This window comes from Clytia hemisphaerica, unplaced genomic scaffold, assembly GCF_902728285.1.
Source record: "Clytia hemisphaerica strain Z4C2 unplaced genomic scaffold, Clytia hemisphaerica genome assembly, whole genome shotgun sequence".
In the NCBI taxonomy this organism is placed as follows: domain Eukaryota; kingdom Metazoa; phylum Cnidaria; class Hydrozoa; order Leptothecata; family Clytiidae; genus Clytia; species Clytia hemisphaerica.
In genome coordinates this window covers 1055588-1190633 of record NW_027104020.1, presented here as the reverse complement: position 1 = coordinate 1190633, position 135046 = coordinate 1055588, and the positions used below count along the sequence as shown (strand labels likewise).

The 135046-nt window shown below is 35.4% G+C and overlaps 8 protein-coding genes across 13 annotated transcripts in view; 5 read left to right on the top strand and 3 right to left on the bottom strand.

The window, feature by feature from the left end:
- The window catches only part of LOC136811489 (neurofilament heavy polypeptide-like), a 7520-nt gene extending 159 nt beyond the window's left edge, over window positions 1-7361 (top strand). The window contains exons 1-5 of one of the 3 annotated variants that reach the window (XM_067068108.1): window positions 1-73; window positions 2035-3630; window positions 3925-4032; window positions 5146-5239; window positions 6541-7361. The exon at window positions 1-73 is cut by the window's left edge and continues 137 nt beyond it. In XM_067068108.1, coding sequence (XP_066924209.1) covers window positions 1-73; window positions 2035-3630; window positions 3925-4032; window positions 5146-5219 — 1851 coding nt within the window. In that variant the 3' untranslated portion in view covers window positions 5220-5239; window positions 6541-7361. Of the gene's footprint in view, window positions 74-2034; window positions 3631-3924; window positions 4211-5145; window positions 5240-6540 lie in introns of all 3 variants that reach the window. The other 2 variants (XM_067068107.1, XM_067068109.1) reach the window with 2 other exon arrangements.
- Window positions 7362-10830: 3469 nt separating this feature from the next.
- On the bottom strand, window positions 10831-23567 carry LOC136811491 (sodium/potassium/calcium exchanger 4-like). 2 transcript variants are annotated; one of them, XM_067068110.1, is made up of 21 exons: window positions 23385-23567; window positions 22611-22709; window positions 22349-22425; window positions 22066-22140; window positions 21388-21472; window positions 20729-20832; window positions 20530-20604; window positions 20213-20238; window positions 19057-19110; window positions 18260-18372; window positions 17118-17162; window positions 16287-16353; window positions 15972-16074; window positions 15536-15621; window positions 14833-14903; window positions 14431-14521; window positions 12974-13052; window positions 12546-12660; window positions 12083-12195; window positions 11582-11647; window positions 10987-11225 (listed from the first exon to the last, which is right to left on the bottom strand). In XM_067068110.1, exons 1-21 carry the CDS (start codon window positions 23515-23517, stop codon window positions 11073-11075), a joined length of 1830 nt encoding a protein of 609 aa, XP_066924211.1. In that variant the 5' UTR covers window positions 23518-23567; the 3' UTR covers window positions 10987-11072. The 2 variants fall into 2 exon arrangements, with proteins under 2 accessions (XP_066924212.1, XP_066924211.1); XM_067068111.1 differs by lacking the exon at window positions 17118-17162 and having other exon boundaries at window positions 10831-11225.
- A 26670-nt stretch (window positions 23568-50237) lies between these two features.
- Window positions 50238-55990, top strand: LOC136811508 (uncharacterized). Its single transcript, XM_067068130.1, has 5 exons — window positions 50238-50456; window positions 51522-51708; window positions 52643-52985; window positions 53251-53319; window positions 55209-55990. Exons 1-5 carry the CDS (start codon window positions 50266-50268, stop codon window positions 55559-55561), a joined length of 1143 nt encoding a protein of 380 aa, XP_066924231.1. The 5' UTR covers window positions 50238-50265; the 3' UTR covers window positions 55562-55990.
- Window positions 55991-58745: 2755 nt separating this feature from the next.
- Window positions 58746-66126, top strand: LOC136811507 (uncharacterized). The gene is made up of 6 exons (XM_067068129.1): window positions 58746-58979; window positions 60238-60806; window positions 65010-65061; window positions 65286-65393; window positions 65546-65713; window positions 66006-66126. The coding sequence occupies exons 1-6, from the start codon at window positions 58785-58787 to the stop codon at window positions 66096-66098; spliced, it is 1185 nt and encodes a 394-aa protein (XP_066924230.1). The 5' UTR covers window positions 58746-58784; the 3' UTR covers window positions 66099-66126.
- A 20802-nt stretch (window positions 66127-86928) lies between these two features.
- On the top strand, window positions 86929-97899 carry LOC136811485 (ATP-dependent RNA helicase DDX51-like). 2 transcript variants are annotated; one of them, XM_067068102.1, is made up of 7 exons: window positions 86929-87058; window positions 92979-93970; window positions 94212-94400; window positions 94697-94914; window positions 95895-96051; window positions 96788-97038; window positions 97624-97899. In XM_067068102.1, exons 1-7 carry the CDS (start codon window positions 87014-87016, stop codon window positions 97812-97814), a joined length of 2043 nt encoding a protein of 680 aa, XP_066924203.1. In that variant the 5' UTR covers window positions 86929-87013; the 3' UTR covers window positions 97815-97899. The 2 variants fall into 2 exon arrangements, with proteins under 2 accessions (XP_066924203.1, XP_066924204.1); XM_067068103.1 differs by lacking the exon at window positions 86929-87058 and adding an exon at window positions 88402-88422.
- A 5316-nt stretch (window positions 97900-103215) lies between these two features.
- Window positions 103216-106084, top strand: LOC136811517 (AMMECR1-like protein). Its single transcript, XM_067068140.1, has 5 exons — window positions 103216-103503; window positions 104185-104295; window positions 104583-104697; window positions 105165-105255; window positions 105610-106084. The coding sequence occupies exons 1-5, from the start codon at window positions 103262-103264 to the stop codon at window positions 105768-105770; spliced, it is 720 nt and encodes a 239-aa protein (XP_066924241.1). The 5' UTR covers window positions 103216-103261; the 3' UTR covers window positions 105771-106084.
- A 2907-nt stretch (window positions 106085-108991) lies between these two features.
- Window positions 108992-113444, bottom strand: LOC136811505 (uncharacterized). Its single transcript, XM_067068127.1, has 6 exons — window positions 112949-113444; window positions 112242-112481; window positions 111756-112080; window positions 110892-111289; window positions 109970-110137; window positions 108992-109307 (listed from the first exon to the last, which is right to left on the bottom strand). Exons 1-6 carry the CDS (start codon window positions 113019-113021, stop codon window positions 109180-109182), a joined length of 1332 nt encoding a protein of 443 aa, XP_066924228.1. The 5' UTR covers window positions 113022-113444; the 3' UTR covers window positions 108992-109179.
- A 411-nt stretch (window positions 113445-113855) lies between these two features.
- Window positions 113856-134316, bottom strand: LOC136811469 (uncharacterized). 2 transcript variants are annotated; one of them, XM_067068085.1, is made up of 9 exons: window positions 134233-134308; window positions 131965-132176; window positions 131537-131652; window positions 129954-130014; window positions 129059-129126; window positions 128752-128860; window positions 127834-127952; window positions 126734-126867; window positions 113856-114380 (listed from the first exon to the last, which is right to left on the bottom strand). In XM_067068085.1, the coding sequence occupies exons 3-9, from the start codon at window positions 131591-131593 to the stop codon at window positions 114281-114283; spliced, it is 648 nt and encodes a 215-aa protein (XP_066924186.1). In that variant the 5' UTR covers window positions 131594-131652; window positions 131965-132176; window positions 134233-134308; the 3' UTR covers window positions 113856-114280. The 2 variants fall into 2 exon arrangements, with proteins under 2 accessions (XP_066924186.1, XP_066924185.1); XM_067068084.1 differs by lacking the exon at window positions 131965-132176 and having other exon boundaries at window positions 134233-134316.
- Between the last annotated feature and the right edge of the window lie 730 nt (window positions 134317-135046).

Here is a 135046-nt window from a genome sequence, read left to right as displayed (position 1 = left end):
GTTGCTGCCTTCGACTCATCCAAGTTAAAACATGTCGAAACAGAGGAGAAAAATACACTTCCATCAAGTGATTGTAAGTATAAAACTTGTCTCCTGCTCTTTTTGCTGTACAGCTAGGCTCCTCATTTTAAACAAGAGGTGTATTTTTGGTCCGTCTTGATGTCAATTTATCTACTTCCTCTTGTTTTTTTCTTTTGTAAACCTGCTGAAATTCAGGAGATTAATATTAGATATCATGGAATAGAGATAAAATCTTTCAGTTGGATTATCCTTCTTGAAATAGCTACAACATGCTAGGTGTAATATACAGGACAGTTGTATATATTTGTATATGCTACCCACTTTTTTTCAACTAAAATGGCTGTATGAGTATTTTTACTTTCTCATGGCATGACTCTGCATGAGCAGCCGTCAGCAGATTTTTTTAAATATCTGTTATTTTTTTTCAGGAGAGTAAATTTTTTATGGATAAATCTAGGAGAGACTTTTCTTCAAAACACCCATGTAAAATCCAGGGGTCGCCTTAAAGACATCTGTTCTTAAAATCCATGAGCACATTTTAAGGAAAAACACATACACGTCTTCTTTTTTTTTAAGAAACTAGTTTTACCAAGCATCCTCAATGTTTCTTAAGAAATCGGCCTTTTGAGCCGATGTTTCTTACATGTTTCTAAACTTTTTGACATAATTAGCCTTGATTGGAAGGTTCTTATAAAAAACCGAATTAAAAAATGTTATTTTCTCATTCTCAGCCTCTCAGCATGTTTCTTAAAAGTGTATTTCTTAAAAAAAAAAAGACGTGTACAATTTTCCAGCGGACAATCTGTTTAAAAATCAGCAAAAATTCCACGAGCTAAATTGTGAAAAACACAACCAGATGCCAGATTTTTTTTCCAGGGAGCTTCATAATTTTCTTAAAAGGTCTCATTTTCTAGGAGCATTTTAATTTTCTTAGAGAATAGCTGTTATATTTTTCCAGGAGCGTAATATTTCTGGTGCTAATAAATTAGGGTCAGAATAAGTGCAGGGGGTGGGTTGGTTGGAAAATTCTTCAGATTTTAATAAATAACTTTACTAGGGAAGTTGGAAATTATTGCACCTCTAAATACCTCCAAAATAAGGTAATTATAGACTACAGATAAAGCCTGTAAAGGCTTGATATTTATTTAGAGCAAAATAAGACATCTATCATGATCATCATGATATCGCGTTTAGCAAAAGGTCAATGATGGTAGCCAATTTGTTTTACATGTGCACTACTTTGTTCTTTGTGTGCACAGACTTGTTAGAAACAAGAAGAAAAATCAATTGGAAAATCCTCCAATCCCCTAACAGTACTACTAGTACTATACATTTGTGTCATTCCCTAGATCATCAGCTATACCTCGAAACTACCTTTTTCCAGCGGTTTTAGCAAAAATAATATTTAAAAATTGTTGGCAACTTCTTAGAGTATGTCAAGAGTTAGCGAAAGTGGTAAATGTTAATATCCTCACAAAATAATCTAGACAACATAATCCTTTTAAGGGGCCCCCCAGCGGTTTGCGTGAATGCGTGAATGGGCATTTTCAGTTGCGTGAATGCGTGAAAATTGGGAAAAAAATGTGAATTTTTCCTTTTTTCCACCGATCAATGTGCAGTTTTCCCGATTTTCCAATGTTTCCCCGAATTTTTCCGAAAATTTTCCAATTTCCTGAAAAAACAGGTTATTGCCTGAAAGTTGAGGAAAATTTGCGTGAATGCGTGAATTTCGAAAAAAAATTGCGTGATTGTGTGAATTGAGGGTCTGCTGTGGGGGGGGGGCTCTCTTTTAATCCCCACCCAAAATGCTTGAACAGGAGACTTACATAGCTTTAGTAGCTTAACCCGTCCTACAATGGACATCCTACAAGGGTTATCAAACCCTCTGGTGTCAAATTTTAAATATCCTGAAACCCTCCCTTGAAACTCCTATCCTATAGGGGTTGAAGCTATGTTATATAACCAATAATAAAAGTTTGAAGTATTTTCAATGTGTATTTCATTCTCTTTTAGTGATTCAAGAAGAAGCAGTTGAATCCAGGTCAGAAGTCAAAGTCTTTGACAAATCTAACCTGAAATCAGTTGAAACCGTTGAGAAAAACACTCTCCCAACTGCTGCAACCTTAAAAGAAGAAACTCGACCAGAGGTCTTGCCTGATGTTTCTGGAGTTGCAGAATTTGATGCTTCTAAATTGAAACATGTTGAAACAGAAGAAAAAACCGTTTTACCCACTTCAGATGTTATTCAAGAAGAAGCAGTTGAATCACGTGCAGAGGTCAAAGTCTTTGACAAATCTAACCTGAAATCAGTTGAAACTGTTGAGAAGAATACTCTCCCAACTGCTGCAACCTTGAAAGAAGAAACTCGACCAGAAAGTTTGCCAGATGTTTCAGGTGTTGCTGAATTTGATGCCTCCAAATTAAAGCATGTAGAAACAGAGGAAAAATCTGTTCTCCCCACTGCTGATGTTATTAAGGAGGAATCTGTTGAATCAAGATCTGAGGTTAAAGCGTTCGATAAATCAAAACTCAAATCGGTTGAAACAGAGGAAAAGAACACTTTACCAACTGCTGCAACTCTAAAGGAGGAAACTCGACCAGAGGTGTTACCAGACGTGTCGGGCGTTGCTGGATTTGATCCATCCAAATTAAAACATGTAGAAACAGAGGAAAAAACTGTTTTACCCACCGCAGAAGTGATTAAAGAAGAATCGGTTGAATCTCGGTCAGAAGTTAAGTCTTTTGATAAATCTAAACTTAAATCTGTAGAAACAGAGGAAAAGAACACTTTGCCAACTGCTGCCACCCTCAAAGAAGAAACGCGACCAGAAAGCTTGCCTGATGTTTCAGCCGTTGCTGGATTTGATGCCTCTAAATTAAAGCATGTAGAAACAGAGGAAAAAACTGTTCTCCCCACCGCTGATGTCATTAAAGAGGAAGCGGTTGAATCAAGATCTGAGGTTAAAGCGTTTGATAAATCAAAACTTAAATCTGTTGAAACAGAGGAAAAAAACACTTTGCCAACTGCTGCAACATTAAAGGAGGAAACTCGTCCAGAGGTGTTACCAGACGTGTCAGCTGTTGCAGGATTTGATGCCTCCAAATTAAAGCATGTAGAAACAGAGGAAAAAACTGTTTTACCCACCGCAGATGTAATAAAGGAAGAGTCGGTCGAATCTCGATCAGAAGTCAAATCTTTTGATAAATCTAAACTTAAATCTGTTGATACAGAGGAAAAGAACACTTTACCAACTGCTGCAACCTTAAAAGAAGAAACTCGTCCAGAGGTGCTGCCAGATGTTTCTGGAGTTGCAGGATTTGATGCTGCTAAATTAAAACATGTAGAAACAGAAGAAAAAACCGTTTTACCCACCGCAGAAGTCATTAAAGAAGAAGCAGTCGAATCACGATCTGAGGTTAAAGCTTTCGATAAATCAAAACTTAAATCCGTTGATACAGAAGAAAAGAATACTTTACCAACTGCGGCCACTCTCAAAGAGGAAACTCGCCCAGAGGTCCTTCCAGATGTTTCAGCTGTTAAAGATTTCGACAAGGGTCAATTGAAAGAATCAAAGACAGAAGAAAAGGCAGTATTACCAACCAAAGAAGGTGAGTTCACAATTAAACTGTTTATTTTTAAAATTTAACATCTTCAGGGCTAGAAATAACTGTCGGACCCAAATAGCTTCATGTCCGACCCAAAAATCGTAATTTTCAAGCTAAAGCAACTCTGATCGGACATTTTGTCCGACCCACTTGAAATTGTTATTTCGAGCCATGCAGTCTGTTTCTCAATGCTGGACTGCAGAGTAATTTTTAAGGTTTATAAAAATCAGTTTGGTGCTAGAATGCTAAAACAATAGTAATACAGAATGTAAAACATCTTCATATTTTGCTTTTTAGTCATCGATGAAGAAAAACGTGAATCGAGGGCGGAAGTCAAAGCTTTTGATAAATCTAACCTGAAAAAAGTAGAAACTGTCGAGAAGAATTCACCACCAACTGCTGAGGGTAAAACTAGTGAAACTGTACAATCTGAAAATAAGAAACCTGAAGTATCTTCTGAGGCAAGCAGCCCTTCAGAACCAACACCCACTACTACCAATGAGAGTGAAAATAAAAAGAAAGGTTGTACTATCCTATAACAAACACACACCAACACGTCATTCATAACGTCAAATCTTAAGACGTAAGTCCTTCCTACTGCTATACTGTTTCTCACTGCACACACTGACTCCTTTTGCACCACACACACATTACAACACAAAACACACCCCCTGTTTATGAATACCACAATGTTTTTCATGCTTGAACTACATTGAGTTTCATGCTCTTTTTTTTGAATGCTTAGAATGTCATTTTCATCGGAATTTTCTTTGAATTGACTTGCACTTTAAACACATTTATGATTTGAAGCTTGTCTCTACACTTACTAATACCTTTTTCTCATATTTTGACAGTCTAAGCATGCCAGAGCGAGGGGAATATTTTTAAATATTTCTTATTTCAATTTTGTTATGTTTTCACAACACTGACTGATAAAGACCCAAAATGTGTAATTGATTGATGCATGAGATCATTTCTTGATTACCACATTCAAACACGGGCCTAGAACATTTCTTCCTTCACTTTGCATTCAGATTCGAGTTTCAATTATTGTATAATCAACATACATATTTAAAAATTAACATACCAAACAACATAATAAAAAGAGGAAATCTGAATCCATTCATGATCAATTTAAAACGAAACAATCATTTAGATGTAGATACGTTCAATAGATTAAGCATAAACACTAGAAATATTTTAACCTAAATTCAAAACTAGAGCACGAAATCATTTGATATGAAATTTCTGTATGACGAATTTCCAAGCCATGATGTTTGTAAGTTATGATTTACTTTTCATTTCTCCTCACCATTCAATGCAAGCAACAAAATTGAGAATCATTCAAAAAGCAGTAGGAAAGGCTAACCACTACTCAAACCTTTCAAAACAAAATCGAATAGCACCGTAACTTTTGACAACCCACTTTTTATTTATTATATCAAAATAGATAGATTTACCCTGGAGTACATTCCAGAGTGGCCTGCCTCATGCCAATTTTGCCTCTCTCTCATTCAGGCGGTGTTACCCAGTATGTCTTGGCCGTTGGCTTTGCTTTTGTTGCTTGGGTCTATTTCCAATATTTTCGATAAAATACACAAATCAGAATGAGGTATTATATACAAGTAACTTTTCTGTGAAAGCGAACTGCCTTCTCACACGTTTCCTTGCATTTCACATCTCGTATTTCATTTTGCAACTAATTAGCAACTCTGTACTCTCGGTCACTCAACATTCGACCTTTGCAAATTACTAAATTCATTGAAATTTTTCATTTTTCCACCAGCTCCCACCTGCTTCTAATTCTTCTGGAATATTTTTTGTAAAAAAATCTTCACCAAGGTCGTTATGCAGTGGAGCCTCTTTAACTCGAACCTCTATTAACTCGAACAAGTTTTATGGTCCCTTCAATTAACAAAGCCTTTGTTCACCGTGCGTATTCGAGTTATGCGACTCACTGTACTTTTAACACTCCTTTCTTCGACTTTGAGTTTTTGAAAAAGTCTCCAAGTAAGTATTTTTTTTGTGGTGGACCCCCGTTGTTAAGGTAGCCGAGAGTACTCATATACACTACTGATAAAATAGAGTAACGTTTTACCTTCATTCAAAGCTAAGCATTAACATATTTCACACTTTCGCAGAAAAGCTTTGTATATAACTTCTCTAAAGTAGATTTCAACCACCACTGAACTTTCAAATAATCGATCACGAAACATTCAATAAAAACTTTAGATCGGAAAATAATCACTCTAAGTAAAATCTAAACCAAGCTAAACAAACTCTCCCTCCTTTACTGTAACTCGTAATACTAACCAAATCTGAAAACTATTGTGTTTCCTAATTTCACACTAGCTCTTCTGGAGAGAGTAATATTTTAGGATTTTGTTTTAAAAGTGTTCTGAACTTCTAGAACACTGTATTCTATATATACTAGCTTTGTTACAAGAGTATGGCAGAAAAATTTGAGCTTTCCTACAAAGAACTAGAAAGTACTTTTTATTACATTATTTCACAACTTGGGCTTGTTCATACGGTTACTCAAATTATGTAAGAGACCGTAGGTTTTTTCCATCTACAGTGTGTCCCAAAAAGCGGACAAAGTTTTATATAAAGTAGAATCCTCATAATTTATGCCAAATTTTATGACTTGTTTACTTAATATTTCCATCTCAAAAACCTATTATTCAATCATCTTGGGAATTAAATACCCATTGATTGATCAGAATTGCAATCTTATTTCAAATATTCTAAGCCCAGTTTAGATAATGAGTTTGAGGGTTTTACTTCATATATAAGAATGCCCTCTTTTTTGGGACACACTGTATACCGTCAAGTATTGATAAATTCTGGTAAGTCTCTAAAAGCCGTGTATTTTGGGCTTTTCTCATAGTTTGAATCTTTTTCATTCTACAGAAATCGCCAAGGAGAAAGGAGGCCAGTAGAAAGCACGAAAACAGTTCCATCCACACCCAATACTTTCAACAACATAACCCAACAGACCGAACGACAGAAACGACGCTCGATTTTAACTTCAGAACTCCACTAGCTCGATGAATGGTACTAGAGACTCAAGTATGATTCAATAGAATGTAAAAAAGTAAAATATACCTTTAAAAACCAAATAACTTATGAATTTTTATAAAAACCAAATACGTAAATGAATTTTTTGTTTGTACCGTTGAGAGCATTTTTGGAATGTGTGTTTGTGTGTTTTGTTATAGATATTAAAAATGAATTCTTAACTTATATGATATTTTATTTCCTAATTATTTTTGTTGTTTTTTGCTTTTATTTTGGATGAGACTACGGGTCAAACTGCTGAAAAATCTGATACATGGTGTCAATTTCTTACACGATGTTAGGAACCTCGGTGTAAGACCTTTTATCTGAGCTATTTGATCGGTGGTTTTCATTCAGTATTTTTACCAAAAAAATGAATATATGAAAAAATATCAGAACTAGATCTTATTTTTCTATTTACGGCTGGTAAATTATGACTTGACTTTTACCTGTTTTTCAATTTTGTAACTTTTTGGATAGATCTTTATAGTAAATTATATCTTTGTTCTGTTTCACGTTTTTGTAAGCTTTTTCGCAAATTATTCTATGTAATTTTTCCTCCGCTTATGTGTGTCCGGCTTGCCTTTCACTAAGAAGGCTACAAATGTAACTTTTGATAGTTTTGTAAGTAAAAAATATAACAACGGATAGAACGTCTTATAATTCTTTACTAACTACTTCTCGTTACTCTTGGGGACCCTACTTTATCGGTAAAAACCAACTTGGCCAATTTCTTGAAAAACAACTTACTCTCAGGTGCATATTAAACGCATGTCGATTTTTAGATTTTTATCCAACCCCTGGACGAAATTTCAGCTGTTTAAAAGGAGATTAATTACCAAGGGAACTAATTTTTGCGGGAACTAATTTTTGCGCACCATCAAAAAAAATTTTTTTGCGGAATTAATTTTTGCGGTCGTTAAATTAACTTAATATTTACGGGAATTAAATATTGCGGTCAGCTAGCATGAAATAAAAATTTTCATGAACCAAAATTCTGTTGAAACGTTTTGTACAAAAATGACAGACATCAATTAGTGTGCTTAGAAAGAAATTCATCCAACTGGCTCTAAAATTCTTGTTAATTTTCAATGAAAAATAAATTTTCCTTTTAAATTTCACCAAAAAGGCTTCAACAAAAATAAATCTTAAGATAGTAGCATATCGCATTACTTTATATCTTCTGTTAAAAACTTCTTGTAGTTGCGCTTATTAGATGAAACTTAAGAAAATTTATCGTTAAATTTATTTTTGCGGATGACCAATTTCGAAAAATTTAGCGGGAATTAATTTTTGCGGTCCGTAGGTCGACTAAATTTTGCGGTTTTGGGCCAAATCCGCAAAAACCGCAAAAATTAGTTCCCTTAACTCCGTTTATTAAAATTTAACAATATTTCATCTAAGATTAAAGATTCAAAAAAGAAGTTGAGGAAATTTGTACCAGAAATAAGGTTGCAGGGGTCTAACATAATACTAAAAGTATAGCCGGCCTGGGTGGTTTTCATACAGACGTACATACCATACAGACATATACTTTAATGGGAAAAACTTTCGCGGGGATTAGATTTCGCGGATGGACCTATCCGCGAAATTCAAAAATTGGGGGGGGGGGACGGTCATGCCCCCACTTTTTTGCAAAGTAAAAATTTTGATTACAAGACTCTATATTCATTGCCCACCCGCCCCCCCCTACATTCAATTTCATAGCGTGGGCTCTGAATCCGTCACCCGAAATGTCGTTCAAATCTTGGGGCTTTGCTTTTTCTTGCCTGAAGATTCGCTTGTTTCGGGTCTGGTTTAAAAGCTGAATTGATCGCGGCACACTCAATATTTGAAGTCATAAAATTTCTTGTTTTTTAATAAGCAGCATGAAATAGAAGGTCTTATAATATGAGCATAAGATTAAGAATGCTTTGTCCTGTTGAAACTTTTATGAAAAAGGATTAGTTGAAACCCAAGAATATTAAAAAGTGTGTCAGTTTTTATTACAATGTGCGTTAGGCAAAGTGCGTCAAGGTGTATAACAAGTTGCATTAGGCATTACAAAGTGCGTTAGGTATAACAAAGTGTGTTAGTACACCAGTTAGGTGACAAATAGAACGAAAGAAGGTATATGCTCCAGAAATGTTCGTAAAGTTGAAAAGGAGAGAATTTAGAAAAATGGATCGCCGAAAATTCGAATGCCAGAGGGTTTCAAGCAGTGCAAATAAAAGGAAATTCTTGGGTTTCGACCGCTGAGATATCCTTTTCATTCGTAAATCGTAAAGATATGGGTTTCGACCACTAAAATAGGTTTCGGCCGCTTTGTTGAATTTCGAGCGCTAAGTTGGGTTGCGACCGCTGACGGAAAAAAATATGCGAAGCCACCTTGGTGGATTTTGCGGGGCGGATAAAAAAATTCAGGGAAACTGGTAAAATTCAAGTAATATTTTTCACAATATTTTCTAACTCTAAGGGAAACTCGCTCGGACAAATTGACTTTTCAGATTTGATAAAGTATTTCCCGATTCATTTTCTCGAATCTATGCTCGAATCAACAATTGAGCGTGGATTCATTTTCGGGAATCAGCCTAAAATCATCTCCTTAAAAACACCATGTTTACAATTTACAGTGCATTCAAACCCGAACTTTAGGACTGATGATGCTTAATTTTTGATGGTCGTGAGAATGATTTGAATCTTTTAATGGGACCCCTTTTAGGTTTTATTTCCTGGAAAATTAACAATTTTCAAGATTTTAAAGAATGATGTGTTCACATTTGAGGTTTTTAAGGTCCCGCGTAAACACCAAACAGGGTGACAATGTTTTTCGAAAAATAGATCTTACGTTTGGATTAAGTTTTTCTTTGCCAAAGGGGAAACTGGATGGGACATAGACTAGCAAACCAGTCTGTTAACCAATCATGTCAGAGGGCGGGAACTCAAAGGCGGCAAGCGTTTGCTAGAATAGAAACTTCGTAGGAGAACAAGCCGAAGTTGATGAGAGGCTGCTGATTAACTTTACCTAACTCCTACGCTCACTTTTTCCGCGTGAGACCTTTCCAGCCCGACTGGCGTGCCAGTCTAGATGGGACCTAAAACCCTACATTTTCAAATTCCTTAAATGGCATCTGAAAAAGGATTGTTTGGTCATTCTGAAAACTGTCCTAAAGGTATCTTTCAATTTATACAGTTTGTATTATAACAATATCTCTATATATCTAATCTATCAAATGTAAATCAAAAAATGGTTCGAAAAATTCTATTTGGAAAAACCAAAAAATGTGATGAAAAAACTCGCTTAGTATGAAAATTCGTGATACAAATAAAAAATGTTTTGTCATCTAAAAAACCCCCTTCTCTTTGACCCACTGGAAAAATCGTCTCCGATGGAAAATTATAGTCCTATTTTCGTCCCCACTGAAATGATCAAATAAACCAATCCTCAATGTTTTTCCAATCCGCGCTGAATTTTCTGACTTGAAAACAAAAGAATTTAAGTCCCCATAAAAATATGAGAACTTCAATCCCCATCAAGTTTCGGCCCGCTTCCTTCACCCCACTGAAAAAAATCCTACCAGGTCTGTGAGAAGGGGGTGTTCTAAACCTTCGGGTATAGGTTTTCAGGTAAAGTAGATATGAAACTGATTAACCTTGTCGGCTCAAACTCAAGAAGGTCCCTTTTATTCAGTCGGTATCGATCAGGGTTAAGAAAACCAACAAAATTTTATAACTATAAAATAAATGTAAACAAAAAGCGTAATAAATTTTAAATTCTCTACAAAATCAACAGAAAAAAAATGCTAGTAAAAAAATAATATCCAAGTAAGGCTACATATTTTATTGTACAAGAACAATCGAGTTGTTAAAAATAGAAAATAATTCTGCTACTAATATACCTTATGCAAATCTTAGTACTTAAATGCCAGAAATTCTCGCGTACAGAAATTTTGGAATATGGCCTGTCAAATTCCCTTGACATAAGTTGTAAAATCTAAAAAGTTTAAAAAACTTCTTAATAAGTTGGTTGGTGAATGGAACACGAAACAAGCTACCAGTATACTTGAAGGGAAGATATTTTAGCGGAAAGAAAATTTGGCGGATTTGGACAAAATCCAAGATGAAGAAACACAATAAAAACTCAAATACCGCAATGCACTTTCCTTTACAGAAGGAGTTCTCTTTTTAAAACCTTTAATAAAAAAAGGTAAAAATAGGTAAAAAAGTGACAGCTAAATAAAGGAATTTGTCAAAACAAAATCAAAATATAAATAAAGAGTTACTACTCTATTTCCCATTTTACCCCAAAATAATGGAAAATATCCCCGATTTATAATCCCAATTTAGATAAGCGAGGCTAATCGCCTCAGTGTTTATAATTTTTCTAGACTGGACTTTGTGATTGATTATCCATGGAATGCACAGACGGGATAGTTAACGAAGCCAAACACATTGAATTCGATTAAGGATGAGAAAGTGATAAACACAAGATAAACAAGGAAGAAAATAATACCAAGCTTCTTGTCTAACTTCCATTTGTTCAGGTGAATTACTAATACCTAAAGAAAAAATAGGAAAGTGCTACAAATACTAATAGGGTATTTAAAGAATATTTTGAGCAAGGGAGAATGGTATTATATTGTTTCAATCAATAAATCATTTACCCCTTGTGATTTCTATTTATCACCCCTTGATAATAATTATTGAACCTCGACATCAAATTGACCCTACAAAAACTACTATACACTGCAAGTCCCCTGGCGTTAAATATTTAATTTATTGTCAAAATTTTAGAATTATTGGATATCCTCTTAGATAGCTTATAGGTTTGAAAGCTATGATAGTACAGTAGCGGATTTATCGAGCAGTATGCAATGAATAAGAGAATAAATGTGTTGGCAAACACTAAACTTACTGTGAATAAAACGGAAGCGAATAAAAGTGCGACTGAAAATACCATTCCACGGCTATTCAGATGAACCTATAAAAACAAAGTGAGGGTATTACGTTCTAGTGGCATGGTGTTAATCACAACATCATAAATGATCCATGTTTACAAATGTACAGCACAATGTCAATGGAAACAAGTAATCACTCCATCTCCCATAATAAGAGTGGCTACTGCTTTTTTCAGCAGTTTTTTCGTCAGATCTCACGAGGCAGAACTAAACCCGTTAGGTCCTTTCAACCGGAAAATCGGCTGAAAAATCATCGCCGGTGACAAAACTACCTTAAAATTTCATCCCCATTTGTTTTTATCAACAAGCTAGCTATGAGCTACATGCAAATATCATTGTTTATCAAACATGAACATGTGTCTTAGGGAAGAGCTTTGATGAAGTCTCAGCCTTAGATTGCGAACAAATTGGCGTTATCTTAAGAAAAGAGACAATAACACGATAAAATTTCGACATACTGTTGAACCCGGGTTAACCATGGCAGTCCTAATAAACCATGGAACAGCTAAACCAATCAGAATATCGAATACATTTGAACCAATTGAGTTGGATACTGCCATATCGCCAAGTCCTGTGAAAATAAACGGAAATCATTAGTGATGGAAAGCCATGCGATGAAGAAGTCGATGCTACTAGTTTTACTCCCTTTAGGACTTGCAAAAAATGCTAGTTTTAGGTCATCGTTTCAATTTTTTTCAAATTTAGTTCAGCTATTCAGCTGGAATCTAAGAATGTTTGCCTGTTTGTCAGAGCACTTTGGTAGTTGGACACACTTATGACACATATAAATACCTGTGGACGTTTCATTTATTCATAAGTTTGAAAGCGGGGAACACCGTTTCTTTTGCCAAGCGATCTTTTTTCGGTTGGAATAATAAAAACTATTATAACGAAAATCCAATCAAAATTAACAAGGCATACCTTCTTTGGCAACTAACAGACTTGAAATTGCGTCTGGTATGCTCGTTCCCGCGGCTAGAAAGACTAACCCCATGATGACGTCAGGGATACCGAAAGTAAACCCGATTAAGGATACCTGTGAGAAAGAAAATCGAAAATTAATAATTAAAAAGCATCTTTTCTTATCAAGTCACCAATGTCACCAAATGACACAAGTGCGTCATCACACACCGAAATTCGAATCCAAGAAAACAAGAAAAGCATTTATTGAGCGTCTTGATCTTACGAAATACAGTAAAGGGCTTCGATGGGGGATAGGGATAAAAACCAACATCCATAAAAAGTCCCCAGAAAAAGAGAAGATGGTTGATTCTCAAGATGGAAGGGTATTGACCCCTCTACAGAAGACTAAGCAAAAAGTATGCAGCACTGGTCAACATTGCACTTACCATCCACACCATGACATATGAGAAAATACAAATCCAAAATATAGAGAGGATGAAGGTCAAAATGTACCATGCTTCCCACCTGAAAAAGAATGAGATACGCAAATTACTTTTAAATAGATTGAACAGTTTCACCAAGTTCGTGGAAGTATTGACCAGGGACTGTAAAAGCCTTTCATTTTAATTTCTCAGTGGAGATCGTTGATAAATTTTTAATTAGAGTTGTAAAAGGCAACTATATTATCAACAAGCAACATGCTGAATGGACCTACCTGATGATGAAACTTAGATAGCAATAAGGAGAAAAACAATCATTAAGAAAATATAGCGCTTAGCGAAAATGCATTAAATTTCATCGTTGATTGTTGATGGGGGGGGGGAGGGGTTTAGGGAAAAAAGAAATAGAAAGTTCCGGTTGCAAAATTGCAAAAGTTTTATTGACAATTGAATCATGCTTGATGGTGGCATTGTTATCAATAATTTTTTCAAGTGAAAAAACAAAGAAATATATGGAAAAAGCCCAATTCAAATCTGCAAAAACGGCGATTTCCGGCATACTTCCGGCATTTTCGGCCGGAAAAACATGATTCTCAAAAATCCGAATCGGCCACACTTAGGGCATTGCTGATACACGTATCTTTGTGCAAAAATCGAGGAAAACGATTAATGAAATCTCGACAAAATGGCAACAAACCGGTTTTGACGGCATATTATCGGCATTTTTGGCCGAAATTTTTTATCTTCAAAAATCAGGCTCCGTCACATTTTAGGTATTGTTATTTTGCTTCAGTGTGCAAAATTTCATGAAAAAATATAAAGTACAGCTCGAGAAATTCAAGAAAAACCGTTTTTCCGGCGATATTCGGCTGTTCCGGCGATTTTTAGAAAGCCCCGGCGTCAAAAATCAGTTTTATTGACAATTGAACCATACTTGATGGTTGGCATTGATATCAATAATGATTTTGCGTGAAAAATCAAAGAAATATCAGGAAAAAGTCCAATGAAAATCTGCAAAAACGGCGATTTCCGGCATTTTCGGCCGGAAAAATTTTTTTCTCAAAAATCGGACTCGGCAATGATTTGGGCATTGTTAATACGCATCTTTGAGCAAAAAATCAGAAAAAACTAATGATAAAATCTCGAGAAAATGCCAAAAAACCAGTTTTTCCGGCATATTTCCGGTATTTTCGGCCGGAAAAATTTTTTTCTCAAAAATCGGACTCGGCCATGTTTTGGGCATTCTTAATACGCATCTTTGAGCAAAAAATCAGAAAAAACTAATGATAAAATCTCGAGAAAATGCCAAAAAACCAGTTTTTCCGGCAGTCCAAAAATGGGTAAATACTTTGGACATAGAGGCGTAGTAAGACATTCGCAAGTACATTTTCAAATTTTCGCCTTTTTTTCATATCATAGAAAGCATGCATAAAAAAACATTCAATTTTTCTACGATGACTTACTTTGGTTTACGACAGTCAGGTATGGTAAAATACAGAATGATAACCAACGGTAACGATAAAATCCAAAAGATGATGCGAACGATGGAACCCTCTGCAATAAAAAAAAATTACCAAAATATACAGCTATTGTTTTTTTACGACAATATCTATTCACTGAATTATGTCACAGTTTTAGGCGCTTTAACATCTAAGTACTGTCTTCGATCTTCTAATAGCAAAATAGAAAATTCTTGAATCCGAGAAGAAGCAAATCCGTGAACTAATAATGTTATTCTATGACAAGATCGTAGAAGTAGAATAAGATGCTTTAGTGCTTGTTTGCAAAAGGACTGGTATCTACAGAGATTTCATCATTCGCTAGATAATCGAGAGATACGAAAAGCGAGCACCCCGTTCACTTACGTGGATAGAGGAAAGGCGTTCCTTCGATCGATTCTTCGCGTTCATCATCTCCGCCACGTCCTTCGATGTCTCTGAGAAACAAAAAACATCACCCATCAGTGGATGATGATGTGGAGGAGACGGTGGCGAAATACCTTAACGGGGAAAACTTGGTTGGGGAAAAGTGACGACATTTTGGACAAGTGATGAATATTTTTTCCCCGACGAAAATTTTCACCGGCCTTAATGCGTTTACCAACTACCAGCAAGTGACGAAAATTTTTCCCGACGAAAATTTTCCCCGACGAAGTTTTCCCCGATAAAGATATGCACAAAAAGAAAAACGTAGCCTAAACTTTTATTCGGTAAAGATAGGTTCGTTACGATTTTAAGGCGAGTCTCATGTTGCCTCTGAGGGGCGAGTTACTTCGATTAAAGTGAAGTTACTAATTAACTCAATGCAATGGTATCCTTTGTTTTTTTCAATGAGCCTGAATGAGCACTTCTACGTCCTGTTTTTTAATGATTTTGTACTAGATAGTTTGTACTAGAGAGACAAAAAATTTAACCGAAACAGACCGACAGGCCGCAAATTAAAGTAGGTTTATCAAATTTCGCACGAACAGATCTTTCCAAAAGATGTGAATACTTGCAAAAAAGAAGCGATGTTCAATTTTAAAAAGCCAACGGACACAAAAACATCACTTAATGATTAACGACTTACCCATTATTCACTGTTTGGTAATTATCGTTAGCTTCGTTCTTCCGCAATATCTTTTCTTTTTCTTCCGGTGTTGCACTTTTATGCTCCTGGAGGTGAGAAGAGAAGTCCAATTAAAACAAAACACAATGTCACGCAAGGTCGTAAGTTATTGACGTTGCTACTTTATACTTCTGTAGAGTTCACACAAGCAAGTTTATGTATTTGCACGTCTGAGGACGGTGGAGTGACTGAAGAGATTTAGTATAACTCGCAGTTTTGACCCGCAAAATCTTGTTTACCGTCCTCCTCAGTTGATCAGGATCTAGTCAAATCAAAAGCTAGCCGCCCCCTTTGTAGAAAATCATACGCACACAAACTCGTTACAGGGCTGCTTGTCAACAATACACAGTTATCTGTGATGTTTGCGGGGCGGGGGCGGGGAGAATGTTAAGCTTACCCCTCTTAGAATGACGACAAGACAAGCCGCCCTGAATCTTGTTGTCGGTGAGAATTTATCCGTCATCATGATCATCATACCCAATTCTTTCCACGTTAAGCGTCTGAAGAAATTGACGAAAATCTCAAATCGAATAGCTAACAAGGTGCTATGGTCAGCTACTATTAGAACTACAAAGAGCTAGAAACGTCTTAAAAATATGTTTCTTTGATTCAGTTGAAAAGTTTATTCTTTCGCCGTGTTTTCAAAGTCATTCCGTAAACACTTTCTTGTTCACTATAACTATAGGCTTTAAATGAGCTTGAAAATATTCACCTTCTACTGCCGGCTGGAAGCAAATCATTCATCCGTTGTCCCCTTTCATCATCTGGACTGAATTCCACTGAAAAACATTTACAAAATTAGAAAAATTGACATTTTTGTTCTGTACTATTTGTAAACAGGGAAAACAGACTATAAAGCCCGTTGATACTCTGTTAGAAAACAACAATTTCTCAGTGACCAGGTGAATAGCATCTAGTAAGTTAAAACATTACCTATTTTCATAAGTTGCATTGTTGCCAATTCAAATAAAAATAAGGCTTTTCTAGAAGGCTTTTCTAGAAGGATTTTCACCAAATATACTGTAGGATGATAAAATCAATGGTATTTTTTGTCACTTGGCACGTTTTCTTTAGCCGATTCTTTCAGTAAGTAGAGTCTCGACATGTTTGGGACATGGGGTTGTTTGAAAGTGGAGCGTAAAGTAAAGCTTTAAGCGTATTTACAAAGTTTTTATATTTCTCATTTAAATTTTTATCAACTTTCTTCTTTCTGTTACATTTGTATTTATTTATCTTTTCGTCTTCGTTAAATAATCGTATAAAAACGTCTGCATTAATTGGGAAAATTATTTTATAAGCTGTTTATGCATCCTTTTGTTTTAAGTATTTTTATTTTAATCAGAAGTTTTAAATGAACGAACGAACGAACGAAGAGTTTATGAATGACGTTTTCTGTAGTTTTATGTGACTGGTTGTAGAAGGCAACATTGTTTAAGGTTAGGTATATCATTTGAGTTATGTGTATGTATGTGTATGTATAATGTATGTGTTGTGTATGTAAATATGATGTATTTGTTTAACGTTTAATATGCGACAATGATACCTTTAGGAAGTAGAAGTTCTTCTTTGGCTGATGAACCTTTCAAAGCTAAAATTAGTGATAACATTATTGAAAAGCATTCCATATTTCATCCTTATTAAAGAACCTTGTAAGAGATGACACTTTCAATGGCTGCTTTAAAGCTAAGAATACACCGATGTTTCTTTATTCGCGCAGTTGCGATGTATTTATTTTGCATCGCACGCGTGCGAGGAATTGCAAAATGTAACAAACGTGTTTTTTTCTGCAATCCTTCTGCAACGCAATAAAAATATTGCAGAAGAAAATTGCAAGTGCCTGCGAAAAAGCGCCTGAAATTTTTCAATTCAATTTCTTTAGTTATATGATGCAATAGAGCGTTAGATATTCTAACATCATTACGCAATCGAACGTTTGACATTCAATTTTCGAACTTATTTTATGATCCGAATGTTGAATTCAAATCTAAGTCGAATGTTTTCTTTCTTCTCAATTTACTTCCCTTTTTACACTTAGCAGGCTAGACTGCAACAATTTACGAACTGGTTGTAATGAAACAATTGAAGAGCAGTCGCCTGGAAAGAACGGATCCGAAAGAACATCAGTGTAGCCTTCGCTTAAATCACATACACGTTTGTTTTTTATAAGAATAACTTCAATAAGAATATCAGGGTGAGATTTCAAGTGAGAGTTAGAGCAACAAGCCTATTGTTTAGAAGAATAGAAAAATGCTCATCCTCAGCCAAAGTACACTATTCTTATAAAAAAAGCGTGTACAACCTGTAGCAAGGAACAGAGGTGTCCCTTGAAATTGCTACTTATAACAAGGAAGCAGGAAATTCATAGTTTGGAAATTAAGGTATGTGCGAACCATAATGATATCCTTGTTCATACCTCAAAAGTCATAGGTTAGTCTCTCAAAGGGTCCCAGAATCACTTAAATTGAGAATTTCCCTCTCAAAGGGTCACGGAAATTCTGAACAAAATTTTATGAAAAAATTAATCAAACTTTGGGAAAATCTCCCAAAAGCTTGGCTAAAATCTCTCATAGGGTCTCAAAAATGTCATAAATTTTTCTCTCAAAGGGTCGATATTCGATTTTTCGCTTGGACTTCGCAAACCTAGTACCCCCGGGAGTTATTCATTCCAAAGTTAATCAATAATACCTTCTTCATTGTCTACTAGACAAGAGCTTTTATCTCCGTTATTTGTAAATGATACGTCTGGTTGCGCTCGCTTCTTTCGTGAATTGATTTTATCGACAATTCGTGGATTGCATCTAAAGAGGATCGAACAGTTTCACATAGGCTTCTGCTCATCCTCTAGCGAAAAAAAACTTCGACAGGGGGGGGATGCCAGAATCAGTTTTATGGTTTTATCGGTGAAGCCCTATAGGTCTAGTTTAAATAACCTAAGGGGTTCTTTGTAAACAACTAGTTAGTGAGAAATTTGGTGAAATTTTCTTTCTGATTTTCAAAAACTTCAAATTCAATGGATTTTTTGAGGTTGAAGTTTAAAAATTTCTGGTGTCAATATTCCATTTCTTATACATAGCATGTTTTTGCATCTTTCTCGAAATTTAAAACGTCATAACGACGTATAATAAAATGCTACGAAAAATCATTTAATGGTGGAAGGAGGGTGAACAATAATGTAATTACTGCGGACAAGGCTTGTACTGTACATGAGAAATTGGCAAAAATCAGCCCGTTGTTTTTCCAGTGTCTATAATAATTCCATGTTCAGACTAAGTTTCACACAGATCTGACTTAAAAGGTTGATTGCTTGAAAGGTAACTTAACACAACCAAGTCACAAATATACCTTCTTATGAAAAAATAAATACCTTGATTGATAAAAAATGTTATAAAATAAAGGAAGAGAAAGAGTGGCTTTAAGTCGCACTCTTTTGCTTTTGTTAAAGATCCAACTGATGAATATGAATTCGTTTTGCATTGACTTACTTCATTAGAATAATGTAGCCAATATACATGCACACCATTATCAAGCTCTCCCACCTGGCAAAGAATACAATTCAAAAATGAATTAGACACACGGTGAACAGAAAGTCGCAACTTTGGCAATATAAACTTGATAAAAAAACTGGTGGAGCGTTTCACGACCTACCGGGTGCGCCACAAAAAAGTTTCTCTCTTTGAAACTGATTTTCTCGAAATCTAAGAATTTCAAAAGAACCATTCCTGTTCCATTAGAAAGAAGAAAGATATACTTAAATTTTGATGGGTCATTTATTAAATTCGATTCATTAGATCGAAAGTTATGCTCAATTGAATAAAGAATTTACTTTTAGAAAGAGCCCGCAAACGTTAAAAATCGACCTATCAAATTATTTTAAAATTGGCAATTGCAATAGGCTTTACATGATTAAGAGCATTTTTTTAGTAATTAAACACATAAATTTTGAAACTGATGGGTTCGAAAGAGTTTAGAATCTTCATCAAAATCATTTTAATTTACTTTCACTGAAATTTTAATCAGATTTTTGGTTCTAGACTGGATAAAGTCTATGTAAGGCTGGATGTACCTCGAAACCCATAATTTGATGTATTCTTATGAGTTTTACCAGATTTTTTGGCTTTTTTCGACGAATTTTCTTCCTTTTATTGAAATTCAACCTTCCTTTATATAACAAAAGGTCATTTAGACAGCTAATTATCATTTTTAATGACTGAAACGAAAATACTGATGCATCATGTAATCATACTTCTGTTTAATTTGATAGGTCGATTTTTAACGTTTTCGGGCTCTTTCTGAAAGTTACTTTTTTATTCAATTGAACATAACTTTCGATCTAATGAACCGAATGTAATAAATGACCCATCAAAATTTAAGTATATCTTTCTTCTTTTCAATGGAAAAGAAATGGTTCTTTTAAAATTTTTAGATTTCGGGAAAATCAGTTTTAAAGAGAGAAACTTTTTTGTGGCGCACCCGGTAGAAGGAACATAGATTAAAGAAATTTTTGGGTCAAAGACGATAATCTCTAACTCGCTTACTTCGAGACGAGGCAAAATACTGAACCTCGAACAATGAGAACTTATCACCATGTAAATGCGGTAACGGCGAAACAACGTTTGAGTCAAGGTATAAAATTCTTACCAAGTTACTGAGCCATCATGCATCACCTGAACAAGACAATGGATAAGATGATATTTAATCAGCTGATTTTTGGGAATAGCTGAAGTAGTGTGTTTTGTTCGTTTGTTCAATAGAAATTCAATTTGGTAGGTAATAAAGGGGGTTTTCAAAAAAGGAAAAATAGGCCAAAATGGTTATTAGGTCAAATAGAGCCATAAAAAGAATTTATAATTTATCTGCTTTTTATTGGATACACTTCAGGAAAGGTAATGATTTATGATTAGTTATACAGCGGGCACATAATTCAAAAAAGTGAAAAGCCTTTTCAAATAGCTTACCAGGATCAAGAGAGCGATGGATAAAATGTAAACTGAAGAATCTCGAATTAACGGCCACCAAGTTAAGTGAACTACCTGAAAGAAGAGTTTCACTGTTAAATTAAAGCTTAATGAAGCCTGCAATATTGCATTTGAAATTTGATAAATATTGTATCGTCATTCATTCATTGTTTACAAGTGAAAAACTATCACCACGTACCTGTCCAGCAAAAGTAGCACATAGAGCAATAATAACAAGTATATTGAAAACAGCTGAACCAACGATGGTTCCCACTCCAACGTCTCCTTTGGTGATGAAAACACCTGGAAACAAGAGACAGAAATTAGTGGCATGTTAACGTATCGCAAGGGTTTTGCTTTGTTTTTGGTAGGTTGCCGAGAGAAAAATTAACTCTGGCGATTTTTATATTCTAGGCCGGCAAATTCTTAGCAAACGCGGTGTATTGATTAGCGTAAATATGTATTTGAGACGGCGAACCGAACTTTTCGAACGGCCAATTGTATTTTTTTTCGTGCCTTGGACCGGCGAAGGCTTATGAAAAAACTCGTGAAGCTCTGTATCCTTCACAACGTCCTTTTTAGATAATGAAAAGCCTGTGAAATGGAGCAAGGTTATCTATATTCATAATATACAACATTGGAGAGTCTTCCAACAATTTTTAAGAATTTCAACCCAATACGGCACTTTTTCTATTGTTTAAGTGACGTATTGGGTGGAACTTTTTGAAAATTCTAAAAAGACTCTCCAGTGTTGCATATCATGAATAATAAAAAGTCAACACTTTTCTTAAAATGTAGAACTAAAAAAAAGAAAGAAAGTTATCATTAATTGCCCAAAGATAAAAGGGGACATGATACCGATGATTGAGGTGAAGAATTCAGGAGCAGAACTTCCAGCTGCCATGAAAGTTGCACCAGCCACGTCTTCTGATAAATCCAAACGCTGTAAAGAAAGAGAGGTCCGTTTGCTTTAAGAGTCAAAGAGTGTAGTTGAATAAGATGTCAAACCAACGACAACAAAACTTTGATGAAAACCAACAAAATAAACATAAAACTTGCACTTGATAGATAACGTCAGGTCGTTTTAAAAAGTCTCCATCTTATTAATGCATATATATCTTGAATAAAGGCCTGTTTCCATCGATCGCGCGAGCGTGCACGCTAGGCCAAAATCCTTAAAATAGATTTGGCCGCACACTCCGCGCGATCAATGTTTGATTTCCATCAAAAACATTCACAATCTGTATGTTAACATTTTTTTGTTTACTCAGCAGTTTTTCTCTTTCTTGATTGGTTGAAAAATTATCAATTGAGATGTGCGCTCCTGTACGCTCAAAAAAGTTGAAAATTTTCAGCGTAGAAAAGAGCACAAAAGCGTACAAGAGCGTACACTTTTTGTGTACAAGAAAATTTAATTCGTGACGTCAATAGGCTATTTTAGGAAATTTTGCCCTAGCGCGCAGGCTCGCGCGATCGATGGAAACAGGCCTTAAAGCATTAGTGATAACCAAATTATGTACCAACTTTTCCACAAACCTGGCAAATTTTGTCGAGTGCTGATATGAAGTAATCATCACACACAAAGGCTAATGCCGCAAACATATATATGGCCTGCAAAGAAAAATAAGAACACGTTAGATATGTTATCTTTGTTCGACGTGTGTTCAATCTGGTTCAATTAAAGAAGGGTTAACGAAGTCAAAAGGTCATCTAAAAAGAGAATTATCATGATTATGTCTCAAGGGTGAGAGAAGAAGAAACTTTGGAAACAAACAGTAGACATTCTTGGCTGTTTAGAATAAGTAAGTGACAGTCATACCATGAGTATGTGGAGGATAACAGCTCCATATCTTCTTTGCTGTTGTGTGAATAAATCACTTGGAAACTCTTTCACACCTTGAAACAATCACAATGAAGAAAATCAACAAATGAGGGACAGTACCAAGTTTAGTACGAAGAAAACTTTTGAAAAATAGAATGAAAATAGAATTGAAATTCAATTAAACCCTTATTAAGACTTGATTAATTAGATTTAGATGTAAACAAAGAAAAGTGTTCAAAAACGATGGAATTTTACATACTTGGTTCTGTACATTTTTCAGTTTCATTGGCAGATGAGGATCCATTCGCAACTTGAAGCAACTTTCTCCCCACATAATGTTCCTCATAGACTTGTGAACCTTAAAAAGAAATAAACAATAAACCTAAGTTGAAAATAAAGTATAATTCTTGCACCCTAATCATTCAAGAGGTTTAGATATCAGGAGGTAAGATCGATTATATATTTATCCAGATCAGGTTATGATGGTCCAATTGGAATCCATTGTCTTTCTGTTGACGTTGTCTGGTAAAAAATGTAAATAACAAGAGAGAAAAATAAACTCCACAATAAAAACATTTTCCAAGGCAGTTTTTTACTTTACTTTTTTGATAAAAGCCATCGAATTTTAAGTGGGTATTTTTCAGGAATGAAGGCTTTTTCCTCAAGTTAAAAAAAAGAAATTCTAAAAATATCAAGGATAACTTCAATATCAACCACAGCACAGGAACTTTCAAACTTACAAAAACTACAGCAAAGAAACAAAAGAATGTCCTTTTACGAAGTAACACTGAACGCAAGAATTTCGAATGTTTATACTTTTTAAACAAAACATAGATAAATAAATCTTTTCATAAATTACATCACAAATCACTTACCTCATATTCAAACTATTACCATGGTGATTACGTCCCTTGAGACATAAACATGATTTTCTTACGAATAGTAGTTTTAATAAAATCCGCTGGGAGTTAATCACCATGGCAATAATTTCAAAACGAGGCAAGTGATGTTCGTAACGTAATTTATAGCCTACCTGTTTGACCGAATGAATTTAAGAATTGATGTGAAGTGAATACAACTGCAACCAAGATATACAATGTGGCTAAAACACCAACTTTGATTCGTCTCTTTTCAATATGTTTCTTGTACATCAAGTGGCGTGACATTTTATCTGTATGAATTATAATTTTGTTGTGCTTTTCCTTTTTAATATAAACTCTCTGGAAATTAAGAATAAATATCAAAGTTTAGTCAAGTTTTTATTTGCCTGAAGATTGTCACAAAAGTGGCATGAAACTGCCAGTAGTAGAATAAAAAAGTGTCTTTTCTTCCTGACTGAAAGTTTAGTCAAAGCATTGAATGCATTGAATGACTGGTGCAACTGATGTATCTATAAGACATGAAACTCAATGTGAAACCTCATTTTATTGTTACAACACAGGATCACCCACGATAAACTTGCTATGAAAAAATAACGAAATAATTGCCTAACTTCCTAAATCTATCTTTTCAACAAATCCCTACAAAATCAACTGTTGACATATTTTATCACTGAAAAGAGAAAAACAAATGCATGATCATATTTCTAAAATGAATGTTTAAAAAGAATGTAATGAAACAAAATACCACAAAAGCGAAAATTTTCACTGTCTGTTCATTCACAAGGTCTACATGTTAAAAATCAACAATACTGCACAAAGTCAGAGTGGTAAGAAAAAACTAACCAAAGTAAATAAGAGGAAGTCGCAAAAATGATCATAGGACCAGATAGGAAAAAGTTTTTTGAGTGCTCTGACACCAACCTTTTGACATTGAAATGACAGTATTAATAATTCTATAGTTTTGTGTGTTTTGATTTTAAACGTTTATCATTATCATTAATGATAACGAGCTGAACATCAAAACACACAAAACAGACATTTCTATTGATATAATAATAAGCCACTCAATAATCCCAATTAACGTTTTGCAATGAGATTTATTTAAGAGAAAAAAAAATCTTATTTTGTGATCCGCTTGTTAAGCAGTTTAGGATTAAGGGTTAAATTACATACTGTGCATTTTCACTTCAGTTTTTTAGAAAGAAATTTTCCTATATCATTATTTCACCATCATTACTAAAAATCTGACCAATAAAATTTGATGACCAAGAGAAAAAGATTTTAAAACATCGAGTATTTAAACCAATAGAAAGTGGCTTAACCTCTAAATACTAGCAATAATTCAGACTAAAACGCTCACTCTTTTTCTCCCTGAAAATATGGCTGGAAAATTCTCAAGAGAGCAAAAGGCCAGAAAGAAAAGAAGTTGTGATAAAAAGAAAATTAAAATCAAAGATTGTAAAGATAAGACGACTTAGTGTCGAAAATTTCAGATAGTGCAATTATTCATAGATGAAAGATAGATCATAGAATGAAATAATAAAATTACACGACTGAAGTTGATTATTTTTGCTCATTTTTGGCTGTCTTAGGCCTACTTTTATCCAAAAAAGATCCGAAAATCTGAATACAGATTGCATGAATGAGGGCTGTGAAAATGTCAAAAAAATTAAGATGTATCAAGAAATAATACACATACTTTTGAGATGGACTCAAAGATTCATCAAATTTCTTTGTCAAGATAAATCTGCAAAATATTCATGCACTGGATATATAGATAGAAATGCAAAAAAAAGAAAAAAGACCAGACAGAAAATATCTGAAGTGACTCCAAAAAAAATAAAAAATACAAAAATAAGTGGTATCGAAAATAACTATAAAGTAAAAGTTTGCCTAAATTTTAAAAGCTCAGAGTATATATTTTGCTATATTTTGGCCATTTTTGGGTGTTATAGCCCTACTCCACAGGGCTTGTAACTTTTTATCTTAGTAAGATACGTAAAATTTGTGCAGAGAGAGATTCAAAATCCTCCATGTTCTGCCATGTTCAAATGTGTCGTTGCAAGCAAGAAGTAAGATTCATATAACTTCTCAATATTTAAATTTTTTTTTATCTTTTAGATTATTTACTTTAGGTTTTACTTTATAAATGGGTCCTGAGAAGGGGTGCATGTCACTAGTCCGACACTTTCTATTCCGACAGTAAAATAGTCCGAATCTATAAAACATATTTACAATTTAAAAAAAAAATAAGTGGTATCGAAAATAACTATAAAGTAAAAGTTTGCCTAAATTTTACAAGCTCAAAGTATATATTTTGCTATATTTTGGCCATTTTTGGGTGTTATAGCCCTACTCCACAGGGCTTGTAACTTTATATCTTAGTAAGATACGTAAAATTTGTGCAGAGAGAGATTCAAAATCCTCCATGTTCTGCCATGTTCAAATGTGTCATTGCAAGCAAGAAGTAAGATTCATATAACTTCTCAATATTCAAATTTTTTTTTATCTTTTAGATTATTTACTTTAGGATTTTACTTTATAAATGGGTCCTGAGAAGGGGTGCATGTCACTAGTCCAACACTTTCTAGTCCGACAGTAAAATAGTCCGAATCTATAAAACATATTTACAATTTAGAAGTCTTTTTTCCGACGTCACTTTTGTCCGAAAACGAAAGATTTTAGAGTGTCGAATGTTGAATAAGGGTTTTTCACTGAAGATAATATTAATATGTTCATTTTGGCGGCATTTTGACATAATTAGAAACAAAGGACCAATCAAATTTGCGTAAAGATAATTTATAACAAAAAGAATGCACCGCCTTTAAGGGTCTCTTTTTGCTTGTTCATAATTATGCTATAAGGGTTGTAAAACACAAACTTTAATTCCAGAAGGGTCGTAGAAACAGCTAAATCCAATTTCTTGACTTTTGAAAGCCTAATCCTAATAAGCTTCCCAAAATTTAAGAAAAGTCCGGTTTAGGGGCCCAACCTCAAAGTCGGAACTTTGGGTTTTTTTTATAAGCACGTGGTTGCTGATAAAAGATGTGCCTCCTCTTCGGCAATTCATATTTCGTTTTATATGTTTTTTTTGACTTGTCAAATCCAACGTCGGACATTTTTACTGTCGGACTAGAAAGTGTCGGACTACTGACGACCTCCCCCTGAGAAGATGGTCTAAAAAGTAAAGTATCCACATACTTTAACGACATTAGAAACAATACTACCTACATAGCTTCAGCCCCCCTTACTTTTGGGGGGGGGAGCTAAGAAATATTTTGGCCTTTAAAGAACCTGTGGGCTAAAATTACCAAAATATTTCGGGGGACCTAGATTGTTGAAGGGGGCCTAGATGATCTGACTGAGACTCTGGGGGCTGTTCAGCTAATTTCAAAAGATCTCTTACTATTAAATCAAATATAAATAGCAAAAGATTTGTAAATATAAATACAAGTAAAATTTAGTTTTCATTTATCAGTTAACTGTACTCTCATATATTTTTTATTGACTTCTCTCTACGGGGGCGGGAGAACAATGTTTTTGGGGGGTACCTGAAGTGTTAGGGGACCTAGCACAAGGTAATTTTTTGGGGGGACTTACTTTTTTGGGGGGAGCTAGAATCCTGGCTGAAGCTATGTACCTAATTGAACAAAATCAACTTTGGCGGGCATTTAATACATACATTTGAGAAGTCTTTTTTGCCGAAATTTTACAAATATTATAATTTACAAATCTCGGAAAAGAACTCCCATAGGAATTCCGATACATAACCTGATTGGTTGATTTTGGAACGGCTTCAAGAAAGTCATATTGGCAGATAATAAATAGAAAATAACAAATATGGCAGCAAACAAGATGGTTGATTTAAAGATCTCACAAATCTCACAAAATGTCAACCAAACTTCAGCTGTTTTCATCAATAACCTAAACCCTTTATATCGTCTTACCAGAGATCAATTTGTCAACGAGTTCAGCAACTTTGATTTGAAATCCCTAAACCACCTGAGTGCCAAGCTTTTCTCCATGTTTATAACGTCCACTTTAACGAGGACTTACTCAAAGAAATGGGGTTCATAATAACTTACAAAGACCCGTGTAAACATCTAAAGAAGCCTACAAACTTGAACTATGTTACAAAAGATGTCTATTATAAGGGTCTCAGCATACACGATTACAAAATATACACAGAACTCTCTGACATTCTCAAACCAGAAAAACTCCCAACAGACCATAACAATAATAAGATCCAAAATATGTGAATATCCTCGACACAAACAGTAGTCAAAATTCTTGAGAAAATGAATGAACTTTTCAATAAGCTGGAATTTATTGAAAAGGACAACAAGGATCTCAAAATTCAAGTCGGCTCACTCCACAAAAAGGTTGACCAGCAACAAAAAATGACTATTGCAAAGCTTAACAAACAACTCCAGCTACAAAGCCAATCGTTATTAGTTAGTCAGAGTTATCAAGATTGCACCTAACCGAAAATAAACAGGTATAACCAATCCTTTAAAAAAGACATCAACTCACGTGATAAGGCAAAGGCCCTATCTCCTGGTATGAAGGCATGATCGTAAAACCGTTCAGATTCCGCACCACACAGCCCTCTTTCGAACCACCAAGACTTTATCCAAAACCAAAACGCTTACGATTTTTTCAACGAAAGCTGTGAAAACCAACATTGCCCACAAGCTAGAAACCAACATCGCAAGTCCTCCAACTCCTACCGCTCACCCTTCAATAATCATGGCTACTAAAAATCACACAAATATCAGATCCTTGCACTGAACTGTAATGGATACAAATCAAATAGCTCATATTATATCAAGCCCATAATAAAAAAACATTTCTCTCAGAACTCTGGATTACTGAATTGGAAAGATACTTACTACACAACTATAAATAAGACCAAGGAGTCATGTCTACTTTGTACCAGCAAAAAAAGCTCCTCTGGTCACCCCTTTAGAGGTACAGCCATGCTCATCAAAATAAACCGAATTAACAACAGACCAGAACACATCCTCGATGAAGACTACACAACAGTTATCAGAATCACTACCGTGAAGTCGGGTAACTTGCATCAATGAAGGGAAACTTGCATAGCTATCAAATGCCCGACCATTTAAAACAGCAAAATTTCAAAATAAATGAACTACGCAGCTCTACTCTACCATTTTAGAATGTCATATTTGTCGCGCGAGTATTTCTTGGCGAACAGAATTGCAGGTGAATAAAAGAGCGTGGTGGATAATAAAAATTCATGTGACATCATAAGTTTCACTTTTTGGACGTGTAACCTCAAATTTAATAATGATGTTAAACATAATCATGCATGACATCGCTTATGACTAGGAGATATTTATACATTTTACCACCCGTAAATCTTTTGCAAATCAGGTTTGTTTTGATTTAGCTTTGTGTTTTAATGACCAGCCAGGTCATTCATTTGGAGGCTATGCAAGTTACGCAAGTTACCTGACTTCACAGTACATCCCAAAACACTTCCCTAATACTAATCAATGTCTACCTTCAATCAGTTACCTAAGCCTAATCTTAAAGGAACCAATAATGCAAAGCTATCAGCTTTATCTAGAGTAATATTTCACTTTGAAAACACTTCTGACATCTTAAATCTTTGGAGACTTCCAAAGTTGTCCACAAACTTTCAAATCAAACAGACTCAGTAGCCCGAAGGCTCTCAGTGAAAGTCTGGACAACTTCCTCCTTGATCACACACGTCATTGTTTACATACAGTCAACTTACTCTCAACAACAAATCTTATATCAATCACAATATGTATTTCACCCAATCTCACACAAGCTGTCTCTGATATCGAAGTCATGGTCCCTCATCATCTCAAACATTAACGAGTTTATGTATTCGAGATAAATCGAGGAGGACGGTGTAAAGCAAAGTTGACATGCCTCCAAATCACCGTCCACTTTGCTCGACGACGGTAAAAACACCAAAATACCGTCGTCTGTTTAGGTGAGCAAAAGCGATATAGAGCCGTACATCAACTATCGACTTTGTTTTGTATCGATTTCACTTACCGTCGCCCTCGATATCCTCAGATACATAAACTCTGTATTTACTGGTAATGACAACATTAAAAATACATTCCTCCACTACAAATCTTGCTGACACTGATGAACAGACTGATAGCAAAAACTTTATTCCTACTTACTTATGGACTAACAAAATCTCTACTGAGAGATATCAAAAACCAGCAAATGATGCTATCTTAGGATACAAGGACCAAGGTGTTTGTTAATATTGAAAATGATATCTTATTTCTCCATCAAATGCTAAAATTGAATTGAATTGAATTGAATTGAATATATTTTCGCTGCAACGCAGCAGGATAACCCCTTACAAAAAAAAAATAGATTACTCTAATACAATGGGGAACCTAGAAGAAACTGAAAAATTGTTACAGAACTAAAGAAAAAAAATGAATAAACGATTATCATAATATCAATAGTAACAACAAAATAATGAATATAAGAAATATTTTTACTTTTATTTTATGACAACTGACAAGATTGCCCTGGAGGTATTTTTGAATAAATAAGATATTCATTACTTTCACCTGATCAATCATTTTGAGTAATTTAAGCTCAGCAAACAGGGGAGTGGCAGAAGTTCTTGGCTCACTAAAGGTCATGAGTCTTAGTGCAGTGTTTTGAAGAGTAAGAATGCAGTATTGTCACACAGTCCTCAGAGTTGACTAGCATAGCGAACATGAGAGGCAAAAATTGCATGGTAAATGTTTAGAAGGATGTGAATTGGAACATAGTGACGAAGTTTGGATATTGCCCCATTTGGCCTTCTCAATTTAGCAGCAACGAAAGAAGTATGAAAAGAGAGAGGCACAAAGACCGCCTTTGAATTGCACAAGGACAATTCTCTCCATAAAATAAAATTAAAACCTTGGTGGGACAATTTCCAAGAAGAAAAAGACTCTTCAAACAATGTTCAACACGTGAAAAAAAACAGGATACGAAGGATAAGAGAAATACTGAATTCAACTGATACAAATTTGCCTGTAAGGACATTTGTTTATTAATCAAAACCTGCAAAAACCAAACAACTGCAGAACACTATGTGAACCTTGACAAAATTAAACATTCCAACCCAAAATCCTAAAACATTTGTCTGGCAAAGGGACAATCTCAAAAGCCATACACGATCAACAACAAAAAATCCACACAAAAAAAATTAATCAAGAACTCTAAAACCACTTCAATATAAAAGTTGAAGATTACCGATACGCTGTAGATGAAACTATCCTTCAGCTAATCAGCTACCCAGCTAATTAATGACTTTATAAATGCTGACACCACTCCATCTCAAACATCACAAAGACCCCCAATTCGGCTTCACATCTGATGATGGCTCCAACACCCACATGGAACTACTGCTGAGATAAACAATATCAAATTACAACAATGAGAACACTGCAGTCTAAATCTGTAGCCTCAAACACAGAAAAAGCCTTTGACTGTTGCGATTGGCTGGCATTATTTCAACATCTCCTTGACAGAACACTTTACCAGATTATCTGTTTTTTGATTGATTTATACTTAAAAGGAGAAACAATCGTCAAATACAGAAATCACTTCATAGTATGAATCCCCCCTTTTTTAAGGGGGGGGGGGGATCCGAGTTTTCAAGGAAGGCTTTATAGGGGGTATGGGCAATTTTCCAGTTAAAATGGGGGGTTTGAGCTTATAGGGGGGGATAAAATAAAAATGGGGGGGATAGTAACTTTTTGGTTAAAAAAATTTTTTTTTTATGTTATATGTTGATTTAAGTCAATAAAATTTAATATCACATAATTTCGACTTATCTGATTTATTCTCACTGCACTCTGTTTTGAATCAGATTTTGTTTTTCCTTGTTTTATGCTGTTATATGCTGGGGGCTCGGACCCCTGTAAATGGTGCGGGATCAAAAAAATTTAAAAATAGGGGGGATACCTTTATAGGGGGGGGATGAAATATTAATGGGGGGTTCAGACCCCTCTGCACACTATGCACTTTTCAAAAACATTCCATCTTTCCCAAGGAGTTAGACAAGGCTCAATCCTATCGCCCTATTTGTATAACCTGTACCCTGAAGAAATTATTGAAAAAATTCAGAATCTTGAAATATGGACACAGCTCACACCATCTCTGAATACATGCGAACAATATTATTCATAAACAACTTCAAAACATGATAAAATAACTGCTTCAACTATGATCAAGGGAAAGGCTTTAAATTTAATAATAAAGACGAACAAAAAACTCATTCTTAATATCTGGAAAGCATCCATACCCAACTCGCAAACTAACCTGAAACGTCTCGAATTTAAATGGTTAGTCAAATGTCATCATCTTTCACTCGTAATATCATGTTTCTGGGCAGTCAGTTCATCCCTCACCTCTTCTGGTATCCAAAAACTACACCCAAGTTCGATTGCAACACTGTTCAAGTCCATTGTGATCCCCAAGGTACTGTTTGGTGTGGAAATCTCAAACCTAAACAGTCGGGTGTTTAAGATAAAAACTGCAATTATTGCTCTTTTCGGAAATTATTGCCGAAAACGGCAATTTTTTTAACGATGAAATGCTGAATCAGCAAAATGTGTTGTCCTTTTAAGGGCAAAGATGTCAGAGGTGTTTGAAAATAGTAAAATTGCATCGAGAAAAAGGTTTTTCGGATTTTTAAAAGTGATTTTTTCAATTTTTCGTTGCTCAATAACATGAAAAGTTCTAAAATAATAAGTTAAAAGATCCTGCATCGATGCCGAAACACAGCCAGAAAGAGATAACAAAACCCCCGTTGTAAATTTGTTTACATATGACTCGATTTTGCTATCTGCATTTCCAACAAAAACCAGTTGAAAACAAAACTAAACGAGGCACAGTGGGCCTACTTATCGCGAGGGTGTCAAATACCACGTGTTCAATAATAAAATCAACTTTTATTTGCAAAAACGGCAATAATTGCCGAAAACGGCAATTTTCATTTATTTACTTTTTTATTTTTCTGCTGATTCAGCATTTCATCGTTAAAAAAATTGCCGTTTTCGGCAATAATTTCCGAAAAGAGCAATAATCGCAGTTTTTATCTTAAACACCCGACTCAGTCGGGTGTTTAAGATAAAAACTGCAATTATTGCTCTTTTCGGAAATTATTGCCGAAAACGGCAATTTTTTTAACGATGAAATGCTGAATCAGCAGAAAAATAAAAAAGTAAATAAATGAAAATTGCCGTTTTCGGCAATTATTGCCGTTTTTGCAAATAAAAGTTGATTTTATTATTGAACACGTGGTATTTGACACCCTCGCGATAAGTAGGCCCACTGTGCCTCGTTTAGTTTTGTTTTCAACTGGTTTTTGTTGGAAATGCAGATAGCAAAATCGAGTCATATGTAAACAAATTTACAACGGGGGTTTTGTTATCTCTTTCTGGCTGTGTTTCGGCATCGATGCAGGATCTTTTAACTTATTATTTTAGAACTTTTCATGTTATTGAGCAACGAAAAATTGAAAAAATCACTTTTAAAAATCCGAAAAACCTTTTTCTCGATGCAATTTTACTATTTTCAAACACCTCTGACATCTTTGCCCTTAAAAGGACAACACATTTTGCTGATTCAGCATTTCATCGTTAAAAAAATTGCCGTTTTCGGCAATAATTTCCGAAAAGAGCAATAATCGCAGTTTTTATCTTAAACACCCGACTGCTAAATGTCACCCAAAGTCAATTTCTCGATCGTCAATTACGCTCGGCACTCAAATCCCGGATGGGCTTTTTGAAACACAGCACTAATGAACTCCTGAAAGTACTTTAATCTGACCACATAACAAACCTCCTAAAACAACATAAAATCAGTCTAATAAATCAACTACTGAAGTCAATGACATCTGCTTACCTTTTCTCCAGCAAAACCTTTTCTCCAGCAAAACCGTTCACCTGGTTCACACTCATTAATACAAGATCTATTAGACACCTGTCTATCGGAGGATATCAATGTACACGCTTTTTTTTTTATAAGAATACACTTTATAAGAATGTCCATGATGAAAATGGCCAAAAAATTAAGAATATGGTAAGAATATCACCATCATGGAATTTAGCAACCGAACCTAAGAATGCCATTTTAAATACATTTTAACCTGTAGATTGCCAATTTCGATCTTAACCTAAGAATACCGTAAGAATATTTTTGGATGATTTTCGCCAAAAAGTTAAGAATATTCATGATGAAATGAAAAAACACCATTCTTATAAAAAAAAAAGCGTGTAATTGACCATCTGCTAAGCTCCAAGAAACTGAAGTTGACCATGGTTACGGACAGTACCTTGGACCTTGAAACAAAAAACAAAATCAAAAACAATCTTGAGATTTGGTCTGTTGAAAATCGTCAAGAGCTGAAAACAATGGTTACAAGATTTATGTTACTGCTGTATGTAGGCAGCATATAGACGTGACGTCAGGTATCCCTTGAGACGTCCTTCCATAAGTAATTATTTTCTTAATTCAGAATGTACGACAATTATTTCTGATAGTAATTAATTTTTGCGTGCATTCTTTGTACAGTCCCTTCTACATTTGCGTTCTCGTTTTTGATTCCCCCTTTTTTCATACTGACTCCTGATTCGTTGATTTTTCAGTGACGTTTTTCTGCTCATTTCAGTTTTTTGAAACTTACAAATTTTTGTTGATGTGAGATGTTTTTTTATGTATCGTGAACATCGTGAACCTCCAAAGTCATTTGGTTTGAGTCAATGAACGGTGTATTAAAAAATACAGAATTTCTCTTTCGCACCAAGTAGGCTTTTAAATTGAAATATGAAAGTTGTTATGTAGTGGAGCACACACGAGTTATCGTGACATGCATGACATGTTATGACAGAAAGTATGATTGATAAACTTATTGGTGGAGTTATCAAAACAAATTTGTTGTCAATGAGATTTAACAGTATGTAAAAAAACAGGCCAGAATATCAACAGTCCCATGTTTCGACCAATCGTCCCAAGTTAGAGCAGTTGACGGTATTCATGAGTGAGGGTCGCCACGTATTGTGGTAGTGAATTTCGACAGTGATTTTTAGTGACTACTTTATTTCCATATAATTTTTGTGTATATTCCTAACATGCCAGAACCTGTATTTCGTTCATTTTTTCCTGGCATACATTCAGTTTCTGGTGGCACGTTGCCTTTAAAAAATTTTTGACATGTCCTTTTTGAGGTATTTGTCACTTCGGGTAGGTTTTGTGCTACCCAGGTTTGTTATCTTTTCGAGAGTCTCTATATTTATCTCAGCCTTTTTGGAGACCATTTTAAGGCAGCTAACCTGAGATCAGATTGTGGTTGTTTTCTGCCCATCATGCTGAAGCTCTGAAGGGATGGGTGAAAACATACAATCTGACGAATATGCAATCTCGAAATCATAAGGACCGCGTTCGTCTAAAAGGACTGGGGATAACAACAAAGTTGCGTGATTGAGTCTATGAATAGGGCGCCGTATTAGTTTTTGACTTTCTGGCGCACAACAAGATTCTTGTTGTAAAATTTTCCGCGGGAGGACTATTTTCCTCAGATGTATAATTTTCAAGTGCCTTCAGAGGTTTACCGTGCACGTAAGAAAATTATGAACAGCTGTTATCAGGTTAAAGGCAGCATGCCTTTCATATTTTCGACATAGATAATTTGCAGCATTTTGTAGAATTTCTTGTCTTTTTTTATTTTTTTTTGGCTACTCAGGGCTATTTGTGATTTTATTAACCTGATTTCTATGTCAAGAATCGTGTTCTGAAAAAATCCTATCGTTATTCGTCAGCGCCCCTTCGAATTAAGGTCGCTACAATTTATATAATTTTTCTATCTCCTTCCTAGCATTTTTTTAAAACTCCAATTCTTTTTCTAGTCTCCGGTCTATACAGACCCTTAGTCTCTTTTTGAGGCGATTCCCTCTTTCGCCTTACGTCATCAACCACCCTTCCTCCAGTATGGATTTCGTGTAACTAACGCCGAAGATCTTCGGCGTACAACTGAAACGTTTTTGGCGCATTGGCGTAAGGGTACTTACAAAGATTGTTTGATTTTCAGTTGGCGTAAAGTAATAATTCCAGCTCGGCGTGAATGACTCCATAATCCATCGATTTTTAGCTTTCATTTGGCTAAATTTGCTTTCGCTCGCGTCAATTTATTAATTATGTTGACGCATGCGCCTCTTTTCCCATCTTGCACCCTTATTGAAAAATTGAATGTTGGTACAAAAGAAATTTTGCTTGGCGTGAGGCTTGCTGTATATACGGAAAAATATCTTCGGCGCAAGATTTCGTGGAATCCATACTGGCCCTTCCTTCTTCACGTTCAGCTTCCCTCTTCATCATTCAGTGTGGGTGGTACTTCTATATTAGAAAAAGCTATACCTGTTTTCTTTTTCTCTTTACAGAATCAACAAGCCATTAACATCAACAAATTCCACACATTCCCTCATCAGAAACTATTAAATTATCATAGTCAGTCAGGAGTTCTATCCTAATTAAGCATATTTTTTTCGATCGCACGGACTTCTTAATTAGGATTATCCCTTTGTTTTTCAATCCTAATAAACCAGCTGCGCTGGAAGCTCCGGCTTAAAAGATTAAAAGATGTGAAAGATGAGCTTGTTGAGTTAGTTGTGTTAGAACGTTGCCAACAAACTGCTAATCAGAACAGATCAGAAAGCAAAGTAATAATTCTATTGCAGAGCGAGTATGAGAAATAATCTTAACGAATAAATAAACCAGCTGGAAGTTTAGCTCTTCTAAGTGATTACACGTGCACTTTCTTGCCTAAAGAACCAACCCCACCCCCCGCCCACTCATCCTCGACTAAAAAGTTCAAAATTGGAGCTAAAGGAGATAAACATTTAGAAGTCAATATTTCCAAGTTCTTGATTTGATTGTCCAGATAAAATTTCGGGGAGAAAAATAGCCTAAATTAGAGGCCACGGGCTTTTAGCTAAGCATTATTTTTTCTGTTGGGATAATACTTGGGGGAGAGTAGGATAAACCAAATAAAATGGTACAATATAGTGTATGTAATAAATAGTGGTATATTTGGAAAAAACCTGTTTCGGGTTTGAAAAAATCTTCAAAAGGAACGGTCGCCCCAGCCAATGAAATTACGACAAAGTCCAAAAAATATCATTTTCAGTTATAACACTGTGAAAATTTTGTTCAAATTTACACAGGAATTGTGTTTTAGTATCCTTTACTGAATTCTCATAGTGATATGTTTGTAAAAAATCTGTGTCGGGTTTGAAAAATCAAAGGAATGGTCGCCAGCCGCGATGAAATTACGACAAAGTCCAAAAACGATCATTTTCAGCCATAACACTGTGGAAATTACTCCAATCTTGTTCAAATTTACACAGGAATTATGTTTTAGTATCCTTTATTGAATTCTCATAGTGATATGTTTGTAAAATATCTGTGTCGGGTTTGAAAAATCAAAAGGAACGGTCGCCAGCCGTGATGAAATTACGACAAAGTCCAAAAACGATCATTTTAAGCCATAATACTGTGAGCATTTCTCCAATCTTGTTCAAATTTACACAGGAATTGTGTTTTAGTATCCTTTATTGAATTCTCATAGTGATATGTTTGTAAAATATCTGTATAGACCTTTTTTCAAAGAGGCCACCCTGTTGAATAATTATGTAGTCCAGCAGAAAAACAATGATAAAACCATGCATAATTATTACAATATGCATGATACAGTAACTATGCATGGCTCTATCATTGTTTCTATGCATGGACTACATAATTATTCAACAGGACTTCCTCTTTGAAAAAAGGTCTATTGGGTTTGAAAAATCAAAAGGAACGGTCGCCAGCCGTGATGAAATTACGACAAAGTCCAAAAACGATCATTTTAAGCCATAATACTGTGAACATTTCTCCAATCTTGTTCAAATTTACACAGGAATTGTGTTTTAGTATCCTTTATTGAATTCTCATAGTGATATGTTTGTAAAATATCTATGTCGGGTTTGAAAAATTAAAAGGAACGGCCGCCCAGTCAAAAAATGATGAATACAAAACAGGATCATTTTCAGCCATACACATAACACCACAAAAACTGCTCAGAACGTTTTCAAATTTGCACTGTAATGTTGTAATTTTAGTATTCTCTTTCAAATTCCAATGGATGTGTGTTTGAAAGTTTCATTCCATTGTCAAGTTACAGAGTTTTATGGTTTTGCGCGTCCCCATAAAACTAGAGAAGTTAGCCATATGCAAGATTTAAGCACTCGAGCAGCTGACGATTCAAGGCCAAAATTTCTCCAAAGTCTTTCCACATTGTTAGACCAGTATGCATCAAACTTCTCATAAATCATGTCCAAAACATCATGAATAATGATGAAAATGATCACTATCTTTCACTGAGATTTGCAGCTAAGCCCACTTTCGGCAGCCATCTTTTTCTAAATACTTTCGCAATATTATCGAAATCCAGATAATCCGTTTTTATTAAATCGGAATAGATCATCGGATTAGATAAGCAAAAAAAATGTCTTGACCGTCGTCGTCGTCGTCGGACGAGAGAGAATTTAAGGCTCCTAGGCCGGAGCAAATTAAGAATATGATTTTTAAAATTCAGATTCTTCACCAACAAACAAAATCCGCAAATTCTAACTATGAGCAATAGACAGAGCAGGTCAAAGATGATATAGTGAGCCAAAAATCAAAACAAAATTTGGGCGGAGGGCTTCAAAATGACGCCATAAGTAAAAATCTGCCTAATTAGGCACGTTAGTTCTGATTAGGAACTTTAAAGCCCGTGCTACATTATAAATGTTTATCTACTACGGTCAGTGTAGCTCTAAAGCTCTAAAACAGCATCTAATAACATGAAAACCAGAATATGATTCCTCAATGGGAATCAAAACTATAAACCAGACCCGATCAATCGAACTTGTCGAACCAATCGAACAATCGAACTAATCGAACTACATCGAACGATTAAAGTTTGATTAAAAAAATTAATCGAACTCTAAGATTTTTTGAAAGATTGTGAGTGTTCGATTAAGTTCGATCAATGGGTTTCGGTTCGATCAGTTCGATAAACCAATTTTGTTTGACAAGTTTGTGCTGCTCCGCCACCGTATATTAGCTTCTTTTCAAAGCCAAATTGGGAATGTAAATCGGGAAATTACCGTGAGAGGTCCTAAAGCCGACAACCCAGCCTAATTCCGACCCCCCAAATAACTGTTATGAAAAAAAATTCTATGTTTACAAACATTCCCTCTCCAAGTTGAACGATAAACTATTGCTAGAACTCTCGAAACAAAACATCTAACAAGATAGCTGTAATGTCAAGATGTCAATTAATGTAATTAAAAAGTGCGAGTTGTAAAAATAATTACCTTTTATTCTGGATCAGTTGCTCATGTTTAAAACGATAACAGTTTTGTAATAAAAGTGACTTGTGCGGGAAAAATACGAAACAACTTGGACTGGTTTCCATCAAGAAACAAACAGACTAAATTGTAAAAATGGCGCGAAGTTGAAAAAAGGGCGGATGCGGTAGCACTAATTTGAATAACCAACATCGAATCAATGAGGCGGCAACTATCAACGCCCTCTTTACCACCTATAAGTCCGGATGTTTATTTACGGAAGGCCTGCAATCGGACAGCTCTTCATTTAAGTGTACTCTTTGACGACATATATTATCTTTACTAGAATAGGAGCAAGATGTCATGTAATACATAATAATTGTAATATACGTTGTCTATTTGTATTCTTATCATGTAATATATAATATAATGTAATATACGTCGTCTATATGTATCCTTACACAAAGTCATGGGCCCCGCAATCAAGCCAAGTGCCAGTGTAAAGTAATAAAAACCAGGCTTGATTACGTAACGTTTCAAAATGAGCACGCTCGTACACAGACCTCTTTTATATTTTCGTGTGCTTTGGAAAATCAAAACATCTCGTTACTTTTTATGATGCTGTCACTACTGTTGTCATTTATGACGTTGTACATATTGCAATAAAAAAATATGTTTTGTTATAAGAAGCAATTATTGTTATTTGGTTCAATTGGTTCAGTGTATCAAACCTCTCAGTTTAGTTGACACTTTGGTATCTTCGTTGCGTCACAGCGAAAGGTTTGTTTTTATTTTAGTTTGTATCTTTGAAAGACCCCATCGGCTTTAAGCTGGGCTGTCGGCTTTAGGACCTCTCACGGTACTTCCGACAACGGATTCCATACTTTTCCTGTATCCTTTTAGCGCCAGAGGCGGTTTGTTGAGGCGTAGTATTCCGCGTATAAATCGCAACATAGGGGCTACGGACTTTATTCCGGATAGACAAATATCCGGGTACAATAAACGTCAAGCTGTTAAGTCCGGGAACTGTCGAAATGGCAATCGCGTGCCAGAGGACAAAGTTTTTTCAAGCGAGGGAAGATATGAGGATTTAATATCATCGAACTAATCGAACTTTTTACTGACCGAACTAATCGAACTGCTATTGCTTCAAAAAATTGTGAGTGTTCGATTAGGTTCGACTAATTTTTTTAATCGAACTTTAATCGTTCGATGGAGTTCGATTAGTTCGATTGTTCGATTGGTTCAACAAGTTTGATTGATCGGGTCTGGTATGGTCTTTTGAAGTGCTTGTTCTAAGAGATGAGTGAATATAATTGTTTCTAGTTTTCAAGAGAAGCAAATTTAATCTTTCTTCTACAAGATTACACTTTAATATAATGCCAATTATGCATGTAAGTTTTTAATTCATACTTTCTTTTTGCATATGTTTTGCATACTTTCTAAGGGAATTTCACCACGGCAATTCGGCCACCATAATTTTTGCATACAATTCAATATGGCGGATGGAAAGGCGAAAAGGTCTATTATTACAATATGCATGATACAGTAATTATGCATGGCTTTATCATTGTTTTTATGGCTGGACTACATAATTATTCAACAGGACGTCCTCTTTGAAAAAAAGGTCTATTAATGCATTATGACTTTCTTGAAGCCGTTTGGAAAATCCTGTGTAAAATACCGTGAGATCGGGTAACTTTCATCAAATTTGTTGTCAATGAGATTTAACAGTAAGTGAAAATACAGGCCAGATATCAACAGTCCCATGTTTTGACCAATCAATCGTCCCATCATGATAAAGGACTAAAGGTTGATAAAGTTTTAGAGCAGTTGACGGTGCAAAACTGGTGGTGAACTGGCTTCCTTATGAACATCCACTTCTAGAATGTTGGTTCCCCGTTGGTTCAAAATACTAGCTCACCTTTTTTATCTTTTTGTTTCATTGAACCCCAGGCCAGAGCAAGAGGCATATGGAGGAACTTCTTCCAGACTTTCCTTTCGGGCAGTCGGGTGTCGGCGGTGTCGCTTCGTCGCTGGCATACTTTAAAAGTCGGACCCGGACCTTGGACCCCGACCCCAGACCCTATTTCAGACCCAAGATCGGACCTCAAATCGGACCCTAATTCGGACCCCAAATCGGACAGATTTTTTTTTGACGTATTGTTTTTAGAAGTCCCCCCTCTGAGAGGGGGAACTCGCATCAGCCAACACCAGGGTATTCTCTGGCGTCAATCAGTAACGTAAATAAAGCCTGGGATACACGGGGACGAGGTTGCCCCGCCCCATCTAAAAAAGTCGGACCCATGCCATATGGATATGGCGCGCTAAAGCGGAAATAAATACTATTTATAAATACATCTACGGTGTGACCTCTTCCATGACTGACAGATACAGATGAAGGTATGCTGAATTGAAAACATTTTCAAACTTCAATTGCAATGTATATATAAAAAACAACACTAGCATAAGGTATGCATTTAAAAGTAATTAAAATTAAGTTGAAATTGGTTTTATATTCTTTTCTTTTTCTATGAATATACAATACTAATTACTACTTTTAACATGAAATAAGAAAATTTCTAAACAAAGCTCAGTATGATGTATGATTGTGTTATTTATTGTGTAAAGAAAAGGGTAAAAAACCAAGAAACTTTTGACTGGTGTTGTGCCCGTTTTAGTTTTTCCAAACAAAAAGCAGCAAGCAAGTCCAAGCAAAGCGATACCAACAAGTTCCGACTTTTTTTGGATGATGGGGGTCCAACTTTTTTAGATGGGGGTCCGACTTTTTTAGATCAGGGTCCGACTTTTTTAGATCAGGGTCCTACTTTTTTAGATCGGGGTCCGACTTTTGTAGATCGGGGTCCGATTTGGGGTCCGAATTAGGGTCCGATTTGAGGTCCGATCTTGGGTCCGAAATAGAGTCCGGGGTCGGGGTCCAAGGTCCGGGTCCGACTTTTAAAGTATGCCTTCGTCGCTTCCTTTCATTTTTACCTTTTTTGCCTTACAGTAGATGAATCTTTTAAGTCATCCATATCGGACAGTTTTTCATCGCGCGAAGCTCTAAGTAATTGGTCTTCTAAACTTTATCTTAGAAATCCAAATTTAGGGTAGAGTTTGAACGGGGGTCAAAAGGTTTTGTATGATGTATGTTTGCATTTTAAAAGAACTTTGATAAAATATAACTTTTAAATTTCAGATTGTAAAATACATTCTTATTTTTTTTAACTTAACTTAACTTTTAACTTTAACTTAATTTGGCTTGCTTTTTTTAAGTATTATAAATTTGGTAATAACCCCCTGGCAACATTGATAAAGAAATTGACCTGAAATGATGAAATGAGCGCGAGAAAACAAAAGATGGAGCTCCTGCTGAAAGCCTGGACAGCCTGAAAAATACATATTAAGTTGAAGTTGGTTTGATATTCTACGTTTGACGTTTGATATTCGTTTGATATTCGTTTGATATTCTCAAATTTGCGTTTTGAAGTTTTTGTGACTACTTTTGGAACTGGAAACTATTGGAAGCCAATAGAGTTTATTCTCAAGGGTGTGTGTGCAAAATTTCAGCGCTCTCTGTCGCAGCGTGCTCCCTCTAAAAATTGGTAACCGTCAAACCTCATTTCGGCCGAAGTGACAAGTTGGGCTCCTGTGGGGGAGAGCGGTCATCTTTGGAATTGAAAACTATTGGAAGCCAATAGAGTTTATTCTCAAGGGTGTGTGTGCAAAATTTCAGCGCTCTCCGTCGCAGCGTGCTCCCTCTAAAAATTGGTAACCGTCAAACCTCATTTCGGCCGAAATGACAAGTTGGGCTCCTGTGGGGGAGAGCGGTCATCTTTGGAATTGGAAACTATTGGAAGCCAATAGAGTTTATTCTCAAGGGTGTGTGTGCAAAATTTCAGCGCTCTCCGTCGCAGCGTGCTCCCTCTAAAAATTGGTAACCGTCAAACCTCATTTCGGCCGAAATGACAATTTGGGCTCCTGTGGGGGAGAGCGGTCATCTTTGGAATTGGAAACTATTGGAAGCCAATAGAGTTTATTCTCAAGGGTGTGTGTGCAAAATTTCAGCGCTCTCCGTCGCAGCGTGCTCCCTCTAAAAATTGGTAACCGTCAAACCTCATTTCGGCCGAAATGACAAGTTGGGCTCCTGTGGGGGAGAGCGGTCATCTTTGGAATTGGAAACTATTGGAAGCCAATAGAGTTTATTCTCAAGGGTGTGTGTGCAAAATTTCAGCGCTCTCCGTCGCAGCGTGCTCCCTCTAAAAATTGGTAACCGTCAAACCTCATTTCGGCCGAAATGACAAGTTGGGCTCCTGTGGGGGAGAGCGGTTATCTTTGGAACTGGAAACTATTGGAAGCCAATAGAATTTATTCTCAAGGGTGTGTGTGCAAAATTTCAGCGCTCTCCGTCGCAGCGTGCTCCCTCTAAAAATTGGTAACCGTCAAACCTCATTTCGGCCGAAATGACAAGTTGGGCTCCTGTGGGGGAGAGCGGTCATCTTTGGAATTGGAAACTATTGGAAGCCAATAGAGTTTATTCTCAAGGGTGTGTGTGCAAAATTTCAGCGCTCTCCGTCGCAGCGTGCTCCCTCTAAAAATTGGTAACCGTCAAACCTCATTTCGGCCGAAATGACAAGTTGGGCTCCTGTGGGGGAGAGCGGTCATCTTTGGAATTGGAAACTATTGGAAGCCAATAGAGTTTATTCTCAAGGGTGTTTGTGCAAAATTTCAGCGCTCTCCGTCGCAGCGTGCTCCCTCTAAAAATTGGTAACCGTCAAACCTCATTTCGGCCGAAATGACAAGTTTGGCTCCTGTGGGGGAGAGCGGTTATCTTTGGAATTGGAAACTATTGGAAGCCAATAGAGTTTATTCTCAAGGGTGTGTGTGCAAAATTTCAGCGCTCTCCGTCGCAGCGTGCTCCCTCTAAAAATTGGTAACCGTCAAACCTCATTTCGGCCGAAATGACAAGTTGGGCTCCTGTGGGGGAGAGCGGTCATCTTTGGAATTGGAAACTATTGGAAGCCAATAGAGTTTATTCTCAAGGGTGTGTGTGCAAAATTTTTGAGTGGGTCACTATTTTTTGGTGATTTTTTAGCTAACTCGATTTTTTTACCAAATTAAAACTTTCGAGTTAGCTTAGACGTTTTTCTTGTCAAATTAAAATTTTCAAGTTATCTTATACAAAAATGTGTTGTGTATACATGTACGAAAACTAAACAAAAGCACACAGTTTTTATGTAGTAACACCTTGTGGTTTATTTTACATAGCTGCACTTATTTACTATAACATTATACAGAATCAACACACACCCGTCTAATTTTTATAGACACACTTCAGGATCACACTTTTGAATTTTAGCATGCTATATTTCAAGATTCCAGTGTCATGGAAATAAACAATATAACTTTAGTTTTTTCCTCCCTTTTCTATTGCTTTGAAAAAAAGTACAGCGTCTTTATTTCGTCCAATTTTTTAAATTGGCCTTTAATGTACTTAAATCAAAGAAATTACAAGTGGGATGGACAAAATAATTGACAACGATTAAATTGTTTAGTAATCGGTCGCCTAATGAATATAACTTTTGTAGAAAAATTTTCAGATTTTGTCGCCATTTGATTTGTTCTTTAACACTCAAAGGAAACCCAAAAGATTAAAGCGTTGCTATAAGAAGCTTTAAAGCTTCTAAAAAGATTCTACACGTTTTTTTATATAAGAACAAACTATATAAGAACATAAGGCTTCGAGGCCCAAAAATTTAAGAACATTCTAAGAACATACTAAGGCCTTGGAGACTTAAAAACATGCAATTTCTTAAGAAATTACATCAAAATGCTCAAAAAATGCTGAAAATAAGAACATTTTGAGAACATTTTTAGGCTTCAAATCCAAAAAACTAAGAACATCTGAAGGCTTCGAAATTTTTTGACGTTCTTATAAAAAAAAACGTGTATAAAGCTTCCTCTTATAAAAAGACAGCTACAGCTATGCAAAATAAACAAAATAAACCAAAACGTGTTATGTAAAACACATCCAACATTTTGGATGTGACCAGTTCGAATTTCAAGGGAAGGTATTTTTTCGAATTACAGAGAGAATTTCGACCCACGCAAAAATTTTGACCCACGCAAAAAATATGACCCACGCAAAAAATAGGACCCACGCAAAAAATAATGACCCACGCAAAAATTTTGACCCACGCAATAAATTTGACCCACGCAAAAAATATGACCCACGCAAAAAAATTGACCCACGCAAAATTTTTGACCCACGGAAAAAATATTTTGACCCACGCACCCACGCAAAAAAATGACCCACGCAAAAATATCGACCCACGCACCCACGCACCCACGCAACCCACGCAATTTAGCAGACTCTATTTTTCCTAATGTTACTACTAATTTACATAATAATGACTTCCAATAGTTTCCAGTTCCAAAGATAACCGCTCTCCCCCACAGGAGCCCAACTGTCATTTCGGCCGAAATGAGGTTTGACGGTTACCAATTTTTAGAGGGAGCACGCTGCGACGGAGAGCGCTGAAATTTTGCACACACACCCTTGAGAATAAACTCTATTGGCTTCCAATAGTTTCCAATTCCAAAGATGACCGCTCTCCCCCACAGGAGCCCAACTTGTCATTTCGGCCGAAATGAGGTTTGACGGTTACCAATTTTTAGAGGGAGCACGCTGCGACGGAGAGCGCTGAAATTTTGCACACACACCCTTGAGAATAAACTCTATTGGCTTCCAATAGTTTCCAATTCCAAAGATGACCGCTCTCCCCCACAGGAGCCCAACTTGTCATTTCGGCCGAAATGAGGTTTGACGGTTACCAATTTTTAGAGAGAGCACGCTGCGACGGAGAGCGCTGAAATTTTGCACACACACCCTTGAGAATAAACTCTATTGGCTTCCAATAGTTTCCATTCCAAAGATGACCGCTCTCCCCCACAGGAGCCCAACTTGTCATTTCGGCCGAAATGAGGTTTGACGGTTACCAATTTTTAGAGGGAGCACGCTGCGACGGAGAGCGCTGAAATTTTGCACACACACCCTTGAGAATAAACTCTATTGGCTTCCAATAGTTTCCAATTCCAAAGATGACCGCTCTCCCCCACAGGAGCCCAACTTGTCATTTCGGCCGAAATGAGGTTTGACGGTTACCAATTTTTAGAGGGAGCACGCTGCGACGGAGAGCGCTGAAATTTTGCACACACACCCTTGAGAATAAACTCTATTGGCTTCCAATAGTTTCCAATTCCAAAGATAACCGCTCTCACCCACAGGAGCCCAACTTGTCATTTCAGCCGAAATGAGGTTTGACGGTTACCAATTTTTAGAGGGAGCACGCTGCGACGGAGAGCGCTGAAATTCTGCACACACACCCTTGAGAATAAACTCTATTGGCTTCCAATAGTTTCCAATTCCAAAGATGACCGCTCTCCCCCACAGGAGCCCAACTTGTCATTTCGGCCGAAATGAGGTTTGACGGTTACCAATTTTTAGAGGGAGCACGCTGCGACGGAGAGCGCTGAAATTTTGCACACACACCCTTGAGAATAAACTCTATTGGCTTCCAATAGTTTTCAATTCCAAAGATGACCGCTCTCCCCCACAGGAGCCCAACTTGTCATTTCGGCCGAAATGAGGTTTGACGGTTACCAATTTTTAGAGGGAGCACGCTGCGACGGAGAGCGCTGAAATTTTGCACACACACCCTTGAGAATAAACTCTATTGGCTTCCAATAGTTTCCAATTCCAAAGATAACCGCTCTCACCCACAGGAGCCCAACTTGTCATTTCGGCCGAAATGAGGTTTGACGGTTACCAATTTTTAGAGGGAGCACGCTGCGACGGAGAGCGCTGAAATTTTGCACACACACCCTTGAGAATAAACTCTATTGGCTTCCAATAGTTTCCAATTCCAAAGATGACTGCTCTCCCCCACAGGAGCCCAACTTGTCATTTCGGCCGAAATGAGGTTTGACGGTTACCAATTTTTAGAGGGAGCACGCTGCGACGGAGAGCGCTGAAATTTTGCACACACACCCTTGAGAACAAACTCTATTGGCTTCCAATAGTTTCCAGTTCCAAAGATAACCGCTCTCCCCCACAGGAGCCCAACTTGTCATTTCGGCCGAAATGAGGTTTGACGGTTACCAATTTTTAGAGAGAGCACGCTGCGACGGAGAGCGCTGAAATTTTGCACACACACCCTTGAGAATAAACTCTATTGGCTTCCAATAGTTTCCAGTTCCAAAAGTAGTCACAAAAACTTCAAAACGCAAATTTGAGAATATCAAACGAATATCAAACGAATATCAAACGTCAAACGTAGAATATCAAACCAACTTCAACTTAATAAAATACATAGCTTGATGCCTGAACTCTACAGATAAAAAAATGGAAGAATAAATAATGAAGAACATGAAAATTGGATGGAATCAATCAAATAAGTAAAGTCACTGTTCACCACCGCAAGTGTTTAACCCTTTCGATACCCAAAAGGTTTTTGGTTGTGCTATAGACCTTTTTTCAAAGAGGACGTCCTGTTGAATAATTATGCAGTCCAGCCATAAAAACAATGATAGAGCCATGCATAATTACTGTATCATGCATATTGTAATAATTATGCGTGGTTTTATCATTGTTTTTCTGCTGGACTACATAATTATTCAACAGGGTGGCCTCTTTGAAAAAAGGTCTATTTTTTCTGGTATTTCTATTTGATTTTTCTTCTTTTATGGATGACGGACATGACTTTCTGATGAACTGCTTCATGTGTTTGTGATTGTCATATTTTTAATAGTTTCTGTTTCTATTTCTCCCGGGGGGGTACTAGGTTTGCAAGGTGACGGGTATGTCCGAGCCGAAAATCGAAAATCGACCTTTTGAGAGACACAATTTTGGTGATTTTGGGACCCTTTGGTTTGCTTTGAGAGACTTTTTCCTAAATTTTGGTCCATTTTTTCCAAATCTTGGTTTGATTTTCACCAATTTTTGGTCAATATCTTTGGAAATCGTGACCCTTTGACAGTTAGGAACATTTGGCGAGTTCCTGTACGCGGCCGCAATCAAAAAAATCATAACCACGCTCATAAAAAAATTGTGTTTGTGTCTTTTTTTACCGCTTTTTGCCTAGATGATATAGCAAACATAGTAAGTATAAGCAGACTGTGCCTTTAAGGTATGTGTACACCTTTTTTCCGATTTTTTGTCAAAAAAAAATTTTTCAGTCAAAGTGGAAGAAAAGTTACTGGATTTCATTTTGGTAAAATCGCGATCTTAAAATATTTTTTAGATCCAGAGTTATAACCATTTAAATTTCAAAACAAAGTTCGTCTTATGATGGATTATTTACTCAAATAATTGTCTATTTCGGAAACAACAAAGACAAAAGCGAGAATTCAGCTGATGTTTATTCTCACCTCTATTGAATAGTAATATTTTTGACACATTTCACTGATTACTCAAATTAACAGCAATCATCTCGTTAAAAATTTCAAATTGATGTAGAAAAAAACGAAATTTTACGACACCATACTAGTTTTAACGAGGTTAAAGTCACCCATAGCATTTAGCTATGAACTTAATTTTTTTTTTATATTTTCGGCAAAGAATTGAACTAAAAAAATGTCTTAGGATTTTTTTTCTAATCGAGTTAAAGCTTCAAAATTTCAGGTTAAGTGGAAAAAACTCGAGAAATGAATGATTTTTTTCCAAATTTTAACAATTTTTAAGTTTTCTCGAGTTAAAGTCGATCCAAAAAAAAATCCTAAGACATTTTTTTGGTTCAATCTATTGGGAACATAGTATCAAAATTATTTTTTCAAATTTCAAAAGCTATGGGTGACTTTAACTTCTTTGAAGTAGGTAAGGTTAAAATTCTTAAGATTTTAATTATATCCTGCCCAGTTTTTTAAATTCAGCTGAAACTTTTACCATTAGAAAGGGAATATTATTGGCTTTCAGAAAATATATACTTTTGATGTATAAAAATTTGTTGTTCTAAAGATATGATCAATTAAAAGGAATGTGTCAAGGAAGGTGAACACATACCTTAATTGGCTGTAAAAAAAATATGCGTCGGTAGAAATTTCTTCAACTTTCAACAATGATAGAACACACCTATTTAAAAAAAATTAACCAGCGCATTTTTCATCTTTCTACTTCTTCATTTTCCATGAAGCTCTCAAAGTTAAATAGAATTTAAGCACATAAGATATTCTTATAATTGTGAAATGTCATTTGCGCTTTCGCTACGGTGGAGTGCATGACGTAACTCGCGCGGAAACAAACTCGCCTTCTGTTGGCTGGTCATATTGGGCGTTTTGGCGTTACCACCCTCGAAGCAGTGGGCGCCTTCGTCATTCCGCAACTGTCCACCATTTTAAATGAGTTAACAATAGATCCAAAAGGGCGCCCTCATCAAGAAAGATCATTTGCTTTGGTCTCCGGCTTTGGGAAGCAGTAATGTTTTCGATTGTTTTCGATGGAAAATGGTAAGAAACTTAAGTTTACAAGTGTCATTCAGTTTTTGCTGGCTGATAGAATGGCAGGATCCTGGATGGTTTCCCTAACTGTTTGAGAGAGAAATTTTTGATTTTCGTGATTTTTGGAGGTGCCGTTCGAGCGCTGTCATGAAAATAGGGTTAGTATTGACTATATAGGGACAGTGATCATAGGGACACATTGTTTGTATTGTATTCTTCTTTGATTGACAGGTCTTTTGATCCAATTATAAAAAGGGAGAATGAAATTTTTTTATTACTGATATTCAATTAAACCTGACGTCCGCGCTCGATAGGATCGATCATCGGAACGGATCGATATGTGATCGATGGATTATTTAACAGTTTCAGCTGGACTTGTGATTCTAGGGCATTTTTAGTTGGATTCGTGATTCTAGGGCAGTTTTCGCTGGGTTCGTGATTCTAGGGCAGTTTCAGCTGGATTCGTGATTCTAGGGCATTTTTAGTTGGACTCGTGATTCTAGGGCAGTTTCCGCGGGGTTCGTGATTCTAGGGCAGTTTCAGCTGGATTCGTGATTCTAGGGTAGTTTCCGCGGGGTTCGTGATTCTAGGGCATTTTTAGCAGGACTCGTGATTCTAGGGCAGTTTCAGCTGGATTTGTGATTCTAGGACATTTTTAGGTTGATTCGTGATTATAGGGCAGTTTTAGCAGGATTCATGATTTTAGGGCAATTTTAGCTGGATCATCAAATCCCAAGCTTAGAGTTTTTTGTAATTGTTCACATGAAAAAGAGTGAACAAATCCAGTAATACTTTGCTACCTACTTTAAATAGATGAAGCAGTTTAACTTTTCTCTCAGCTCAGCCCTGTCTTGAAAATATGAACTTTGATTATGTCCTGCACTTTAATGCGCTTGATGTAAAGTCATATCTTAGGTTTATGTTCTGAACAAGATGCTTAAATGTCAGGAGTGTACTAATACCTTTAAAACCTTTAAAATTCTAAGAAAACTTGATAAGACTTGATTTGCCAAAAATGAATGAAAATTAAAATGTGGATCATTTTTCATGTCACAACCTTTAAATCAATAGAATTAGGTGCATACATTTTATAATTGTCTTTTTATTTCAATAGAAAATATATGAAATGAAATAATAATACAGAATGGTGACTGTGATCTCTACTTCAAATAAAGCTTGCTCAAACCAAAAGAATGGTGATGCATTGACAAATAATGATCACGAGAGGAAAGAAGTCCTTTTAAATCATGGCGATGGAATATTAGATGCTGGACTTCTCACCAAATCTAAAAATGCTGTTTGTTATATCTATTGTAGTAAAGAAGAAACCGAAAAGTATGATAATAAGCTCATCAGTTATTCCTTTTCTTAAATTGCTTTTTTTTGCTTATAAAGTTAGCAGCTACGTTTGTATATTATTTTTATACTGGGTGACCCAGAAAAAAGTATAATGGTTTGAGTTAACTGTGCTCAAGTTAAAAGCTTTTGAAGTCAAAATTCACTTTAGAAAGACGTTTTCTCAAAAACGGGGTATCAAATTATGCATTTTTTAACATTTTCCACTGAAATCTTTTCAAAAAATCGCTCATAATTACTGTTTTCCTATTTTCCACCATAATCTTTTGAGGATGAATTTTAAAAGTTAGCTGAGATCATTAATTGTTACGTAAAAGTCATTAATATATTAAAAACTATGAGGTTCCCTGAATAGAATTGCGTTAACTTGATTCCCCATTTTTGACGTGTTTTTGGACTTTTTCAAAAGCGGATTTTTATTTCTAAAGCTTATAACTTGAGAACAACTGAACCAAATTTAAAAAGCTGTATACTTTTCCTCTTAACAATAACGAAAGGATTCATTAAAAGTTCACATTATTTCGGAAACAGTTAACTTAGCTAACCCTTTATACATTTTTTTGGGTCACCCGGTATTTTTCCAGCTTGAATTTAGTTTACATTGGCAATTATGCTTAAAACGAAGTTTAAGCATAATTGAAAATGTAAACTAAATTCAAGCTGGAAAAATCATAGTTCGGACCCCCCTTTCTTAAGGGGAGGGATGACACCTTCCGAAAAAATGAAGAAAGGGATCGCAGAAATTTTCATGAAAAAGTCAAAAAGAAGAAAGAAGTTTATTATTTCGCTTTCTCTCTCTAAAGATATTTCACATATATTTGTTAGCTATTTTTGTATAAAATCCTTGGGGGATAGGCATGTTTAAAGGTTGGGATCGTTTAAGAAGGGGGGTCAGACCCCTTTCTGCACTATGGAAATATTTTAATTCTTTTATGGAACTTATTTTTTCTTAATGATCTGAACATGTTCCTGAATTTGAATGCCTAGAAGAAAATTGACAAATCCACTTTTAATAACTGAATTGTTTTGATAAATGTTCACTAGGAGAGGTTCAGGATTTTTTGCGCTGATCACATTGAGTGGTATTGAACACAAAGTCATCATTACAAACAATCACGTGCTATGCAATAAAGAAGAAGCCGCATGCGCAGTAGCTCGTTTCCATTACGAAGGGAAATTACCTGGTGCTGATATCCGTTTGAAGCCAGAACTGATGTTCCATACCAATGATGTAAGTGAAGAGACTCTATAAATCTATAGAAACCCAAATGTCCCCTTAACTCAAACAAGTTTTCTCGTCCCTGTAGTTATCAATGCCTTATAAACCTTACTCTATAACATCTATAACTCGAAATTTCCTCAACCTTAACAAATTTGTGTTCCCTAAGCGGGTTCTAGTAATGGAAGAAACTCCACTGTATTGACACATGGCCCACGTTGTCACATCACGCAAGTCTTCGTTTTATTAGAGGGCTGGCAGATTAACTTATTGGTTCATCGCCCGGGGGGGGCAGCCAAGCAAAATGACTGACGGGTATGTGCGGGCACTAAGGGTGTATTTTTCAAGGCATCCGAAATGCACTGTAAGGGTGGGTTTTTTTGCCGCCTGCGCTGTAAGGTAGAAATTTCAGAAATTTTTTGAAAAATCTAGATATTTTGACCAAAAATGCTAGAATTTTGACCACTTTTTGCACGAAAAGGATAGAAAATTTTGGGGAAAATGCACTCTAAGGGTATGATTTTCACTGATTTTTGCTGCACTGTAAGGGTGCAATTTTAAAAGCCAATTTTTGGCCCGCACATACCGTCAGTCCGCAAACCCAGTGCCCCCCCCCCGGGGTTCATCGTCAGTTTATGTGTAGATTCATCTTTTTTGGCCATAATAATTGCGGTTGTCTGACGAAATGCTCTCTTTCTGTCATTGACTTTACCTGTTATGTCAGGTTATGTTCTGGTTTAGAAATAGCATTTATTTTGTTTTAATTTATGATTATAGTCAGTTATAGTTAATATTTTACGATTTTTTATTGCTCTACGACTTGTGAAGTTTGAAAAACTTTTTTGTGTCATTATGTTTATACTGCTTAGGTTTTCGAATGACTTCACACTTTTAAAATTTCCATTGCTTCTATGGTAAGCAGTCTCATGGTGAATTTTTTTTTCAGGTCTTAGATTACACCATCATTGGATGTGATGCCGATACAATCGAAAACCGTTTCTGTATCGATCCCATCGAATTCGCTGAGGAAGATCCCATGAGCGTCGGAGATGATATTTTCATCTTTCAACATCCTAAAGGTGATACCAAGAAATTCAGCTACCAGAAAATCTCCAGGATCGAACGCCCGTATGTTTATTATAATGCTGACACCGATATCGGTTCGTCTGGCTCTGTAGTTCTTCGTAAGTTCAAACTGATAGCGGTACATTCAAAAGGTAGTGATTTGTTGCAGTACAACAAAGGCACGCTCTGTAGCGAGATTTTACATCATTTACGCACGGGTACATGTAAGTAACTTGTTTTTATGTCCAAAATTTGCGTTGTGCTTTCTCCTTCTTTTGTTGAATTTCACCTACTTGTTTCCTTGGTCTATCTTTAAAATGTCAACCCCCCTCCCTTTCGTCCTTTAGAAAGGTAAGGTTTTAAGCACCCAAACGTATGTTCAATAGTGAAACAAACTAGAAAAATCTTATGATTTCAAACCCCAGTAGCACTTTCAAATAACACACTCAGTTCTTGCGGGACTTAATATGTCACTCCCTTTTATATTAGATACACAACCAGCCAGCTTTTCATCAGAATCTGCTTGTCAAAAAAAGAAACGAAAATCTGACGTCTTAGGTATGTATGAGAAATGACTTAGTTCGCGTTTCATGGCATTGAATGCTCTCTATTAAATGTTTCGAATGTTTAATCAATCACCCTCCAAATATTATGCTAATCTTTCTAAATCGTGAAAATTCATTATGCCCTTTATTATGCTTTCGCAATAAGTCGTTTTTAGCATTTACTATTCGTGATATGCACCACTGCAATGTCTTCTGACATTACATTACGGACCCAATAGTTGATTGGTTCTAATTGCAATGGTGCATATCATGAATAGCTCTTGTTTTAGGTGTACGGTGATTTTGCCTTCCGAGAAGGTCGTAGACGCTGCACCAGCATGCATCTCCTCTGATATGATTCGATATAGGGAATGCGTATCGTCTACAATATTTCTGTCCCAACTTACCCCCGTCTTTTCTTTTCTTTGACTAAGTGTCATAGCAATACAACGACTTCTTTTTGTCTTTGTTCAATAAATGAAAAGTTATAATTATAATGGATGTGACGAAATTATGCAAATTTATGCAACTTTTGGGGTAACTGTCGGACGAGAAATTCATACACGATACGCGACGCCTCTATCAAAATCAATTCCGGAGATGCGCGCAGCCTAAGAAGGGCGATCAATTAATCTTATCGGAGGTTTTGATTTTTCCAAAAAAGCGATGCATTGTGGGATTGTTTCGGGAGTATTACAATAGAATTGCCTCGAGGAATTCCTAAGAGATTTCTATTGTAATCTCATGGTTGATTGAAATTCGATCGACGTTTCTGTTCACGTTAATTTGTAATTTCCCCCGAACTTGTAATTTCCCTCCTAGCTTTTGTAATTTCCCTCCTAGATTTTGTAATTTCCCGCAAAAGTGAAATTTTCATCGTCTGGAAATTCATCACCTTTTTCATCTTTCTTACTAACTTCAAAGGCTTAAGTAAATGGAATACTATCCAATTAAATCTCGATTCGCGTTTCTATGACTTTTTTGAGACCTCTTTTTAAGTTTTCAGATTGATTTCCAGTGTTAAATTGACGTCTTTCAGAATTGTTAGAATTTCAATCCAAACCATGAGATTAACCAGGAATTCCATGCTTGTTTTCGTGAATTTCTGGATACATCACCCTCGGTCAAATTTCGAAATGTTTTAAATTTCCCTCGTTGCACTCGGGAAATTTCAAAAAATTTCAAAATTGACCTCGGGAAGTTAATCCCGAATTTCCCTTATAACCATGAGATTACTAGTACTAATACTTCCGAAACAATCCCACAATACATAGCTTTTTTAGAAAAACCAAAAACTCCGATAAATCTACACGTTTTTTTTTTTTTTAAGAAACACACTTTTAAGAAACATGAGGCTCAGAATGCCTAAAAACTAAGAAACATCTAAGAAACATGCTGAGGCTGAGAATGAGAAAATAACATTTTGTAATTCAGTTTTTCTTTAAGAAACTTCTAATCCAGCCTTCCCTAAGGCTGAGAATGCTAAAAAGTTTAGAAACATGTAAGAAACATTTAAGGCTCAAAAGGCCGATTTCTTAAGAAACATTGAGGCTGCTTGGTAAAACTAGTTTCTTAAAAAAAAAGAAGACGTGTATTAGAATGGGCTCTTCTAGAAAAAATCCGTTTATGGGGGGTGGAGGATATATTATTTTTTTCATGGATTACCCCTGGACATTTTGATTTTTAACCCCCTGGACACGGGTTATACCCCTGGACAAACATCAAATCAACCCCGTGGACACAAAAAATTACCCCTGGACATTGCAATTTTTTGGTATTTTTTTTAATACCCCTGGACAATTCATCCTCCACCCCCTATGAACGGACTTTTTCTGGAAGAGCCCAATAAAAGCATTTTTTTAAGAAAGCTTCCGAGACAAATATATTGAATTTGTTTTTCAGGAGAATTAGAAACAGCTAACAAACGAACACGTGACACAGAGAACACCTTACAACAAAACACTTTCAATGATCATCACATAAACACCGTCAAACCAACTGAAGACCAACTAGCTGACCTTTCCAAGGAAATTGTGGCTTACTGGAAACATTTAGCAAGAAAATTGAAACTACCGAACTGTGAGGTGCAACGTATACAAAAAGACCATGTCAATTATGATGACATTACTGAAAAAGCCAATGCAATGCTGTTAACTTGGTTGGAACTTGATACAAATGCTTACATCAGCACTTTGAGAGATGCGTTAATCAGTTTGGGTAAAAAAGACACAGCTGTCAGACATTTCCCAATGTAGAATTGCTGCTCTCTTGAAATAGATCGAGATTAAAAACTATTTTAAAGGGGAGTAGAACAAATATTTTAGAATTTGCCTTTTATGACAAAAATTGGACCCTGGGGATCTTAGCCAAGAATGGCATGGCAACGGAACCTGTTATTTTATATTTTTAACACAAATTTTATTCACACTTACACTCTACGCACCTTAGAAGAATATTGCTTTATTCTAACTTTTTATTTCGCTGTTGTTTTTTGTTGTTTTGTACATAATATCGTATTTATAATAGCTATGTATTATACCATTTTTGAAAGTCTTTATTATTATATTATAAACCTTATACTTACAGGTAGTTCAACTTTTTACCTTTTGTACATAATATTAAACTTTAAACAATATTATAAGAAAACACGGTATAGAAAAGACTATATTGTTATAAGCCTTATAAATAATTTTGGTGTTTTTTCTTGATTTACCTCACAAATTTTAAGCCAACAGCTTTTAAGCCAAATTTATCGTATAAATTCTTTTTTGTAAAACATGTTTCCCTTGTAAGGGAAGCCAAAATACTTATTTATTAAATTTGGGTTCTGCCAAGCAACCACGCTACTGCTCAGAAAAACTCTTGATGTTTAACGAATCTTTGACAATGCTTAATAATTTGTGTAATAATTTAACTTAAATTACTTTTATATTTAGTTTAGGTATTTTAAATAAAACATTGTCTGTTGATTTTACATGATAATGATGGTTTTACAATGTCAAAAAAGGAATGACTTTTTTGCTTCTTGGTCAATGGAAATGAGAGATGCTTTATCTATCCCAGCCACCGAAAGGTATTTATTTTGGTATGTTATTTGATCCCTCCAGCTGAGGATGACGGTAAATCAGCACTTTTACCGTCCTCGATTTTGCGGGGCGGAATTGCGGGTTTTTCCAAATCGCTTCAGTCACGCTACCGTCCTCAAAAGTGCAAATACATAAACTCGTTTAAGTTTGCTGCTTCGCTCGAAGTCAAGAACTCACTGGGATTCAAGATAATATCGGCTTCGTCTTTTGATTTGTCTATTATTAAGAGCGAAAAACTTTGAGAATGTTCACGAACAAAATTAAACTTGGTAAAGATGCTTATTTTTTAGTCCAAAAAATAGGAAAGACCTGACACAAGGAATAATTTGAAAACTGATACTTCTTTACCTCTTGATAAAAATTTTTGTTTATTTTGCAAAAATGTACTTGATGATGTCACCCTCGTGTCTTTCGAAATCAAAGTATTTCATGGACCGTGTTCATACGCAAAACACAACAGAGAAGCCTACACGCTTTTTTTAAGAAGCATATACAGCACCTGACCCCGAGAATATAGGTTTCTCATTTTTTAGCATTGTAGCCCTAACGATAGTTCAACTTCATAAAAAGTTGTTTCAGAGCCTACTGTTACAAATTACTTATTATTTATAGACATTAAATTTAAAATACTGAATAGAAGCTGATTGGATACTACCCGAATTGAGAAATTTTTTAAATAAATCCTCTCTAAATCGAAATCTATTTGAACTAAATTATGATGATAGGGTATTTTCTTATTCCTAATGAACAAAGATAATGGGGAAAATAGTCCATTTCAATATTTATTGCTTTAAGTTAGATATTTTGACGAAAATGTTTGACCTACCAGTGCCGTAGCAACTGGGGGGGGGGATAATTTTTTCAAAATGGTTATATTGCAAAATGCAAAGTTTTTCTTGTTTTTTCTTAAAAGTATTTTGTTTTGAGTGCATTTTCAAGCAATCTAGAGCTTAAATTTTCAAAATCCCAAAATCCCAAAATATTGTTTTGGCACAAAATATTTCTAAAATTTGCTGTTATAATTAATCCCATTGAAATAATATCAACATTTTACTATTACTACAATCAGTGCCAAAATACTTGGCACAAAAGGAAGATTCCCCACCAAATTTTATAACTACAAACTAATTTGGAAGCGCTCTAAATTAGGTTTGAAGAGTAGAGTTTTAACTCTGAGTTTTAACGCTAGACTTAAGTCTTAGGATCTGAGGATCCAAAAATTTAAAAATTGTCCAATAGGGCTTGAAATATAGCCTATAAATCAATAAATCCCTCCCAGGTCGAAATATTTGATGAAACTAAGTTGAAAGCCCGACATTGACATTCTCGCTCGAACTTCAATTTTCGAAAAATGGTAAAATAGCCAAAATTGCCAATATGTTAAGGCACTGATTGTAGATGCCATAAAACCAAACCTAAATTATGGGGGTTATAACGAAAATGGGAGTCAACTTCAAGGACCAAAAGAATTAGGGAAAAGGGAAAGGATTTTGGAAGTTCAAAATTTCATTCAAAACATTCAATGTTTTTTAAAATGCAAATCTTTCAGGTCTGATTCAAATTTCACCTACATTCTCGGGACCAGGTGCTGTACTTTACAAGAATATTCATAAAGAAATTGGCCAAACAATTAAGAATCTGCTAAGAACGTGCACGTTGTTATATATTTTTTGTCAAATGATGCAATTAACGTCAATAATTAATCTTAATACTCTTGAACGCAAAGGTTGATGGGATTAGAGCTCGTACAAACTCATCGAGTATTTCTTATGTCAAAAATAAAACCAGGACTCTCGAAAAAGAGCTTTCATGATGAGTATATATCCGCACCATGGTAACTTTAAGACACTATCTACGTATAAATACAGCCATCGTATATGGCAGTACAAACTGATGACAAACTTTCAAAAGGCATTAAGTAGTGCTTTATGCTTTAATGCAAAACGTTTTGCAGAATCTGAACACAAACGGTGACGGTTATACCACCGTAACAAGATGTTCAAATATAAGATGATTTTCATGATTAAAGGAATTATACGGTGTTATATACACCCGACTCGTCTGAAACTGACGTCAGCAAAATTTTAATAAAAGAGTCCTTTCAAATTTGTAAATAAAAAGAAGAAAAAAATCTTGCTTCACATTTTTCTTTATTCATTACAAAAGATTCTATTTATTTCAATCTGCTGAATCAACATACATTATAACTATGTAAAAGGTCAATATTTGAAGGTGTAAAATAAAATGTCTGTTTGTCCAACTTTCATTTTCGCGTTCACTTTTGTAGACGTTGCAATATGAAGAGTCTTTTTTGCAAAACAAGCTATCCATCAGCATCAGTATTCATTTATTCTCTATTTTTCTATTTTTTTCCAGGTAGTTTTCCAAATAAATGGCCAAGGCATCACAAGGCAAGGATTTCGATCATTTATACAAACTTGTTCTAGTAGGAGATTGTGGTACTGGAAAAACTGATCTCGTATCAAGATTCGCACATAATGAGTCTAATGTTAATGAACAGTCAAGGATCGGTGTAGATTTTAAGACAAGAAGCATTAAAGCTGCTGGAAAAACTATAAAAACACAGGTAACTCTTTTTTTTTCTACTTCTGCTTTACTTTGATAAGTTATTCACAGTTCTGCCATTTTGGAGAATTCTCCGTTAACACACGTCGACAAAAACTTAAGCAATTCAAAGAACTGTGTCTCTTGATTCAGCCACTTAATACCGTTTGACCAAAGCCCGGGGGGGGCAGCCAAGCAAAATGACTGAGGGGTATGTGCGGGCACTAAGGGTGTGTTTTTCAAGGCATCCGAAATGCACTGTAAGGGTACGAATTTCTAAATTCTAACAAAAATGAAATTTTCCAGTCAAGTTTTTTTATGGGATTTAATCCCATTTACCTAATTCTTTTCAAATATTGGATCAAGTACGTATTGGATCCCTTTTTAGATGCAAAATTACATAAATTTATACTGTATAGAAGAATCACACCTAAATTCACAAACGAAATCTTTGCTTGATCTATTTCAATCAATATAGGGAAAAAAGCTAGACTGCACTGTAAGGGTATTTAGGGGGGGGGGGTTTCAGGGGGTACCCGACTCCGCAATTCCGCCAATTTTTTCTCCAATTTACGTCAAACCGTCTTAAATTGAACCAAAATTCCGTCACCGAAAATTAATTTGAAATTCAATATTTTTGTCGAAAATTCCACAAATTTTGAATATCTTTTACCAATTCCGAAATTCCGCAAATTCTTTTGCTTAATTCCGTTCTTCCGCACTATAATTGTCTAATTTTCCGTCTCCGTCAGAGAACCCAATTTCCGTAATTCCGTCTAAATTTTCGCCAAATTCCGCCACTCCGTCCGAAAAAAGGGCCGATTCCGCTCCTCCGCCAACTATGAACCCCCCCCCTATTCAACTTTTGGCGAAAAATGCACTGTAAGGGTGTATTTTTCGGGAAAAACCACTACACCGTAAGGGTGTGATTTTGAATGCCAATTTTTAGCCCGCACATACCGTCAGTCCAAAATCCGCCTGCCCCCCCCCCCAAGAGGGTATCTTTAGTTTTTAAGACAATAAGGTTTTTTTTCAAATTGTTCACTCTTACTAATTCTGGTTGTATACTCTACAACCTTGGAAAACACTTAGTGACCCCTGGCCTGGCCTTTTTGAAAGTCTTCAAAAAACGCTCCATAGTTGTTGATTGCAAAATTCAATTTCATGGCATGTACATGTCAAGCGATACATCAGCTCTTTCGCTTTAAGCAAAGCACCCTACATGCATATTGACACTACTATAAATTTGAATAAAACCCTTTTTTGTCTTTACTTTTCAGATTTGGGATACAACAGGTGAAGAGAGATTTCGAACTATCACAAAAGCATATTATCGTGGTGCCGTCGGTGTTTTTATTGTTTACAATGTCTCTGTGCAAAAGACTTTTGAGAATGTCCAACGTTGGTTATATGACGTCCGAGAATACTCTCGTCCTGAGGTTGTTCTAATGCTAGTGGGCAACCAAACTGTGGTTGAAGATTCAGCTGCTAAAGAAGGTTCTGTCAACACAAAAGAAGCTCAGGAATTTGCTAAACAAAATCATTTGATGTTTATGGAAACTTCAACATTAGATGGCTCGAATGTCGAATTAGCTTTCATCTCCATGGTTCAGAAGATTTACGAAAAACAAAACAAACTGGAGAAAGATGATGAAGTGGAGCTCTTTCAGGCGCCAGAGAACCTCGAAGATCAAAGAGGATATGAATTTGATACTGTGGGTGATAGCAGACGTCGCGGGCATGAATGCGCCTTTTGTAATATGATTATCAAGCAATTTACTGAACTACCATGTGGGCATGGGTTTTGTGGAAGCTGTTTGGAGACTTGGGAACTAAAGGAAGATGAAGGGTAATCATTTATTTCGGTGAAATTAATAAGATTATTCTGTCCCATTCTTAGATTTTTAAAGCCCTTTGAGTATAACCAAAGCATTCAGACTTGTCTGTCAAAAGGGTAGAACAGGGAGACTACGGGACCTTGAAAACCTTGAAGAATCGTTAAAAACATTTAAAAGTACTTTTTAACTACAAAGTAAACAAAGAATGGCGAAAAAGATGAGCATATTTATTTTTATTATTAAGCATCTACTTTATAAGAATCAAATCAATAACTCTTGATTGAAGGCAATATGTCTTTCGGTAATTAGTTCTTACAAAGTAAACAAAGGATGTCGAAAAAAATGAGCATATTTATTTCTAATATAAGCATTTCTACTTTAAAAGAATCAAATCAATAACTCTTGATTGAAGGCAATATATCTTTCGGTAATTAGTTATTAGAAAATAAACAAAGGATGGATAAAAAGATAAGCATATTTATTTTTATTATAAGCATCTACTTTATAAGAATCAAATCAATAACTCTTGATTGAAGGCAATATATCTTTCGGAAATTAGTTATTAGAAAGTAAACAAAGGATGGCAAAAAAGATGAGCATATTTATTTTTATTATAAGCATTTTCTTTATAAGAATCAAAACAATAACTCTTGATTGAAGGCAATATGCCTTTCAGTAATTAGTTCTTACAAAGTAAACAAAGGATGGCAAAAAAGATGAGCATATTTATTTTTATTATAAGCATCTACTTTATAAGAATCAAATCAATAACTCTTGATTGAAGGCAATATATCTTTCGGTAATTAGTTATAAGATAGTAAACAAAGGATGGCGAAAAAGATGAGCATATTTATTTTTATTATAAGCATCTACTTTATAAGAATCAAATCAATAACTCTTGATTAAAGGCAATATATCTTTCGGTAATTAGTTATTAGAAAGTAAACAAAGTATGGCGAAAAAGATGAGCATATTTATTTTTATTATAAGCATCTACTTTATAAGAATCAAATCAATAACTCTTGATTGAAGGCAATATTCCTTTCGGTAATTAGTTCTTACAAAGTAAACAAAGGATGGCGAAAAAGATGAGCATATTTATTTTTATTATAAGCATCGACTTTATAAGAATCAAATCAATAACTCTTGATGGAAGGCAATATATCTTTCGGTAATTAGTTATTAGAAAGTAAACAAAGGATGGTGAAAAAGATGAGCATATTTATTTTTATTATAAGCATCTACTTTATAAGAATCAAATCAATAACTCTTGATTAAAGGCAATATATCTTTCGGTAATTAGTTATTAGAAAGTAAACAAAGGATGTCGAAAAAGATGAGCATATTTATTTCTATTATAAGCATTTCTACTTTAAAAGAATCAAATCAATAACTCTTGATTGAAGGCAATATATCTTTCGGTAATTAGTTATTAGAAAGTAAACAAAGGATGGCAAAAAAGATGAGCATATTTATTTTTATTATAAGCATTTTCTTTATAAGAATCAAAACAATAACTCTTGATTGAAGGCAATATGCCTTTCGGTAATTAGTTCTTACAAAGTAAACAAAGGATGGCGAAAAAGATGAGCATATTTATTTTTATTATAAGCATCTACTTTATAAGAATCAAATCAATAACTCTTGATTAAAGGCAATATATCTTTCGGTAATTAGTTATTAGAAAGTAAACAAAGTATGGCGAAAAAGATGAGCATATTTATTTTTATTATAAGCATCTACTTTATAAGAATCAAATCAATAACTCTTGATTGAAGGCAATATTCCTTTCGGTAATTAGTTATTAGAAAATAAACAAAGGATGGATAAAAAGATAAGCATATTTATTTTTATTATAAGCATCGACTTTATAAGAATCAAATCAATAACTCTTGATGGAAGGCAATATATCTTTCGGTAATTAGTTATTAGAAAGTAAACAAAGGATGGTGAAAAAGATGAGCATATTTATTTTTATTATAAGCATCTACTTTATAAGAATCAAATCAATAACTCTTGATTAAAGGCAATATATCTTTCGGAAATTAGTTATTAGAAAGTAAACAAAGGATGGCAAAAAAGATGAGCATGTTTATCTTTATTATAAGCATTTTCTTTATAAGAATCAAATCAATAACTCTTGATTGAAGGCAATATGCCTTTCGGTAATTAGTTCTTACAAAGTTAACAAAGTATGGCGAAAAAGATGAGCATATTTATTTTTATTGTAAGCATCTACTTTATAAGAATCAACTCAATAACTCTTGATTGAAGGCAACATGCCTTTCGGTAATTAGTTCTTACAGAGTAAACAAAGTATGGCGAAAAAGATGAGCATATTTATTTTTATTATAAGTATCTACTTTATAAGAATCAAATCAATAAATCTTGATTGAAGGCAATATATCTTTCAGTAATTAAGTCTTACAAAGTAAACAAAGTATGGCGAAAAAGATGAGCATATTTATTTTTATTATAAGTGTCTACTTTATAATAATCAAATAAATTTCAGAATTTTTGGCGTTTTCACTGTGATAACATGTGAGCGATAACTTCTCTTTTTGAGATGTGAGCGACCGTCTATCCCATGTCATCTCAAAAGCAATGTTGAAACCAAGCTTTCTTATCGATAAAACGAATCTAAAACCTACACCTGCGTAATTTTGCTTACTTAGGGATATTTCGATAGGAAGCTCTGCGGGGCATTCTTAGCGACAGCTACTTGCTAGTATATGTCAATAATGACCTTCATTTTTAAGGAAATATTTAGTCGCAATTTTGCGATTCTTGTTAGTTATTAGAAAGTAAACAAAGGATGGATAAAAAGATGAGTATATTTATTTTTATTATAAGCATATACTTTATAAGAATCAAATCAATAACTCTTGATTAAAGGCAATATATCTTTCGGAAATTAGTTATTAGAAAGTAAACAAAGCATGGCAAAAAAGATGAGCATATTTATTTTTATTATAAGCATTTTCTTTATAAGAATGAAATCAATTTCAAAATTTTTGGCGTTTTCACTGTGATAACATGTGAGCGATAACTTCTCTTTTTGAGATGTGAGCGACCGTCTATCCCATGTCATCTCAAAAGTAAAGTTGAAACCAAGCTTTCTTCCTCCAACTTAAATTTTATCGATAAAATGAATTTAAAATCTACACATGCGTAATTTTGCTTACTTAGGGATATTTCGTATAGGAAGCTCTGCGGGGCATTCTTAGCGACAGCTACTTGCTAGTATATGTCAAAAATGACCTTCATTTTTAAGGAAATATTTAGTTGCATTTTTGCGAATCTTGTTTTTATTAATCCTAGGTATTTTTCATATACTCTTTTCTGAATGGGACAGTGGCTAGATTTTTAGTTTTTCTCTAGAATTAAGGATTATAAGTCCTTGGGTTGGTACTTGGGCGAAAAAGGAGAATGGGTACCTTTTTCACCTCCATGAGTCCCAGGTAGATTCCCAAAAACACCAAAACAGAAAAATCCTTCCCTCGTTGAGTACCATTTCGGTTGGGGGAATTCCCGGGGTGGGGGTACTAGGGTTGCGAAATGACGGGAGGGGGCTATCACCCGACTTTCGACCTTTGGACCCTTACCAGGACTAGAACGGATAAAACAAAGGAAAATTTGTGAATCTTACGACCCATATTGGGACAAATTTGACAAACTTTGACCAAATTTCGATCTTTCCGGGGGTAAAAAGTTGAAATTTTCCTATTTCCCCGATGTTTGATTTTCTGATTTTTCTGACCATTTCATCAGGACTTTGTGGAAATCCAAAAAAGGTACGCTTAAGGTCAGCATATACCGTACCCTCCATTTGCCTGAGTACCCTATATGACAGGGGGGATTTTGGAGAAAAGTTGAGAAATTTTGAGAAAATCTTGGAATTTCAGTTCCATTCATAGTCTCTTTTTTTCAAATTTTGGCAAAATTAATGGTCAGCAAGTGTAGTAAGTTGTTTTTAAAATCTATTAAATGTCTACTAGTAAACTTATATGAGAATCGTACCATCCTGACTATCACAAAACCTTGAAAAGTACCGTTATTTTTGCCAAAATTCTTGAAAAACCACCTAAAAAAGTTGATAAACATGCGTAGATACCCTGTTTGTCAATCAACTAAACTGTAAGTGAATAAATGACTTGTTGAACAGACAAAATTTATCACGCTTGTCATCCAGGTTAAATTGTCTTTTTTTATAGGAACAAGCCGATCTCGTGCATCTTGTGTAAGAAAGAATATGACGTCACAAAGGTTTGTTGGATTGAGATTTTTTATCATTTTTCTTCCTGAAATGGCCTGAAAATATTTAAATCATTTATTCGACACCCTCAAAGTAAATTGCAAGTTATCAGTTATTTTAACTTATTGTGTACATAATTGGATATTTTTTTTAAGTATTCGTGCGTCCGCTAGAGTTCTGGACACAACAAATGTGTTATTAGATAATAATATAGGGGCAATCCTTCCTTCTTCAGAAACATACATCGAATTTTATTGATCGGCAAATAACGGCAGATCTGGAAGTTTATTGCAAGAAAAAAGACGAAGGATGCAAATGGTCTGGTTTTATCGTTGATTTCGAGGTACCACGTTTCGGATTTTAGTGTTTTATTTGATACTGGCCGAGTTTTAAAACCTGTCAAATTATAAAAGTGATGAAGGCAAAGGAACAAATGCGTAAACAATACTCAATAGGGTCGATAAGGAGTCGCTCTTCTCTCTTTTTCATATCTAGGGACATTACAAGAATGAATGCCAGTTTGCGATTATCCAGTGTGAATTTGATGGATGCGAATTATACTTCAAACGAAAGGACAAGAAAATCCACGACAAAAATTGTGTTAAACGAATTGTACAATGTCCTCATTGCAAACAAGAATTTCAATTCTTTAAATTGAATAATGTAAATATCTCATATTACAGTCTAGCATATAAAATCTTCGGTTCTAGCCAACTTTAACCCTGGTAGTTTTTGAATTCTTGTGGAAGGTCGTGTGATTTTTTCTTTTTACTCGACATTTTATGTAAAATGCACTGTAAGAGTAACATTTCATTGCTCAAGGGCTGCACTAAAAGTGTCCGATTTTGAAAATTTTTTGGCGGCACGTGACGTCGTTTAGAAATCAAATGCCTCCCCACACCGGGACTGCCTCAAATAGATTCTCATCAAATGTTCGATTTCTTCGATTTTTCAGCCACATTTCGGAGAATGCGATCAGTTTCCAGTAGATTGCTTAAATGAAGGATGCGAGGTCAACCTTCCAAGAATCGAGGTATTCCTCGTTTGATATTGCTCTTATTTCTTTACTGGTTAAATTTTCATAATTTACATGGTTACCGGTACTCTTACGTACGTACCCACATTAATAAAACAAAAAATCACAAATATTATTATTTCAAGAAAAACTTAGGGGAATTTTTTCACGGAATTTAATTTTCGCGGTTGAGTGAACTTTTTATTTATAATATGGCGAGACCAATTTAATTTGTTGTTCTACGGGCAGATCGTTAAAAAATTAGGGGTCGGTCGGTCGGTAAATAAAAATAAATTTTTCATTTATCAAGGTTGGTAAAGTACCGAAAATGTTTTGCAAAAAATATCCGGATTCAAAAATTCACTTTTTTTATCTTCGATGATCATAATAAAATCTTAGTGTATGAAATGCTTGATTTTCTAAATTTTCTCAATTTCTTGAATTAATTTTCAGCTTTATTCAAATTTAATTCTTACAAATAACTAGTGTGTAAAATATATTGTAGTGGAAATTCAATATTATTATTTTTTTGATTTTAGCAAAAATAGGGTCGGTCGGGCCCGTAGAACAACAAATTAAATTGGTCTAGCCTTAATGGCCTATTTTGCTTCTAATGCTGCATAATTCAAAGCCCTTATTCAAAGGTACTACAAAGGTTAATTAATTAATTAAGATGCCCTAAAAAAAGCTTTTGTTAGATATCTAGTCTCTATCAAAGTTTCAATTTTCAAAGTCTCTCTAAGGATCGCAAAACCCAGCATCAGAGATAGGTTTTGGAGCGACCTGGGACATCAAAAATTATTGTAAAATTACCGCTTTAAATGAGGTGATTTTTAGGTCAAGAATTACTTAAAATTATCAAAAATTATCGTAAAATTACCGCTTTAAATGAGGTGTTTTTGAGGTCAAGAATTACCTAAACTTATCGTAAAATTATCGCTTTAAATGAGGTGTTTTTGAGGTCAAGAATTACTTAAAATTATCAAAAATTATCGTAAAATTACCGCTTTAAATGAGGTGGTTTTTAGGTCAAGAATTACTTAAAATTATCAAAAATTATCGTAAAATTACCGCTTCAAATGAGGTGTTTTTGAGGTCAAGAATTACTTAAAATTATCAAAAATTATCGTAAAATTATCGCTTCAAATGAGGTGATTTTTAGGTTAAGAATTACTTAAAATTATCAAAAATTATCGTAAAATTATCGCTTCAAATGAGGTGTTTTTGAGGTCAAGAATTACTTAAAATTATCAAAAATTATCGTAAAATTATCGCTTTAAATGAGGTGTTTTTTAGGTCAAGAATTACTTAAAATTATCAAAAATTATCGTAAAATTATCGCTTTAAATGAGGTGTTTTTGAGGTCAAGAATTACTTAAAATTATCAAAAATTATAAGTACATAAAATTTGAGATTTTAAAATTGAAAATTTTAAAATTTTTGAAAAAAATAAAAATAAAAGCGGTCAAAATTAGAAATCGCCCGCGCGACAAAAAAATCGCCCGCGCGACAAAAAAATCGCCCGCGCGACAAAAAAATCGCCCGCGCGGCAAAAAATCGTCCGCGTGAATGATGACCTCAAAAAAGAGAAGTTTTTTTGAAAGCAAGCGTTGCTATAGCAACAATTTAAGAGTTCTGTCTACTCAATCAAAAAAATCGAATAAAAAAATTTGTAATAAAGATGATGGGGTGTAGCTGTCAATATAATTGTAAATGGTATTTTGATATACTTTATAAAGTTGAAGCTTTTCAATCAGAAATTAGTGATTTGTATATAATTAGACCAATTCCAAAAGACAAGATCAGGAGATTGAAAATTAAACGTGATAAATTATTGCTTCAGATTGAAAACAGCCTCAATTCTGAAGACTGGGAAGGTGAAGAAGACGAGTATTGGCTTAGAAAAGCACTTTTTAAAGATAGCAATGTTCCAATTGATAGAAGTTATCATGATCGTTTGCCTGGTGAAGAGTGTACAGAAGCGACAGACTGGGAATATGACGAGGTTTCTAGTGATGAAGATTAAAAAAAGTGCAAGTTGGACTCAAAAAAACATATAATAAATGTACAAGTTTGGTCAAATTGAAATTTTAAGTAAAGAATTTAACAACAAATACAAAGTGACAGAAAATGTTGATTTAGAAAAGATCCGATTAACTGAGGGAGTTGTTGCGAATAAGCATGATACTCGATATACGATTGGCTATGAGACGGAACAAGGCAAAATTGTGTCGCTATATATTAAGACTCCGAAAGATTGTGTTTCATCAGGAGTTTCGAGGTTTAGTGAAAATTCACCGTGGAAAATGGGGTTTAATGTAATCGAAGAAGACGAAGCTTGGGTTCGACAATATGAAGCTATATTAAAAAAGATTGAAGACCTCTTAGGTAAAAAATTAGAAGGAGAACCGTTAAACAATGACAAGTACATCAATCCAAAGCTTATCACTTGGGATGGTGAGATTAGAACGAGATTTAAAGGTAACTTTTTTGGTAAACCAGAGAGTATTGGATCATGTTTTGCGACTGGAATTTTGAAATTTGGTAGCGTGTATCGAAAGGGATCGAATTATCATTTGCAGGTTTTTTTGAAAGAGTGTAAATTTAGGAAGAGAGACAGCACGTTTGAGAGTCAATTGAGTGATGACGAAGAAGACAGTGGTTATGATACCGTATTGTGAGTTATGAATTAAAGTTGTTAAACTGTGTCATGAAAATAAATGACACAGTTAAAGGAGTTGCGACAACAAGCGAAGGCGCAGGGTATGAAAGGGTATTCGGTGATGAAAAAGGATGATCTTTATTTTAGCGCTGCAAGGTAAGCCAGTACCGAAAAAGCTGCGCAAGAACCAGATAAGTGTTGGAACACAGACAGATTTTGAAGTGTGTGATAAGTGTAGCTTGCAAAGGTTTGTCACGCATTTGAAATTTGAAGCTGATCGCCTGCGGCTTGGATATGAGCATGTAGAAATGGGTAAAAAAATTGTATATGAAGATGATTTGGAGATTGATGAGAAAACTGGCGAAGTTTGTGGCTATGAAGTTGATTATGTGAGATATTAGCATGTAATTTGTAAGGAATCACACCCCTTTACAAATCACTATATTTTGGCGGCAGATCAAAGCTTATATGGCATTGGCAGTTGGGGTATCTGAAGTAGCAGCGATTTTGCGTAAAAAATCTTGCTTTCCTTCTTTTCGACCTTGAGCTAAGATAGCTTCGCGCTGCTCTACAGTGATGGCATTAGCTACCTTTTTGGATTTGGTTCGTATTTGTTCTTTCATGACGCGATAGTGTTCGATCTCTTTTAAGATGAACTGGTACTCTTCGTGGGAAATGTGTGCATTTTCAATTGCCTTTGAAACTAGGTTTGAAATTGAATCCAGTTTAGATTCTGCCAAGGTCTTTGATTTTGTCGTGTTTTTTAGTCTTAGATTCAAAAACCTTTTGAGTTTTGTGTATGACTCCAGAACCTAAACCGAGCAAAAGTCCAGCTGAAGCAAGAACGATGCTTATAGGAGCTCCGACTCCTGTTGTTAAGGTAGCGACAGAAGCAACTTCTAAAATTGTAATAGCAGTGATTAGAGAAGTATCACTGATCGTCGAAGCAATCGCTCGTCGTTTGAACTGTTTTGCAAGCTTACCTCTTTTTTTTGTCTCATCTCGTAAGAATTTTTCAGCCTCTTCGATTTTTTTGAGGCGATAATTTTGACTTTGTTGTGGCTCGTTTTCAGTGGGTGCACTTGCGATATTAGGGTAAATTTTCTCTGTATAAACGCTTGTCATTGTTTATTTTAAGCCTGCAGAAAAACCTTTTTGTAATTAAATTGTTGCCGTGTTCATCTTGAACGTGGAAATTGAGGCGATTTGTGAAGTTGTTGCTAAACGTTAAAGTAGCCGGTTGTGCGAGTGTAGCTGTAATAGAACCATCCATATCAACTGTGACGGGCATTGCAACAATGGCGTTGGTTTTTTGGTTGTTTACGATGGTTTTTTTTATTGCATTCATCACATGTGAAGACAATGGTGGAGGCGTTGGAAAAACAAAACGATATTGAGGATTTATCAACAGGTTTACCAGTCATGATACCATATGTGTCTGCCTGAACACCGTCTAGTTTAAAGAGGTTGACGACCTCGTCTGAAAGCTTGATGTTGTGTGGCCTTAGAAAGGCTATCATTCCTGTTGATAATTTTGGTTTTTTAGTTTTAGGTGGAGGTAAAACTTGCCAAGTGACTCTTCCGTTGTTGTGATAGAGATTTACGACTTGTTCATTATTTACGTTAAGAAAGTTGCTGATGTCTTGAGCGAGAATGTCAAAAGTGTATTTTTTATTTATCTTGACTTTAAGAGCATAATCATCAATACCTATTCGATAGGTTAGAATAGTATGGAATTTTATGTGAGTCCAGCCAGGCCATATCTTGAGTTCTTGGAGTTTTATTTTTCCGTGAGGAAAATTTTCAATGTATACAGGATCATCTAATTTTGTGAGTATAACTTGAGACATTTATTTGACTAGATTTTTGAACTTTTTGATACACATTTTTTAAATATCTTGTTTGATCATCGTATCAAACAAGATTAAAATAAATGAGTTACGAACTAAATGAAAGAGCTTTTTACGCTCCAAAGGGAGACCATAAAGAAGTAATCACAGGGAAAGATTTATCCAAATTGGACATTATTGTGGAAGATAACAACAAAAAATCATATGGATTTCATATTAAATTGGAAGATTCACTATTTTATCTGGGTACATATAGATACTACGGCCATGGCGATTTTTATGACGCGGGAGGGTTCCAAAGTGCAAAGAGCGCTTATAATATGCAGCACGATCCCTTAAAGCTTTGGGATACACAATTGAACTTTGCATTTCATTGCGCTACGTCTTCTCTCGGAGTTTCTGTAGAACATCTTAATGCAAAGGAGCCACTCGTCAGAGCTTTGTATCGATTTCACGTTTACTACCACATCAGAAGAGTTTTAAAGCGTATTTTAGCACCATTGCCTAATGAAAAAAATTTTGATAAATATAATAATAACTGTTCGAAAGAGCAGGCTTTTATAATCGCTGACGAATATGGAACATCGAGAAATTTTTACATCTATAGAGGTAAATACTACTACTGGAAGGATTCTCACGCGTCACCTTTTAAGTGGATTATGCCTGATTCACACGGCTTTACAAAGGCAGGTATTGAAAAAATCAGTGAAAGTATTAGAGCTTATACCTATCTTATTTTGACATCTCAGTACGGAGCAAGGCATGGAATTTTAGGTAACGGTGCTGAAGCCCTTGTTGCTCAACGACTGTTCCACGATAACTTAGAAGACGTGATTAATAAGGTAGTTTCACTGCAAGACGATGTTTCGAGATATCAAGATTCGTTGAAATACGCTCGATCGAATTTGGATTATAGCGTAGGCAAAGGGCTCTATATGTTACCATCAAATATGTTGTTGAAGCCTTTGAATCAAGTCATGGAAGGGTATAACGACAAGATTGTAATCAACAGCTCAGGTCATGGTTTAGGAAAGGTTGTAAAACCAACTCCGGTGATCTTGAAAAAATCACCGCAGATTTCAACTAAAAAGACAGCGGATAGACATCTTCAATTGATTCCTAAGATGACAACTATGCGAAAAAGAGTTCATACTCTTGACGATCACGTAGACGAGAAAACAGCTATCATTGGCATAGGTGTGGCAGCGATTTTAGCGATTTGGCGATACTTCTAGTTTTTTTTCTTTTGTGAAGAATAAAAATATTGATGTATTTCATAGCCTATTAAAGCACCAACGGACGTTAAGAATATCCAAGTGTAATTTGCAGCAGCTAACGCCACTTTTTTGAACAAATTTAATATGGCAGCGAGAAGCGATCCAATGGCTCCAGGCAAAGCTTTAGCGACTTGTTCTGCTAAACGCCCTAGAAGTCTTGCGAGAGCCTTTAACTTGTTTTTAACCCACTCTTTACCCTTATTTGGTTTAGGAGAACCACTTGGAACACCACTACCTCCACCTCCTGTTAAAGACAAGACTAAGGTGGAAATAATGGTGCCAAGGGCTGTGATGGCTGCCGTAATGGTTAAACCGTGTTCTCTGAATATGTTTTTGACTTTCTCTTTGAGACTTATATCATCTTCGCAAAAGTCGTAAAGCGTATCACGAATGCGAGCGATCTGGCTAGAAAGTTGTTTTTGAGTTTGACTCGAAATTTCAAGTCTGACTTTTCGCTCTTGTTGAAGCTCTTTTAAACGTGCTTTTAGTTCTAGTTTTTCTTGAGGATCTTGAGCATTTTTGAGTTCATCTTTTGTGCCTTTAATTTGTTCATCAATTTCTGTCAATTTTGAAGCGTTGTTAACAAGTTCACCTTTGAATCTTGTTAATGCTTTGTCAAGGCCTAGCATTTCTCGCATTTCAAGATCGGTATTGGTAGCTATATCACGAGAGAGAGTTTTCACGGTCTCAATGATTTGTTCACTAGTCATGGTTTGCATTTCAATCATAGTAGGAGTGTCGTCGAGAATTTTAGATACTGCGAGTATAGTTTGTTCCGATGGATTTATGATCGTATTAATTGTTTTTTGAGATCTGAATTCACCATTGTTTTTAGTGAGAGAATATTCCTTACTGTTTTTGATGAAATAGAGCTGATTCCGCCCTTTTTCGTTTTTGATTGTAAATTTATCATCTAGATAAAGTTCAGCGCTGTTGTCAAATTCCCATTTCATGTGTTTGTACAAGTCGCTTATCTTAGATCTTTTTATTTGACGTCGTTGATTTTCAATTGACGGGTGATTTTCAGTTGGTTCGTCGTCGTAAGTATAGGGCGTTGAAGAACGGGTAGGATCAGTAAAAGTAGTTGTCTCTTCGTCATTATATGCTTCGTTTTCATATGCATAATCTTCATCATCGTTATTTTTTGTTTCCATTGGAATATCTTTTTCGATTGTTGGTTCAAACATGTTTCTTTTTATCTTATAATAAAGATGCTTGCAAGATACGGAAATAAAATGATTGACGAAGATATCAACAGAGAAAGATATAACAACGAAGATTTTAGGCAGCCTGCTAATTTTGATCATAATGTAAATCCTGTATATGGAGAGGATATCGATCCAAACAGAAGCTCGCGAATCATTCGAGCACAACATTTTAAGCGTCAACACGTGGTAAACACGATTACTCCAAATTCTGTCAAACCTGGGTCTACTCTAATCGTTGAAATGCCAAAACTTGGAAAGAATGACATGATCGTACCAGGAAGCACTTTTCTTAGTTTTAACATGGAGATTAGTGGCACGAAAGACGTCAAAAGAAGTATAGTTCCAAATTTAGGTCGAAAAATTATTAAAAAAATAGGGATCAAATTTGAAGGCAAACCTGAGAGAGAAATTGACGAATACGATGAAATCATGACATATATGGACTTGTGGTTATCAAAAAAGGAAAAAGCACGACGGGTTTTTCAGGGAATCCAAACTGAGGATGGATTGAAACATAGAGTTAAATCCAACGGTGCGAGTGGAGATGCAGGGGAGCAGGCTATTGGTAAAACGTTGGGGAAAAGGTTTAGAATTCCATTTGATTTCTTCGAGTTGCTCAACGATGTCACTCCGTTTTCACAATATCATTTGAGAGAAAAGCTTCAATTTGAGTTCACATTTAACGATGCCAAGTCAGTCATTTTAGGGAGCACGGATGCACTTGCATTATCAAATGAGCGTGATTATGATTATATAGCCAATGACATCAAGCTGGAATATGATATCATCACTGATGAATATTTGAGTCAGTCAGTCATGGCAAAGTATAGTCGAATGATTGTGCCTGTCAGACACATTATGAGATATACAACAAAAACAATCAAGAAAACTGACACCATTGTCAATTTACCGGTAAATATCGATGTGGATAGATTGTCATATATCTTAATTTTGGCTATTGATCCCGATGATAGGAAAGAGTTTAGGCGAAACGACACCTTTAAAAATCTGGACGTGACCAAAGTCAAAGTGCAATATTCAGGTCATCCAAATCAGTTGTATTCAGGAGATTTGTTAACTGAAAACTCATACGATCAAATATTAAAGCTTTTTGATAGCAACGGGGTAACAATGGGCGAATTTTTAACAACCAAATATTCACTTTGCCTAGATTTTAGGCCAAGTACAGACTTTAAGCTACACGGAAATGGATTGAAGTTAAACGATGAATTAAAGATTGAAATCAATCGCGTTGGCGCTGGCACTGGAAATCTTAATTTGCATGTTTTCCTATTGAAAGACGGCCACTTGAATATTCACGAAAACGGTTTTAGAAATATCTTGGTTTAAATTTGGCCTGCTTGTATGCTTATATTTTGAATAAGCATGGATAAGTAACCTTTAAAAATTTTGAAAAAATTATTTTTTCAAAAATAAATGAGTTATGTAAAACAGCCACATACAGCTATATTTAGCGGTCCCACAAGCTGTGGAAAAACGCAAAAAGTTCTCGATCTGATCGAAAAAGAATATCAGCATCACTTTGAAAACATCGTCATCCTCTGTCCGACAATTCGGTGGAACAAAACCTATCTTGAAAGGTCGTGGATATGGAAGGATAATTACGTTTTTGTGTTTGAACCAAAAACAAATCTTTTTGAGTTGATTGAAAAATTATCCAAGTTATTTGCAAACGAGGAAACACTGTTTATCGTAGATGATATGATAGCTGACGAAACGTTGGATAAAAAGCGTCAACCGTTGCTTGAACTGGCTATCTCAGGAAGACATAAAATGCATAGCCTCTGGCTTCTTACTCAAAGTTACACAGCAATCCCTAAAAATTTACGACGTCAAAAAAAGCAGCTTTTTGTCTGGTATCCTAGCGAAAAATCAGACATGAAAATGATGGATGAAGAAACAAATTTGATGAGCTCTGAAGATTTGAATAAAGTCAAAGAGCAGCTCAAACGTGAAAAACATGCCTGTCTATATGTCAAGCTGGAACATCCGAGAATGTTCAAAGTTCTCTCTTAAAATAAATGGATAAGGAAAACCAAGAAATACAAGTTGTAACTAAGAAAAAAAGTGAAGGTCGAGTTAAAGCTGGCAAACAACTTGCAGAATGGAATCGTAAGAACAAGGGAAACTTGCTTAAGAACAAGACTCAAGATAATCCAAGTGAAAAATCAAGTGATGAAAAAGCTCCAAGTTACCTATCAAGTAAACATTACTATTATAGCGGAGCAGGAATCGTTTTAGTCGCAGGAATAGCAATATTATATTTCTGGAACAATAAAACCATCCCTGAAAAAACTCCGCCTCCTACCCCACCGACAAAACCCAAAATTTCTGACGACGACGATTTTTTTAAGATGAATTAGTTCGTTAAATATCTTATAATAAACATGTCTTCTAAGATTGATAAAAAAGAAATCATGCAAAATTTAGGTGTCGGGGTAGTTATCGCTGGTTTAAAGATTGGATTTGATTATATCAGCGGTAAAAAAGTGACTTTTCGGAGTTTTGGAGAAATACTTGGTATTGCAGCAGCTGGAGATTTGATAAACGATCAAGTTAAGGATAAAAGCTGGTATCCCTTTAAGCCATGAAATACCGCTTAAATAAGAAACACAAAAACTTTTTATTTTGAAAAAAATTGAAAATATTTTTTTCAAAATATGTCATATTTTTGCGAAATCAAATGAGTTGAGATCAAACAACGAGCAAGCTGTTATTTTTAAGATGGAAATTCATCTTAAAAACTTTTTTTATAAGCCAGAAATTTGGGATGTGAAGGACAAGTTATCACCAAGCAGCAAAATATTTTTTCAAAATTTCAAAATGAATTTTTTGAGGATACTTATTCCCGCTTATTTGAAATATAAGCACTTAAGCAAAAATTTACAAATGGTCAAAATGAACTAAGATAAATGGCAAGCATTGCAATAATGGCAGGAGGAGCGCTAGTTAACGCGCTAGCCTTCTCTGGAACTAATTTTTTATTTAGTCAATTTGGAAATCATGGAGAAGAAATGAAGCGTCACAATCTCGCTATGGAACAGTTTACTCGAGATCGTGAAGAATATTCACAGAGACGTCAAAAAAGGTTTGACTATATCAACAAAACGTTACGTCAACAGAAACATGCCGAGCAAACATTTTCTGACCTTGATAAAGCTGGAAAATTGTACTATGAAGTAACTGGAAATAGACTTTCACCTTTGAAAGAGCCCAAATTTAGCGACTATTATAATCCGTCTACAAAACAAAAAAATGGTGAGCTCGCCTTTGTCGCAATCGGAATGGGAACTATCGCTCTCAGTGTTTTAGCTTACAAAGTCATTGGAAAGAGACAAAAATCATGAAAAGTGAAAATAAATGTTTAAATGAGTTTATAAACTCACTTAAAGCTATTTAATCAAGCGTCTTGCAACTCTATCAATCTTTGATGTGTATAATTTTCACCTAATTTGAAATGTCTAACTCTAGCAGGATTTGCAACGATACAACCACGCTCTCTCAACCAGTTGTAGTAGACGATCGCATTTGGAGTTTCGGCTAACACAATTATCTGACCGTTAGGATAATCCGTCAGTTTGTTTTGAATTTTTTGAGCAACATAGCCTTGCTGTCCACATATAGCTATGTACGGATAAGAGTCGCCGTTATTCTTTTGGATGACTACGATACCATTGTTGCGTGTTTCATTATCGAGATAAGGCACAGATCGTTGAGCAACAAGGGCTTGGAGCTCAAGATTATCTTGCTCCAGAGCTACAACGTTTTGTTCTGCATTAGTTAAGTCGTCGTTGAGAAGGGCGAGTTGGCCGTCTTTTTCTTCAATCTTTTGATGTAAAAGCTGATTTCGAATTTTCGGGAACAACTCGTTGCAACAATAGCTCCTAAATTCTTTTGCCTTAGGCTGTTGGCTTTTAAAGAGTAGCTCATACATTCCTTCTTCGTTGATGTAATATTCGTCTGGTTGGCTGTTTTTTGGCCATCCAAAAGGACGCGCTGCCGCTACGCACCCTTCGAGTTCGTACCTATGGCGCTTATTTTCAGTACTGACGTGCCTCTTTAACGCGTCTCTAGTTCGACCTTTTTTGTAGTCTAGAACATCTGACACTTCGTACGCACGAGTCCAAACTTTGTCATCAATAGTGACAGTAAAAAGTGAGGTTTCATAAAATTTGAATGAGGTAATAGACATCTTTATTCACATTTTCTAAGTCTAACTTGCAAAGCTTTAGGTCAAATAAATCATACAACTTATTTTACCATTTAAACACTCGTTTCAACAACAGCTAATGCTTTTTTAAGGGTCACTACTTTGAGCATCTACCCTGAAATAAATGAATCTGAATGTTAATAAACCAGAGCTCATAAAAATGTGTTTGGAATTCGTTGGATATCCAAATCACAAAGCTAAAGCGGCTGAAATCGCGCAAATCAGAAAAATGAAACCGAACGATCTCAGAAAAAAACTAATTGAACTAGAAAAAGAGGCTAAATTTATCGAGGAAAACAAATGTGACGCGTGTTTAAAAGAACAATTTATTCAGCAAAAAATTGACGAGCAAACCTATAACGAAAGACTCTTAGCTAGTGTAACACGAAAATTGGTATGTTATTATTGTCAGCACTCAGACCTTACAGTAGATGGAGATCAAACTTTTTGTGTAAAATGTGGAGTATTACAAAATCCATCTGTTTCGTACGACAAATATCCGCATTAAAAATATAGTAAATCTTTTTGTATGATCTTAATAAATCATACAAAAATCTGAGCAGCTTTAGGCTTTTTGGTGTTCTTCTATGACTTTTTTAACGCCTTTGTATGTCAGCCACTTGGTAAGTTCCACGGCTCTAGGCTTTTTAGATCTTACAACAACTTCTAAAGCATTGTCTAAGTTTACGAACGCGTCGTGTGGATTTTTACCACCTCCGCGGATGCCAGATCGGGAGTCTGGCGCTAAGTCCCCCGAAGACAAAAATTCAGATCGAGGAATTGTCGCTTTGTTTTTAAAATGCCTAAACTCATTTAGTCACCACTCTTTCACTCGTTCAGGAGGTAATTCAGTATCTTCAGGTATTAACATCAATTCCTCTCGTACAAAAGCTCTTTCAGGCCCGTCTGCAAGATAATACAAAACTCGCTGACCAGAATTTTCTATAACTCGATCTAACCTAAACGTTTTTCTTGACCAGTTATTATCAGTTGCACGCCTTTTGGTATCGCTATTTTCCTCTCCAGGCTCAAGCAAATGTCGATATAAACCATCAACAGAAGCAACATCTTCCGGTTCATACGGCTTTATTTTCAACTCTACATTCTCTAACTTAATAGCTTTGCTAGGTGTCATTTTAGTGCGATCAAGCTTCCTATTGTTCAATTTTGTCACACATTTTTGTAAATATTTCACCCAAATTTTCGAATCTTTCTCACTTTGCAACTCTTGTGCGTCTTGAGGTTTAAACAGCATCATAGCTAATAGCTTATTAAAATTTTCTACAAAAGCGGTAAAACTGTGATGATATTTTGTAACCACACTTTTCACAGGAACGTTGTTGCCTTTCATCAGCTTTAAAACTTCACCCTTAAACTCGGTTCCTGAGTCGACATGGAGTTCTTCTGGATATTTCAACGGTCCCTTTCTATAAATGTCTTTAAACATTTCCGCGACTTCCTTCGCCTTTTTCGTGCGTAAAGGTCTACTCGCTGCATATCCTGAAGCGATGTCAATGACATTTAAAGCGTATTTATACGTATTTTGATATACCTTGTCATGAGGTAAATATAACAAGTCAGCCTGGTGAATTTTGTTTGGTTTCGTTACGTAAAAATGGGCATACTTTATCTTTTTAGGCCTGGGTAAATGTATTTGCCAAAGAGCTTGCATTGCCAGCCAAAGTCTCACAATTTTTAAGGAAAGTCCAGACTCTTTTTTTAACATTTTTTCAGCTTTTCTACCTATCCATAAATTTTCTGTCTGATAGTAGATCTCGCTTAGTTTCTCATCAGTATTCATTTATTATAGGAGATTTTTTGTGTATATTTTTTATACACAAAAAAAAAAATACCAGTTCTCAAAACAGTTTTCGATAGCCCATACTTTTTCGCGGTAATATTTCATATATGCAGCCTCTGCAAATCATATCCACGCATTCATTCTGTCAATACAGTCTTTTATATCCCATATTTTTTCGCGGTAATATTTATATAATATTTCATATATGCAGCCTCTGCAAATCACATCCACACCTTCAAGTTCTGTAATACCTTGAAATTCCCACTCATCATGTGGATTAATCGCAAATCCAAAAAATCTATCTCCGCAATGATCACACGTATAAATTTCATTATCAGTCATCGTCATGTTTATTCTCAATTTTATCCTCAACTAACATCACTTTTTCAGTTTTTGCAAAACCTTCAACATGATTCGCTGTATGTGCTGCGATCAAAACAGGAGTTAAATATCGACCAAACGTTCCAACAAGCAAAGCCCCTACATCCGCCATACTTTCTTTTATAATGGGATCCTCGTCAATATCTTTGCGAAGCTGATCTACATTGTTTATTAGTAAAAATTTAGAAACACTCTTCGAATACAAATTTATAGCGTGAGCAGAGACGGCTTTTCCTGTTTTCTCCGCCTTGTGTTGTTGAATATTTTGATGATACTTATTGTGTAAGTTTTCTATTATCGAGTCTGAAGCTTTTCGAATTCTTGGTATAGTCCACGGTGTCTTTCCAGGAAGTTTATTAGCTTTACCTTGATGTATAAGTTGAATTAAAAAATCTCGCTTATTATTAGAAACTGGGACCTCTTCAGAATTATCATTTTCAACACATAAAATTTCATCAATATCACTCATGATCTTTATTATATTGCGAAATCGATAAAAAATTACAAATATTGTTAAGTATAAGGGAAAAATTAAACATAACTCTAATATCATTTTTTATTTAAATAGACAAAACTCGAGTCGTCACCCGAGAACCCCAGTGGTTTTTGTAGAGACCAGCTTATCATGCTATTTTATACCCAGACTTCAACTGTCAATCTCTGTCGGTGAGATCAGCTTATCATGCTATTTTATACCCAGTTTGGTCTGTCAGTCTCCCAAGCGTTGTCGATGGCGCCATCTTCAACTTTCCGACACTTTGACCGCTCATTTTTGAGTTTTGATGTGTACTCTTCACATTCTTGAATCAGCAGTTGTTTTGAGTTTTGATGTGAACTCTTACACAATCTCCGTCTGTTTTTGAGTTTTTGATGTGAACTCTTACACAATTACCAAGCGTTGTCGATGGTACCATCTTCAACTTTCTAACACTTTTTCCGCTCATTTTTTGAGTTTTGAACTGACTCGACAGCTTTTTGTAATCTTGAACTTACTACGCATTAACGAAGCCACTTTTTGTGACAACTTTCAGAGGCCGTTTGGTTCGCTGATTACTACCTGGGGCGCAGTCATTTCGTGGGTGTAGGCCAGTCTACTCAGCGCCCCAGGGGTGGATTTTTATCGAGATGAAGAGAGCCATACACCACTCTAGAATCTGATTTTTACCACCAAATTACTCTATATTCGCTCAATTATTACATCAAAACAGTTTTGCTTTGTTTTTCGCTTGTGGTTTGTAAAAATGTCACATGGGTTTTTCTATCTTCTCAGGGAATTTTTCTCTTTCCTCGAATGAAAGTTGCCTCTCTAACCACTTGATCACTAGCCTCATTTAAAAACCAATATTTTCACCCTATTTGTGTCTTATCATAAAAAATTACTTCCGGAAGTTGACAATCTATTTAATGACTTGTAACTAATTAGTGAATTTTTCTACTATTCACTAATTAATTAACTATAAAGCAGTTTAAAATAAGTTAATGAGTTGCTCCTTCTGAAATAGCTTCTTTTTTTTCATACTGACATACCTCTTGTAAGCGTAGTTATCCCTTCTCTATTTAGTGCAATTTTAACACAAAGGCCTTGTGTGAATCCCATCTTCAAAAACATATCTCTTATCATAATAGGCAGTCAAGATCTGTAACTTCTCGTTTCTGATCTTCATCAAAACACCATTCATATGCACGATTAGGATGCCAAGTTTTAACTTCTAACTCATCTCTACATATTATACCGACTGAAGTTCCATAAGCCCACGTTTGATTCCCATCTTGTATTCTTTTATCATCGTCTGCGCTTAACGCTACTTTTCGCACAGACTGTGTGTAAACTCGATGCTTTTCACTAACAAAACGCTGCTGTGTTCTATACTGAATTTTTCCTGTTTCATACACATTTTTATAGTCTTCAAATGAAATTCTTTTTTTCACTACACACTTTTTCGTACCTTTACACTTTTTGTCAACTCCTCCATCAAGCTTCTGATACGCATACATTTTTGGTCTAAGAGCTACAAATTCTGTCATGATTTTACCACCAAGTTCATCTTTCATTTTACCTAACACTTTCTTATTTTTTCCTACCTCAAGTGGCCGATATTTAGCGTTATTCTGATCATCAACTTTAAAATAATTGCTTGTGTCAAATCTATTTTCTACATCTCCAGCAATATCTCTATAAATATCTTCTGTCTTAACATGATAAACAAACGAATCTGTATCCATGTACATTAACTTTGCTGCTCCTTCATATTTTGGCTTAATATAATCATAATGAAATTCATACATTACAATCTTACTCAAATCTAGAATCGCCGAACCAAGATATACCGGCTTATTCATAACAACCTTATTCCGCCTCATGTTCATGGCCACAAACTTGTCGGTAAAGCGCACAGTACTCTTATAATTTACCTTAGAAGCATACATTTTGCGCTTTCTTTCGCTATTAACTAACTTGATATTCTTATGTTCACGAACATTCTCCATTGTTTTACCAAACATGCTATTATTCATAAGCTTAAAAAAATCTTTCTCAAAATCATTTTTAGCTTGTCCGCGCATCTTTGTATTAAAGCTAATATATGGTTCCAGCCAGGCTTCTTGTTGAAATGAAATTGCTCTATATACCTTTTTTAATACTAATCCATGTTCCATAGCCTGTTTTAAAAAATCTATATGAACTACATATCGTTCCTTATCAAACAAATTGCATGCCAATTTTTCAACTTTTCCAAATTTCATCTTCTCAGGTAAAAATGGAAGCTCATTATGTTGCTTGCTTAACTTCTTGGGATATTCAACATCCACTTCTAATACATATCCAATATCATCGTCATCACTTTTATGATTCAAAACATCTATGCTATCAGGATCTTCCACCCATTCAAAACCACCTGTTGGCAACTTTTTAGACATTGCCCAACCGTATAAATTATTCGCATCGACATACATCATATATGATGACTCTTCTCTTTCATTATACTGTTTTCTCATATATTTATTATTTGCTTGAGCATAATGCATCATCACTTGACATAGTCCTCCTCGAATACCTTTCTCAAACATCAACAGCATGTCTTTGTCAGTCAATAATTCAAGTTGAACTCCAGTAAGTTTCAAAGCTGCTATCCAAGCCAAACCTGGCGCAGAATAAAAATGAGCTGGATCTAACCCATATTTTTCTTGACATGTATCTCGAAAATTTTCAAAAACATCTGCTAATAACAAAACATCGCTCCATAAATAACAATCATGAAAATCCCCCAAATCTCTACATTCTAACGCATCATATACCTTCACAGCATGTTGATAATCTCTATCTGATATATCACTCAAATTCAAATGGCTATAAAACGCTTGTTTTTCAGGTAAACCTACCTCTTTAAATCTCTCAAAACTATCCATGTATTCATAAGGATATACACCTTTACGTAAAAACAATCTAAAATGATCGTCGTTAACACATCGACTATGTAAATTGCTAAAACTTTTTTCTATGGCTTCCCGATTTAATTGTCTTGTCTTAATGCTTTTACATTCTTCACACTCAAATCTTGCTATATAATTGGTATCTATTTCCACAAGCTCTACATCTTTTTCTTCACAACACTTGATACCATCCGTATTTGTACCAACAAGATTATCCACCAAACTACTTAAAGAAGCCTTCATAAATCGACAACTATCAATAAATCTCAACATACATTTCTTTGTTTTCTTCCTCGTTTTCCCATTCTTATCTTCATACATTACAATATTTCCATCCTTATCTCTAACATCAACATAAATTGGAACCGAAAAACTGATATACTTCTCTGTATTCTCTGCAAGAACTTCCATTTCATCAACATCAAACTGTTGAGCTAATTCTCGAATAATAATATGTGCATCATAGTTGCTCAAATTGTGAAACACTACTGGCACGTGTTTCGGTATTCGATAAGCTAAATTACAACTACTATGACTTGGACCAAGATATTTCCCAGTATAGTGACAATGATTACGCACCTTACGATCTCTAATATTTTGTGATACTTGAAAACCCTTTCTACAAAGATGACACATTCTTGCATCTCTATATTGTTCCTTTTCTTCATCTGTTAAAGGCTCCATTTTACGCTGTTTATATCTCAACACTCTCTCAACTTGCCGTTTTAAAGTTTTACAAAACGTCATGATTACATCTTCTCCCCTATACTGTTCAAACGCCCTTTCATATTCACCATGCGCAAATTTAACTAACATAGCTGCACCACAACCTACATGCTCTGCAACATTGCGAGTTGATGGTTTATTTTCCCTATCTTGTACACCTTGAATTGGTTGAAGTATACATTCAGTATCAGCATAAATCACAAATGGTACTCTAATCGATTTAGAACCTTCTTGATATCTTAAAATGTTTTTACCTTCCTCAGGCATCTTTACATAACAAAAATCATGATCCTTACATGCTTGAATATGTATTTCCAAAGTATCTTTACTTCGAAAACTACCTAAACAATTGCGACAGTAAAAGTCTCCATTGTGATCTGAAGTTACACTTCTAAAAAGAGCTGATAATGATTTAATCGCTACATAATGCTTCTTGTTACCTTGCTGAATAAGTAACAAATCTACACACTTAGATCTTTCAGTATTATATTTTGAAATATATGCCTGTCTTATTTTCAGCTCGCCTTCGATGACAAGTACATTTAAAGCAATGTTAGAATTCTGATTTTCAAATTTCTTCCATTGATTATTTGGTATTGGAAAATCGATACCATTCCAATTATATCGATCAGTATATGGCTTTATCTTTGAAACTCTTTCAGGATGAACTCTGATTTCCTCGTGATGTAAAGCAACAGTCACAGCCCACTTGAAACACTCATCATCACCTTCATTTTTTGGATTGATACAACACTTCTTATTTTTTACCCAATCAGGCAGCTCAATATATGAGCCTCCCCGATTCAAATCCACCCTGTGACAATGGTACGTCATCTCGACTACATGCACAAACACAAAGTCGCTCGCCTCCATTGTGTTAATTATCCTTTCATATTGTTGCATCAAAGACGTTCGCATTTCATCTAAGACTTCTTCTAAATCAGAACCTTCCATAATAACATTTGGTGGATTTGACCATATCATTTTCGTTGTCTCTTCGCTTCCATCTCGTCTTCTAAACAAAACTGCTATTTCCAAATGAACTTTATAACTTTCCCCTCGTCTGACCATCTCCTCTAACACTTTTAATACATGATGTCTTGTACGTTGTATATATTCCTCTACACTAACAACACCTTGATGTTCTTCAACACCTTTACTTCTAAATCTAACATATCCACCATCAAATGCGCCTTCTATTTCTTCAGGTCTAAATCGCTTTGACAACGCTAATTCAACGACTTCACTATTAGCAACATCTTCCACAATGCGTTGCATTGAACCGATTCTATTTGATACTCTATTTGTCGCAATATTCTGCGCTATACGAGACTTTTTTCCACCAATAACTTTCAATCCTTCCTTTTTAGCCAGTTTAACCAATTCTGATTTTCTAAGTTTACTCAGATCTTTAATTTGAGGTTGAACTACTCTACGATGATACAAAATTGTATCGATTAATTTACTTCTATTTAGACCTCCATAACCTGTAATATTTTCTGCTTTTGCTATAGCTTTAAGGCTACTTTTTCTCTCTCTATACAACGTGCCTACAGTATCGCGATAATGTTGAATACGATCTATTAAAGTGCTCTTATTAAAACCACTATAAGGCACGTTTTCCGCTTTTGCTATTACAATCAATTCCTTAAGCGTTTGTTTCATCATCAGGTTTTTTAAATTGTCCATTTATTATATGTTTTTTTGAGTCCAACTTGCACTTTTTTTAATCTTCATCATTAGATTCCCACCAATCTGGCGCTTCTGTATTCTCTTCACCCTTTTTACGTATTCCAGTACGCCGATCAATTGGAAGAAGACCTCGATGATTAAACAAGTATTTTCTTGTCTAATATTTTATCTCTTCGAGCATATGCGTAATTTGCGATAATAATTCATCACGCTGTATTTTTAATCTCTTTATTTTAGCTCTCTGAATAAGACTCTTTTTATATAATTTATTAATCTCACCTTGATATTTACAAATCTTATCAACATACTTACAATAAGCAAAAATTTCACATCCACATTCTGTACAAGCCATTTTATTATATATATTTTTTTTGACCACTTTTATTTTTCATTCTCAAAAATTTCCCCGTTTTCAACCTAAAATCTTGACCTCAAAAACACCTCATTTAAAGCGATAATTTTACGATAATTTTTGATAATTTTAAGTAATTCTTGACCTCAAAAACACCTCATTTAAAGCGATAATTTTACGATAAGTTTAGGTAATTCTTGACCTAAAAACCACCTCATTTAAAGCGGTAATTTTACGATAATTTTTGATAATTTTAAGTAATTCTTGACCTCAAAAACACCTCATTTAAAGCGGTAATTTTACGATAATTTTTGATAATTTTAAGTAATTCTTGACCTAAAAATCACCTCATTTAAAGCGGTAATTTTACGATAATTTTTGATAATTTTAAGTAATTCTTAACCTAAAAATCACCTCATTTAAAGCGATAATTTTACGATAAGTTTAGATAATTCTTGACCTAAAAACCACCTCATTTGAAGCGGTAATTTTACGATAATTTTTGATAATTTTAAGTAATTCTTGACCTCAAAAACACCTCATTTGAAGCGGTAATTTTACGATAATTTTTGATAATTTTAAGTAATTCTTGACCTAAAAACCACCTCATTTAAAGCGGTAATTTTACGATAATTTTTGATAATTTTAAGTAATTCTTGACCTAAAAATCACCTCATTTAAAGCGGTAGTTTTACGATAATTTTTGATGTCCCAGGTCGCTCCAAAACCTATCTCTACTCGAGTTTTTGTAACTCGGGTTTTCCGGGCCTCGTATGTTTTTAAACGAAGATGGTATGTTTTTAAAAAACAAAGTATTCTTTTAAAAGATAGTATGTTTTTAAACGAAGATAGTATCGTTTTAAAAAGATAGTATGTTTTTAAACGAAGATAGTATTGTTTTAAAAAGATAGTATGTTTTTAAACGAAGATAGTATTGTTTTAAAAAGATAGTATGTTTTTAAACGTAGATAGTATTGTTTAAAAAAAGATAGTATGTTTTTAAACGAAGATAGTATGTTTTAAAAAGATAGTATTGTTTTAAACAAGATAGTATTTATTGGCGCTTCCGCGCGCCATAATGTGGCACTGCTGGACCCAACGAGACAACCGCGGCGACCGCCTCTTCGGGTCCACTTACGTCTTAAATCATATCGGGGAAACTCAAAACCCGATTTTTGAAATACTGGAAAATGAAAACACTTTTCGTTTTTGGTTACTTTCACTTTCGTTTTGACACACCGCCATTATGGTTTATTCCATGTGCATGTGCTTAACTAAGTGTAAACAACCACTGACTCCAGGAAATAAAAAATAAAAAGCTGAACTGAAAGTAAATATCATGGATCTCTTTAGGATCGAAAGATTTGGGGCTGAGTGTTTGGATGTAAGTTTATTTTATTTTATTTGTTTTTCAGGGCTATTGATATTGTCTTGGCACTTGGGGAGGCCATTCCAGAATTTGTCTGTATAACGGTGCTGACTCCTTTGTACGGGTGAAAGCAGATTTTTTGTTATTTAATCTGTACAGGTGAAAATCATTTATATCGGTTAGGGTCAGGATCAGTTAGGGTCAGGATCAGTTAGGGTCAGGATCAGTTAGGGTCAGGATCAGTACGACGACGGTAAGTTGGTCTAATATCGACATCCCTCGTCTAATACACCGTTTAACAGTCTTGCCATCTCCACCGTAGAGGCGGTAGGTAAAAATGCTCACTTTAGTACTGTGGAAGGTTAGAGAAATGTAAACATTGTCATTTTTTTCCTTTTCTTTAAAGAGAATGTTTTAGATGTTTGAACATGATCACTGCTGTTATGGTGTCCATTCCAGCCAAGCCATATTTTATCATTCTACAGAAATCCCCGCTTGAAAAATCAAAACATTGATACGTGGTCGAGTTTACTAAACTTTGCCGAATTAAAACACGCGAAAATATCATATGACATATGACCACGGCTTCCGTTTAGTTCGATCATGATTCTGATCGCGTGATATAGCTTGATGTTTTGACTTTTTTAAACCAATGAAATCATTTGTTTATACCGCACTAAAGGCCTTTCTAGATTACCGCTCAAAAAAAAACGGGGGTCAACATGAACTTTAAAGCCTGCTGCGGGAAAGGGAAATGGTTTTGAAGAACCAAACATATACAGAAAGGTTTTAATATTATCCAAATATCAGTATAGACCTAACTCTTCATACAAAAATTACGGGAAACGCATATTTGGACTTTGTACCCTATGCTGCACTCAAGCACTTGAGCCAAAATCCCGCAAAGGCGGGACAAAAATCAGTTTTTCGAGGTTTGCAAAAAAACGCCACATAGAAGATCTTTCAAATTCAGTATGTGAATAGGGCAGTAAAAAATACAACTTTTCTATGTTTCCTTTTTTTTGCAAAAGTTCTAGGAATGAAAATAAAGGGATAATGATAATTGAATACTATCCATTGATGATCCGCGGCACTATCGTAAAGCTAGAATCACTTCGCGTACACTTCGCTTGAGAAAATGATTGACAGATTGAAGTTTTTCATCCCAACGGCGCGCGCCGCGCGGGAGCTCTCGCGCTATGCGAGAGTTCTCGGCTCAATCCTCGGACCGCGTTAAAAATGGTAAACTGAGCTGAGATAGATCATTTCGATGGAAGTTGTTGGAATGTTTACAAGGCTCTTGACAGAAAATCGTTTGTTTTATTGTCAATGATGACAGTGTGGTTATTAATTTTGTGAGATCTGACAAATTGATGTTTGTAAGTGCACTTTATAGTTTTGATTCCCATTGAAGAATCATATTCTGGTTTTCATGTTATTAGATGCTGTTTTAGAGCTTTAGGTCTACACTGAATATCAGGAAAACAAGTGACATTTACATGGTTGATCTTTATAAAGTTTGATCTGACGGTTTGTTGTAAAGAATGTTGACCCCCGTGTTGGTTTTATATATAACCTATATTTTTGGATTTGTGAGAAGACAAATGTTATTGTAAAAAAAAGTCATTTGGAAGTGTAATCATACCCTTTCCAGGGAACTGGACCAAGATTTTTTAAGTCAGAATTCATTGCCAGTAATGCCGCAGTGTGGTTTGAAACCTTGTTGTAGGTCTGGTGGAAAATGGATTTATTTCTGAATGTAAACATTACTGCAGCTAGAATATTTTCTTTATTTTGACAAACAAAAGGTTCAAGGTTTGTTTACTTTTTATTTTACTGCATTTCTCTGTCTTATTCTGCTGTAGTAAGCAAATGAAAACTCCAGATTTTTTGTTTTTGTCAGTGCTCGCTCGGCAGCCATTTTGAATTTTTCTTTTTCGACGTCTGTACTCGGCAATTTCGTGACCTCTACAGAATCGACAATTTTGCCTGAGGGGAACAGCAGTGTGATATTAATGACAATTTTATGTATCTCTCCTGAAAATTTCACAAAAATTCATCTAGAGGAAAAGAAGTTATGATTAAACTGGATTAAAAGGAATTCTTTACCTACCATTTCTCTGCTGGGTTTTCTTATGAGAACTGGATGTTTACTTACCATTTTTTACCGGGGAGAGTGAAGTTTCCCGTGGTTGCCAAAATCAAAACAATAGAAAATTGTTCATATGCGTGCGCAGTCGACACTGTTAAACGGTGTATTCCGACTACCGACACCCTTCTTTAGAGAAAGGAATAATATGAAAGCTTGAATCACTGATTGAAAAAGTGTTATTCCTCTCTGACCACTAAGCAAAGAAAAATAGTTTCAACCTTTCTATAAATTTCAGCTGATAAAAAGGGTGCCGGAATTAGAAGAGCAGAGGGGTGTCAACATTAGACCAGAGACCAAGTTACGGTAAGTGTCAGCAGGGTTGGATTTTGGAGAGTCAAAATAGGGTTGGGAGTAGCATTTTGGTAGGTAAATATAGGACTGTAGGCCCTGGTAAGGATACCCCTAGGGTTGGGGCTAACCTTGGTATGTCAATATATATAGGTCTGTAAAATACACACTATAATAATTAGATTGTGAATTCGAATTTGTGCCGTGGCTTCGTGGTCTAGCGGTAGTGTATGGAGCTTCTGAACCGAAAGTACTTTTCATGTGCGAGTTTGAATCCCACCCGGAACTCAACTTTGGAAAATTTCAAAATTTCAAAGTTGAACTCTGAAATTGACTAAGTCCAACTTACAAACATCCTAAAGGTTCAGAAACTCCAGAAAACTTCAGATCAAAGACAGAGAAATACAAGATCTACTCTCACCCGTTCAAAGAAGCCACGACCGTCTGTAACAGGGGGCGGACGACACAGGATTTTTGAGGGCAAAAGTTTTCACCAAAATTCAGAATTTCCAAGGCGAGAGAAGAAAATGTATGAATTTCCAAGCCAATTGAATCAGATTGCAGTGCTGCAAATAACGGCCTGTGACCGGTAATTACTCGTCATTTTTAAGCTATAATATATGTGTTTTTTTTCCCGTGAAATTTTGATCGTTTCATTATTAGTGCTTACTGATTGAGTAATCACCGGCCAACTTGAAATTCCTTATTTGCAGCACTGGATTGAATTAAAAACAGTAAAAAAGAGTGAAATTTCCGACACAATTTGCGAAAGTACACAGATTTTCATCGGAATTTCCGACCACCACTGGAAAAAAAATTATTTCCAAGGCTAGAAAAAAATTTAAAAAATGTATTTTTTGGTATTGACCAACTTTTTTCACTAATCTTCCCTGGAAATCTGGGGTAGAACCCCTTGGAAGTTTAGTGAAAAGGGGTTGGAAAAACAACTCTTGATGTCATCTTATTGAGGAGAGAACCCTGAAAACCTTTAATTGACCCCTTTGAAAATCTGAAAATCTGAAAAATGAACAATAACTCCTTGGAAAATCTGAGATTTAACTCCCTGGAAAGGTTTGTCAATACCCCTATGGTTTAAAAATGGTATATATAGCCCATTTTTGTCCAGGTTGGCATGCAAACGATATCATATCCACCAGGATGCATCGTCTCCTCTATTTTGTACCGTAGATTGGTCTATTATCCACACCCCTCCCTTAATTTCGACACCGGATCTGCAAAATATTCAAAGCAAACCTTTAATGAAATTCTTAGTATTACTCTTTATCAAACAAGTTCTTCCATCTCATTAGAAATTCAGTAAACATTGTAAAATTCTTTCAATAAAAGTAATTTTACACAACAACGCATGCAAACTGTCTTGTGTCAATCATTAAAATTTTACTACTTTATTACTACACTTCAAATCATGTGATCATAATAATTTGTGCGCTTAGGACCTGACCTGACCTGGTTTCTCCCCGTCCTTATTATTTATCGTGAGCACATGCTCTAGGCACTAAGAAGTCATAGGTACATACAACTCCCTATTTTTCATTTCAATCGCCGAGACATGACAGGGCAGAGTTGTTGGCGTTATGGTGGTCTTATTAAATTCAAAAGGAACCCAGGTTCTTTTTATCAATTTTGGTTCACAGTAAAAGGGCCGTTTAGTTTGCGCATTAAAAGCCCTTTTAGAATGTCAAAGATGGTATTGTTGATGCTCTCTAACTTTATTTTTAAGGGGAATTCGTTTGCTTAGACAGGCACATGACTTTGTCTCCACTCAAACATAAAAATAACATTTAACTGTATCATCAATAAAACCATCTTCATCTTTTCAAAGTTTGTTCTATGGCCCATAGCCCCATGTAATGATTTATTTTGCTTACTCGTCTGACATCTCCATAAGATCTTGGTTCTCATCTTCTTTTCTTCAAAACATTATTCCAATTACACCTTCTAAGCTCAGCTCCTAGATATGATCAAGCAATTCCTCTCTACTCATTCTCAAGCAGCCCAATCTGCTCCAAGAGCACTTTCTCAGCTCTTCCTCAAGCAGCATCAACTTAAATTTCCTTTTCACAACTGTTCACTTTGGATCCCCCTCCCTTGTTTACCCTGTTTGTGGTTTTATTTATCCCGTTTGTGGTTTTATTTACCCTGTTTGTTGCTTTATTTACCCTGTTTGCTGTTTATATTCATTTTTTCAACAAAGCTACTACTGGTAATTAGATTGATATAGATTACTTGTCTGCTTTCAGAGTTTCGGTACCATGGGATAGATCTTCCCATGCTACCGAAACCCTGGACAGTATTACTGTACTAAAAAATTCCTTGCATGCCAAAAGTTGTTTTGATTCCTATATCTTTGTGGAAAGCATGCTAATTAGTTTTCCAGTGATGAATACATCGTTTAAGTTTTCTTTTCAAAAATGACACTTATCATTTCTCATATATCAACAATCTGTAATATGATGGGAAAATACAATTTACTGATTGATTAATTGATTGATTGATAACTTTGGTATGTATTTGTTTATGAATGATTTTTTGTTTCGAAGACCAGCCTACAGCTATGTCAAGATTTAAGGACGCATGTTGATAATACAATAAACTAATCTACGGTACTTTCCCATCTTCTATCCTGATTTTCTGACTTCTGACCGCACCTGATCTCAGACTTCGGTCTTCAGCTTATCACTTCCTTTTGTGTCTTGTGTATTCCTTTTGTTTAAAAAAAAAAATTATTTTTTCTTTCTTTCAAAATGTATATTGGGTTTTTGTCATGGTTAGTCGCTAGTTTGTATTTTCTTCAGTTCAAATAACTTCACTATATTTCTCAAGTGTTTCTAACTGTTGTGTAAGTATTTTTCTGGAACTATTTCTAACAAAAATTCAAAACTTTTTTGTAGCACTTTAAGTTTCATGCGTATGATCATCAACTACATACAAATGTTCTAACTTTCTAAAATTCAAATTTTTACAAGTCGTAGGGTCGTAAAAAGTCATAAAATTATGATAAAAAATTGAAACAAAAACAAAATGCTATTCTCAAAGGTCCGTTAGTTATTTGACATTGTAATTTTTTAACATGAACTTATTAATGTGTCAACATTTTGGCAACAATTTCTGAGCGAAATCATAACTAGCCTATAGGCATAAGTGAGAATTTTTGAGCTGCTTGAACTGCTGAAAAGCTGATTGAACTGAAGATTTTCTATAACCAGTATAACCTGCTATTCAGCAGAATGTCAGATAACTTGTGCAATATGCTGTCCACTTTAGATATTTGAAAGATAACAAATATGGAAAGGGAACCCTGCTTTCCAATACTTTCTACTATATTTCCTGTCTTTAAGATGGAAGTGACAAAGAAAAAAATGCAAAAGTAGAAGAATTTCTACAATTACAGAATTAATAAATAGACCTATTTCAAAAACTTCTTTTTTTATTTTAACATTATTAATTTTGTCTCCGTTGTTCTTTTTTTTCTAGGAGGAAGATGTGAAAGCAAAGGAGATGCATCTTCATAAGTTGATTGAGCAGCGAAGAAAAAAACGAAAGTCAAATATCTCTGAAGAAGATGAAACAAAAACACTCAAAAAGAAAAAGAAAAAGAAACTTGCTGACGATACTGAAGAATGCAAACAAGAGATTGTTGTGAAAGAAAAAAAGTTGAAAAAGAAGAAGAAAAAACAAAGTGATGACGAAGAGGATGAATCAGAGGTCGAAAAACAAAAGCTGGAAAAGAAAAAGAAAAGCAAAACCAAAGTTGACAAGAGTATTGAAAATGCACTTGAGAATAGTGAAGATGAATCTAGTATTTTGAGAGAAGATTCGACTGATAAGAGATCAAAAAAGAAAGAGAACAGCCTTGAAGGAGTTGAAATAGAAGAAATTAATGAACAAATTGAAGAGGAAAATGAAGAAAAACATAACAATGATGACTTACAACAAGAACCAGAAAAAGAACACTCATTTCCCATACTTGGGAAACAAGTACACAGATCTAAAGGACCGGTTAAAAGGAATTTACCACGTTGGCTTGCAGAACCTAAAATCATAAGTTCACGAACTGATACACATAATGAACACAAAATTGAAGAACTTGACTTTCTGTCATGTAACACTATTAAAAATCTTGAGAGAATGGGCGTAAAACATCTTTTCCCCGTGCAATCACATGTGGTACCTACTGTCATGGACATGTTTAAAAATAAGAAACCATGTTTCCCATGCAGAGATATTTGCGTTCAAAGTCCAACGGGAAGTGGGAAAACGCTTAGTTATGTTATGCCAGTTATTGAAGCAATGTCTAAAAACATTATTCGAGATTTACAATGTTTGGTTGTTCTCCCTACAAAAGATTTGGCAGCCCAAGTGAAGGTGACTTTTGATCAATGTGTTGTTGGGACTAATTTGAAAGTTGGCCTTGTTGCTGGTGTGAAATCATTTGCTAAAGAACAAGAAAGTATCATTACTGCAAGGTGAGATTTCATTTCTGAGTTGAAGAATTTTTTCAAACTTGATTTTACTTCTTTAATGAGAAATTGACCTACCAAATTAAGATAAATTATCCTGAGTGAGGATGCGTGTAAAAATCTTCATCGATTTATGTTTAGAAACACTGTTGGCATAGAATATCCTCAGAATATTTCAGAAATTGAAGGATAATAAAAGAAGTGTATTCATGCTTGTGAAATCTTCTTAAATTGCTTTAAATTCTAGACCAACAGGTTTTCACACTTTGATCGACATCCTGGTATGTTCTCCAGGTCGGCTTGTGGATCATTTGAAGTTGACACCTGGTTTCAGCTTGGCTCACCTAAAGTATATGGTCATTGATGAGGCTGATCGACTGCTTTCTGATAGTTATGCAAACTGGCTGGCTCTTTCAATGAAATCTGTACAAGCTGAGTGAGGATTCCTTCCTTTTTCTCCCCTTAGTAGGATCAAAATGAATTATGTGGATCCAGTTCAAGTGTCATGAAAATTAGCCTCTTTCAGCTTTAATTGAGCAGCTTCGCCCGACCTTACACCTGAACAATTAAAAATAAAAACAAGCAAATGACTTATTGTTCAAATTTCACATTCGAATGGATATTGTTTCAAAACTCTGTTTACTCCTCACGTTCTATCTTTTGCTTTTGCTCTTCAAAAGACCTAGGAAGCTTTTTATGTTATTTTCACTTTCATTATTTATTTATTTTCAGTTCCAGCCACAAGATATTTCCATTGACACCAGCCAAATTCAGTAAACCATTTCAACACGTTCAAAAATTCTTGTTTTCTGCTACATTGACGGAAAATCCTGAAAAGATTGCAACATTGGAATTATTTAACCCTATACTGTTCCTTTCGCAATCTTCTCGAAAGAAAAAGGATGATGACCAGGATGTAGAAGGGGAAGAACAACCACCCGAGGACCAAGGTACTGCATGAGTGGAATTTTTAGTCTGATTCCTAGTTCATTATACTAGGCCTCTATATTCTATTCTATCCCTTTGATAATTCAACCGTCAAGTTCCTTTACTCGATTAATCCCCACAAATTTGCCCAATTCAATCTGGTTGTCTTTTAGTTTATACGTCAGTTATTATGAAGTAATCCCAAGCATGTGTTTAATCAAGGAAATTGGTTTGATTGAATACTATTCTTGAATTTTCCGTATAATATTGTTTGGTTTACTGAGTTTATTGTCAGACCTTCACGGGAGACAGCAAGTACTTTTGTATGATACTTCTAATTCATGTACATTAATTGTTCTGGAAAGAATTTTGAGATTGGTTGACGACGTGTAGTTAACACTATTCACTTGTAGTTAGTGAGTTGTAAAATTTAATGCTCACCCTTCAGTACACTACCACTGAGCTTAATATAGCCTGGAGGTAGTTTCTCAATCTCGGCCATACAAAATCTGTTGATCGGAGTTTTTTTGAAAGTGGTACCCCCCGGGGGGGGGCACTGGGTTTGCGGACTGACGGTATGTGCGGGCCAAAAATTGGCTTTTAAAATTGCACCCTTACAGTGCAGCAAAAATCAGTGAAAATCATACCCTTAGAGTGCATTTTCCCCAAAATTTTCTATCCTTTTCGTGCAAAAAATGATCAAAATTCTAGCATTTTTGGTCAAAATATCTAGATTTTTCAAAAATTTTCTGAAATTTCTACCCTTACAGTGCATCTCTAGTATCGGTGTAAATGCATTTAGCAATGGTACAATTAATGGCACCACTTTCAAAAAAAAAACTCTGATCAACGATTTTGTTTGCCAGAGATCGAGAAATATAAGGGGATATAAAAAGTTCAAATGTTGCATGAAATGTTGGACTGGTTTTCCCTGGCCCTAACCATTCACTGTGAACACAGCCCCTTACAATAGGTTAACTTTATTTATTTTCGTATTTTTCAGAAGTGAATTTGAAGACGTATGTGGTACCTGATCAACTGAAGGAACGAATGATGGTCGTTGAAGCTCACCAGAAACCGTTAGCGTTACTTTACCTCATGAAGAACGAAGATCATCAATGTGCACTGTGCTTCACTAACTCCATTGAATCTACTCATAGGTAGGAGCAAATATTTTTAAATAGGAACTATTGAATTATCGCATTTTGGAAGTCTACCATGGAAAGTAATTCTCTGCAAATTGCAATTTGTACTAACAATTTGGGAAAAAAAACAACATTATTGAATACTCTCGGGTACCTAATAAACTGGGGGTTTGGGTTGAGTGGAAAAATCCTCAAAACTTAATAAGCAGGAAAATGTGCTGGGTGAGAAATTTAAGGAGACTAATACAGCAGAATTAGAAAAAAAGAGGGAACTTTCAAAAGCATCTTCCCAAAAATTAATTATAGAGGGGACGCTTATTAAGTATCCGAGAGTAATGGTTCAACAATAACATCTGGCTGAACTAGAATTGTTAAATTGTTAAAGGTTATCGTGGTCGGGAAGCTCAGTCGGTAGAGCATTCTCCTTGAAATCCAACCCTTTTAAGTTAGAACCGCCAGTGAATGAGAACATCCATTATTGGGGTAATCTGATCCAAGCTTTAAGTAACTGGGAGTCGAGAGAATGTGTGGCGCTCCACCTCAGCTTTCGATCTCACTGGTCTAGTGCAAATCACTCGTATGCCTAATTAATTTACTTATCGCAGCTAGGATAGATATCTCTCCTCTATGAGGAATGAAATTACACCAGTCGCAACGGGCGTGGAGGATATTCGCAAATACCTCAATAATTATACTTAAAATGTCTCTTATTCTTACGAACTTCGTAATGTATGGTCCTTTTGTTTTGCAGGTTGTTTTTATTGCTTCAACGTTTCAAGGATATCAAAGTTGCGGAATTTTCATCGAAGCTGAATGAAACTCAACGCAAAGGCATCTTACGAGATTTTCGTCAACAAAAAGTGAATTTGTTGATCGCTACCGATTCCATGTCACGTGGTATGGACATTCGAAATGTCGACCTAGTTGTCAACTACGACGCACCAAACAATGCCAAAACATATGTACACCGAGTTGGCCGGACAGCCAGAGGAGGAGAAGAAGGTTGGTTGGCATAAAATACTAAATTTCTTTCTGTTTTGAAGGTTTTTTCTTTGTTTTCCTCTGTTACTTCCAGGGATTAAAAGAATTAACAATAGTTGTCAAGCCCAAGAACTTCCGAGGCCTTCCCGAGTCTTCAAATTATCGTTATCTACTGACGAAATGCTTGAGTATCATTGGATAGGATACCTTCGCATTTTCGTTTTTCAAGTTAAATTGAAACTTGCTAAAATCTTCCTTTGTTGATTCTAGAGAGCTAAGGCCAAAAGCTTTTCAACGGTGAAAATGTTTTCCCTGAAGCCCATCAGGTTTGGAGAAATTAAGGGACTTGATGTTTCAAAAGTTCGTAAAATTAGAGTACAGTGGAATCTCTTTTAACTCGAACTTTTACAACTCAAATGTCTCCTTAACTCGAGCAAGTTTCATGGTCTCTTCAGTTTTCTCGTCACACTTCAGTGAACAATGCCTTATAAACCTTACTCGATAACTCGAAAACTCCTTTAACTCGAACAAATTTATGTTCCGCATGCGTGTTCGAGTTAAAGAAACTCCACTGTATTATCGATTTTAAATATTTATTCCCACTAGGTGAGGCAGTAACGATATTACAAGGAAAGGAGGTGTTTCATTTCAAGAAAATGCATCAATCGTTAGACACTGCGCGTCCCATAAAGAAAATTCGAATCAACGAACAGGCTTTCGAGGAATTTGAAGACGATTACGAACTAGCGTTACGAGATTTGAAAACCAAAGTACAAAGCGAGAAAAAGAAAATCTAATATGAAATGATGATTTTGTTGACGTTATGTGCCGGCTGAGTGGTCTAATTTGTCTTCGTTTCTTTGTTGTTTCGTGAAGATTTGCTTTTATTTTTATATATTTTTGACAAATAAGAGCTTAAAGGGGAACTAAACATTTTTTGAGGTCATGCTTTTTTTGTATCTAAGTACTAGACGATATAGTATAACTTCAAAAAATATGACTTCCATTCTCAATCTCTTTCGTTGCTTTATAAAAAGATTTTCTGTAAACAAAAAACAGTTTTTTCAGACGTCATTCCTTGTAAGTATTAGATGGGGCCCCGTCTACTCACGATTTTTTCTGAACTCGATAGTAGACGGGTAGTTTTGGACAAATATTTCTACAATTTCTTGTAGAAACGCTTCTGATTGGCCGATTATGTCTATTGTTCTCCTGAAAAATTTATGCAACAAAATTCTGATGGGCCAGTTTTCAAACGGTTTTTTTCTGGTGGCAAATTCAAAATCTCCAATTCTACCATACTAATTTTTATCTCATGTGAGCTTTGTGAAATGGAGTAAAAATTAGTAGGGGTCCAGACTATGTAAGTATGTGATGTGATTTAGGTATTTTTTTGAAATATTAAAAAAAATTTCTCCTTTAAGAAATAATATAGTTTTGTATCATCTTAATATCTAGTATAGCTATATGATATGAAAGATAATTTTGTCATGTTTGACCAACGAAATTATTATTGTGCAAGCTGATGTGAAACTCTCAAACTGAAGTTTTTTCAAGAACTTTTTTTCTCCTTTATTTCAGCGCCTCAAACTGCTGAGCAAGAAATGTATTACAACAAATTTCAAACTCATTTAGATTATAAAGTTATTAGTGTCTTTGTGTTAAAAATAAAGAACGGAGGGATTTCTCCACAATGGGCATATGATTTATGGCATTTTGACTCAAAAACGGCTTTAACTACACTCTCTATAGTTTTAAAAGAAAAGTGAAGCTCAAAAATGTCAAAAGATAAAAACAATTTAATAACACCTTTCGGCCTGGAATATGGGTAAATTAATGGCAAATTAGTCGAATAACGGTAAAAATAAGATATATCAAGCTTAGAAATGACATATTTTGCTCATACGAAGGGCTTTATCTATCAAATAAAAACGGCGTCGAATTCTCAAACAACTTTTAGCACGGCTCGTACACAGTTGACCAAATTAATTGCAAAATAGTGTTCTGGGGGCACGAGATTATTTCAAACATGTAAGTAGATTTTGTCTATAGTTGTTGCGTCACTGCAACGACTTTTAAAAACATTTTGAACATTTTATCTCTGCCGAGTTTGCCTTGCGTTTTTTGCTTGAGTTGGGTCAGGGGGTATCTCGCTCAGTTATCAGGTCCCTGAGTTATCCCATTTCCTGTTTCTGCTTTTATTATGTGATCATAATTTGAAAGATTCTGATACAGACTCCCGGGGGGTACTTTTAGGCAAATGTTTTTGCGGCAAATGGGGCGATGGGACGTGAATGTACGTTATTTTACAAGCGTCTAGCTGAAATGATAGCAGACAAAAGACATGAAACTTTCTCAAAAGTTACTAACAGCATTAGAACTATCATATGCTTCTCGCTCGTTAGATCTACAGTGAGATGCATCCGTGGATCGAGAGGTAGAGTACCGATATAGAACCTATCCAAAGGGTCGAGAGTAAGCCTTTTCCCCAGGGTCAAGGGAGAGTCGAAGTCGATTGTTAATGTTTTAGAGATTGCCCCCTATCAATCTGGCCTGGGCGTCGCGCCGCTACTGGGCGTAATGCATGGCATGAATTCTATTTCGCGCCAAAGGTATCCCGATTTTTTACTTAGATAAATCCGATATTCCGAATCAAAACAAAGAGACGATAGACGAGAGAAGAAAAATTTCTGGAAAGGTGAAATATTTTTTTTACATTTTCATCCTCTGACTATCTATTGTATCTTTAACTCCATCAGATCTGGACTTTCTCATGATCATCATTTATCTCAAAGGTAAATGGCTAATCCAGTTAGATTTAGAGTTTTTGATCTCTAAGAAAGTATATATAATAGTCACCAAACCGGTTAACACGATGTCAATGATATATCACGACCCTGCCGATGCACCGGACAGTCCGGTGCCACACTGGAAACCTTTTGTTCAGTGTTAGCCCAGGGTTAATTTTTCAAACTTGTGTTTCAAAAATAATACTCCGGCCGGAGAGGCACTGGCCGGAGTCAGCTCTGGTGTTGAGATTGTCCGGTGTTAAAAGGTATTCCCATCCTACACCGGACTTTGAGTGTCCGGTGTTTGTAAAGTCTGTTCCAGCCGAGGTAGGAAACCTATTTTACCGGTACGGGCAAATTTCAGAAAAATACTTTGAAAACAGTTAAAACACTTGAGAAAGTCTCAAAAAATCAGGATAGAACGATAGGAAAGTAGAAATGAGGGGAAATTAGTGACAATGCATTCTGGAGTATGATATCGCGTTTGCCAATCATTTTATTTTCCCCCATTTTACTACTTTCCTATCTTCGATAGACCGATTCTGTGTGGTGTGTGATGTCATTCCCACAATCAGCCATTTTTATCTAAGAAATAACAGAAAAAATATGTAAAGAATGGTTTAGTAACACCTTGCTTAGCTTAGCTCCAAAAGGCTTGAAGTGTTCCATGCGCATAGTTTTCTCCAGACGGTGTCAATCGAACAACTTCGAACAAAAATCGCAATCGAACCAATCGAACGTAATCGAACGCGATCGAATAATTGCGATTCGATTGTCGAACGTAATCGAATCTCAATCGAACGGCCGATTCCTGGGTAATATTCGATTGCGTTCGAGTAAGGTTAGATTGGTTCGATTGATTGTTGACTATGTTCGATTGGTTCGATTGATTGTCAATTACATTGGATTAATCTTCGATATCGTTCAATTACGATTATGTACAATGAGTTTGATTGCGATTAAATTAAATTGGATCACTCTGTTAGAGCTTCTTAGCGTGGGCGGCCGAGCGCTTAAGTACCATACTAAAGCGAATAAAATCTAATACAATTGAATCAATCGAACGTAATCGAATACAATCGAACGTAATCGAAGCAATCGAACAGCAAATCCTGGGTAATATTCGATTGCGATTCGATTGCATTCGACAATCGAACTGCAATTATTCGATTGCGTTCAATTGCGTTCGATTGATTCGGCGTTCGATTCGTTCGATTGACACCGTCTGGTTTTCTGTTAGTTTTTTTATTTCGTGGGTGAAAATTAGTCAGTTAGGAACAGGCAGCTTGCTTGAGATTTGGTTGAAGATAGTGCTTAACTGAATTTTGCCAAATTAGTCTATTCTGATTTTTCTCAAGTATTTTTGAGTATTTTTTTGAAACTGTCTGTACCTGTGAACCAGACCCGACCAGACCCGACCAGACCCGACCAATCCAATCAAACTAATTGAACTCCATTGAACAATTAGAGTTTGAGTAAAAAAATTAATCAAACTCTAAGATTTTTAATAAAATTGTGAGTGATTCAATCAAGTTCAATCAATGGGTTTCGATTCTATCAGTTTGATATTAACCCAATCAGGCTAGCTCTAAAGCTCTAAAACAACATCTAATAACATGAAAACCAAAACATTTTATGATTCTTCAATGGGAAGCAATACTTACAAACATCAATTTGTCAGATCTAACAAAATTAATAATGGTACTGTCATCATTGACAATAAAACAAAGGATTTTCTGTCAAGAGATTCCAACAACTTCCATCGAAATGATCTGCCACAACTAAGTTCTGCCATTTTAGCACGGTCCAAGGATTGAGCCGAGAACACTTGCAGAACGCCTGCAAGCTCCTGCATGAGGAAAAACTTTAATCTATCAATCATTTTCTCAAGAGAAGAGTACGCGAAGCGATTCTAGCTTTACGATAGTGCCGCAGATCATCATCGGATTGTATTCAATTATATCATTATCCCTTTATTTTTATTTCTGGAACTTTTTCAAAAAAGGAAAAATAGAAAAGTTGTATTTTTTACTTCTCTTTTCACATACTGAATTTAAAAGATCTTCTATGTGGCGTTTTTTTGCAAACTTGAAAAAACTGATTTTTGTCCCGCAAAAGTACAGAGGCACAGACTGTACAGAATCAGTGTACTGACCCATAGCTGGTGGAGTGGTGTATTTTTTAGGTTAAATTGAGTTAGTGCAGTTTACTAATCTAAACTATTTTTGTGTTAGGAAATTTTAGTCTCAATCTTCTCGCAAATTTCATTTTTGAAATCTTTTTGCAAAATTTCTGAAAATATTTTTTCTTCTTTTTTATGTTGCTTTTATTAGTGCTTTTATTTAAATTGTTATTATATAAATTTATTTTAGTTTATCCGGGAAAATGTACATATATGTACCCTTTGGATTAATTTATAGAAATAGAAATAGAATACTAAAAAGGGTGGTGTTCTGAATTGATACACACTGAGAAGTTTGTTTGTACATTGTACTAATTTCAGTGGTACAAACACAAGAACCCAGCCAGACCCAGCTAATACCCATGTATATTTGCCCTTATTTGTCGAGAAAAGTTAGTACAGTGTACTAAAAGGGTGGTGTCAAAGCCCTGGTCATGGAAGAAGAAAGAAAAATGTGTTATGTCAATGTACATTGACTGTTACAGATTTTGATTTTAAAGCTGGATATATTTATTGTTTTCGTTTTGGTTTATTAAGGATGTTGTACCTACTTTTATCATGTTTCATTCCTTGAAACTTGTAAAACATTTAATTTCCTAAACACGAGAATTCTTTGTTAAAATACTTATTACCTTTTTAGTTTGTAGCATATTTTGTCAATATCTGTAAGTAACTTGAAAAGGACACGTAAGAGGTCGAAATATCTTTTTATGTTTCACTTGAATATTATTAAGTTATTCATTTAAGCATTTTATAGCGTAAATTAAAAAATATGGCTAAGTATAAAAAAATTTGCTTTTAAATGTTTTTATACGTAGCAAGAATGGGTAATATACTTTGCTGTATGATTAATTACTGAATAGATAGAAGTGAATAGTACTCTATAATTGGGATAACAATTTAGGCTGGAATGTTTGTTTGCCATCACCCGACTGACCCCACCTTGAAATCTGCTGACCCAAAAAAACTGTGTTTCCATTTTAAAGAAGATTATTTTTTCTTCAAATCGAAACCTCTATCGTGTCTGTATATCGTTCTATCTAAGAAGCTTAAAGAATCATTATTTTCTTTTTGCTCAACCGTTTTCATTTCAAAATTGCACAAATGTAAACAGAAACGCAACTCTAAAATTTAGGGTCGAGTGGCGGCAAACCAACTAAGTCCAGCCTGTCTTGTTAACTCCCCTGCTTGACAGTTGATATTCAGCTTTCTGATTAAAAATATTTTTGAAATATTTTAGGAAAGAATTTTCATAAATTAAAACAATATTGTGATGGTTGGGAGAAGTCGTGATGAGAAGAACCGCCATTCTTCCTCCATCCCGCCCTCCCTTGTCCCTGCTTCCAAAAGAAGAGCGCCCAATGGGACTGGTGAAAATAGCAACCGTCCCTCAATACAAATGAGACTAGTTGTATCACGTGATATGGTTCATTATTGTTTTGATATTTTGATCAGTCATTTAAGAAGGACAGATCTCCCCAGATCTAAACATCCCAAATTCACAAATGATGCCTAGTAAGTGGTCTTTTTATTTATCTCTCAACTGAGGTGATTCATGATCTTGAAATTATTTAGAATTATTTAAAAGTAGCAGTAGCATTTTGTTTATGCCCTGCAAATGAAAGACAGATTTATGCCAAAAAAATTTCCCTCTCTAGGCTACAAGAACTTTACAGGTCTACTAAGACTACAGCAATATATATTTTTGTTGAATTTTTTCTTTTCATAACATTTGAGCAATATTCAATATTCAAACAATTTAATTATTATTCCATTGGGCTGTTCTATAAAATTTACATACAGTGGGGTGGACGAACCTTCTCAAGTGAAAACAAATTTCTTGGAAAAGTGTAGATACCCCCTGGAATGGCAAAATTTGCAAAAGAACCCTTGGAAAAAATTCTTTTCATATCTTAAAGTGAGGGTGGATGAACTAAAATCAGTCGTTCACCCCCGGAAATTCAAGAATAACTTTTTACCCCCTGGAAAAATGTAAAAAACACTTCTTTAGTCCCCCTGGAAATTCTTCTTGGATTATCCCCTGGAAATGTTCGTCCACCCCCTTGTATGGTCATAAAACCCTAAATAATAATCATATTTTCATACTAAAGTAACCCTGATCTGACATTTTGTCCGATCCACTTGAAATCGTTATTTCAAGCCTTGACACCTCATTCATGTTTATATTATTTTCAGCCCCTTGTTTGTGACATGGAAGACTGGAAAAGAATATCGTTTACGTGGTTGTATAGGAACCTTCAGTGCTTTGAGGTTGCACGATGGATTACGTGAATATTCTCTGTCAAGGTGATATACTCTCGTGGCATAATTATTGGCGTCTTAAAAGACTGGATTACGTCACAACTATAAATTCTTTGAGCTTCTTTCCAAACTTTCATTAGCCTGTCTCCGTCTTAAAAGTTTCGTTTTGAATTTCAACGAACGTTCTTTTTTGAAAGACAAAATGGTCATTCTTCGTATCCCTTTTTGATAAATTCCATTGACTAACTCCAGATTGATTTAAAAGGTGGATGGTTGCAGGATTATTGAAACAACAAGTGCTAAAATATTTATTTTTCATTGTTCGTCTTTAGTGCGTTGAGGGACAGCCGTTTCAGACCTATCAGTTTGGACGAAGTCAATAATCTTCATTGCTCAGTCTCCCTCCTAACTAACTTCGAATCCGATAAAAATTATTTAGACTGGGAGGTAAGATTTTAAAAGACGTTTTACGATTTATAGCCAAAATCTCTCACTGTAGAAAGTAAGGCTGGAACGTCTCGTTTCCTAATGATCTCCGTACTGTATCGATCCCTGGCCTAGTTTTTAGTGTTGTTGAAAGTCCAACACATACCTTTATTGGAACTAATTTTCGCTGGAACTAATATCCGCGGTCAAGTAAAATTTAAAATTGATTCGCGGGTTTTAATTTCCGCGGTTTTGCCCTTTTTTGGACAAATTTCTTTCATTTTCCTAGGGATTTTTCAAATTTTTCGATATAATTGGAAACAATTGTATTTCGCGGATTCAAATTTTCGCAGTTTTGCCAAAAAACCGCGAAAATTAGTTCCAATAAGGCGAAAGTGAAATCAGATCAAGATGGCATCAGAACTGTAACCTGTTTAACCTTTAATTGTCGCTAGATTCATGATATGGAACATTGTTCGTTCTTTTAGGTGGGAGTTCACGGAATAAGAATCGAATTTCACAATGAACGTGGTCATCGGAAGAGCGCCACTTACCTGCCAGAAGTCGCATCAGAACAAGGTATAATGGACTCTATAACTCTTTTGTCAACAATGTTTCAATCATATCATCTTTGACTCGACTTATCTGATTATAAATCTAGTAGAAGTATGCATATAACATAGGTTGGTGTGCAGAGTTTTGTAAAATCTTTTCAAATAGCGCCATATCAAAAAGCAGCTTAAATTCCATGCGCCTTTTTATGTCTCTTAGCTCAATCACTGAGTGTTTGGCCCTCGAGCGCACATTTCTTGATATGAGTGTTTCGTTGAACCCGTTGCTTACTGTGTTACAGTAACAAGCTAATCTCGAAAACGTCACGAGTTTTCCCTCTCTTCTCAACACTTAACTAACAAATTTTTTCGTTTATTTTAGGCTGGACGCGCAATGAGGCAATCGACTCACTGGTCAAGAAGGCAGGCTATTATAAAAGTATAACAGAGGACTTCCGAAAGACAATAAAACTAACTCGCTATCGAAGTGAGAAAATTGTTCTTAGCTATGATGATTATTGCGCTGATAATGATGTCAGCTAACGAAAGTGGAATGGTAGAGATTTTAAAGACTTCTTATTTGACTTGTTGATTTTCTTCTCGTGGAAAAACGAATGGTTGGTGATAATCGAACTTTTAGTTTTAGTGATGTGTATCAATATATCTTGATGAACGATTCAACTTTCTTTTAAAGGCTACACCCAACGCCTGAAGAAGACCTTTAGCTATAAAACAACTTTTTAAACAATTTTGAGTGATATTTCCTAAACACTTGATTAAATTCGTTGTCTGCTGTGAAGTTAATATTGGCTTTTAGAAATCGATTTTATAAATATAACAACTCATCATTTTTACATTAGTATCAGGAATCTTTCAGTTTATAGAGCTATTCACATATTATTTAGTCAGCCACACGAAATCGAAGCAAAATTTATCCATTGAAAATCATGTATAAGTAGATTCCTTCTAAGTTTCCTTGGATAAATCTCGTAATTAATTTCTAAATTTGATGCATGTAAAAAAGCCCTTTAACAAGTGTCTTGTCGGGTGTTAAAGAATATACACTAGTAAAAGATGTGTATTGGAGACTTGTATTTACTAAGGCGTTGGTTACAGTTAGCCGGGTTGAAATGGAAAAATAATTCAACTCGGGATGAAATTCACTCCGGCAGGCTAGGCGGAAGCCTCCCCACTTTTGAGTAAATGAGATTTTTTTCTCAAATTCATAGCAAATTTTATCTCATTTTGAGCCTTCAGCCTCCCCACTTTAACGGCTGTTCCACCGGGCCTGTCCGGTCTATATAGAAAATACTGTTTAGGCGGGGTGAAATCGTTTTTAAGTGAGGCGGGTTGATTCCTGATGAGGACCGAAGTGAAATTTCTTTGAGGAATTGTTTCGCAAATTCTTGCAGATTTTTAATACATGTAAAGTATGTGTCCAGTTGAAATTTCACATATAGCTGGAGTGAAATTGTGCATACATAACACAACGTCTCCCCGGCTACGTTTACCCAGCGCCTAAATTTCAAGAAGAGTGGCTCTTTGCTTGGTTACGCCCCTGTTTTTATCTTTTGTTCCTGTGCAGAACCTTGATTTTGTTTTTTTTCTTACGTAAAATGTGATAAGTTTCAGGTTAGGAGCGAGTCTTCATATTTTTAGTATTTATATATCATTTTGTATTTTTCGTCGACATATTATTCACTCATTGTTTTATGGAGAAAAACAACTAAATTTTTCATTATCGAAACGAATAAATATCTTATTAATCCTGATTCCTTCGATATGAAACGTGTACTAACAGATCACAAGGCACTTGGGTTTAGCTTGTTCAAGGCCAGTTTTTTTAGACTGGTTTGAAATGTAAATTTTACTTGGCAGCTGGATGACATCACTAGTAAATATAACGGATTTTAGGCTACGTGGACCATTTTTTGGGGTTAATTGACCAAATTTTAAAAACAATATTATCTTCATTATCCTTCAGATAAACTCGTCGAAGTTTTTTTTTTGAAAGAATCTTGTTTGGCAGAGGCTTGTACTAAAAATTGAACTTGTAAAATGCCTAAAAAGGTTCTAAAACTTTTCGATTTCACTGTGGGGTTTGCTGATGTTAGAACCAAAATAAGACAATTTGTGCCAAATTTCAGCCATACATGACTTTTAAAGAGATTATTCTACTGGACTAAATCTGCAGCGGAGATAAAGGCTATACTTTTTGACAGAATAGTTATGATAGTGCTTGTTGAAATGATATTCAAAAATGTAAATTATAAAAAATATTAAAAAAACGAAGATGAAAATATGAAAAGGTAGACTATCATAGATTTATAAAAGCCCAAAAGGCTAGATATCAAGCTTTTGTTTTGCTGAAAAGTGTGCCGAGGTTAGGTAGAAAATCCTACCTAAGTCACGTGACATTACAATAGAATTTCAGCGCTTGCCCAATTAGAAGCTTGGCTGGTTTTCGAAAACAATAGCAGCAATAATTTTTGCGATATTTACTTTTTTTTTGCTTGGAAGAGCTTAAAGCACTCCATCTAGCCCTTCGGGCTTTATAAATCTATGTCTGTGCTATGATCATTTACACCCCTGAATCAAAGACCCGCTAGGACCCCGGTCCCACTGGAAGATTTGGCCAAAATTTCGTCCCGATCGGAAAATACCATACAATTTCGGCCCCACTGGAAAATTGACTTTGTTTTCATCCCCATTTGAAATTCAATGGAAAAAGTTACACTACAAAACCATCTCCAGTGGATTTTTAGACCCGAGAATATTAGAATCTCTATCCTCATTGGGATTTCGATAGATATTTTTACCCCCACTGTGAGAAAGAAGTTCCACCAGGGGTGTTCATCTATCTATCACATCATTAGAGAGACTTACTTTACTTCTTGTAGTATTTTTTACGAAATGTCTTTCATTTCGAGAAGATTTTGCATTGGTTTAAAAATTGTAAGCAAAACAAAGAATTAGTGAACACTTTCATCGAATGGTTCAATTCAGAACATGATTACCATGACAACAGCCCTCTTATGCATTTTGGTTCCAGAATTATTTTCAAAGATTGTTTAATTCTCCAGCTACGTTTAATTCAATTTAAGGAGCGTGGATATTTTGTCTTGGTTACCGAACATTTCACTGATGAGGGCCCGGGGGGGTACTCCTTGTCGACCGACGGGGGTGCTCCGCTGACGTTCGAAAAATGTACCCTACGTGGGACTCGAAATTTGCGAAAAAAGTGACCCTGAATGGGACTGAAATTCCAAAATTTTCTCAAATTTTCTACTTTTTCCCCAAATTTTCCAAAAATAGGCACCCTACGAGGGACTGATTTTTCTATTTTGGTGTTTTTGCGACCCTACCTGGGACTCGTGGAGGTCAAAAAAGGTACCCTGACCAGCGGAGCATCCCCGTAACCCATCTTGCCCTAGTACCCCCCCCCCCGGGGATGAGGGTCCCTTTTCACGTTCTGAGAACATTCGATAAGTCGCTGAAAATGTATATCTGTTAGTGTCGGTTTTGGATCATTTTCATTACTTTTCAGGGCAGGAACAAAAAAAATAAATCTAATATTTGTGACCGAGAGGGTCAAAATTTTGTTTGTCAGGATTGAACTTTTCATTGTCCAAATTTTGTCTGACAAAGTCAATTATTCAAAATCCGTTCATCGGGCCAAAAGCAGTATTCGTCTTCTCCTGGAGTCAAGGTCTATGACTTGAAATCGGGGGGTTTTGCGACAGTACTAGAAAGTGAGAATGATGTTTTTCAAATTTTGATAAAAATATGAAAATTTTAACGACTTAATAATGACATAATAAAAAAGGTTTTACAAAGGAAAAAGAAAGCAAAATACTTTGTACAACATTCAAAAGTAAAACTCGAACAGAGTAAAAAACTGAAAATAATATTATATACAAATGTTCTAAAATGCCTGTTCAATCCAGCAGAATCAAAGGGCTAATTTCTTTTTCCCTTTATTGAGGGAATGTTCTTTACTGTGAGTATGGACGTGTGTTTGTAAACTACCGCTCTGTGAGAATGATTTCCCACACTGCCAACATTTGTACGGTTTCTCGCCTGCAAAATAAAATAAGAAGGAAAGGTTGAAATAAATGGCTCTGTTGTTTTTCAACAATTTTCTCCCAGTCGTGAAATCACTGAATTTCGAAGGGTTTTTCAAATAGCGCTTGATAGTTCATCATTAATATTTTTCAGAGTGGGCTAGTAGAGCAACAGGGCCATAACTTTTGATACATAAACTTTTGTTTGCACCTTTTTCTGCGTCGATGGATACACGCTTTTTTTTATAAGAATGGTGTTTTTTCATTTCATCATGAATATTCTTAACTACTTTTTGGCGAAAATCATCCAAAAATATTCTTACGGTATTCTTAGGTTAAGATCGAAATTGGCAATCTACAGGTTAAAATACATTAAAAATGACATTCTTAGCTTCAGTTGCTTAATTCCATGATGGCAATATTCTTACCATATTCTTAATTTTTTGGCCATTTTCATCATGGACATTCTTATAAAGTGTATTCTTATAAAAAAAAGAAGCGTGTATCCAATTTGAAGAAGGCATTTGAAGCAAAAGTCAGGACCAAAGGAGTCTCTGGAAGCCAAATTTGTGGTGAAACTCAAAGATGTCAAAATTTCGATTTCTGAAAAAGGCTCGGCAACGAACGTGTTAATACATCGATTGAACGTGTTAACACATCCACATAATGCTAAAATACCTGTATGCGTCCTCATATGTCTTTTGAGATCTGTTGAGCGGGCGAACGCTCGTGAACATTGCGTGCATCTATAGGGTTTTTCACCCGTATGGTTACGTATGTGGCGTTGTAGATCAGTGGAACGGACAAACGCGCGGTCACATTTGTCGCACTTGTACGGTGATTCACCTGAAAGAAAAATAAAGAGGAAGAGATTGAATTGAGTGTCAAACAATTTTTCGAGCTAAATTATTAGAGAAATAGCTTCTTGTATTTGTCATTAGAGAAAACAATCAATTTACCAAATTTCAGTGCTTCGTTTCAATATTTCGGACATGAAACCGTTCAAAATTTAAAGTACGAAACTAAACCTTCCAAACGTAATTGACCAATGGCATATGATTCGTACTTTCAGTTTATAGGGGAAAAGTGCCCTTATCTTATTGTTTAATCGGGTCAGTATGCTGACTCAGCACACCATAGTCGGGTCTCTTAGATACCCTTATAAAGCCGTATACATTCTTTAAATTCAAAATTAGTGGCAAACAATTGGCCTAAAAATCAGTTTTCTGGCAAAACTAGGTAAAGATCCCAGCCGGTTCTAATCCTCTAAATTGCTTTAGCACCATGAAAATATGCTAATTAGAGCCTTTTCGGGATCTTGCGTTTATTTCTATCGGGTATACCTGCAAAAAATGTCAGCTGCGTACAATTGCCTAGCAAAAAGCTTATGACTTATTGATTGATTGCCTAATTAAATAACTAATTAAATTTAGTTTTTCATATCTACCCACTTTTTCCGTTGTAAAGGCGATGAGAATGTTTTCCTCGGAACTGAAAAAAGTTTAGCTGATCTAAAGGTTACATTCCGAAAACTTCATCGAAGATCGTAAGATTTTCGAGGCATTTTAATAAATAAGAGCACTAAAACTATGAACTCTACCTGTGTGACTCCGGATGTGGCGTCTCAAATAGCACGGGTATTGAAACGCTTTTCCACAATACGTACATTTCCAGGTTCGACCAGCACTGTCTGGACAAACATATTTAATATGGCGTTCCAAGTAACTTTTATACGTGAAAATTTTGCCACATTTATGACAGGTGTAGCTCTCATCAGTTTTAGCTTCCAATGTATCTTTATTGGTTAATTTCTGCATTTTATTCAAATACCATCGATAAAGTTCTGTTTTATCATCCACTGGAAGATCGGTGAGACCATCCATGAAATTTTGGAGATTAAGTTTATCGAGACCTGTATCTTCAGAGATATCGTCAGCATTGAGTCGATTGTTGTCGAAAAATTGTCTGATCGCTTGTTCCGTTGTTTCGAGTGTTTTGCTGAAATTTTGAATTCGTAACATTAGCAAGTTTAAAAATTGAGCTAGTGCATCTTTAGGCGAAAGAGGGCGACCGGACCAACTCCCAGACAGTTGGTTGAACGTTTCTCAGTTCTAAATTTTATATCCTCTTTGAGGACTTCAGTAAATGAAAAAGAATGAAAATATTAATATCATTAGTGAGCTATTATCTCATTGGCACATTTTCCTCTCAAGGCTATAAAAATTACTACATTACCACAATCTCGTCCCCTGCGTTATCAGCGTATTGATATACTTACTGGCGTCCATCAGTAACGCAAATAAAGCTTGGATTACACCGGAACGAGGCTGATATAACCAAATTCCTTCATAGGAAGTATCAAAGTCACGTTCAATTTGAGCACAATGCTAAGTGAAGTTAAATATTTCCCCCCAAAGTAGAATGAATTGAACAGCGAAATAAATAAGAAGTGAAGAGGTCTTACTCGAACAAACTTGAAAGATGATCTTCATTGTCATCGGTCAGTGCTGACGTGTTGATGGTGGTTGTCGTGGCAACAGGAGGGGTCGTTGTAATAACAGGTGGTGTGACGGGGTTCAATTTCGGTGGTACTTTCAACTCTTCGGGTACCTTCATTTCGGTCTGTAAAGTATCGCTTTCTGTAATTCGTGCTGACTCAACAAAATCATCGGCTGCCGGTTGAATGGTTGTGTTCATGAATGTTTTGGTGGAAAAATCACCGGTAGCGAGAGCACGTGGAATAATGAGATCGCTTTCCTTGGGAGAAAGCTCACAACTACTGCTGCTACCTGGAAAGAAATATTTTTGGATGAATCAAGACAAAAATTCTTTAGAAACTTTACTAGAAATTACCTAGTGTATATGGGCCAAGGAATATAATGACTGTGGCTAGAATCCGCTGGTTCACTAAATTGCATAAATTATAAAGGGGAAAATTGGTGAGCATTACCTGATGTACTTGCACCATATCTTTGAGGGGAGCAAGACGCATTAGAAGAAGCGGGCGAAGAAGAAGTGCCATCTTCGTGAGGTTGGTAAGGGTTGTTTCTTTCATTCATGGCACTAGTATCAAACCAATATGATTTCTCATACTCATAATTCCACTTCAAGAGGTCATTATACCTCAAAACACCATGAACTATCTTCTCTTTAGGAGCTGGTGCAGAAGATGCAAGGTCCAAAAGATTTGCTGTAAATGAAAGAAAGTGGTACGAATAAAAATATTTGTGACAACAATGGCGTAAATTGTACCTCCATCTCCAATTAATCAAGAATTTCGTTCTCGTAAAGGCTCGTCATCTTACAATTCTAGGCTAAAAGATGCTTTCGCACAATTGTGTACAATTTGAAATATACGAAATAAAAAGTGGATTAAGTCAATAACAAGGATTATCCTCCAGTTATTTCGATAGAAAAAATAAAGAAAAAAACATATAGCGCAAAACGGTACAATCAACTCTCCGTAATTCGAACTTCTATTATTCGAATCTTTCTGTAATTCGAACTAAAATATTGGTCCGCTCAGCTGGAAAGTCATCCAAAATACTTTCCGTAGTTCGAATCTTTCTCCAATCCGAAAAATCTTTTTTAACTTTGAAGACGGAATAAGAGAAAGTCAGCTGTAGTTTCTGCGAAAAGTGAAGGCTTTATTTTTACCTGCAGCTGCTTGTATATCTTCCATATCGTTCCGCGGGTAATAATTCTTCAGTAGGAACGAGCGGGGCATCATTTAAATACCTTAACACTGAAAATTACTCTCTCTACATGTGTCATGGACACACTCACCACGACAATATCAAACGATACTACTCTGGGAAAGCAATCGAAAACAAAGGTCTCTTAGTAATGTTGCAAGACTGAATGCATGCACTCTAAGTTCTCTACGAGCGAAATACTTCTCCAGGAAGAAGGTCGAAAATAAGAAAAACTTCAAAATCAAAACTAAATTAAACAAGATCCCAAGGTTTTCCTGATATCCAAAAAATGACCAAAGCTTAACCATTAATGAAAAGCCAGTTTACATTCAATGAACCTTTGCAAGAATTTCTTTTTTGCAAAAAATTAATTTCTGCAAAGCAAAACTACCTGGTTGAGATGGTTTTGCAGGGAGAAAGTTCAAGCTGGGTGTTATCAAAGTTTTGCACGCACGATTTGGCGGCGGGCAATGAAGCAAATCAAAAACAGTGTTTCCAATATACTGTATGTGAGCATTGTTTACTTTGCAACATTTGTTTACACTGTTTTCTAATAGTCACAAACAAATTTGATGTGTAAACAAACAAACAGAAAATTGAATTGCTGAAAGTTTCTTTTATTTTCTTTTAGATATTCTCAGACAATATTGATTCAATTTTTTTCGTTATAGTTTCCTTCAATTCAAAGCTTGCTAAAGATATTCTGAAGTTCGTTTTTTTAATACAACATAGTTTTCTTTAATTCGTAATTGGCCGAAGATAGTTCTTCGTTGAAACCTCCAAGAAATAGAGAGCAAAAGAATTTTAAGCTGAACAAAATTTTTCCGACCAGACACATGCGAAAACATTTCACGAAACATATGTATAAGTTTACCTTTCAAACACTCTGTCTTCAACTTCCAACAAATATTCCAAAATCTAAAAATTCAAAATAAACCTAAAAATACCTATTCACACAAAAAATTAATATAACAAAAAGAATTCCGAGTAAAAAATACAAAAATTACGATAATTATCATGAAAAAATTAAGTCAAAATTTAAGAAAATTATTAAATTTTAAAAAGGAATATATATAAATACATACATAACTACATCAGCCTAACCAGGGTATCGTCAAAGTTTGTTGTTTTAAAATTAATCAGCAAACCTAACGCATCTTTAATATCTGGTCAATAATACCCATTTCTCATTTTTCCCTTGTTCCGAAACCAAGATGAAACAACATAGCATTTCACCAACCATTTCAGTTCGTTTGAGGAATAAAACAATGCAAAGTTAAGAATCGGGACAAATTCAACGTAAGAAAAAAGAGACTATCAGCGTCATGGGATCTACCAAATCTGTATCATAGCCTGTACATAAATCCATCAGCAAAGTGGTCATGTTCTCCAGTCTAGTGAGAAAAAAAATAAACTTGTATGTTAATATAAAATAAACCAGCTGCGCTGGAAGGTCAGCCCAATAAGCTTAAAACGATTAGAAGGAAGTACAATCAAAAAATCTAATGAAAAGCTCATAACCCTGTTTTGGTTGAACTTCAGACAAAAAAAGTTTAACACAAAGTTGAATTTGTCCAAAGCAGACATAGATGTGATAGATTTTTTTTTACTTTTTTCAAACTTCCATTTTGACTTTTTCCCGACAAAAACGCCCACCGCCTTCGGGCGCCTAAGATTTTCAGCCCAAATCTGTCCAAAAACGCCAACCGCCCATAAATTTTGCTCCGCCCATCCGCCCATTCAAGAAACTTTTTGACTTTTACAAGACTTTTTATCGACTTTTATTTGACTTTTTGACTTTTTTCTAAGAGTTTTTGACTTTTTCTTTGACTTTTTGACTTTATTTTGACTTTTTTGACTTTATTTTGACTTTTTTGACTTTTTTTTGACTTTGTTGACTTTTTTTTGACTTTTTGTAGAGGTGTACGATAATTTTTCGAGTGATTTACCCCTCGGCTCTTTATTCTCTGAGAAAGTATCCGAGGCGGCCGCTTTATAAAATGTTCACTGCGGCTTTCATCACTTTTTGTTCATTTTTGGCATTTTTATGTTGATTTATTTATTTTTTCTCCAGTCAAGGCCGCCCCTCGTATATAGTTGAGTGTGCACGGTTCCCGGAGGGGGGGGGGGAATTGACCTTGACGAACAACAGGGACGGTGCCGCTGGAGTTTGAAATATGTACCCTGTCAGATATGAATTTTTGGCAAAATTAGGACCCTGTCTGAACAAAAAATTGAAAATTTTTCCCATTTTCGCTCTGAAAATAAAAGTAGACAAAAATTTGAAAGATTTTCTGTTTTCCACCCTGAATATTGTCCAAAATAATAAAAAATCGACCCTGTCAGATACACACGTCTAAAAAAGGAACCCTGACAAGCGGCACGTCCCCACCCAATTTTGCCTAAGTGCCTCCCCCGGGGCACGGTTAGCTGTCTAGTATAATCACTTGAAAAGAACCCAGCTGGCACACCACGTTGTATCGAAGTTCATCTAACGTTATATGGATGTTGTGAACGTTAGATAAACGTTGAAACAACGTTGTGTGCCAGCTGGGAATAGTCAATTGATTCAAATTGATTTAAATGGCGTGTTAAACCTAGTATATGTGAATGAATAGGGCATTTTATATTGAGGGAGCTGCTTAGGAAATTCCGTCCAGTTTCGATAACTCAATCAAAAGTTATGACGATTCTAAGTTTATGTTACGCCACACTTTGACGTTCCTTTCCTTACACACACAAAAACGAACCAATCATAAAAAACTTTCTTTTACACTCTCTATTTATTAAATATTTCCTTTCCAGAAGGAAATATTTGTTAAAACGGTAAAATTTCTTCTCCTTCTTCTTCTTCTCCAAGTCTAACGCTCGGTTTTGGTCAATTTCGTGAGTTTGTACATGAGTCTCTTTTTAAATCAAGCTCCGGCGGTAAAAACAGTAGGATGTTCTTTTTTCGAGGCGGAAGACGTCATTTCTTCGAAAAACGTCTGTGGTAAATTTCCGTACGGCGCTCCATTCTCCTTGTCGATCGGGCAACGTCAGCCGTTTCAGAAGCGTATTGTTGATCGGACCTACATACTGCTTTGTTTCTGACTGTCAAAACAAAGATGGCAGAAAATAGATAACAATTTTTGCTCTTTCGCTACTTTTCTTTTTGGTTTGGAATGAGCTGGAATGAGAGATGATAATACATGAGAGATATAATCTCTTGGTCTTGGAAAAACAGGACATTTTATCAACTTTCACAACAAACTAACTTCAATTTTGTTTGTATATTTACATAAATCGTACGAAGGCAAGTGACTGTGAATAAATATGACCATGTTATACCTGAAAAATTAAAAAAGTTTGTGCACCCAACGAATGCAAGCCGACAATGCAACAATGGGAATGGTTGATGAACTGATTTTAGCTAAAAATTTAAACATGGAGCAAAATTGACTGGTTAATGATTAAATTTCCCTTGGTTTTTTTATCTACAACAATGAATTAACTGCTGGGGTTTAGTGACAGTTAGTGAAAACTCGTTGCGGTTATAAATTTCAAATTTTAAAGCTGATAACCGGGTCTGGAACACCACAGCCCCAATATGAAGAATGTTATGTTATACTTCTTAAAAGATTTATTGCATTGAATATGGATGTAGATAATTTGAAATAAACTCACATGTACAATTAAAATTTTTCTTGAACTTGGAGATTTTTTTCCCCGCATGCATTTTAAAACGTGGAAAACTTTAGTTGTGAATTTAGAGATCTTTTGTAACGTGTGTTTTAAACGTGGAAACTTTTGTCGTGAATTTGGAGATTTTCTTACCGTCAACTGCTCCAACTTGGACTATCTGACAAAACATGGGACGGCAATTTGGCCACCATTTCACCGAAACTCCAAAGTCATTTGATTTGAGTTAATGAACGGCGTATTAAAAAAATGGCAAAACGATGGAGCGTTTGACGTCAGCAAGCTACACACGCATTATTTGTTAATCCCATCGGGCGATAGGCGGTTAGGCAGCGGGCGTTCTCTAATTCTCTAATCGGCGCTATCAGTGAAAGTTATCGTGACATGTTATGAAAGGAAGTATGATTTATAAACTTGGTGGAGTTATCAAAACAAATTTGTTGTCAAAGAGATTTAACAAGTTAGTGAAAATACAGACCAGATATCAAACAATCCCATGTTTCGACCAATCGTCCCAAGTTAAAGCAGTTGACGGTATATACATTTAAAACGTGGAAACTTTTGTGATAAATTTGGAGATTTTCTTACACGTGCATTCAAAACGTGGAAAACTTTTATCGTGAACTTGACATTTTCTTCCACATGCATTTAAAAATGAAGAAAACTCAAGTGATTTCCTGGCATGACAATTTATTTTATTTTCTGACATTTTTTTGGAAATTTTGATTGTTTCCTAGTATGTATGTGACATTTTTTGCTCTTGCAGCATGCTTTTGGAAATCATGAAATGGCTTCTGTCAGGGGAATTTTTTCCTATCGACATTCTTTCAGATTATGAAATGTTTCCCAGTATTATAAAAATGAGATTTTTTTTTTTTTTTTTTGCATTCTGTCGGAAAATATGAAATTGTTTCCCTGTTTTGAAAGATTTTTACTTTTTAGCACGTACATTATTTCAAAAAACTCCAAAAGTTACTTTAAATTTTTACATTTTTTACAATATTTTATATATGAAAGTATAATTCAAAATATTTCATCTCATTTTGAAAATATATAAAATTTTCTTTGGTTTTCTTACTGTGAAATATTCTCCTTTTTGTCATTCTTTCATTTTAAATATTTGCCCTTTTTGGCTATATAATATTTCTGGAAATCAGCGCTTAAAATAATAATTATATAATCAGATCTTTTGATGTGTTCAACAACACTCTACTTGGCGGTGCGACGCCAGGTGACCGCTAGTATAATACTAAAATCCATTTAAAGTCCCATTTAAAGTCCACCTAACGAAAATTAAAGTTCCAGCCAATTTGATTACTGCATTGTTCTCAGTCGGGTTCAGCTTGGATATATTCCGTGATCCGTAGCTTTGAACCTACAGTCATCTTATGAATAATCCTGTAAATACTGGCAATAGCATAAATGGAATTTTGAAATTCTTAGGGACTTGTGTTGCTTGATGTTATCTGAGATTTAAAGCACTTTGAAATCTTTTGAGGACATCAATTATTATTTTTTAACATTTGTAAAGGAAATATTTATCCGCATCTTTGCGGCTCTTGTTTACAATGCAATAGCTTCTTTCAATTTATTGAATACACAAAAAAATAGCGTTCTTTTATTATTATGCGCAAATCTTTTAATGAAGTTATGTGTTTCTTTTCTCTTCCAAGAAAAAAATATTTTTCGCGCCAAAGTTTTCCCGATAGCTTGTTTTCCGAAAATAATCCGAAAACGGAATTATAAGTTGAGTCTTAAACGAAGAAAAAAATCGTGAAAGAGATTTGAAGGGTCACCGGGGCTGACCAAAAATCAGGGTGGTATACATTTTTATTGCTGAGGCTTGAACCCTAAAAATTGCCACTTTATTATCTCATGAGGTAAAAGCTTTTTAGACGATCTAATCATGGTAAACAATCACCGTTTACACAAAAAGCATAATTTAATATGATATCAGCGGTGGTCGATGTAAATCTTTCAGAAATTGAGCTAGAATGCTTTGCAACACCAGCCCTGATCCGAAAATTGGAGTTGTTTATTAAAAAAATGTGTAACCATAAAGGCCTTCTATATGATCGAAATCTGAAAATCCTTGTTGACCATTGGGTAGAAATCTTTCATGATACTTTTCATATCTGTGCATCTTATTAAGTAACATTTCTGTACTCTCAAAATTAACATATTCAAATGATTGACGTTTAACAGCGTTGGATAAAAGGGCGTATTTCGTACCACTTTCTTAGACAGTCGGTACCACTACATGAAAAAGGCAACTATTGCCTTAACGGGAAGTATTTCCCGAACGGGAAGGTGAAAATAACCCGAAAAGGAAACTGTTTCCAGATTGAAAATTTCATCACTTTTCTGTTCCCGTTTTGGTTAAGAACTTTTCATCGTTCCCGAACGGAAAATAGAATTTTGTAAACAAAGCAGATTTTTGTTTTCCGATCGAGAAAAAGTTTCCAAATAGGGAAGTTTTTAATTGGGAATGGGGAAAGTAGAATTAAGAAGCGATTACCCGGTGGATTTCTTAACTACCCGGTAAAAGGTATTTATTCACCCTCTTTTACAATAGGCATCAGCTACTTTAATCGTAGAAATTTTAGCGAGACCAATTTTAGCGTTTTAGCGAGTTTTCCCTATTTTTGCTAAAATAAATCTCGCTAAAACACGCCGAATTGACGGATCGCTAAAATTTATCCGCGCGAAATTCCGCTTATATTACCTTGATACATTTTTATCAATAGGAAGGATTTCAGTGCAAAGAAATGCTAGAAAACGAATTCAGTCAATAATGTAATAGTCGAACGTGCGCAACGCACTGGGCTCAACTTCAGTGGCTTCAAATCATTCATAGGCCCAATTGTAGACCCCCAGATATTCACCCAATGAACAAGTGTGCCAAATTTCAATCAAATCCGATCATTTTGGAGGCCTGTAGACTGCTCCAAAGCTTTAGCCTCGTTTTAGCAAAAAACTCGTTCCCAGGCCCCAAAAATCAAAATTTTTGAAAAATACAAAAAGCACGATTCAAAATCGGAGGAATCCTAAACAAATATAAATTTCGGGTATATTTTGGCACAAATACGCACCCCTCCCCAAAGTTGGGCTCCGTTTCATTTTGGGCAATATCATTTTTGCATCATTGTGCTAAAAATCAGAAAAAAATAATGAGCCGAACGAACGAACGAACGAACGAACGAACGACCGAACGAACGAACGAACGAACGAACGAACGAACGAACGAACGAACGAACGAACGAACGAACGAACGAACGAACGAACGAACGAACGAACGAACGAACGAACGAACGAACGAACGAACGAACGACGAACGAACGAACGAACGAACGAACGAACGAACGAACGAACGAACGAACGAACGAACGAACGAACGAACGAACGAACGAAATGGCAGCCAACAGTTAATTCATAGAACCACCTTAAAGTAGGTCCAAAAATCTGCTACCATAGCCGAGCCCTCTTCGTTTGTAGTCAATCCCGCACTCAACCTGCACTAATACCGAAAGAACGTTTTTTTCTTGTTTTAGTGTGAAAAAGACTACTCGTGAGAATTTATTTAGAATATTCCCAATAAAGACCACGGACATCACAATTTACTTACATTTAGCGTAAAAACAAAGCATAGCTTCAGCCCCCCTTACTTTTTTTTGGGGGGACTAAGAAATATTTTGGCCTTTAGAGAACCTGGGGGCTAAAATTACCAAAATATTTGGGGGGACCTAGATTGTTGGGGGGGGGGTGCTAGATGATCTGACTGAGACTCTGGGAGCTGTTCAGCTAATTTCAAAAGATCTCTTATCTTACTATTAAATCAAATATAACAAGCAACATGCTGAATGGACCTACCTAATGATTAACATCAGATGAAAATAAGAAAAAAGTGACAATAATTGTACAAAAATTCAGAATGGAAAAATAAAGCTTGTGTGTTGAATAATGTAAAATGGTAAAAAGGAAAACACGAAAATCACTTAAACCATTCAGACCCAAAAAACCTTTTAAGCTGTTTTTTGCCCAAATTTGCCCAAAAAAATTTTCTTTAAAAATCTGGCTCCGTCACATTTTGGGCATTGTCATTTTGCATCATTGTGCAAAAAATCAGAAAAAAATTATGAGTCAACATTGAGAAAAGCTATATTTTCTTATTTGGTTAAAGGGAATTTCCCCAAAATACGAAAATCCGTCTGTTAAGGCGAACAAGAATTTTCCAGGAAAAAACACTTCAGCCATTCTTTAAAGAATCTTGCCCTCCATCTTTGTACAAAAAATCAGAAAAAAGTAATGACAGGATTTTGCACAAAGTCCAAAAAACCCTATTTTTAGGTAGTTTTTGGCCCAAATTTGCCCAAATATATTTTTGTTCGAAAATCGGGCTCCGTCACATTTTAGGCATTGCCATTTTGCATCATTGTGCAAAAAATCAGAAAAAAATAATGAGTCAACTTTGAGAAAAGCTATATTTTCTTATTTGGTTAAAGGGAATTTCCCCAAAATACGAAAATCCGTTTTTTAAGGCGAATAAGAATTTTCCGGGAAAAACCACTTCAGCCATTCTTTAGAGAATCTTGCCCTCCATCTTTGTACAAAAAAATCAGAAAAAAGTAATGACAAAATTTTGCACAAAGTCCAAAAAACCCTATTTTTAGGCAGTTTTTGGCCCAAATTTGCCCAAATATATTTTTTTTTCGAAAATCGGGCTCCGACACATTTTAGGCATTGCCATTTTGCATCATTGTACAAAAAATCAGAAAAAAATAACGAGTCAACATTGAGAAAAGCTATATTTTCTTATTTGGTTAAAGGGAATTTCCCCCAAAATACGAAAATCCGTTTTTTAAGGCGAATAAGAATTTTCCGGGAAAAACCACTTCAGCCATTCTTTAGAGAATCTTGCCCTCCATCTTTGTACAAAAAATCAGAAAAAAGTAATGACAGGATTTTGCACAAAGTCCAAAAAACCCTATTTTTAGGTAGTTTTTGGCCCAAATTTGCCCAAATAAATTTTTTTCTCAAAAATCGGGCTCCGTCACGTTCTGGGCATTGCCATTTTGCATCATTGTGCAAAAAATCAGAAAAAACTAATGAGCCAATCCTGAGAAAAGCTGGTAACAGACGGACGGATGGACGGACGGACGGACATGGGTTAATTTATAGAACCTCCACCGGGGCACCCGGAGGTAGGTCCAAAAAGCAAAAGATTTGTAAACATAAATATTAAAAAAAGTAAAATTTACTTTTCATTTATCAGTACTGTACTCGCATATATTTTTTATTGACTTCTCTTTACGGGGGCGGGAGAACAATGTTTTTGTTTTAGTTTATCTTGGGACCTAAAGTGTTAGGGGAACTTTTTTGGGGGAGCTAAATTGTTGGGGGGACCTTACTTTGTTGGGGGAGCTAGAAACTTGGCTGAAGCTATGCAAAGCCCAGACACAAGTGAAGAATATAAGGCGCGTGAGAAAAATTAAAGCGCGTGAAAAAAGTAGGCGTGGGAGGCGCATGATTTATCAGACTCAAATAAAACCTGACAAAGTTTATGACAAAGTGACAAAATGACAAAGTTTCTTTTTAGGTGTTTTAGTGAAAAACAAATCATGTTGCTAGGTATCAAAAAGAAATGGATGACTAGATGCGGTTACTTCCAACTCTCACTCAATAAATTATTGATTAGCTTTCATATATACAATTTCGGGTAAACCAAAAATCAATTTTTTTTTTTGATTCATAACTTCAATTGATGGATAATTCCGATTCAATGAATTATGACAGAAACTTATCTATCATGTGTCGATCATGAAAAGAAGTAAATATTTAACATACAGTAGGTGTACTAAGACGATTTCCTGAGAAGTTCACCGAAGTCGCAAACATGAGAAACCGTTACTTCTGGACTCATTTTTTCTTCATCTCCCTTTGGAAATCTTGCCAGGCGGAGAGTTTTATAGAATGTGATGAGAGTCATATGCAAGGCGGAGACGACGTTAACACACAGCTGGTCAAAGTCCAAGAAAATGTGACCATTAAAGGCGTACAACCATTTCATCAACAAAACGTTGTGAGCTATACAGAATGTGCGTTGTCATGCCAACAAAAAGGTTGTTACATCACACAACTCGCCGTCAACGGAACTCGATTGGTCTGTTTGTTATTCCACTACATCAGTAATGCAGTGGCAAGATTTCAACCTTTGGAAGGTTCTGATGTATTCCGAATTGATTTTCAAACGGAATGTAGAGATTGGTTAAAACTGGGCTACACAAAAGATGGTCTTTATTGGATCGGCATTGAAGGTGATTTTCCAATCAGACAAGTATTTTGTGATATGACAACTTATGGAGGTGGTTGGATTACCATACAACGGCGTTTTGATGGTTCACTTGATTTCAACAGATATTGGCAGTCATACAAATGTGGTTTTGGTAACATTGCTGGGGAGCATTGGTTAGGTCTTGACTTTGTTCATCACTTCACTACTCCAGCGAGCAACAACATAGAGATTTTGCTCTACGGGGAAATGTTTAACGGAAGTGTGAACACTGCACTGTTTGCGGGTTTCTCTATCGGTGGTGAAGAAACAGATTACCGTCTGGTTGCAGGTCATCCAATCCAAGCAGCTTACGAAGGTAACTGGTTATATCATGATGGGATGAGGTTTTCCTCGCCTGACATTGATAAGGATCACGATCATGGTATTAAACACTGTGCTGCACATTATAGATCAGGATGGTGGTATAAAGGTTGCTCGCAAGTCAACTTCAACAGTCCTTATTCAAATCAGTCAACAGTCAGCAAATGGAGTGGAATTCACTGGGATGACTGGACAGGAGGGTGGAAAAGTTTGAAAGAAACCAAGATGCTAATGAGACGAAAGATTTGATATGAAACAAAATTGGAGATAATAAAAATGAAAGATAAAAATGTCGATAATGTTTTGACAATATTTTTATCAAAATTGGATTGGTTGATTGATTGATTGATTGATTGATTGTAAAGGCACCGATATCTAAGCCGGGAGAGGTAATAGTAGCACATACAATCAAGAAAAAAAGACAAATCTTTTTTTGTCACAAGATTCTGAGTTTCATGTATCTACAATCATCAGTAGTAACACATATGCACTTGACTATATAGCTTGACTTGACAAAGCTTTGTATAGCATGAACACGTTTAAAAGGCGCCCTCAATCGACGTTATTGTAATCCTTTATAAAAATGTTACCATGAATGTTTTAATTTTACGATGAATGTTTTAATTTTACGATGAATGTTTTAATTTTACGATGAATGTTTTAATTTTACGATGAATGTTTTAATTTTACGATGAATGTTTTAATTTTACGATGAATGTTTTAATTTTACGATGAATGGCACCCTGAATTGACGTTATGGTAATTTTTTATAAAAATGTTACGATGAATGTTTTAATTTTACGATGAATGTTTTAATTTTACGATGTATGTTTTAATTTTACGATGAATGTTTTAATTTTACGATGAATGTTTTAATTTTACGATGAATGTTTTAATTTTACGATGAATGTTTTAATTTTACGATGAATGGCACCCTGAATTGACGTTATGGTAATCTTTTATAAAAATGTTACGATGAATGTTTTAATTTTACGATGAATGTTTCAATTTTACGATGAATGTTTTAATTTTACGATGAATGTTTTAATTTTACGATGAATGGCACCCTGAATTGACGTTATGGTAATCTTTTATAAAAATGTTACGATGAATGTTTTAATTTTACGATGAATGTTTTTTATGCTTTTTTTATGATGTAATTTTATGCTTTTTATTTCATGTTATTTTTATTAATTAAGTTCGTGATAATAAATGGAATTTTATATTGGGTTAATAAGTATAAGGGAGTACGGGGTACGGCCAACATGAAAATACCCATCGATTTTAAAACCCCAAAGGTGCTAGATCCAAAGCTCTTGGATGGGAAATGAAGCCACTTCTTTCTAAAACACGTGACCCATGTGGTTTTTACATAAACGCAAGATTGAAAGTTCTTAAAGTTTCTTTTTTTCTTGCCGGCGAAAGGCTAAAGATTCCTCTCTAGCCCCGAACACATTTTTCTTTGTTCATTGTCAAGACCAATTACTACAAAAAATATCACAGAATCCTAATCTTGTTACCACACCGCGTTTTACAAAAATACCGTCATTTTTCAATTCAAAGACCGACAGAAATAAAACCCTTATACCGTCAAACCCTAACGCCCCGTCAAATTGTATATGATTAAAATAAACTTTTTGTAGTGAAATAAAGTTGATGTCTTTTGATGTTATATCATTGATATATCACTAAAGGGATCCTACTTTATGATGGCCATAATCACTAGGTTATCGCCTAATAACGAGTGTGAGCTTTTCATTGATATCAAGATCCTGATATTTGTAATCCATGGAAAATTCATACAAAATATCTCGTCGGCTGCAACGACTTTCCCAGCCAATAAAGAAGACTGAGAATTTGTTCGTTAGTTTGAAAAACAGAAGTTCGAGAAAGCGAGAGTTCTGTATCAATTGGATATTACAGAGATAGTAAGGAGGGGACAGGGGGGTTAAGCAGTTGGTACTATCCACTATGCCGGTTAGTACCTTGGTGGTGTGTCATATGAATTGGATGAAATCACTTAGTACTCAGGTAAACTAACTGTAAAAAAGGATGTTCCCTTGCTAAAAAATTACCAAATTTTGGTACTAACTGCGTAAGAAATGAAATTTTGTGAGGACACTTTCCAAAAAAAAATCGTATTTTACAAAAAAAATTTCAAGGAAGTTGATTTTTTTCTTTCCAAATTTTCAAAAGTTTTTTTTGAAATGTTAAAAACAATTTGTAGATTGTCATAGAAATTCGATAGTGTTTTATGTTTGTTTTATTCGATTTTATTGCTTCCATGGTGGTCAAAAAGCCTTTTTAAGGGTGGTGTGTAAATTTGGCCCAAAATTCAGTTAGTACTTACTGTACTAAGTGTACAAAGGGTGGTGGTGTTACTAACTTTATGCGAAAAAGCAGTTAGTAGACATAGTGCATTGTACTAACTGCTTGCATAACCCCCCCCCCCCCCTGGAGGGGAAGTCGTCGCACTGTCAATCTTTCGCAAAATCAAAAACTCACTTTTCAGTGGAATTAGGCTCTAGCTTTGACGGCCCACTTTTCGCCCTGCCTATTCTAATTGTAAATTAAAATGGGCAGATAGTTGGCCGTCTAAAGTCAATACATTGCCCTCTTTTGACGTCAATACGATGTCTTTAACCTTTGACTTTCGGGACGAGATGGAGTTTTACAAGCTCTTATTTGATTTGGTTGGTCGTTAACCAGTAATAAACTTTTTTAAATCTTTTTCTAAAGAACGAGTCATTTTTATTACTTCAAATGGCCGCTCATAAAAACTCCATCTCATCTGTAACTTTCAAGCAAGTATTTAACCTGCCAACTTTGCGTCCAATTTTCGCCTACTCGCACAATTAGATTAAGCAGGGCAGAAAGTCGGCCGTCTAAACTAGAGCTAAGAATGGAATTGTAAAGGTCCTGGGATTGAGCTGGTTTCACAGCCAATATGTCAGCATCAAAACAGTACCATCCCAGCTGGCACACAGCATTATTTCAACGTTCATTTAACGTTATATGGACGTTGTGAACGTTAAAACAACGTTGTGTGCCAGCTGGGATACGAACAATATAAGCTATCAGATTTGTGAAAATAAATTCACCCCCTTCTCTCAGACCCGGTAGGATTTTTCCAGCCGGCTGGGGTAAAAATAACGGACCAAAAGTCGATGGGGATTGTTATTACCATGTTTTTTTATGGCTAGGGGTTCGAATTCCATTGTTTTCGAGCCAGAAAATTCAGTTTGGGATGGAAAAGTCAGACAATATTTCACAGTGAGGATTAGCTTATCTGATTATTTGAAGCCGAGACACAACCATATTTTGGCCAATTTTTCCAGTGGGGAGGGATCCAAGTGGATGTACCAATCAAACCCTAAGACCCCCATGATTCCATCAAAGTGTCAAAATAAATACCTTTGCTTTTCATTGGAAGGTAGGTGAGGTATTTGGTCATCCTCAACTGTTAAAGCTTTCTTGACCACTCCAAAACAATCTTCGATACTCTTCTTATACCTTTTCACGTAACCTCCCAAATCCGTTATCGCGTGCTAAATAGTGGAAAGGTTTACTAAATCAGTATGTTATTCAATCGATTGTAATATCCAAAGGGTGAAATTCATGACTTTTTTTAACGTTTTTCGTTAAATCTCATAAGAGTTTTCGAATCTGACTGATTCTTGTATAAAGATAACTATAACTGAAAAGAAAAAAAATTAAGTACCGTATTACTTCGAATAAACGCCCGGGGCTTTTATTTATTTTTTTTCGATTTTAGGAGGGGCGTTTATTCGAGGAGGGCGTTTAAAAGAAGGGGAAGTTTATTAAATTATTTTAGTCTAAAGTAGAATATTTAGAGCAAATATACCCTTTGTTTTAGTTCTTTATCAGGGTTTTAGTGCAAAATTTCTTTGGTTCAACGACTAAAATTGCATCGAAAACTGTTCTGGTTTCAAGAAATGACTAAACCTTCCTTTTTAAACCCAATCAACACTGGTATTTAAAGTCACAAGTTTCTAATAAACGCCCTTTCCCTAGAGGGGCCGTTCATGCGAAGGGGCGTTTATTAAATAATTTTTCTTTTAGGAGGAGCGTTTATTCGAGGGGGCTTTTAAAAGAAGAGGGCGTCTAATAGAAGTAATACGGTAATTTAAGTTTTTAAGCCGGATACGTTGGTACTTGCTTGACGCTGATGACTTCCAATCCAAAGCCGGTGAAAATTAGTTATTGGATATTACTATATAAATACTTTATTAATGGCAAGGTTCACTTATGGGCGGTCAAACCTTCAATCAACATTCAGATACCAGACCCATAGCCAGGTGGTGGTATCCTTTTTTCATTTTTAAAGTCTGAAAAGTCAAATTGGTATCGATACCAATTTTGGGGTGGTGGTGCTAACTTAGCTGAAAAAGTCAAAAGTTGGGTTTTGGGCTATGGGTTGGTATTATAAATGTTGACCCCCCCTGAAACCTTGCAGGTTCTTGAGAGCAATAAGAAGAGAATTTGAAGCTTACGTAGAGTAAAGCTGTTTGATGCGCCATATATTTGTGATCCACCAAATTATGAACATCAAAATAAAGTTGCTGACTCATCACATTTAGTTCGTTCAGCGAAGCCAAACGATTGAAATAATCTGCAACATAAGATAGGATAAAATTCGATAATGTGACTTCTCTTTTCAAGCCAATTTTTATTTTTGGGATCGAATGTGTTTAATATGCTCTCAAAGGGAATTTTTAAACGAGACTAGACTTTTTCTATTTGTACGGTATGCGGCTAGAGTAGAATCTCTAACCTTTCTCAGGAAAGAAAAAGTGAAGCCACTTATTTCCCATCCAGAACGCGCCTAGAACGCGCCGCAATCATTACGACGGATTGTATCTAGTGGTTCCTTTGTTTTTTAGGACTGCAGTTTTTGAATTCTAACGGTAGACTTTACTTTCAATCCGGCGTTTGTGTAAGAACCACGCGCGGGCGTTCTGGATGGGAAGTTAAGTGGCTTCATTTCCCATCCAGGAGTCTCGTGTCTAGCCCTTCGGGCTTGGAAGTCAATGAATATGACGCAGTGGCTTTGGCTGCAACGAGTTCGCTTGACATCAAGTGTTTGGATAATAGTTCCATTTATACTGAGACGGAGAAATCGTCTGAGACGAGTAGTTTGTAAAATGTGATCTATGGAGGAGATTCTATTTATTGAAACATGAATGGAAAGTACACTCCTCCATAATGCTCATTTTCTAAATTGCTCGTCTCAGACAAATTAATATCCTCAGTATAAATAGAACTAATGAAGAGAGAACTTGTTGAGCGAAAGAAAGTTAAACACCACGCCTGGCACTCAGGCACTTTCTCGGACATTTCCTACCACTATCAAATTCACATTGTATTCTCAATATCCATGGGTGCACAACATCCTGAATATTAGTACCTACCATTAAGAGAGGGTTTGGTAGATTGAGGTAGTGGTTCGTCTGTGTGCTGGTTGATATACCACCACATCTTTGGAAAGATCTCTTTCATACCATTCTTCAACATGTAGTCCTTTGGTAGAAAACATATGTACAAGGTTTCCATAAAAAAGAAAATGGAATTCAGTATATAAAGAAAAATCTCGAAATACATGTTTTTTATAAGAACAAACTATATAAGAACATAACCCTTCGATTGTCAAAATATTAAGAACAAGGCTTTGTTTTAAGACAATTAAGAAATTCTCTACCAAGCCCTTATGTCGCTTACCTTAAAAGAAGTGTTTTTATTCGAGATCAAAGTGAATCGTTCGTTGATCTTCTTCAGTTCAACACAAGCTGAAAATGAAAACAAAATACAAAGGTTATTGGTCAGTCACTTTATGCGATTTATTTGACTTTTCAAGGGATAAAATGTTAAATCTTATCCAAAAAATAATGGTTTATGCTCTCAGCTGCCTATTAAATTTCTCCAAAATTTGTTTTCACTAACTATGTCTATATTATGACATATTAAAGAGATGCTGATATTGACACCCAAAAGGCAAGAAGTTAGTCTTGTCAAAGTGGGCGGAATCTCGCAGTCTGAATATAATATTAACATTGAGTTTGACGCCCCTAAGGGGCTAGGGAGGAATATTTTCAACCTTTCTCAAGCAAGAAAAAAGTGAAGCCTTTTTCGCGGTTCACAGCTCTCAAGTTCACAGTTTCTCGGAATTAATTTCGCAGTTGAGAGGAATTTTGCCCCAAAAACACCAATTCTATAGGTGACTTTTTAAATCATGAGAATATTCTTGTTTCTCGGACTTTAATTTTGCAGATTTCTAAAAAAAACGCGAAAATATGTTTCGCGAAAACTTCTTCCATCGAAAATTTCTTCCCTTAAGGTAATATTTAATTCATGATATGCACCATTACAATGTCTTCCACGGACCCAACAGCTGATTGGTTGAAAGTGACGTACTGACTGATTTTACTGTCAGAAGACATTGCAGTGGTGCATATCATGAATAGGTAATAGACCTCCATGCACTCTAAAAAAGCCAAAATATTCAGAAATCTTAGGAATGGCAAAAACCTTATTCAGGTATTTGTTGATAAGACTTTGAATTTCTTTCTTGAAAATGTCGAGAACAGAGTAAGACGAATACGAAAAGCTTTTCTACCGTGAGGATTGAATTTGTTTGAGAATTCCATTTTACAAGTATCGTTCATCTCTTTCGATTTCTAAGAAAAAAGAAAAGAAATAATCTTTGTGTCTTCTTTTCAATACTTTGATTTGTTCAGAATGGGAACAGTAGAATGTGGCTACCCTTTTTTTATTTGACCTCTACCAAACCTTTTTAAACAGAACAAAATTGACAAAAATATTTCAGGCTGACATATGCTTATGTTATGCCGTGTTATGCTTAGGAATTCTGCAAATCTGAGCCTTCATATGCTTATAAGCGTTTTGCTTATAGAAAAAAACATATATTTATAATTTGAAACCGTCTGTTGGGACAGTGTTTCATTCCCTCTCAAAATTTTCAAAAAACAATCTCCCAGCTCAAAAATCGGACAATCGATATCCAACCATACACAACTGGTTATAATATCTATATATCTCTTAAAGCATCAGGAATACTTGTCGTGGATTATATTACCTTTTATCTTTAGGATATTTTGAGGACTGGGGCTTAGTTAGGGGTTTCCTTACTTTATGAGATATAATACAATGAACTCTCACTAATTCAATCTTCTATTATGACTTAAACAGCCAAACAAAGAGCTCAAACAATTTAGCCGAGGGTCCACTTAAGACTCTAGTCTACGGACAACTCACTTGTAGACATCTAAGGAAGGTTGGATGTTGCTTTCACTTTAAACCCGGGGCTGGCTCTTTGGTAATGTATGTCTGAACTTTTAGTTACTTATATAAATTTGTGTATTATTACCCTGAAGTAAAAAACAAATCCTAGCCAAAAGGGCATTCCGGTCTTCAGGATACATTATATATTAAAACGAGGCTGATCGACATCCACAAAGCTCTATCTCTTGAGCAGAAGGCATATAACATTATGCAATTGTCAAAAGTGCAGTAGCCTCACTATTTTCCTTTCCTTTTCATGCGAGAGTTAAGATTCAATTTCAAAGATAAGACTTCAAGAATACCCTTATTCGAAAAGAAAGAAAGAGGTTGACAAACAAACTAACCGCGCCTAAGTGCAGATTTCAAACCCGATAAATAAAACTAGCCGGATGCTGATTGGACCTACCAGATACTATAAAAATGTTTTTGTGAGAAGAAATTGGGATATTGCACTTATCTTAGAATGAGAAAAAAACTGAAGATAAAAACCTCCAAATATATATAGCTTTTGTGACCAGGGAATTTTTTCTCGAACACTGTGACCTGCTACATTTTGCATCATTGTGTAAAAAAATCAGAAAAACTAATGACACGATCTCAAAGATAGTTAGTGACGGGCGGACTGTATTTAATTTATAGGATGACCCAGTTCTCTAGATCTTTTTAACCCCTCTTTATTTGTAATGGTCGGGATTGGGGAAAGTTTAATCAGAAGAGTCATTTTTTTTCCAAAATTGACTAAAAGCCATAGGCCTTGTATACCGTATTAAACACCCGGGCGTTTATCAAATTTTGTGAATTTTAGGAGGGGCGTTAAAAAAAAGGTGGGGGCGTTTATTCGAAGTATTTCAAGATGTACCACCCTCGGGAGTCGTTCGGGGAAAGTAGAGAACTTACACAGTAATTCTTCTTACAGAGCAATTCCAGTTGACAACACAGCGAGAAAATCTCCATTTTGATGTCGTTCTCCGTGTGGAAAGATTTCAAATGCGTTTGATTCAGTCTCGGTTCAACTGTGAGAGAAAAAGTTCGAATGTTAAAAAAATGGGTTTTAGATTTTTTGTAAATCAACTCCAGTGAAGCCTTTTGCTATTTAGGAGCTATCGGAAGATTTTCAAAATAATTTACTACGTCATGTGAATGATGTCCGGGTGGGGGGAAATCAAAAAGTACCTAATCAAAAAGTAATATATTTTCCAACTGTGTAGATTTTTGTCCAAAAGGAGCCTGATAAAAAGTATTCAGGTTAATCTTATCATACGTAAAAAACAAAATGAGCGTTTCAAAGTAAAGTATTCGAATGTTAAGTTTTATCGTCGTCGTACCGTCGGTTGGTTATCGAAGGTCACTCTGTAGTTTCTTTTTAGATGTTAGAAGTCGTAGGAGATGAAGGTATTATAGATATTTTCCATAATATCTGTCTTTGTGTCATATCACGTCATCCAGTCTGTTATGTGTTTATGTTCTATCTACCAATCGTTTATGGTTCTGGGTTACAAAACAGTCTGTCATCATGTCTGTCTTTGGTTGTATTCACCTGGAAGTTATCAAGTATAATGAAGAGAGCTTTACTGAGACTGGACTTCAAAAAAAATGTCAGTTTGCCGTCACCCAGCCTTAGATTTTGGATGTGGGCCAGCCGTTTAGGTCATTTTGAATTGATACCGGAAGAGCTAGGATGGCGTTCACGATTCTTAGGCATTACGATAGAGCGAGTCCAGACGAGTTAGACAAAATAAAGGTTCTGATTTGAAAAAAAAACTTTCTTCAAAATGGTTACATAGAATTTTTTTGTGTCGGCAGGTTTCGAGGAATGGTCGGTCGGATGACGGTAAATCAACATTTTAGGCTTGCCTGACGGAACGTCCTTGATGGAAAACAAAAGTGTGTTCAGGAAGAGAACATCGAAAAATCTTAGAAGAATCGCAATAAAGAGGGATATCCGCCTCAGAAAGATAAAGGCTGATAACGTTAAAGACATTCTCAACTCCCTAGAAAAGACATACTAAAGGGATCTTTTGATCATTTCGAAAGCACTTCAATTTAAGGAAAAAAATCGCTCAAAACATACTTTATGCTAACCGATCAGGTTAACAATAAAACTGAGGATTCCCCCAAAGTAAAAAAAGGTAACAAAATAAAAAGTATTATAGAACTTAAGCTTTTTAGATTATGATAGATGAACAAAAAGGGCTACAAAAACGTGGTCAAATATGGTCAACGTGTTATTTTGATGATGAGAAGGAGAAAATTCACCTTGGGCAAAAGGCGATAAGAAGCGATTGCTGGTTGACAAAGAAGAACACTCGAGCTTAACTGTTTGATAAGTGAAATATTTATTTGTGGCAAGCCATATAAGCGTTAAAGAAGTCAAGGGTTTTATTTACACCTAACCGTTTGTGAATCATATAGTCAATGTGTGTGTTTACATTCCAGTCTCTGGTAAACGTTTGACATGCATTAAATACACCTTTTCAATCGTAGTCGCGCGGTCAGGCGCGTGCTACTATATTATTTAATTTACCACCCTAAACTCGATCCAATCGGTTTTTTACAGTTTTTTCAAATGTCTTCAGGCCCGAAAAAAAGACTGGGACGGCTTTAGGATGGTAAAACGGACAAAAAAATGCCCGCGCGGCAATTGACGGCTACGGTCGAAAAGGTGTATCGTCCGTTGAGTAAAAAATACTCATAAATTTCTGAATTATTTACGAAAGCTCGTTGAGAAAGCAGTGAACTACCCTGTCAGCTATTTTTCTAGAATACACGTTTTTTTTAAGAAACACACTTTTAAGAAACATAGGCTCAGAATGCCTAAAAACTAAGAAACATCTAAAAAACATGCTGAGGCTGAGAATGAGAAAATAACATTTTTTAATTCGGTTTTTCTTAAGAACCTTCCAATCCAGTCCTCCACGACGCTGATTATGTCAAAAAGTTTAGAAAAATGTAAGAAACATTTAAGGCTCAAAAGGCCGATTTCTTAAGAAACATCGAGGCTGCTTGGTAAAACTAGTTTAAAAAAAAAAAACGTGTATTCAATTTGTTTGTCAATATTGAAATCGGTTTAGTTTTGTCCTGTTTCATTTGTCCTTTCATGATATCGCTAAAACAGTCAATTAGTTTGATTTTCAAGGAAAATCAAAATGAACAGGTTATTGTAACCACAATTCTGCTAATCTTTGAAAATGCTCACGTGCAAAAGTATAGAAATAAGCTGCATATGTGTTTGTTTGTTCGTTTGATGTCGAGTTTGGGAAGCAAGTTCACAAAACACAATAAAAGGTAACGTTTGGTGAGGCATATTATGAATAACAGTTCTGTTCTGCTAATCAACGATGTAGGCTAGGGTATTCTGTCAAAATAAAGATCTGAACATCTTTGTTTGAATTTACCTTATTACACAATTACTAATCATCTTATCAACACGAACTGAAAACTTTGTGTTGATAAAAACCAGCCACTGTTTCCTTGAAAACGCTGAAAAATCCATGTTAATCTTTTGCCGTGTTAATTACTTGTCTTATTTTTTTGTGTAATATAATAAGGTAGTTATGAAATAAATTTGAACCAATCAAATAATTGGATCATACCTTGAAGACTTGGATCATATGAAGCAACTTCTCTCAAAGGAGGACCAAATCGTTCCAGCATCATTGTGTCTAAATGAAAGAATAAAAAAACGATAAAATATAGCTTCCATACGTCGAAAAGAATTTTGAGCCCTTTTAATGACAATTTTTCAAAAGTACACAAAAAAACACAAAAATCCTGAGCAGAAAAAAAGGCTACTCAGTTTTTTAAATAATGTTCAATCTTATTCATTCTTCGCTTTTAGGCGCAGTTCAAAACTCTTTCTGTACCACCCAATAGCTTCTAGTCTAGTTGCTCTTTTGAATGAAATTTGGCACACAATATCCTATTCACATAAGGAAAAAATCAAAATAAGAATTTTTTAATGATGTCGTTCATCATGCCTAAGCAAGCGAAATCGAAAACTTTCTTTGATTTCTATTTTGGCTTATTTTATCCTAATTTATATTAAGGAAGTTCTGGTTTAAACGAAATATTTGATAAGAAAAAAAAATTGAACTTAAAGAGTGTTAATTTTTGAGAACCCAAAGCAAATTCTTAAAGGGACCAAAATCGTTGGGGGCACCTTATTTTATTGGTGGCACCTATAAAACTAGTCTGAAACCATGGTATAATTTTAATATTTCAATCATTTTTGAAGTAAATTTGAGCCCTTTTAATTCTGATGGATTTGTCTAAAGCCTTTGACTGCTTGCCTCATGATCTTCTAATCGCTAAACTTCATGCGTATGGACTTGGAAATAAAAGCCTCGCTCTTATCCATAGCTATCTTTCAAATAGGAAACACAGGGTCAGAGTGGGTTCATCTTACAG

What these genes read in the sequence shown, in the direction of transcription:
- LOC136811491 (XM_067068110.1), bottom strand. Translation starts at nt 23,517, where the DNA reads ATGTCACGCCACTTGATGTACAAGAAACATATTGAAAAGAGACGAATC. An exon ending in GTGCTACTTTTGCTGGACAG is followed by an intron (nt 20,605 to 20,728) that starts GTACGTGGTGAT and finishes CTCTTCTTTCAG; the next exon opens with GTAGTTCACTTAACTTGGTG. An exon ending in TACCAAACAGTGAATAATGG is followed by an intron (nt 14,904 to 15,535) that starts GTAAGTCGTTAA and finishes TTTGTTTCTCAG; the next exon opens with AGACATCGAAGGACGTGGCG.
- LOC136811508 (XM_067068130.1), top strand. Translation starts at nt 50,266, where the DNA reads ATGGTGACTGTGATCTCTACTTCAAATAAAGCTTGCTCAAACCAAAAG. An exon ending in AGTAAAGAAGAAACCGAAAA is followed by an intron (nt 50,457 to 51,521) that starts GTATGATAATAA and finishes AATGTTCACTAG; the next exon opens with GAGAGGTTCAGGATTTTTTG. An exon ending in TCATTTACGCACGGGTACAT is followed by an intron (nt 52,986 to 53,250) that starts GTAAGTAACTTG and finishes CTTTTATATTAG; the next exon opens with ATACACAACCAGCCAGCTTT.
- LOC136811507 (XM_067068129.1), top strand. Translation starts at nt 58,785, where the DNA reads ATGGCCAAGGCATCACAAGGCAAGGATTTCGATCATTTATACAAACTT. An exon ending in AAGAATATGACGTCACAAAG is followed by an intron (nt 65,062 to 65,285) that starts GTTTGTTGGATT and finishes TTCCTTCTTCAG; the next exon opens with AAACATACATCGAATTTTAT. An exon ending in AATTCTTTAAATTGAATAAT is followed by an intron (nt 65,714 to 66,005) that starts GTAAATATCTCA and finishes TCGATTTTTCAG; the next exon opens with CCACATTTCGGAGAATGCGA.
- LOC136811485 (XM_067068102.1), top strand. Translation starts at nt 87,014, where the DNA reads ATGGATCTCTTTAGGATCGAAAGATTTGGGGCTGAGTGTTTGGAT. An exon ending in TTGGGGCTGAGTGTTTGGAT is followed by an intron (nt 87,059 to 92,978) that starts GTAAGTTTATTT and finishes TTTTTTTTCTAG; the next exon opens with GAGGAAGATGTGAAAGCAAA. An exon ending in ATGAAATCTGTACAAGCTGA is followed by an intron (nt 94,401 to 94,696) that starts GTGAGGATTCCT and finishes ATTTATTTTCAG; the next exon opens with TTCCAGCCACAAGATATTTC.
- LOC136811517 (XM_067068140.1), top strand. Translation starts at nt 103,262, where the DNA reads ATGGTTGGGAGAAGTCGTGATGAGAAGAACCGCCATTCTTCCTCCATC. An exon ending in AAAATTATTTAGACTGGGAG is followed by an intron (nt 104,698 to 105,164) that starts GTAAGATTTTAA and finishes TCGTTCTTTTAG; the next exon opens with GTGGGAGTTCACGGAATAAG. An exon ending in AGAAGTCGCATCAGAACAAG is followed by an intron (nt 105,256 to 105,609) that starts GTATAATGGACT and finishes CGTTTATTTTAG; the next exon opens with GCTGGACGCGCAATGAGGCA.
- LOC136811505 (XM_067068127.1), bottom strand. Translation starts at nt 113,021, where the DNA reads ATGATGCCCCGCTCGTTCCTACTGAAGAATTATTACCCGCGGAACGAT. An exon ending in ATATGGTGCAAGTACATCAG is followed by an intron (nt 112,081 to 112,241) that starts GTAATGCTCACC and finishes ATTTCTTTCCAG; the next exon opens with GTAGCAGCAGTAGTTGTGAG. An exon ending in ACATATGAGGACGCATACAG is followed by an intron (nt 109,308 to 109,969) that starts GTATTTTAGCAT and finishes TTTATTTTGCAG; the next exon opens with GCGAGAAACCGTACAAATGT.
- LOC136811469 (XM_067068084.1), bottom strand. Translation starts at nt 134,296, where the DNA reads ATGATGCTGGAACGATTTGGTCCTCCTTTGAGAGAAGTTGCTTCATAT. An exon ending in TACCAAACCCTCTCTTAATG is followed by an intron (nt 127,953 to 128,751) that starts GTAGGTACTAAT and finishes CTTATGTTGCAG; the next exon opens with ATTATTTCAATCGTTTGGCT. An exon ending in CCTTCCAATGAAAAGCAAAG is followed by an intron (nt 114,381 to 126,733) that starts GTATTTATTTTG and finishes TTTTCTCACTAG; the next exon opens with ACTGGAGAACATGACCACTT.